At 42.2% G+C, this 144,179-nt stretch overlaps 5 protein-coding genes across 7 annotated transcripts; 2 read left to right on the top strand and 3 right to left on the bottom strand.

Moving 5' to 3' along the window:
* The first annotated feature begins 26,280 nt into the window (after positions 1–26,280).
* Positions 26,281–27,285, top strand: LOC138967992 (high mobility group nucleosome-binding domain-containing protein 5-like). Its single transcript, XM_070340553.1, has one exon. It carries the CDS (start codon positions 26,281–26,283, stop codon positions 27,283–27,285), a length of 1,005 nt encoding a protein of 334 aa, XP_070196654.1.
* Positions 27,286–28,803: 1,518 nt separating this feature from the next.
* LOC138969083 (uncharacterized) lies at positions 28,804–33,354 on the top strand. Its single transcript, XM_070341792.1, has 5 exons — positions 28,804–28,963; positions 30,505–30,646; positions 31,104–31,264; positions 32,137–32,357; positions 32,913–33,354. The coding sequence occupies exons 2-5, from the start codon at positions 30,547–30,549 to the stop codon at positions 33,028–33,030; spliced, it is 600 nt and encodes a 199-aa protein (XP_070197893.1). The 5' UTR covers positions 28,804–28,963; positions 30,505–30,546; the 3' UTR covers positions 33,031–33,354.
* A 14,180-nt stretch (positions 33,355–47,534) lies between these two features.
* On the bottom strand, positions 47,535–84,073 carry LOC138969081 (SWI/SNF-related matrix-associated actin-dependent regulator of chromatin subfamily A member 5-like). The gene is made up of 23 exons (XM_070341789.1): positions 83,916–84,073; positions 83,379–83,486; positions 82,381–82,562; positions 81,315–81,415; positions 80,355–80,455; positions 79,733–79,912; positions 72,747–72,902; positions 72,225–72,356; positions 65,912–65,980; positions 65,375–65,484; positions 63,463–63,599; positions 61,918–62,007; positions 61,570–61,691; positions 60,574–60,726; positions 60,034–60,166; positions 59,095–59,243; positions 58,066–58,413; positions 55,412–55,537; positions 54,750–54,866; positions 53,993–54,127; positions 53,208–53,420; positions 51,874–51,996; positions 47,535–49,496 (listed from the first exon to the last, which is right to left on the bottom strand). The coding sequence occupies exons 1-23, from the start codon at positions 83,961–83,963 to the stop codon at positions 49,428–49,430; spliced, it is 3,102 nt and encodes a 1,033-aa protein (XP_070197890.1). The 5' UTR covers positions 83,964–84,073; the 3' UTR covers positions 47,535–49,427.
* A 10,653-nt stretch (positions 84,074–94,726) lies between these two features.
* LOC138969080 (sterol regulatory element-binding protein 1-like) lies at positions 94,727–115,057 on the bottom strand. 2 transcript variants are annotated; one of them, XM_070341786.1, is made up of 17 exons: positions 114,916–115,057; positions 112,435–113,291; positions 111,688–112,068; positions 110,497–110,611; positions 110,053–110,205; positions 109,470–109,676; positions 108,120–108,304; positions 106,700–106,961; positions 106,391–106,557; positions 104,471–104,633; positions 103,594–103,684; positions 101,323–101,435; positions 100,727–100,859; positions 100,315–100,486; positions 97,790–97,966; positions 97,223–97,334; positions 94,727–96,014 (listed from the first exon to the last, which is right to left on the bottom strand). In XM_070341786.1, the coding sequence occupies exons 1-17, from the start codon at positions 115,022–115,024 to the stop codon at positions 95,779–95,781; spliced, it is 3,633 nt and encodes a 1,210-aa protein (XP_070197887.1). In that variant the 5' UTR covers positions 115,025–115,057; the 3' UTR covers positions 94,727–95,778. The 2 variants fall into 2 exon arrangements, with proteins under 2 accessions (XP_070197887.1, XP_070197888.1); XM_070341787.1 differs by having other exon boundaries at positions 111,694–112,068.
* A 2,274-nt stretch (positions 115,058–117,331) lies between these two features.
* LOC138969079 (sequestosome-1-like) lies at positions 117,332–124,353 on the bottom strand. Of its 2 annotated transcripts, none has more exons than XM_070341785.1 (7): positions 123,906–124,353; positions 122,592–122,741; positions 120,953–121,161; positions 120,319–120,556; positions 119,640–119,962; positions 119,038–119,152; positions 117,332–118,676 (listed from the first exon to the last, which is right to left on the bottom strand). In XM_070341785.1, exons 1-7 carry the CDS (start codon positions 124,069–124,071, stop codon positions 118,519–118,521), a joined length of 1,359 nt encoding a protein of 452 aa, XP_070197886.1. In that variant the 5' UTR covers positions 124,072–124,353; the 3' UTR covers positions 117,332–118,518. The 2 variants fall into 2 exon arrangements, with proteins under 2 accessions (XP_070197886.1, XP_070197885.1); XM_070341784.1 differs by having other exon boundaries at positions 120,953–121,164; positions 123,906–124,352.
* Between the last annotated feature and the right edge of the window lie 19,826 nt (positions 124,354–144,179).

Here is a 144,179-nt window from a genome sequence, read left to right as displayed (position 1 = left end):
CTCTCTCTCTCTCTCTCTCTCTCTCTCTCTCTCTCTCTCTCTCTCTCTCTCTCTCTCTCTCTCTCTCTCTCTCTCTCTCTCTCTCTCTCTCTCTCTCTCTCTCTCTCTCTCTCTCTCTCTCTCTCTCTCTCTCTCTCTCTCTCTCTCTCTCTCTCTCTCTCTCTCTCTCTCTCTCTCTCTCTCTCTCTCTCTCTCTCTCTCTCTCTCTCTCTCTCTCTCTCTCCTCTCTCTCTCTCTCTCTCTCTCTCTCTCTCTCTCTCTCTCTCTCTCTCTCTCTCTCTCTCTCTCTCTCTCTCTCTCTCTCTCTCTCTCTCTCTCTCTCTCTCTCTCTCTCTCTCTCTCTCTCTCTCTCTCTCTCTCTCTCTCCTCTCTCTCTCTCTCTCTCTCTCTCTCTCTCTCTCTCTCTCTCTCTCTCTCTCTCTCTCTCTCTCTCTCTCTCTCTCTCTCTCTCTCTCTCTCTCTCTCTCTCTCTCTCTCTCTCTCTCTCTCTCTCTCTCTCTCTCTCTCTCTCTCTCTCTCTCTCTCTCTCTCTCTCTCTCTCTCTCTCTCTCTCTCTCTCTCTCTCTCTCTCTCTCTCTCTCTCTCTCTCTCTCTCTCTCTCTCTCTCTCTCTCTCTCTCTCTCTCTCTCTCTCTCTCTCTGCGACTCTCTGAACTGTGTCAAATCGAAGTTCATAATACCACCATTTGTGTGTGTTTCTTTTTTTAATTGGTGTTTGAAGCTGTTTCGGATAAACTGCTTTATCGTGCGTCTGTACATCATATTCAATCCACAAGCTTTAACCCTGACTGTTTTCCGCCTGTTTCAGACTTGAGATGACGTGAAGAGCACTCTTCTTCATCGACCCAACGAGGCCGTCTGTTCGCCCAACATGCACTCCCTTCACCACTCCCTGTCCCTCCTGCTCCTCTTTCCCCTTCTCTTCCTCGCACTTTCCTCCCTGCCCTCGTCCCTTGCCCAAGACGTGCAGTACAGAATCTCAGAGGAGCAGCAGCCCCAGACTTTCGTGGGCAACGTGGCTCGCTCCATCAATCTTCAGGCCCAGCTGCCTTCTTCCATCTTCCACATTCTTCAGTACAGCGTCCTGGCGGGCTCCAGCTCTTACGGAGATCTGTTCACCGTGGATCAGAACACCGCTGATCTCTACACAGCTAGGAGGCTGGACAGGGAGAGTCTGTGCCGCTTTAATCTGGAGTGCGAGCTGGACTTTAAGGTGGGCGCGGTTTCTGAGAGCTACTTCAAGAACATCAAGGTCAGGGTGCTGCTCATGGACGTCAACGACAACGCCCCGAGGTTCAACAGATCCTCCATGGCCTTGGAGATTTCAGAGTCCGTGACGGTCGGGGCTTCTTTCTCGCTGGAAGGAGCTGTTGATGACGACACAGGGGCCAACAACTCTGTCCAGACTTACAGTCTGCTGCCGAGTGACGGGCCCTTTAAGATCTCCTTCACCAAGAAGCTGGACAGGACGTCGGACGTGACGCTGATGGTCAGCGAACCCCTGGACAGAGAGACCAAGAGCTCCTACTCTCTACGACTCATCGCCTCGGACAGGGGCATCCCTCTCAGGACCGCCGAGATGGACATTGACATCACCGTCGCGGACAACAACGACAACGCCCCGGAGTTCTCCAGGACTACCTATAGCGCCACCATCGGGGAGAACGTCAAGCCGGGCGAGAGCATCTTCAAGGTCTCGGCCTCGGATCAAGACGAAGGCGTGAACGCGGAGCTCCGCTACCGCCTCAGCGGTCGCCAAGACAACAGTGTGGCGGCGCTCTTCAGCGTGAAGGAGCTCACCGGGGAGATCTCCGTGCAGCGTCTCCCAGCCAGCGGGAAATACTCCGTCATCGTGGAGGCGGTGGATGGGGGATCCCCGCCCAAGGAGGCCCAGGTGGTTTTGGAGGTGAACGTGATCGACACGACCAACAACCCGCCCCTCATCGTGGTGACCTTGCTCAGCTCCGCCGTGTCTGAGGGCGCAAGGCTCAAGACCCCTGTGGCTCACGTGTCGGTGGAGGACCCGGACTCCGGTAGCAACGGACAGGTCAGTGGAATGAGTCTGTGTTCGTTTCTCCCTACTTGTTGGATAAGAGATGCCCTACCATACCGTGTTGTGTTGGGTTTTGTTTTTTTTTATGGGGGGGGGAGAACTGTCCTGTCCAGCTTCTGGGTGAAGGAGATCTTAAAGGGCCCGTCACTCGGCAGCAGAATGTAAGTCTGGACAGAGTTGTTGGCCCCTGTGTCGTCATCAACAGCTCTTTTGTGTGTTTGGTTGTTGTTGTTTGTTTTTTGTTTGCTTGGCAGACTGGGCCCTTAGTGTATTAGTAGTGCAGAGTAGACTAAATTGTCTGTCTTGATTTACTGATGTGTACGTTTGTATTTAGTTTTCATTTGTGCGCTTTCGATTCAGTTGTTTAAACTTGGTCGATGTTCGGAAATACTCTGTCGGGTTTGTATGGGTTTTAAAATAGTGAAGTAATAGTGAATACTCCTGTCACTAGCGAGGGGTGTTTCAGAAACACGAGGAGCACGCGGTAGAAAGCTTGCCTCACTTAAAGCAAGAGTATTCACTCTTTCACAATTGAAACAAACCCAACATAGTTAATTTCGGAACTCGTCTATTCAAGCCATTCTTTGTTGCTTCTTCTCTTATTTTTTTCTCTTCTCTTTTGTATTGACAACTTTGCAATCGACAAGAAAACATTTCAAATGCGCCTTTAACCTTTCCCTCTTTCCTTTACGCCGTAGGTGAGCTGCTTCAGTCAGAGCGCCTACTTCGACCTTCGCCGCCTGGAAGAGCCGGACATGATGGTGGAGCTTGCCAGGTCACTGGACCGTGAGGACGCGCCCACCTACACCGTCACGCTCTTCTGTCAGGACAACGGCTCGCCACGCTTAAACGCGACCGCCACCTTCACGGTCGGCGTCCAGGACGTCAATGACAACCCGCCAGTTTTTTCCCCACAAGACGTCACCTTCAACTTCCCCGAGGGAGACAGGGTGGGGGAGATTGTGTACACTATCACCGCCACTGACCGTGATATTGGCGAAAACGCACAGATCTCGTACAAGCTGTTGAACGCTGGTCCAGGGGATGCCTTTCACGTGCTGGATACTTCAGGCTCGATCGTTGTGGCTAGAGAGCTTGACCGCGAAAAGCAGGACGAGTATGTGCTAAAGGTGGTAGCAGTAGACGCAGGGACGCCTCAGTACTCCTCCACGGCCACAGTGACCGTCAAGGTCGACGACCTCAACGATGAGGTCCCTGTGTTCACTAGGGACGAGTACGTGTTCTCTATCGAGGAGAACCAGCCTGCCGGGTCTCCGGTTGGAGTGTTCAGCGCCACGGATCCCGATCTCGGTGAAGGAGGCAGGGTGTCTTTCTTTATCGCCAGTTCTCAGCCTGTCGCCTCGGCTTCCTTCATCCTACATCCCAACGGCACGCTTATCACGAAAGGTATGCTGGACAGAGAGTCCAGCCCGGAAATAGCATTCCACGTCGCAGCAACGGATAACGGGACGCCTAAGATGAGCAGCAGTAGGAAAGTCAGGGTGGTTCTGGGAGACGTCAACGACAACAAGCCAGTCTTCCTCTTCCCGGGCCCGAGCAATCACAGCCTCACGCTGCTCATCCCAGTCAAGGAGGACGCCCACCTCTTCAAGCTGAGCGTCATCGACGCCGACGATGGCCAGAACAGTCAGCTGTCTTACGCTCTAGCCAACGTCTCGGCCATGTTCTCTGTAGACACGGCGACTGGGGACGTGTGGGCTAAGGAGGCTCTGACAGAAGGCCACACCGGGGTGTTCAACCTGACCTTCAGAGCGACGGACGGAGGGGTCACTCCTCTCTCCTCGGTCAGCAGCCTCCTGTTAACGGTCAAGCTCAACCCGGACTCCTTGCCCATCAAGTCAAAGGACAACAACGCTGTCATCGCCATCAGCATCGTGTGTGCAACCATCTTCGTCGCCGTCGTCATCGTCGCCGTCGTCTACCTGGTACGGAGGAGAGACAAGGGCAAGCAGCTGCAATACGTCAACAAGCTCAGCAACGGCAATCACAACAACAACAACGAGAAGCCCAAGAACTCCTCGGTGTCTGACCCCTACCTTGAGAGGCAGAACACGCCCAGTATGTTCTTCACGTCCTCCAGCAACAACAACACGTTGGACCGCAGCGTCTCGCCCAAACTCAGCATAGGATTCCCGCACGAGGTGAGTCATTTTGAAGATGATTGTAATACTTTAATTTCTTTTTTGTGCGCTTTGTGTTTGTCTCACTACAGAACCAAATACGTTTTGATCACTCAGAATTTATCGTCTCTGTCATTTTTGGAGTCGTTTTCTGTGAGTAAGACATTCTCATCAATATGACTGGCTGAACGTTCTATTTTTGTGTGAAATCTCAGTTCAAATAAAATAAAACCTTTACGCCTATACTACGAATAAATAGGCAATTGCTTATCATGCCAGGCAAAGCATTATGCCCAGAATTATTTCACTGCCGTTCAGCAAGATCACTTGTTATAAGAGCAACGTCTTCTTAATAAGAATTAGCATCCAGGTTTCCTGATCCCAAAGAAGCAGCTCCATAAAGTCCCAAATTAGCCACAGATAATTGCTCTCGCTAATTGCTTTATATCCCAGAATGATGATTGGGGGCAGTTTGCCTTGGTCTGATTCCTCTCGTGAAAGGTTAGCACAGTGCTACTCGTGCATAGACCCAAACACTGACCACGCATTACATGCTTTAGATCCTCTTGACCCACATAGATTGCCCTAGGTCTGGCTGTTCCAGTAGTTGCAATTTTCCCCGAGTACGCAGTACTAGGGTCCTGCAGACTTTAATTGTGTGTCTGTCTGTCTGTTCGTCTCGACTTAACAGCTTATTGCTGGGAAACTACTGGGCGCAGTTCGTTCAAAAGTTGATACACTAACTTGATAATAGGTCCGATTGATCGTATTAAAACTTCATAATGTTACCTGGGACCTAAATGCGAAATATTCCACAAAAACGACTCTTAACGGCGGGCGCGATTCGCGGTGGGATAGAACAGCCGTTCGGCTGATAAACCGCCCAGCCAAGCCAGCGACACCACACCAGGCTTTGCGTGCGTGCGTGCGTGCTTTGCGTGCGTGTACCACTGCGCGAGGACTATTAGACTAGGACAGATTTCAGAAAATCTAACACCCTCGGGCATTTGTGGGTAATTAATGGCAACAGGTTGTTTCTTATAGATTTGGGTGTGCTGAATCCATTTCTGCCTGTTGCCAAAGTCAAAAATGCCTATATTCGTTACTATTCAACGGTTTCCAAGATGGCCGCCATGATATCAAGAGACTACTAATTCTCAAACAAATGCTTATATCTTTGGTGTTTTTAGAGATACAGTGTTAATTTTTGGCTAGTTGGTAGATGACCGATAGGCAATGGTTGCCTTGTCAGAGTATTTGACCTTGACCTTAAGTCAAGGTCACATGAGACTTGACAATATTGACTTGTACTGTTTTGTCATGTGTGCATTTTAAGTTGTCTTTTGGCAGTAAACTACTGCGAACTAATCACTAAAAATAAGTGATATTACCCAGTAGGTATTCAGCATTAAAATGAATATACATTGATCATCATTCTGACAAGGTCAAGGTCATTTTGACCCCATATTTCAGATGTGTTTAAACTTGGACGCCATCAAGATTTGCAGTGGCTCATCTGTTGTACACACTGGACATCTGATTCAACAATTACATTTCAGCAGGGGTTCAGATCAATGGTGCACAATCAACTAGGTCAAAGGTCAAGGTCAAAGGTCACTATTTGGACCATTTATTCTCAAAAACGGGGCCTAAAATAGAGATAAGCCATTTGTGAGTAATTATGGTGTGCTCTTCCCATTTCTGCTGTATGACAAAGTGTATATTTGCTAGTTTGTCCTGTATCATTAAATATTCAAAATGGCCGCCACAAGCCTGAAAACTCACCCACACACAAAAACTGACAATTCTTTAAACATAACCACTCTATTTATTATCAACTTTTGTTTCAACATACGTTTGTATCAATAACGTTGCATAATCAGTACAAATTTCAACAACATTTAAGATGTTATGGTATTTCTGTGGCAATTATAACACAATATACACAAATCTCAAATGGGCTAAAGCTGAATATCAGAATCTGCTGGTAGTGAGGCTCGGTGGTCTCCATACGTCCCTCAACTTCCTCAAAGCCATCGGGCGTCACATGGAGTGCTCTGGTCTTCTGGATCTGTTGGTCGAGAGCAATGTCCTTGGCCCGAAAACAGCTGAACAGGTGCTGGCAGGCAAGTCCTATGTCAGAGGGATGCGAACTCATAAGTTGACCTGGCAAGCCTTGTGGAGAATACTCCTACCACAGTTGCTGCAGTACGTCCACGGCAGTGATGATGAGCTCGCACAAGAGATTGAAGACGAGATGGTTTGTGATGACACAGCAGCACTTGTACATCTTCTTGCCAACAAACGCTTCACAGACCTTGTGGACTCGTTTGCTGCTTCGCGGGCCTATCCAAACTTCCAGTTCTGGTGGGAGTACCTGAAGATGGTAGAAATTCTTCTCCAGTTCACACGCGCCAGTAGAGATGGCGACTGGAATCTGCATCTTCAAGCTTTCACGGCAATGCTCCCCTACTTCATGAGATATGATCATACCAACTATGCTCGATGGGGCACAGTCTACGTCAGTGAAATGAATCAGCTCCCCGAAGAAGTGAAGAAGGAATTTGAAGCTGGGCACTTTGTTGTGAAGAGGAGCCAGAGCAAGTTCAACCAGGTGGACCCAGATCAAAGTCAAGAATGGCTGAACGGGATTGGAAAGTCATATAGAGGGATTGTGGGCATCACAAAGACACCGTCTGCTCTGAACCGTTGGGCCCTCTCGTTCAATCTCCGATCTCACATTGCAGGAGAAACAAGAGCAGTCTTTGGAGCAGAGGTTGACGAGAAGAGCATTCACAACGAATGCAACAAGGCCAGAAAAAGACAAGACAAAACTGATGAAGAAAAGTTGTTTGACAACCTTAAACGCTTCAAGGTTTTTTCTCTGGATGTGCCTGAAGATCTGCAGAACATTGCATCGAAGGATCTTACAACCAAGAACATCGAAGAAAACCTGTTGACAGCACGTGAAAAAGGACAAGAACAGGTGAAAACATTTGTTTGGGAGAGACTTGTGCCCTGTGAAGAGAGGAAAGTGAAATTCTGCGATGCTCTGCCGAAGAACACGCCTCTGACATTTGCCAGTCTGTACGAGGTGAAGCAGAAGGATGCAAAGAGTGGGAAACAAAAGACGGTCAAAGCTGACAGAAAGATTCTTCAGCGGTTGATCACGGCCTATGAAGCAGGGCGCAGTGTTGATCTTTCTGTGATCATGAAGCATGAGCTGATGCCAGTACCCCCTTCACTTGCTGAAACTGATGGCAGTTTAAGGTCAGGATCAAAAGCAAGCTTGCTTAAAATCCTCACAAGTGGTGTAAACTGTCCTCCAGGCATTGAAGCACATGAGCTTGGAGACAGGGCAACACTTGTCGTTGATGGGCAAGCACATGTTTGTGCACTTGGAAAGCCACAAGGTGCAGCTACATTTGGTGATCTTGCTGACACATTCGTCAAGTCTCTCCTTGCCCAAGGACATGCCTTTAAACGCACCGACATCGTCTTTAATCGGTATGATCAGCTGTCAATCAAAGGTGGAACAAGAAAGAAGCGGAGCAAAGGAGCTCAGCCCATCAGGAAACTGATAGAGTCTAAGGACACACCCCTGCCAGCCAAATGGGACAACTTCATGTCTCACCCTGAGAACAAAGCTGATCTGGCCAAATTTCTGTCTCGGCAACTCATCCTGCAGGCACCAGATGACAAAACTGTTGTGGTTTCCGGTGGTTTCAGTGATCCAACTCAAGTTGAGTCATCCAAGCCAGACGTGGACACGACTCCGCTAGAGGCCAGTCACGAAGAGGGTGATACACGTGTTGTTCTGCATTGTGTGAACAGAGATGCAACCAGCCTGGTTGTTTCTTCACAAGACACAGATGTAGCTGTATTGATTCTTGCACATTTTGACAAAATGAAGTGCAAGAAAGTGTGGATGAAAACTGGCACAGCAAAGCGCAGACAGTACATCCCAGTTCACAATATTGCCAAGAGACCTGACATGGAGAAGGCAAAGCCCCAGAACTTGATAGGATTCCACGCCATCACTGGCTCGGATTCCACATATTTCCTGTCTGGCCAAGGCAAGGTATCTGGATGGAAAGTGTTTCAGCAACATCACCAGCTGCTGGCAAATTTGGGGAAAGGGCAGCTGACAGACGACACGTCAAAAGAAGCAGAGCAGTTCGTTTGCAAGCTGTACATCTCAAACTGTGAGACTGCAGATGGTGCCAGAACCATCATGTTCCGGAAAGCCACCGCCCCAGAAAATCTGCCCCCATCCAGTGATGCTCTGAGCTTCCACATCAAGAGAGCTCATTATCAGGCCTCAGTCTGGCAACAAGCTCATGAGAAGAAGCCGAACCTGCCGCCGATTGAAAGCATGGGCTGGCAACTGAAGGATGGCGTCTTCCTCCCCGTCCTGAAAACCCTTCCGTCTGTTCCAGACGCGTGCCTAGACATCATCTTCTGCACCTGCCAGAAGCAGTGCAGCAGTGGAAGGTGCAGATGCAGAAAGGCGAAGCTACCATGCACAGCAGCGTGCAAATGCCGGGAAATGCACGAGGAGTGTCTTAACGAGTGGTGGACTGACCGTGACCCTTTGGACGTGTGTGATGTTCATTGACCTTACCATATGAAATGTGAACATTTGACATTGTTTGCTGAATGCCTGTACATAGCTGATATGTTTACCTGTTGCTGAGCATGTTCTCAACATGTTTCGGAAGTTTTTTTCTCGTGACAGAGTATTATGGAACATTAACGTTTGTCATGCTTCAGATTTGTGTATATTGTGTTATAATTGCCACAGAAATACCATAACATCTTAAATGTTGTTGAAATGTGTACTGATTATGCAACGTTATTGATACAAACGTATGTTGAAACAAAAGTTGATAATAAATAGAGTGGTTATGTTTAAAGAATTGTCAGTTTTTGTGTGTGGGTGAGTTTTCAGGCTTGTGGCGGCCATTTTGAATATTTAATGATACAGGACAAACTAGCAAATATACACTTTGTCATACAGCAGAAATGGGAAGAGCACACCATAATTACTCACAAATGGCTTATCTCTATTTTAGGCCCCGTTTTTGAGAATAAATGGTCCAAATAGTGACCTTTGACCTTGACCTTTGACCTAGTTGATTGTGCACCATTGATCTGAACCCCTGCTGAAATGTAATTGTTGAATCAGATGTCCAGTGTGTACAACAGATGAGCCACTGCAAATCTTGATGGCGTCCAAGCACGGTTTAAACACATCTGAAATATGGGGTCAAAATGACCTTGACCTTGTCAGAATGATGATCAATGTATATTCATTTTAATGCTGAATACCTACTGGGTAATATCACTTATTTTTAGTGATTAGTTCGCAGTAGTTTACTGCCAAAAGACAACTTAAAATGCACACATGACAAAACAGTACAAGTCAATATTGTCAAGTCTCATGTGACCTTGACTTAAGGTCAAGGTCAAATACTCTGACAAGGCAACTATTGCCTATCGGTCATCTACCAACTAGCCAAAAATTAACACTGTATCTCTAAAAACACCAAAGATATAAGCATTTGTTTGAGAATTAGTAGTCTCTTGATATCATGGCGGCCATCTTGGAAACCGTTGAATAGTAACGAATATAGGCATTTTTGACTTTGGCAACAGGCAGAAATGAATTCAGCACACCCAAATCCATAAGAATCAACCTGTTGCCATTAATTACCCACAAATGCCTACCTCTTTTTATTTAGGCCTCTTTTCGAGAATTTATCCTAGTCTATATAGGCATTTTTTTTTTATATATAATACATATGGTTAACGTTTTTCAAAGTGTTCCCGTCAAGGCTTCAAACAATTCGTCAAAGAATGTTCTGTTCCGATTTGTTATTTAGAATTGGGTGTCTAAATAAGATTAACTTCTTTTTATCACCCAAAAAAAACCAATACAATAACTAGAGGATATTTGTATGCTCAGAACGCCTTGAATCTAATACATAGTTACTCTCCCACCACACACAAAAAAAACACTAAACTCTTTAAGATCATGTTGACGTTGCGTCTGTTCTGGGCCACGTCAATTAAGAGGTAGTCCTCCACATCATTTGTCAGTCTTACTGCCCACTGCCTTGACATTGTGAGTGGTCAGCTAAGTCTTGGTGTCTTGTGACATCGAGTAAAATTGGGTCATGGTGAACGTAAAAATTGGACGGCGTAGCCGGACTGAGGTGAGCAAACAGAGGAAGCAGATTATTTCGTGGCGGAAACTATGCCTAAATAAAAAGATAAAAAATAAAAAATAAATTTTTAGAAATCATAAAACACACACACATGCTAGGCAGAAAACAATGTATGATATTAAGACACTTAATACTGAGGTCTTCTTTTCCTTCTGTTTGTAAAATGTCTGGTAATGTACAAAACGAGATTTAATTTTAAATGTTCTGCCTCTGTCGTCTTCCACGTCTTCTTGGTAGCCTTTGGTTAACTGATGTATATATATAGTTTTGATCGGTTTTCCTCACACGAATTCCACACTAGAGACGTCCCCAAAAAGTAGAGAAGTCTGGATGCTTTGTCTTTATTGTTTTATTCTTTGTACCCTTTGTTGATTGTTATTTATTTTGATCAGTTTTCCATGGACGAATTCTTCATTGGCGACGCCCGTTATAATCAATCAATCAATGAGGCTTATATCGCGCATATTCCGTGGGTACAGTTCTAGGCGCTCTGCAGTGATGCCGTGTGAGATGAAATTTTATACGGCCAGTAGATTGCAGCCATGTCGGCGCATATTTACCTTTCACGGCCTTATTCCAAGTCACACGGGTATGGTAGACAATTATTAACTGTGCCTAAGCAATTTTGCCAGGAAAGACCCTTTTGTCAATCGTGGGATCTTTAACGTGCACACCCAATGTAGTATACACGGGGGGTGGTTCGGACACCGAAGAGAGTCTGCACACAAAGTTGACTCTGTGAAATAAATTTCCGCCGAACCTGGGATCGAACTCGCGCTGACAGCGGCCAACTGAATACAAATCCAGCGCGCTACCAACTGAGCTATATCCCCGCCCCATATAATGACTTACAAGCCATACCACACCCCTCAATAAAGATCTGCCCCAGCATTTGAGAGCGAATGAATGGTGTGTGTGTGTGTGTGTGTGTGTTTGTTTGTGCGTGCGTGTGTGCGTGCGTGCGTGCGTGTGTGTGTGTGTGTGTGTGTGTGGTTTCTGTCTGTCTGTCTGTGTCTGTTTACAACACTTTTTGTTTCTCCGAAGCTACAAAGATATACACATAGATAATCAAACATTCTGTGGCGTCTCTGGCCTATGAAAGGTTTTTTTCCCAAAAGTGCAAAGGTCCACTTAAAAAAGAAACAAGTCGCGTAAGGCAAAAATACAACATTTAGTCAAGCTCAGTCGAACTCACAGAATGAAACTGAACGCATTGCATTTTTTCCGCAAGACCGTACACTCGTAGCATCGTCTGTCCACCGCTCCTGGCAAAGGCAGTGAAATTAACAATCCAGAAAAGCGCGGTAGCGGTTGCGCTGAGGAGGATAGCACGCTTTTCTATATCTCTATTCTTTTTAACTCTCTGAACGTGTTTTTAATCCAAACATATCATATCTATATGTTTTTGGAATCAGGAACCGACAAGGAATAAGATGTTTTTAAATCGATTTCGGAAATTTGATTTTAATCATAATTTTTATATTTTTTATTTTCAGTGCTTGTTTTTAATCCGAATATAACATATTTATATTTTTTGGGAATCAGAAAATGATGAAGAATACAATAAACGTAATTTTGGATCGTTTTATAAAAAAATAATTTTAATTACAATTTTTAGATTTTTAATGACCAAAGTCATAAATTAATTTTTAAGCCTCCAAGCTGAAATGCAATACCAAAGTCCGGCCTTCGTCGAAGATTGCTTGGCCAAAATTTCAATCAATTTGATAGAAAAATGAGGGTGTGACAGTGCCGCCTCAACTTTTACAAAATGCCAAATATGACGTCATCAAAGACATTTATCGAAAAACTGAAAAAAATGTCTAGGGATATCATACCCAGGAACTCTCATGAAAAATGTCATAAAGATCAGTCCAGTAGTTTACTCTGAATCGCTCTACACACACACACACACACACACACACACACACACATACACCACGACGCTCGTCTCGATTTCCCCCCCTTGACTAAATGTAAAAACGGATTTATATTCTTACGCGACCTTTACCCTTTGTTTTAGCACATTGACCCTCTCGCGTTCTTGATTTCCCGTATCTCGTTCTCATCGCTCGCCGGAAGAGTGTCCATTTTTACGTAATCAAATTATTGGCAAAAGGGCTTTGGACAACATTAGGGCACGGCATAGGCGTGTTTATGCAGCTCCAAGAGGCAGTAAGGTAGCTAATATTAGCATAGGCCAATATACACAGCTCTGCTCATATCCCGCAGACCAATATTATACAGGCCGTTGGGGTTTAAATCGGCAGGCCCACTTTGGGTGAATGTTTTGCTGCCCGACAGTAGAGCACGGCCATGCATTGTGTCAGTTTTGTTTGAAATAGCAAGCAAAAGTTTATGATACAAATGTAGTTTTACATTTTGGAGAATATTAATACATTTTGGAACAGATAAACATAAGAAATCGTAGTGCTGATGACATTTTTAACTTTGAACGACGGGTTTTCTGTACTGGTGTATACTGTGGGCTAATCTGTATTATATGCATCCTGCTTTGAATTACACTTAAGAGTAACACGCACATTATGCTTTAAGAGTAAACTGTATGCCAAGGTTGTTACTCTTTTCTTTTTTTTAGTAAATGTACATACGAAACCCGGAAAAGCTTTACTCCTTCGTTAAATATAGTTTTTCCAACAAGTTTATTTCTATAACCCGTTAGTCCAAGGTTTTTTTATCGCAATACGTCAACATTAACACACACACACGCACACGCACACACACACACACACACACACACACACACACACACACACGCACGCGCACACACGCACGCGCACACACACACACACACACACACAAGATAAACTAAATAGCAAGCAGGCACACACATTTAGAAAGAGCTAAGAACTTGGATTTGGATCTGCAAGGCTGAATATCTACTATACTCCGTGTCAGAATACGCAGGATTAGACTACATTTCGAGTACCTTTTCAAAGTCGTTAAACACAGGCACCACATGTTTTCCCATGAAAGCTGCCTGTGACCAGGTCTGTCGCTTTAACGATATTACAAACCACACATCGCAGAAAGCACAGCCTGCTATGTAGGGATCGATCCCAACGCACTGCTTATGGCCTCGAGAGGCGAGAGAGGCTGAAGTCTCGGTCAGCCTACCGGACAAAGCTTGTTGGGTTGCGTAAGGTGTGGACCCTTGTCTTCTCTGGCCAAAAAGTCTTTTCGGTAGTGTCCGTAATTCCATGGTCAACTTATCTTCTAATCCTCTTCTGCGGTTCCTTGCTAAGATTGCCAGCGAAAGGGCAAACCTGGAATCTCGGGCAGTTAGATTGTGGGCGGAATGAGGTGGCAAGGAGAGGATTTCACAAGAACGAACAAAAATTTGGGTTTTACGCCCTAACAGGAATGAGTACCTATTGGGGACATGAATGTTATGTGATCAGCAAAAGAGAGGGGACAATATGGGGAGGGGGTAAAAAGAAAGAATAAAAAAAAGATTTCACAAGAAACTAAACCTTGACTTTTATAGCGTCAGGGAAAGCGTATAAGGCGGATACCAGTAGAAGATTTCAAGTTATATGAGAGGGTAAATTTACATAGTGCAATATCATATTTGATTGTATCCCTTTTATGTTTTATGTGTGTCGTCCTATACAATTGTTGTTATAATCGTTTACATGCAGACAGGGTGTGCCGAAGAAAAATTTCCATTTTTATGTAATATTTTAATGGACAATAAAGTGCTGTTATTGTTATTGTTATTATTGTTAATATCTTCTTCTTCTTCTTCTTCTTCTTGTCGTTCGTCTTATGTACACTGTGCGCTGAAGGTGGCACGTGCGCTGCAGGTCCTCGAGACTTCAGAGCTTTCGGGCCACTTTACGTTTGACAAGAGCTTGAGATAAATTCTGTGCAAAACAACCAAACAAACTAAGTTAGCTTTCAAAAATACATGTAATAATCAAGGAAGGACAGACGGGAGAAGGGGAGGACACTGACAAACGAATAAGTGTATGAACGAATGAAGTAATGAATCAACAAAGGAAATTAAAACAGGCAGTAATAACAAGAGAAGAGGTCTATCGGTGCTCGTCACCTATGACCACAACGAAATGATTGTAAACATTATCTGAAAACTCCTAAGATTCGATAGTCCAGTCCTTCAGAATGGGGGTCATGTAGTGTCCAAACGATTTCATGCGCGCGTGCATGTATCTTACATATTATACATTTATATTGTTTGAAAGCGCAACAGCAGCTGTTGCCTCAAGGAAAGCTGAGGGACAACAAAAAACAAATGAAGATAAAAAAAACCTGGTATGATTGTTGTTGCTGTTCCCGATTGTATCGATTGCTTAATAGGATATTGCGACTCCTGTGTTTGCCTCGTCTCAACCTAGGTGAAGAAACCTTGAAAGGCAGTCTGTGTTTAGACAAGGAATTTGTAGCTTTTCTGTGCAACCATTTCACACGCCCTAACGGCAACAGCTACAAGACAAGTACAAACACCCGCTGTAGAAACAAACACACTCGCGCATACAAACGCGCATGCACATACACACACACACACACACACACACACACACACACACACACACACACACACACACACACACACACACACACACACAAACAGCGTAATTGTAAAAAAAAGAAAAGCCCTCGTATGTCACCTGCATATATTCAGTTCAATAAATGACAGACAGAGACAGAAAGACAGACAGAAAGAAAAAGACAGAGTGAGAGAGACAGTGACAGACAGAGTTTAGAAAAAGGTTTCCAGCAAACGAGATGGGGATGACACAGCAAACAGAACCGCTGTGTGTCTCCTGGACTGTTTAACGGCGTTTCCCCCTGCCCCCTGCCCCTCTTAATGAGCACCTAACGTTTGTACCCCACCACGACAATTGATGTTTCATGGCCGTGCTATGTGTGGTATCGTTGGTGGTAGAAAAAGTCAACAGAGAAAGAGAAACGGAAACAGAGAGAGAGAAAGAGAGAGAGAGAGAGAGAGAGAGAGAGAGAGAGAGAGAGAGAGAGAGAGAGAGAGAGAGAGAGAGAGAGAGAGAGATTTGATTTTGAACTTTATTTTACGAGGGTGACAGATTAAGCATGCAGACATTGTGTAAGCATTTTTTTTCTCATCTGACCCTCCTCGCCCATTGAGAACAACACTAGAAAGAGATAGAAAGTGAGTGAAATTGTGAATGAAAATCGGCACCTCTCTTTACAGCTGGAAATGGAATGCCGAGGAAGGGATATTGAAAGAGTGAGGGAGAGAGAGAGGGTGAACAGAGTAATGGGATGAGGCAGGGGGTGGGGGGGGGGGAGAGAGAGAAATTGGTAGAAAAGAGTAACAACAAAGAGGGAAGGAGGTTGAGAGGCATAGAAAGAAGGAAGAAGAGAAAGAAACACAGAGAGAGAGAGAGAGAGAGAGAGAGAGAGAGAGAGAGAGAGAGAGAGAGAGAGAGAGAGACTGAGAGAGACTGAGTGAGTTTGATAAGGAGATAAGGAGAGATGAACTGAGGAAGGAGGGAGACAGAGTTGTCGATTGAGGGGGGGGGGGGGGGGTGGGCAGGACATAATGATGAGGTGAAAATGTGAACCTGTTATAACGCGCTTTGACAGTTTCTGATGTTGCAATAAAAGAACGTTGAAAAGCCCCCTCCATTTAATGGGGGTCGGACTGTAACCTTTATATCCTACTACGACAACTCAGGTTTTACGACTTGACTGCTATGTTTGTAGTCCGTTGTAAAAGTATTAGAACAGAGAGAAGTGGATGAAGTTGTGTCAGAGAATTCTGGAGACACAGGCAGACAGACTGAGCAACACATAAATTCGGTTATAGACATAAAGGTTCGCCAGTGTTTCAGACACACACTGCAGGTGCTGATGCTGCAAAAACAGTAGGGATCTATACGTTAGTGTGTGTGTGTGTGTGTTGGGGGGAGGCGGATGTGTGTGCGTGCGTGTGTGTGTGTATGTATGAGTGTGTGTGTGCGTGCATGCGTGCGTGAATGCGTGCGTGCGTGGGTGTGTCAATCTGTCTGTCTGTATGTGTATCAGTCTGACTGTCTGTCTGTAGGCACCTGCTTGCATTCATTAGTGTGTACTGGATGTCTGACGAGCACTCGCGATGACACGACTAGTAAATCCTTGCATTGTTCGAGTTTTGGGGGGCGCTGTCGGAAGGTGAAAAGAGGGGGAAGGGAGGCGGACCGAGGAGGGGGGGGGGAGTGTACAGACGCTGTTGACAGTGTAAGTTAATTGGATGCTAAAAACGCCAGGTACACTCTAACGCGTGACCCGTGACTGGCTTCATCCTCGTCGTGTTCACCTTGTTGATGAACAAGCAAGGCCAGTCAGGCTGCATCGCTCTGAGAGAGAGAGAGAGAGAGAGAGAGAGAGAGAGAGAGAGAGAGAGAGAGGGGAAGAGAGAGAGAAAGGGGAAGAGAGAGAGGGGGGAGAGAGTAAAAGGGGTGAGAGAGAAAGAGAGAGAGTCCGTCGATCAAATAAAAATGTTTTGTCACTCAACTGCAACTCGAGCTTGATGGCCTCATGTTAAGCATCTGTTCTCGTCCACACGGAGACAGGGCTTTTCGGCATATTAAAACATTGCATTATTTAGAAAATGGACTTATTTCTTACCTTCAGAAATGTCCAAACTATTTTTCCGGTTTACAAAAATCACGTGGTTCAGAGGACCATTTCCTTGTAGGCAGACAATTGTGCAAAAACACGTGAGTGCGTTTGTCTGAGTCTGTGTCTGTCTGTGTATAAATATATAAATATGTGTGCATGTGGCTGTGTCTGTGGTTTGTTGTTGTACATCGCCGTGAGCTCTTGCGAGAAGTTACAATGGATAAGTGTTATTTTTATTTTCTGTCACAGCCGAATCCGTACAGAAGGACGTCTCAGGGCAGCCGACAGTGGGAGGAGCTGGACCCCCTGGAGGGGGTGGAGAAGGACGAGGTGGATGTGGGGGACATCCAGACCCTCAACAGAGTTACCTCCCTGCGCCTGCAGCAGGCCTTCGAGCACATCTCCAGCATCAAGTCACAGCTCATTACAGGCAGCGACACGGGGAAGGTGAGTGTGGACACTTGCTTCATTCCTGGTTTTTCTTTCGCTGGTTCTTTCAAGACTCAAGATTCAAAACACAACATTCAAAACTCAAGATTTTGATGGAAAGGTCCACACCCAATACTCTAGTTTCAGTCGTCATCTTGGCAATTAGCACGTATTCTATTTATTATTTCTGGCCTCAGCAATCCTTGAACTTACAGAAAGTTCCCCTTAAAAAATGTTATCACTTTTACAAGGGGCAGACTCCAACCTTAAAATCTTTTCAGCTGCAGTATTTTTTCGCGAAGGTATTTATGTGAATAATGATGAAAAAAAGATGAATGACTCGCTGTCTGCTGCCTCTCTCTCTCTCTCTCTCTCTCTGTCTCTCTCTCTCTCTCTCTCGCTCTCTCTCTCTCTCTCTCTCTCTCTCTCTCTCTCTCTCTCTCTCTCTCTCTCTCTCTCTCTCTTCTTCTACTTCTTCACACAATCGGATGCTAAGTGACGTTGTGTGTGTTGCAGCCCTATGAGTGGCGTGAGATCCACGTGCCGGGTCGACCAGAGGACTTCAACACCAACAGTCTCAGCTCCCGGGGAACGCACTACGGCGACAGCGGCTTGGGGGTGGATGACGACGGCGTCTTCCCCAACAACCCCCCTCACCAACAACACCACCCTCCTCACCATCCCCATCACCATAGCAACCAGCGCCACAAAAATCGGACCGGCACGCGGTCTTTATCGCAGCCCGCTTCGGACAATAGTCACGACAGTTCGCAGCAGTCGTGTTCCTCGCTCCCCAACCTTTATCTCAAGCCCGGAAGTGACATTTTGCTCTTCCGGCCCACCAGCGCCACCTCGTGTGAGTCCAGCCCCAGCATGGACGATAACTGCACCACCACTTCCGGTTCTTACAGTATTACTTTCGAGGACCCACCAAGAGGCGGAAGTGGTGGTCGGGGTGGGATTGATCTCGGCAAAGACTACAGCCACGTGCAAGATGTGTATGTCTGATTGTGGACTGTGACGTCATGTGATGGTATATAATTCTGTGACGTCATCTGCCTTCACAAGAAATCAAAATCTACGGTGTGCTATTTCTGTTGTGAACATGAATTTCTTGTGCAAATGAGACAACAAATAATGCTTAACTTAATATTTCGTGCTATTTCCTTGGTAAAATGTTGACGCTGTGCATGTGACATTACGGAAGAGAAATCACTCAAAAACTCCTGCAAAAGAGTAGATGTCAGAGACAATTTAATGATTATCACACTGCACAAAGTTGCTACAGCACTGATCATCAACAAATACATGGACTTCACAAATATCTAAAATGGGAGCTGCTGAGTTGACAAACTCGGAAGCAAAGAAAATGTGTATTCTAAAACTTTGAGTGGCATTGTTTTTATGGTGCAACGATCCCAAACGCGTCCAGTGAAGAGGCAACAATTGCCTTAAAACTGTGGTTCAATTTTACAATCAGTTCCAAAATTGGACCTTCAGCTTTTGAAGATGTGTGTGTGTGTGTGATTTTGTGTGTTTTATGATGCCCTTGGGTTTTTACAGCTAACAAAAACCTGATTGCGTGTTGAAATGTGAGACATGTGGACCTGAATAAAAAAAATGATGTTTGCATCTGTGGCATCAACTCATGTCCCTAAAAGGAAAATTTCCTGTGAGGACGTTGAGGACCCCCTAATTCTAGTACATCACAACTGATGTATGCATCTGTGGCATCGATGTTTTCATGAATTCTGTATTGTTCTCGCATACATTATCCTTGCGTTGTAAAACTTGAAAAAAAGAATAACTTAAAGATATATTCTCTGCTGTAATTCATTTCAAAAGCATGAGCTTGGTGACAAGTAAAACGGTTTATTTCCTTGCCGCATGAACGGCAAAAGAACATATTCGAGCGATAATCATAGCCCAGTACATGTAAAACAATAAGATGAAATAAAATGAAATAAAATAAAATAAATGACTCTGAATTGATATTCTTAGGAATGATATTCTGGATTAAAAACGTTTACTTCAGGAACAGCACCTTCAAGTCTATAAGCTGTCGGAGTCTCTGCTGTAAGGGGAGTAACTTCAGAGTTAGAGACTGTGCAACGCAGAATGAAGAATTGTCTTTCTTAGTTTGTCAGGCGAGATGATTTTCAGGGGGGGGGGGGGGGGGAGGATGGGCTTGCAAATTACACAGTATTTCATTTCTTTAGCATCAGTTCACAGAAGGCATACGTAGAATTCACTTTCCAATAGTTTTTAAGATTGTGAAGTGTGTGGGGATTTTATTCAAATAAATCTGGTTTAATCTCTGTTGAATTCTTTTTCAGACCAAGTTTCTGAATTAACCCACAACACTTGTCACGGTATCCCGCCAGCAGCAAAACACTGAACAAGAATGAAATTATCGTTGCTTTCCAGCCAAACAGTGTAAAAAGAAAAGCGTTCGAGATCACAAGTGACATATGCATTTGTGGCATCGATACGTATTATTTGTTTGTCCGTGAAGAATAATTATGTTTTTGTGATTTTGTCTTGAAATACTTTTGCCGCAAGTCTAGTCTTCGAAGACTTCCGTCCGTTCGTAACATCTATACCTCACAAGACGTTCTTCGTTTTGATATTACTACTGCTGGGTTGTCATGGTTTCTATACCATTGCTTATCAGCCGTCTCATTGCTATCTAGTCTTCTAATAATCAACATTTTTCACTGATGTTTATAGAATTTGTAATGAGTTATCAAAATGTGTCACTACTGTGTGTAGAGTTTGCACTGAACCAATAAACTTTTGTGTGTTGACGATGTCAGAATTTCTGCAGAAAAACTGAGATCATGTTAAAACTGACTTTCGCTCAAAGCTTCTGAGGCAGTTATCTCCCCTCTCACCGCTACCATCCCACATCAGAGTACGAGTGCAACATACCAACCCCATGCAAACCACACCCACCGTCACTCAAGAATCAAACAAGTGTTCAAATGTGCCTTTTTTACGTTGTATGTACTACGTTGAAAGCGGACAAACACTCAAGTCCTTAATGGCTCAAAACCGTAGGACTTTTAATATTAATTTTAACCTGTATGTACTACTGCTGATAGTAATACTTAGTTAGTGATACACTTTTGGATTGTTATGTCATGTTTACTCCAAGAAAATTGCTGGAAGTGTTTAAATAACTGCTGAGAAGCTCTGGTATTACTGTTTTGCCCCTGCCCCCTTTTTTATTTTATTTATTAATTATTTTCTTTAATTTTACAATAGCTGTCTGCGTCAAGTAAATCAATACAAAAAGGACAGAAAAACTCGTGAAAGAACTTCTGATACGTTCTGGTATTACTCTTTTCCCTCAGTGGTTTTGCCGTCTAATTATTTGTTGGCAAGGTGATTTTTACATTGATATTCTGTGTCAAAGCTGACGTCGGATTTAGCGCTGGCTTGGACCTGTGTCAACCTACGTTTCCTTTGTAGATTCAGACCTAAATCCGATTACGAACTCTAATCCCGGTCCAGCTTTTTTACATTTAGTCAAGTTTTGACTAAATGTTTTAACATAGAGGGGGGAATCGAGACGAAGGTCGTGGTGTATGTGTGTCTGTCTGTCTGTCTGTCTGTCTGTGTGTGTGTGTAGACCGATTCAGACTAAACTACTGGACCGATCTTTATGAAATTTGACATGAAAGTTCCTGGGACAGAAAAGCGTGCTATCCTTCTCAGCGCAACTACTACCCCGCTCTTCTTGTCAATTTCACTGCCTTTGCCATGAGCGGTGGACTGACGATGCTACGAGTATACGGTCTTGCTGCGTTGCATTGCGTTCAGTTTCATTCTGTGAGTTCGACAGCTACTTGACTAAATGTTGTATTTTCGCCTTGCGCGACTTGTTTTCTAGCTCTCTTTGAAGCGCCTCTGACGCCGCAACGTGTTGTTAGAAGGGAACATGCGTCTACTATGGAACACATTAATATAAGTATAGTTATGAGACTTAATCAAAAGTCTTCAATATTGCAACAGTTTGAAGGCGAAAGTGTTATTCTTAGAGAGAGGGTATGTTTCAATTACAGAAAAAAAACTAGTTTTTAGGACGTATTACTTGTCTAATCATTCACTCCAGTTGTCATGGGTCCATTCTAGGGCCGTTTCCCCTATCGCTGTTCAACCTGCAGCCAGATATTATTCTAAGTTTTTGCTAGCAGGACAGTGCCAAAGCAAATCAGTATTAGTACAGAGTTACTGCCTAACTTGCCGATTAAATATGGACGACGGTTGTGTTGTTAGCTGGTAAGTTTAATCTTTTTGAAGAGTTATAATTTATTTCTTGCTTTATTTGTTATGACTTTGTCAATTAAGATGTATACCCTCTTGTTTTATGTACAATTAGTGGTGAAATAAGGCACTGATCTTTTCCTCTTTTAACCCACCTACTCCCCCCTCCCCCCCCCCCCCCCCCCCCCGCTGCCAACCCAAGCCACGCCACCCCTGCTATCTTCAGTCCATCACTTTACATGCATTCTCTCTCATAATGGTGGCAGTTCATTCGTTTCAAAAATCTGTGAGGTAATAAATAATCATTTTTAAAGTCCTTTTTTTTGTTTTTTGTTTTTTGGCCTCCTTGAAATCATCCCAAGAATTTCTCCAGGATGCATTCGATATGATTCCTTTAATACTAGATGGGGAACTACCTTAATGGTGCAAAATAATGTATTTGAATTGATAATGTATGAAATTATATGTACGTTTGTAGGCGCGTTTGTGTGTGTGCACGTTTGCTTGAATGCGTGTGAGACTGTCTGTGTGCAAAAGATATCCAACACAAATGATGCCGCACAAAATCAACACAATCGTGAGCAGGGAACAAACACTGTGCCTCTTGTCAAGTTTGACATAAGACATAAGCCAAGAGTTTTTGTCGTGGTTTCATTTCAAACATTTCCTGATAATGATGTGCACTTTTTGTAATGTTTTTCGTGTTGCTGTTGCCAATTTAAATGTTCGTTTGTACTTATGCATTAGAATCTGTCTGTGTTGTATTTATAACTACTGAAACGGATCTGTTGATTTCCTCGTGTACATAGTATTCTGCGATTTTATCCTGTCTTTGTAAATAGTTTTGTCAAGCGTTGGAAAGCCATTATTTTACTTCTTTGAACAGTGTCTAGAGCATCTGTGACTGAAGTAATTTGATTGTCAAGTTCTGGCCATGTTTTACATCAATGCGCGTGAGCTTGCCTCCTAGCGTGTGTGTGTGTGTGTGTGTGTGTGTGTGTGTGTGTGTGTGTCTGAAGGCAACAGCAAAAAAGAGAGAGAGGGAAAGAGAGAGAGAAGAGAGAGAGAGAGGGAGCGAGAAAGAGAGAGAGAGAGAGAGGGAAAGAGAGACAAAGAGAGAGAGAAGAGAGAGACAGAGAGAGAGAGACAGACAGAGAGAGAGAGAGAGAGGGAAAGAGAGACAAAGAGAGAGAGGGGGGGAAAGAGAGACAAAGAGAGAGAGAAGAGAGAGAGAGAGACAGAGAGAGAGAGAGACAGAGAGAGGAGAAGGGAGAGGGAGCGAGAAAGAGAGAGAAAGAGCGAGAGAGAGAGCGAGAGAGAGGGAGGAAGAGAGAGAAAGAGAGAGAAAACGTTTGGAAATGGTGTCAATTAATATTTGTTTTGCATATCTTTCAAACTAAGATATGGTGATTTCTTTTTAACTCGCTGTTACTGTTTTTTATAAATGAAATGGTATTCGAAAAACCCGTTCTATTTTGCATTGTTGTTGTTTTTGTATTCTTTGTTTTTTTATGAGTGTTTATTATTATTAATGCGTCGTTGATTGTTTGGAATTCAATTGTTTGCTCCGGTATAAGTTTTATCAGGGTGTGTTCCTTTTATGGAAAGGCTTCTCAAAACTGAATAAGACCTGTGTCTTTTCTGCGACTTCAATATTGGTGTACATCCACAAAAATAAGAAATGTTGATCTAAAATGAAAAGTTTCTGGACGTTCTTTTACCAATGATGTGATTGTGAATTGTTTCTTGCGAGTTTGATAATACCACAAAAAATAAACAAAAAAGATGTTTCACTGATCAGCGCTCGAGTGTGTGTGGTGTGCGTGTGTGTGTGTGTATGTATGTGTGTGTGTGTGTGTGTAGTTTGTGTGTGTGTTGTGGTGCGTGCGTGTGTTGTGGTGTGTGTGTGTGTGTGTGTGCGCGCGCGCGTGTATGCGTTTTGTGTGTGAGTGTATGCGTGTGTGTGTTTGCATCGTCGTCATTCCCTAAGATAAGATTCTCCATGTTACACCAGTGTGGCTTCATACTGTCATCAAAAACACCATCACTTGATAACTGTAGAAGTTAGTACTAAAACAACTAGTGTTCAAACACAGGACCTTGTATCAATGTACCAGTAGATCGAAGAATCCCATTCTATACTTCTACATTGAGTAATGCCAAAAGAGTGGGAAACTTCAACCGACAGATGCTTTGATACAAGTTCTTCCTGTGGCTCAACTCAGTGAATCGAGTTGCCCTCATTATAAATCAAATAATCTAGTTTGTAGATACAAATACAAACTGTTCGACTGCAAAACCTTCTCTTCCTACAACTGTTACCCTAAGCTCTACTTTTTCTTTGGTAACAACAGAAAATAACTGTTTATGCCCATGTGTTCCTCGTCGAACTAAATTATAATCTTGCAGCGCGTATCACGCGTGCCTTCATCTATCTATATATATATACGACTTGTGTCTGTGTGTCTGTGTGTGTGTCTGTGTATCTGTGTATCTGTGTATTCGCCATGCACGGCCAAAGTTCTCGATGGATCTGCTTCAAATTTGGTGGGCTTATTCAGAGAGACCCCGGACACAACCTCATCGATGAGATATTTCAACACGTGCTCTCAGCGCGCAGCGCTGAACCGATTTTGGTTCCACCTCAGCTATTTTGGTTCCACCTCAGCTACCCGGGCCCCCATACCGACACACCAAAGCCAAAGTTCTCGGTGGATCTTTTTCAAATTTGGACACCGTATTCAGCTACACCCCGGACACAATATCATCGATGAGATATTTCAACACGTGCTCTCAGCGCGCAGCGCTGAACCGAATTTGGTTTTTGTGTTCATTTCACCATTATAAGTAACTCTTCCTTATCTTCTCATCTTCTCCATGTTTTCAGCGTTTACCTCCCTTCCTTCGTATGGTGCACTTTTGTATGAAGGGGGCATCTTCGGATATTCCCCGTTCTGTTACTATTTTTAGAAGGTCACCGCAGTGTCCAGAACGTAAATTGGACCCGTAAATTATCCTCACTGTAAAAGTGCAAAGGTCGAATCAATTTATAGCCACGCGAAAAATACACTGTCATCTATCTCTCTATAGATACGGCTTCTCTGTGTTTGTGTGTGTGTGTGTGTGTGTGTGTGTGTCTCTATGTGAGGAACACCTGTGCATTGTTCAGTTCTGTTTGTGATGTGGTCTGGCGGCTTTTGTGTAATTTTGTGTACTGGCCTTCCTTTGAGAAGCCATAACAGTTCAAAAGGGCTTAGAGATAAGCTCTAACTTGCTCAGTCCTGTTTGAGTGGAGTTCGCCTCCAAAGGTGATTAACACGGTTACATTCGTCGACAAGGATGGGACTCGATATGGTCAGGAATGGCATTATGGCCACTGAATCATTTTCGTGCTGTTCCCATTCCACGAATCTGGGAGGGACCTAAGCTTGGCGGGTCCATTGTTCGGACCAGGCAAAGCCGGCGTACGGCTCTAAGTACTTCTTCCCGGCGAAGCCGGCTACCCGGCGAAGCGGGTATTCAAATATATACCGATTTTAGTATCTGCAGTACTTCACACACAAAGTAACAGATATACACTAAGACAATGAAAAAATGTCCCCAAAAATCAAAGCAAAACGGGATTTCGAACAACAATAAATTGTGTCATTATTGTCACCATTGCAAAACAGTACGTTACTTCCTTGTCACGCAACTCCAAACAAGCACGTTGTTGACAAAGAGCCACATCCAAGACGATCAACAATAGCCAAACACACAAAAACAAACTAAAAACAAAAACAAAACAAAAAACAAAACGAACAGAGGCTGTATCAACAAGTGTGATCATTGTTACCTGGAAAAAAAGGGATGTTAGGTTTTTGTTTTATTTTTTGTTTTTCAATTGATGAAATTTCAGACAAAGCAGATTCTTTCCTTGCGCATTAGTGTTGGTTTTTCCAGTGCCAATATCGCGGAAACAATTATTTTCGTAAAAATAAAAAATAAAGGCTCATACATGTATATCTAACAAATAAGTTACAGAAGCTGTCTCCACTGCGCTAATGTCCGGCCAATAAGATGGGACAAGAGTGAAAAACATAACGAAAACGGTCATCTCTTTAATGATTACTGTTACTTACAACTAACTCCACTTAACTGCTGATGTTTCTGTTTTTTGAGCCGCGTGAGTGACTCGAGGTCTTTTGCATCAGTCTCTGAGTTAATCATTGACTTTGGATTTTCCTGTGCTGAAGCGTTAGCTATCAATGACTCACGGCCTAGTGTACAAAGACTGTCTTTCATAGCCAGTGACCATACAATGCATGCCCCTGTAAGGACAATAAGTCCAAATACAGTGACATCAAGCAACAGTCATTGTAGTCTCTCACAGGAAACGATTGAGGGGATGGGAAGGGGAGGGGGACAATGCGTGAATTTACAGTCTGAAGATACCATGATCCCCAGGTTTGGTTTTTACTTTTACAAAAAGTGTGTACGTTTAGTGATAAATACAGTCACTGCAGATTTCTGTCAGCTGAGACGAAATTTAAACTATGTGTGCATCTCGAGGAGGAGAAGGAGTACATAACGACAACATTGAGGAGGAGGAGGAGGAGGAGGAGGAGTATAACGACAACATTGAGGAAGAGGAGGAGGAGGAGGAGGAGAAGGAGTATAACGACAACATTGAGGAAGAGGAGGAGGAGGAGGAGAAGGAGTATAACGACAACATTGAGGAAGAGGAGGAGGAGGAGGAGAAGGAGTATAACGACAACATTGAGGAGGAGGAGGAGGAGGAGAAGGAGCATAACGACAACATTGAGGAGGAGGAGAAGGAGGAGGAGAAGGAGTATAACGACAACATTGAGGAGGAGAAGGAGTATAACGACAACATTGAGGAGGAGGAGGAGGAGGAGGAGGAGGAGAAGGAGTATAACGACAACATTGAGGAGGAGGAGGAGGAGAAGGAGTATAACGACAACATTGAGGAGGAGGAGGAGGAGAAGGAGTATAACGACAACATTGAGGAGGAGGAGGAGGAGGAGGAGGAGAAGGAGTATAACGACAACATTGAGGAGGAGGAGAAGGAGGAGGAGAAGGAGTATAACGACAACATTGAGGAGGAGGAGGAGAAGGAGTATAACGACAACATTGAGGAGGAGGAGGAGGAGGAGGAGAAGGAGTATAACGACAACATTGAGGAGGAGGAGGAGGAGGAGGAGGAGGAGAAGGAGTATAACGACAACATTGAGGAGGAGGAGGAGGAGGAGGATGAGGAGGAGGAGGAGGAGGAGAAGGAGTATAACGACAACATTGAGGAGGAGGAGGAGGAGGAGGAGAAGGAGTATAACGACAACATTGAGGAGGAGGAGGAGAAGGAGTATAACGACAACATTGAGGAGGAGGAGGAGGAGGAGGAGGAGAAGGAGTATAACGACAACATTGAGGAGGAGGAGGAGGAGGAGGAGAAGGAGTATAACGACAACATTGAGGAGGAGGAGGAGGAGGAGGAGAGGATGCAGATGCTAATGATGATCATGATGATGATCGCAGCATAGTTATGAGAGACATCAAAAAGAAGGAGGAGGCCGGGGCATGATACGAGATGCAGATGCCTTATGATAGGCCTAAGCTCACAGAGGATGGTGAATTTTAAACCTGCAGTGGACATGTAAATAAATCCCTGCGCCTTGAATATGTGCGCGAAATAAATTGCATAAAATAAAAAATTAAGATTAAAAAATAAATAAATCCCTGCGCTTAGAACTGTACCCACGGAATACGCGCGATATAAGCCTCATAAGCCTTTAATTCTCCTTGGTTTAAAGGAGGGGATTCCCCGCCGACTGACTCACAAGTGGCAGTTCAACACGTTTAAGAAACACCGAGTCACTGCTCAAAAATTAAAGCTCTCTCTCTCTCTCTCTCTCTCTCTCTCTCTCTCTCTCTCTCTCTCAGTCTCTCTCTCTCTCGTCCTCACACACACACACGCACACACACACACACACTCACACATCATACTGCACGCGCGCGCGCACGCGGCACGCACACACGCACGCACACACACACACACACACACACACACACACACACACACGACACACACACTACCACCACCACCAACAACAACAACAATAACAACGACAACGACGATATCTTTAAAGAAGCTGAGTGACACACCGACATAGAGGCAATGACGCCAGAGCTGTGGAGGAGGGGGATCAGATGACCTTGTGTCTGTGGTCGTCACTGTGACAACGAAGGTATGTGTTTCTGCAATGCTCTTTAAACTTGTCACCGCTTGTGGAACAGGTCAAACCTGTCGCACCTTCATTTCAGTTCAGAACAAAAAAAATCTCCCTCTCTCTCTCTCTCTCTCTCTCTCTCTCTCTCTCTCTCTCTCTCTCTCTCTCTCTCTCTCTCTCTCTCTTTCTCTCTCAGTCTCTTTCTCTCTCTCTCTCTTTCTCTCTCTCAGTCTTTGTTTTTATCATGGAACTAATCGTCACCATTGGTGTTGTTGTCAATTGCATGTAATCTATTGCAAACTTAGTTTTTAGCGGCCAAGTTTTCATTTTCACTGCCATTCTTTCTTTCTGTCTTACTTCTCCTGAGTCTTGAGTAGAGTGGTCTGTTTGCGGTGATTCTGAAGAAAGTTCTGCCAGTACGAACCTTTTATTTTCACGAAGGCCAAAAACTCACGTAAATAATAAGCAAAATAACCCTCTCTCCTTCCCTCCCTCCGCTCCCGCATTTTCACATCATGCTTCCTCCACCTCCCAGCCCTCTCCCACCCCCTTCTCTCGCCTCTGCCCTCTCCTCCTGTTCCACACTGACTGACAAGCGAACGCGATAAACTGATACACCACGACACAAACCGGCGGAGATGACGAATCCTGGGCTTCACAGTGGGAATTTCTGTACACGACGCCTCCTCAACAACAACAAAACTTGACTAAATATAAAAAGGAAAACAAAAAGAGCAGGAAGGTAAAAACTTTGGCCACGGTACAACAAAGTGTCAATCAAAATTTCCCAATTGCGTGATTCACAAGAAGTTGGCGGTGTGTGTATATAAGTCTTCTCACTTCCTCTGGCTTGTTACTTGCTTTGGGTTCTTGTTATGTGAGTGTCCTGAGACACAAAGCTGTGAAGACTTCGTAATATCCTTAGCAACTGAAAGTGTACGGCTTCCCAGCTTTGTTTCTCCGCACTCCTTCGTTTTCTACACTGCTTCGGGTGAGAAATTGCCTCTTTTTACATTTAGTCAAGTTATGACTAAATGTTTTAACATCGAGGGGGGAATCGAGACGAGGGTCGTGGTGTATGTGCGTCTGTCTGTGTGTGTGTGTGTGTGTGTAGAGCGATTCAGACTAAACTACTGGACCGATCTTTATGAAATTTGACATGAGAGTTCCTGGGTATGAAATCCCCGAACGTTTTTTTTCATTTTTTTGATAAATGTCTTTGATGACGTCATATCCGGCTTTTCGTGAAAGTTGAGGCGGCACTGTCACGCCCTCATTTTTCAACCAAATTGGTTGAAATTTTGGTCAAGTAATCTTCGACGAAGCCCGGGGTTCGGTATTGCATTTCAGCTTGGTGGCTTAAAAATTAATTAATGACTTTGGTCATTAAAAATCTGAAAATTGTAAAAAAAAATAAAAATTTTCAAAACGATCCAAATTTACGTTTATCTTATTCTCCATCATTTGCTGATTCCAAAAACATATAAATATGTTATATTCGAATTAAAAACAAGCTCTGAAAATTAAATATATAAAAATTATTATCAAAATTAAATTGTCCAAATCAATTTAAAAACACTTTCATCTTATTCCTTGTCGGTTCCTGATTCCAAAAACATATAGATATGATATGTTTGGATTAAAAACACGCTCAGAAAGTTAAAACAAAGAGAGGTACAGAAAAGCGTGCTATCCTTCTTAGCGCAACTGCTACCCCGCTCTTCTTGTCAATTTCACTGCCTTTGCCATGAGCGGTGGACTGACGATGCTACGAGTCTACGGTCTTGCTGAAAAATGGCATTGCGTTCAGTTTCATTCTGTGAGTTCGACAGCTACTTGACTAAATATTGTATTTTCGCCTTACGCGACTTGTTTTTATTTAGTCAAGTTTTGACTAAATATTTTAACGTAGAGGGGGGAATCGAGACGAGGGTCGTGGTGTATGTGTGTGTGTGTGTGTGTGTGTGTGTGTGTGCGTGTCACGGTCTGTCTGTGTGTGTGTGTAGAGCGATTCAGACTAAACTACTGGACCGATCTTTATTAAATTTGACATGAGAGTTTCTGGGTATGATACCCCCAGACGGTTTTTTCTTTTTTTCGATAAATGTCTTTGATGACGTCATATCCGGCTTTTTGTAAAAGTTGAGGCGGCACTGTCACACCCTCATTTTTCAATCAAATTGACTGAAATTTTGGCCAAGCAATCTTCGACGAAGGCCGGACTTCGGTATTGCATTTCAGCTTGGTGGCTTAAAAATTAATTAATGACTTTGGTCATTAAAAATCTGAAAATTTAAAAAAAAAAAAAAAAAAAATATAAAACGATCCAAATTTACGTTCATCTTATTCTCCATCATTTAACATGGAGTGGTGAGGGGTTCTGTCGCCTAGAAGATCAAATCACACAAGAGTTTTTATCTACATATAGTTGTGAAAATGGACACAAAACAGGAGTAGGAGGGAAAGTTTCTGTCGACAGGACAAAACATAAAACAGCTTTTTTTTTATTTTTTATTTTTTTTTTATCTACAGAGAGCATTCGTACCCTCTGCTTCGCGGAAAAAAAAGTCAGTCATGGGCGTGGTACAGACTCTAGCCATGCTCCTCGGCCTTTCTTCGGCCACTGCCCTCTTCTTTGATCGTTCTAACACTGTCGCAAATGCTAATGGACAACGTGAGTAAATTGAGTTTTATAGCGCCTGCATTAATGTTGGTTGGTTGTGTTGGTGTGTGTGTGTGTGTGTGTGTGTGTGTATGTGAGTGTGTGTGTGTGTGTGTGTGTGACGGTGTGTGTGTGTGTGCGGTCGTGTGCGTGCGTGCGACGGTGTATGTGCGTGCGTGTGTGCTTGCGTGCGTGCGTGCGTGCACGCTCGCGCCGTGTGTGTGTGTTGTTGGGTGTTTTTAGGTGGTTTTTTTTTTTTTTTTGAGGGGGGCGTGTGTCGTGTGCTTGCGTGCGTGTGTGCACGCGCGCGCCGTGTGTGTGTGTTGTTGGGTGTTTTTAGGATGGGTTTTTGTTGTGTTTTTTGTTGGGGGGGGGGGGGTGTTAATCGATGTCAATAGTTTAAGTTGTTGAACTCCCTGGACGATTCAGTCTACCCACAACTTCATATTTATCCAATTAACTCATGCAGCGATAGACGAGCAGTGCATTGCACACGGAGAGGCCGGGAACTGCGAGTTCTACGACTGCTTCGAGCAGCGTCTGAGCTGCGGCGCCAGCGGGTACATGAAGAAATTTGGAACACCCTACTGTGATCGCTTCCAGCGAAGCCTCAGTACCTTCACTCCGCAGGTATGAACATTTAGTTTTTAAAAACTCTCACTTACTCTATTTGTGACCCTCCACCACGAAATGAGTCGCATGTCACCTCGCGCGGTTCTGCGCAAGGCTTGGCCGTGTCTGGTAACAGTGTGAGGGTCACCTCAGTCACAGGCTTATAATTCAAACAGTTTTTGCTCTTTTCTAAAACGGTTTTCACCACTGGATAGAGCATAAAAAAACTCTTTAGAAAAATGTAAGAATACGAAAATCATGCAAAGGTGACATGCGACTCATTCTGTGGTGGAGGGTCACATTTCGCGTACATTTAGAGCCCTTAGTTGCCTTTGTTTCTCAGAACTCAGTTGGGTTTTGTTTTTTTACAGAAATATTGCAGATTAGAAACAGAACAGAGAGAGAGAGAGATGGAGATACTCGAAGATTAGTGGATAACCCGAAGAGGGAAGAGATAATATAGGTTAGGTAAATCTTAATTAGGCGAAGAGACGATGAGAAAAGCTAAGACAACATTAAACTTCGATCAGTCTGTTCGCTTGACTTAGTAAGCTTATAGCTTTTACCTACGCCAAACTCCCATGTCACATCCCAAACACCTTTGAACTAGTCGACGAGAACGTTCACCGGACTCCAACCCTGAAAGGGAAGAAGAGAAAGAAGTATGTATCACACATTTTGCCACAATACTTCGTAGCAGCCATGACCAGTGAACTACCATCGTTTGAGCATCACTAGCACAAGCGGAATTATTTCCTCAATATTTTTTTAACCATTGTAATTAATCAATTCAATTACATCGAACAAACATGAGCACATTCACGTTACGTATGTGGTGTTTTTATGTGTGTGTAGAAAATCAATTATGAATCATGTTTTATCGATTACAGGGTCAAGCCTTCGTCAACGGAAGCAGCCAGTGTCTGACCAAAGCCCTGCTGCCCTACTACCGCCAGGACCAAGTGGACTGTCACCGTCTGTCCCATGAGGCCTTCGATGTCGTGTCTTCCTGTTACGCCAGCAACGGTTTCTGTGTCGTTCTCAAGGACAACGCTCCTGTCTTCATGGACATCTACCAGCCCAAGCACCTCTTCCAGAGTGGTGCCCTCAAGTGAGTACAGAGGAACCCCCCCCCCCCCCCACCCCCTCTTTTATGACCCCTCCATTTTAAGGACGGCCCTACACCCCCACCCCCCCCCCTTTTTCGTGTTATAGACATCACCCACCAACCCACCCTTACTCCTCCCCCTTCTTTACACATTGTTGTTGTTTTTCTCTAAATGTTCTGGTAATAACAACTGTAAATGTTCACTTCACCATTACTTCGAAGAAATAGACGTTAAATTATTTTATTCCAGTAAATAATTGAAATAGTGAAATAGATGTTGTTCAACACAGAAAGATTATTTAAACATCTATTTTAACTTTGAGATCTGGTGAACAAAGGGAAGTAAGCACTCTAAAACGCATTCGGCATGTGTAATAGAGCAAGTGAGAGTTATTCGGAACCATTCTCCTGGCACCTGAGAGAATAACAAGCATTGAAATGAACAAGCGACTTTTATCCCCGCTTTAACACTAACTTTGAGTGGACAAGAAAGAGTTGTTCGTAACATAAAACAATATTCTATTTTCTGTTACCAACATCCTCATATTCATGTTTCAGAATCTGGCGTGAGATACTGGAAGTGACCTACAAATGTGACCCAGAAAGATACCACAGCTTCGCCAATACTGCGTTCAACCTACTGTCCAAAGCAGTGAATTACTTCACTTCATTTTAAATGTAGAAACCGTCGACATGTTACGGGTATGCACTGCTGACTGTGCTGCCTCAACAGACCATGTTGGAAAATAACTCTGTCGGGTTTGTACATGTATGCGTTGTGAAAGAGTCGTTTCTCTTGGAAACATTGGGGCCAGCTTTCCCACGTGACATTTCAGGCCAATGCGTTGATGGAGATTTCTATTGGATAATCAAACAGCGCTGTACCACTAGTCATGGAAATGTGTATCAGAGGATGTTTACTACACAATCTTTACAACATTTGAGTATTATTTTAGACAGTTTTACAATTTTGGTGCTTAATAAATTTTGAAGATTTGTACTTTGATCAGAATGCAATGGTTTCACTCTGAAGTGTCTGTGTGCGCAAGTGAGAGAGGGTACTGTTGTGTCTTTTTGCATGAGTGCGAGTACACACAATTATATTTGCAGAGTTGAAAATAATAATGAAGACAAAATCCATTATTTGACAGTGCTAAATTATTACTTTGATCTTAAGGCCAAAAAAAAAAAATAGGTCTGTTTACGGTAACCCGACCGACCCTAGTTTTTTCGCGCGACCCTAGACTTTTTTTTGGCATTTGGGGAAAAAAAAAAAAAAAAATCTTGTTTTTTTGGCAAAATAACGTAAAACAAGAGGCGAAGCCATCAAGGCTCACGTAAGAAATCGACAAACAGTAACACAAACTCAATCACTCCGTCACACACACACACACACACACACACACACACACACACACACACACACACACACACACACACACACACACACACACACACACACACACACACACACACACACACACACACACACACACACACACACACACACACACACACACACACACACACACACACACACACACACACACACACACACACACACACACACACACACACACACACACACACACACACACACACACACACACACACACACACACACACACACACACACACACACACACACACACACACACACACACACACACACACACACACACACACACACACACACACACACACACACACACACACACACACACACACACACACACACACACACACACACACACACACACACACACACACACACACACACACACACACACACACACACACACACACACACACACACACACACACACACACACACACACACACACACACACACACACACACACACACACACACACACACACACACACACACACACACACACACACACACACACACACACACACACACACATATACTTATAAACGTCACTTCCGATGGCGGAAGGTTGGAATTTCTCCAAAAACTGTCCTACCAAATGAAATATGGCACGTTCAAAAAAGTCGAAAAGGAAAAATAACAGCGAAAAAAAGTATTACGCCGTGAGTGTGGGTCGACGAATAGGCATATTTGACACCTGGAATGAAGCCAGCAAGTCTGTAACTTCTTTTCCAAAGGCGACACACAAGAGCTATGACACGTTAGCTGCGGCTCAAAGAGCAATGGATCTCGCCGGAATTCAAAACCCACATTTATTTGAAGGAGAGGAACACGTAAGGGAAGATTTTGAAGATCAAACGGAGGTGAAGGAGATTTCATCTGCAGCGGCGGTCCCTAACAGTAACAGTAACATCAACATCAACACGCAAGACGATCGAAAGGAACTGAGCGACGGTGGTTGCTACGACGACGAGAAAGATCCAAAAGAAAGAACACTGACCTGTTCTGACTGCAGGAACAAAGTTTTCTGGAGAGATACCAAATTACCGGGCTACCAGATAGCGATATTTGCACGAACGCAGCGAAAGTTTACCTGCGAATATTGCACGGAAATCATGCTGGACGACAAAATAATGGAAGAAGTGGAGAGGGTTGTTCCATTCGAAAGCGTTCTCGCCACAGAAAGCAAAACTTCGACCAACTCAGATGGAATAAAAGGTCCTCTTGACCAACTCACAAATGAGGCCAAAGATCTTCACAAAGGCCTTCAACATTTCGAAAGTGCCATGGTTTATCTCTCCGAGAGATTTGAAGAAACGCGATCACAGAATGAAGTGATGTTGGGGGACATGAATCAGACACTACTGACTGCATTCAATGAATCTTCAAAAAAACGAAAGAATAACTGGGAAGAAAATCAAAGCACAGAACAACAAGACTCACCTCATAGTCCTGGTCGAGAGAAGAAAATGAAAGGAGGCAGCGGCAAACTGAAAATAACAACAGAGCCCCGAAAAATAGAACAAGAAGTTGACGTCATAATAGAGAAAATGACACTTGAAGATAGCAAGGCAGAAAAAACACCTCAGAGAAAAAACTCGTCTCGGCAAAAGACCAAAACATCGCTTGCATCAGGTAAAATAAGAGAAAATACCTCCAAAGAAAGTAAGGGAAATGTTTCCAACTCGGCACAGGCGTGTAGATCATCTTCACAGCCAGCCTCATCATTGTCGACATTGTCATTGTCATCAGTAGAAGAAGACAGCGAAAGTGATTAAAAATCAAGTGATGAATAAAAAGAAGAAGAAAATGATGGAAACAACAAGGAACAAGGCCTACCATCAGTGTACATCCTTCATGATTCCATTCTCAATGGAGTAGACCCTGAAAGAATGGGTCGCCGTTTTGGATTGCACGTCACAAAAAAGAAAACAAGTAATATTGATGACTGCCTCGCCGAGATAGCAGGGCCGTAGCAACCCTACCGGCCACTCCGGCCATGGCCGGACCAGTTTTTTGTTAAAAAAAAAAAAATCGTCTTCATAAGCTTCAGCGCTGTGTTAGGAGGAAGGAGGGGTCGTGACTTAGATCGCACAATGACAGCGTTAAGCGAGAAATTGTCACTAATTGACATTCACAAGTGAAGACTATAGATCTAAATCTAAAGTAAAACTAAAAGGCAAACTGCGTATGCACCGACTGAGACGCATTACTGATCCACTGAGCCATCGCGTTTTGCACTGAAGAGACATCTGAGTTATCTACCTTAGTTCACGTTTTTCGTTTCCCGGGAAAAGTACCTTTTTATTTTTTTTATGGCCGGACCACTTTTAGGAGCTGTGCTACGGCCCTGGATAAAGTCAATAAAACAAAAACCAGAAGCCATTCTCATTCATGTCGGCGTGAATGATGCAAAAGTAGACAACTCAACACCCTCAAAAAAACTGAAAGCCTGTGTGAAGACAGCAGAAGAAAATTTTCCCCAAACGAAGATCATTGTAAGTCAGGTGGTTCCAACAGCCTCAAGGGACATGAATGTTCGCACGAACCTTATCAATGCAAAGATGGAAGCTGCATTCCAATCAAAGATGAACATCTACTATATAATACTGGTAGGATTTTGGGTGGTTTTTCGATTCCTGTGACCAAACCGCGCGGATTTGTGCCTTCTCCTTCGGTTGCTATGCCAACGTGACCCAGGAAATCGATTCCGCTAGGTCCCGACTTCCAATTTTGTCCACGAACAAAGTTTGAAGAGGTTTGTCTCGCAAATTTGAGCAGACAACAGTGAACTTTGACCTGAACTTTGACATCGCGGCGAAAGAGATCTGTGATTGGTTCTTCTTCAACTTTCGGTTCGACTAAACACGCGACCGCACCTCAGACGAACCTAGCTGTGTGTTTTATTTCTCTACCCCAGACGAACCTAAAATAATAAGAAGATAGATCATAGATAGATCTGTTTATCTGTTAATGGAACTCCAAAATATTCCATAGATTTGTTTACTAAATAGTTCGAAACATTATCACCTGATAAGTCGCCGTATAACCTTATAGGTTCCAGCGACTAAATATTTTCCCCCGGTGCAACCATAGACATGTACGTCATCATGATCTCCCCTTAATTTGACCGTTATTTTGGCTGTCTTAGTGAAATGGTAAGATATATCTCTATGTTTTTTACATGTAAGTGTTCGGAAAAAATACAGTTATAGCAGTTATGTACAAAAATAAGCAGCATATGCTCTTTTCGCCAAAGTAAAGTCCTTTTTTCTTCTGGTTTCTTATATGTGTCACAGCACACCGCAAGCTTTTAGGCGAATAGCAAGTGAGTGGTATATATATATCATCAATTTTATAGTAGGTAACGGTGTAAATTACTTGCCATGTTCATGTCCATTATACGTTTTCCATATTCCATATGTGTCATTTAATTGTGTGTTGCTTGATGCCATGTATGTATGTGTGTGTGTACATGACTTTAAATAAGCATGGATTGGATTGGATGTGTGCACTCGATTGTGTGTGTGAACCATGTATATATTTTCTGTTGTCAATTACATATGTTATACTATGCGTTTGAATCATTAAGTATTTTAGACGTCATACTTTTTTTCGTATCTTCACGATGGCTTTTTACCCGTTTAAATTTTAATGCTTCCAACTTTCAAAGCGCTGCACGGCTGGGAAGAGATGCGCACTTTTATCACTGTTGTTCATGTAGACGTAATCATGGATTTATGCAAACGTCATACCTGCTGTATTTTATTTTGTTTGTTTGTATAGTCGCGTGCGGTCGCGCAGTCTTTTTGGTCAGTTCCGATTACCTCCCATTGATGCGAAAACCTATATGACTGTTTTTTGTTATTTTTCTCTCTGTTAATTCACCAGTGGCTATGTAACATGTGTTACAGAATTGCACCGGTGTAAGGGTTAACATTTTATTTTTCACCAAGAGAATATAATTCATTATATGCGGGATAATGTGCGGGGGGGGGGGGGGGGTGCAAACAACATTTTCACAACCTTATAGGTTCCAGCGACTAAATATTTTCCCCCGGTGCAACCATAGACATGTACGTCATCATGATCTCCCCTTAATTTGACCGTTATTTTGGCTGTCTTAGTGAAATGGTAAGATATATCTCTATGTTGTTTACATGTAAGTGTTCGGAAAAAATACAGTTATAACAGTTATGTACAAAAATAAGCAGCATATGCTCTTTTCGCCAAAGTAAAGTCCTTTTTTCTTCTGGTTTCTTATATGTGTCACAGCACACCGCAAGCTTTTAGGCGAATAGCAAGTGAGTGGTATATATATATCATCAATTTTATAGTAGGTAACGGTGTAAATTACTTGCCATGTTCATGTCCATTATACGTTTTCCATATTCCATATGTGTCATTTAATTGTGTGTTGCTTGATGCTTGATGCCATGTATGTATGTGTGTGTGTGTACATGACTTTAAATAAGCATGGATGTGTGCACTCGATTGTGTGTGTGAACCATGTATATATTTTCTGTTGTCAATTACATATGTTATACTATGCGTTTGAATCATTAAGTATTTTAGACGTCATACTTTTTTTCGTATCTTCACGATGGCTTTTTACCCGTTTAAATTTTAATGCTTCCAACTTTCAAAGCGCTGCACGGCTGGGAAGAGATGCGCACTTTTATCACTGTTGTTCATGTAGACGTAATCATGGATTCATGCAAACGTCATACCTGCTGTATTTTATTTTGTTTGTTTGTATAGTCGCGTGCGGTCGCGCAGTCTTTTTGGTCAGTTCCGATTACCTCCCATTGATGCGAAAACCTATATAAGAAGATAGATAGATCTGTTTATCTGTTAATGGAACTCCAAAATATTCCATAGATTTGTTTACTTAATTTTTAAAAGATAAGTTCGAAACATTATCACCTGATAAGTCGCCGTATAACCTTATAGGTTCCAGCGACTAAATATTTTCCCCCGGTGCAACCATAGACATGTACGTCATCATGATCTCCCCTTAATTTGACCGTTATTTTGGCTGTCTTAGTGAAATGGTAAGATATATCTCTATGTTTTTTACATGTAAGTGTTCGGAAAAAATACAGTTATAGCAGTTATGTACAAAAATAAGCAGCATATGCTCTTTTCGCCAAAGTAAAGTCCTTTTTTCTTCTGGTTTCTTATATGTGTCACAGCACACTGCAAGCTTTTAGGCGAATAGCAAGTGTGTGGTATATATATATCATCAATTTTATAGTAGGTAACGGTGTAAATTACTTGCCATGTTCATGTCCATTATACGTTTTCCATATTCCATATATCCATATGTGTCATTTAATTGTGTGTTGCTTGATGCCATGTATGTATGTGTGTGTGTGTGTACATAACTTTAAATAAGCATGGATGTGTGCACTCGATTGTGTGTGTGAACCATGTATATATTTTCTGTTGTCAGTTACATATGTTATACTATGCGTTTGAATCATTAAGTATTTTACACGTCATACTTTTTTTCGTATCTTCACGATGGCTTTTTTTACCCGTTTAAATTTTAATGCTTCCAACTTTCAAAGCGCTGCACGGCTGGGAAGAGATGCGCACTTTTATCACTGTTGTTCATGTAGACGTAATCATGGATTCATGCAAACGCCATACCTGCTGTATTTTATTTTGTTTGTTTGTATAGTCGCGTGCGGTCGCGCAGTCTTTTTGGTCAGTTCCGATTACCTCCCATTGATGCGAAAACCTATATGACTGTTTTTTGTTATTTTTCTCTCTGTTAATTCACCAGTGGCTATGTAACATGTGTTACAGAATTGCACCGGTGTAAGGGTTAACATTTTATTTTTCACCAAGAGAATATAATTCATTATATGCGGGATAATGTGCGGGGGGGGGGGGGGGAGGGGTGCAAACAACATTTTCACAAGCACATAACCAACAAAATGACATCGCATGCGCAGCACACAAAGTGCGTAGCACGGGTACCACTAGTTTCTTTCATTAGAAACGCAAATGTTGCTGCACATCTACAAAGAGACGGAATACACCCGAATAGAAGGGGAGATGGAATCCTCGCGACAAATATTGGCTACCATCTAGAAAACCTTCTTTGGAGCAAACAATCAGATCACAAAAGAAGAGAGTCATTTCCGAACCAGAGAAACCAGCCATGGAGACAAACAGACTACAGGGAACAAAAACAACAGCAACGGCAACGTGTTTCGTACAATGAGCAGTACAATGATCACGCTGATATCAGTGAGGACCAAAAGAGATCATTTGGCAGTCATAGGAACGAATCGTTGCACCCTAGAGAATATAACCAAACTTACTACAGGGAACAACAACAACATCGGCAAAATATCCCGTACAACAATCAGTACAACTGTTATGCTGACTTCAGAGAGGATCAAAAGAGATCATTTGATGGTCACTGGAACAGATGGAAGTTCTCCAGGGAAGATGACCAAACCGACTACAGGGATCAACATCGAACATATGTATCATACAACAGGCAGTACAATCGACACGCTGACTTCAGAGAGGGTCAAAAGAGATCATTTGGTGGGCATCAAAACAGATCTAGGTACTCCAGAGAAGATAACCATTACCCGACTCCACAGAATGGGGCAGAAACCAGGAATTACTTCAATAGAGAGTATGACAGATACACCTACTACAGAGGAGACACCCCATACCAGAATTCAAGATTGGAAACAGAACAAGACACATCGTATAATGGGCAGTTCAACAAGCATGAGTACCAAAGAGAAGACAACAGATACCAGAAACAGCAACTTGAAGAAGAACAGACCGCACCATACGTTGTGCAGGCCAACAGATACATTGGCTTTAGACAGAGAAAGCCCTACTAAAATACATAGACAACAATGAACAAATGCAAACAAATATCAATATTGAGCTGGAACATTAAAGGGATAAAAGGAACAATAGATGGCTGCTTAATCAACAAGTTACATGTAGAGAAAGTCTCAAGTTCTTTAATAGAACATGACATTGTACTTATAGAGGAAACACACCTTAATAAAGAGGAAGAACAATCACTGTTTTTAGCAGGATTTGGAAGACCTATCAACTTTATTAGACCCAAAAGAAAGAAAGCAGGAAGCTCATCTGGAGGGATTGCCTTATTTATCAAAGATTCAATTCGACCCAATGTGAAAATTTTACCCAAAAGTAACCACAACATAGTTTGGATACAAATAATGACAGATACTGGTCACAATGATGTGTTTCTCGCATGTGTGTACTTACCACCAGAGCATTCGTCATTCGGTAAAGACAATACAGTTCAAATGTGGGAGGATCTAGAAAATGACATTGATGACTTGTCTGCAAAAGGATCAATAGTACTGTGTGGTGATTTCAATGCAAGATCTGGGGAATATAAAGATTACATAGAACATGATAATATCAATAACATATATACATTGCCCCCTGATTATTCCTCTGATGATATATTTAGCAGACGTTCAATGGATAAGGTGATCCACAAATTTGGTAGACGATTAGTTGATTTATGCAATAATTTCAATATACACATTCTCAATGGAAGAATAATAGGAGACATACAAGGCAAATTCACTTGTTATCAACCCCAAGGTTGTAGTGTGGTAGATTATTTCATATGTTCCCATGACCTTCTTAAGGACGTTATAAGCATGAGGGTCAAGAATTTACAAGTATATTCAGATCATTGCCCATTGGAAATGAAAATCAGACTCCCATTAATAAATAAAGATAATACTTATAAAAAAATGAGATATCAACACAATCAAAATATATCATACAATATTAATGAAAAACTAAGTATAAAAGAGACGTACCAATGGGACAGCAGTTCATATGAAAAACTTATGCAAGCTCTCAGTGCTCCCGATATGAATAGACAACTACAAGATTTATAATTAGAGATAGAACAAACCCGTGTAATAAGCAAAATCAGTTACACAGAGAGCAATGTTGATAATATCACAGATAAATTTACAGACATATTAAATAATGCTGCAAATAATAGCCTAAACAAACAGATTAAAATGAAAATCAATATTCGAAAAAAGAAAAGAAACAAAGTTTGGTTTACCAAAAATTGTTATCAACAAAGAAAAGAATTAAAATCGATATTAAACGCTTTGAACAGATATCCATTTAATAGCTCACTTTGTCAAAAATATTATAGTGTACGTAAAAGATATAATTCTCTAATAAAGAAACAAAAAAGAGAATATAGAAATAAATTAGTTTTAATATTAAATGACCAATTCAATAATGATCCAAATAAACTTTGGAAAACATTAAAAGACCTAAAATCAATGGGTGATAATGACAGAAATAATAATAAATGTAATATAAATCCAACCAAATGGCTAAATCACTTAGCAAATTTAATCGGAACTAAACCAGATATTTCAGAACAAAGAAGTAAGGAAGTGTCAGAGGAACTAAAACAGAGTACTCATCAATATAATATACCCACATTAGATAACCCAATTACAGGAAAAGAAATTAAAATTGAAAGTAAGTCATTGAAAAACAAAAAAGCACCAGGACCAGATAAACTATCAAATGAGATTATTAAAGCAAGCTTAGATCGAACTGTACATATTTTAACAAAGTTATTTAATTTAATATTAATTACTGGACATTATCCCAAAAATTGGAAATCAAGTATAAGCATACCAATCTATAAGAAGGGAGACCCTCTTAACCCAAGCAATTATAGAGGTATTACTTTGAGCAGTAATCTTAGTAAATTATTCTGCAAAGTAATGAATTCAAGGATTTCAAAATTCTTAGAAGATGATAACATAATTAGGAAAGAACAGGCAGGCTTCCGAAAAGGATATCGAACTACGGACCAAATTTTCGTATTAAAAAAAATTGTAGACGATCTCTTAAAATTAAAAAATGGAAGAATGTATGCATGTTTTGTAGACTTTCAGAAAGCCTTTGATAATGTATGGCACGAAGCACTTCTACTTAAACTATATACACTAGGGATAAGAGGATACTGTTTCAATATAATAAAAGATATGTATACAAATTCATTCATTAGAACTGAATACAATCAAGAGTGTCCAATGAGTATACATGTCAGAAAAGGTGTTCATCAAGGAAATACATTAAGTCCTATACTGTTCAACATTTTCATAAACGACTTCACTACAAATATACCTGATTTTGATTCACCATACATTGATATAAACTCAAAAACAAAAATATCATGTTTAATGTATGCAGATGATTTAGTAATGCTATCCAAATCAAAGTTAGGTCTGCAACAAAAATTAGATTACTTAAATATATACTGTCAACAATGGGGATTAAAAATAAATACTGAAAAAACGAACATTGTAATATTTTGTCGTAGTCTTCCCAAAATGAATACAATATTTAAATGTGGAGATTGTATTATCAAAAGAACAGACCAGTATAAATATTTGGGTATAGTGTTCAACCAAAATGGAAATTTAAATATTGCCCAGGAGCATCTTAGCAAACAAGGAAACAAAGCAGCTTACTCTCTTCGAAAAGCGTTCAAAAATAGTCTTGTTCAAACAAAAACAATTTTAAATTTATTTGACTTGTTAGTGTCCCCAATTATTTGTTACGGCGCAGAAGTATGGTTTCCGTACATTATAAAAAATACACATATATTTGACGACATTGATGCCTTTTTTCAATGTTGCATCTCCAAGGAATGCCCTCATGAAAGTGCACATATAAGATTTTGCAGATTCATTCTTGGTACGCATAAGAAAAGTATGAAAATTCCAGTGCTAGCAGAACTAGGACGGTTTCCAATAGGATTGAGAATATTATCACAATGCATAAAATATTGGGCTCATATACTAGAGACTAAAAAAGACTCCTACATATATCAAGCATATTTATCACTATTAGATCCGTCACGGGAAAGTTCATGGTCACATTTCATAAAACAAGCAGTAGATAAATTAGGATTTAATCATGTCTGGCAAAATCAATCTACATTTAATTCTAAAAAGTTACAAAAAGCCATACAAGAGAAATTAGAATGCAAATTCATAAAATTCTGGATTAATAAAAAGTCTGAAGGAAGTTCAAAATTAAAATTCTACGCAAAAGTAACAGACTCGAGGAAATACGAATTGCAATCTTATATCAATGAGGTAAAAAATTTAGATCACAGAAAAGCATTAACAAAGTTAAGAATAAGTGCACACGATTTAGAAATTGAAAAGGGTCGACATTTAAATACACCAGTAAATGACAGATTATGCAAAAAATGTAATATGATAGAGGATGAAATACATTTGTTGGATAAATGCACCAAATATACTTCCATTAGAGAAAAATTCATATCAAGCATAGCCTATTCAGGCCAATACACTCTTCCCAGCCAAATATTACAAATACCCAAACTACAAACCCAGCTAGCACAGTTTGTTTACGAATGTTTCAAAAAACGGTGATGTTTTCTTTTACTACAGTTTCTTTGTTAATTAATTACGTGCCTTATAAACTGTGTGTTTCATGGCAATAAAGATTATTCTATTCTATTCTATTCTATTCTATTCACACACACACACACACACACACACACACACACACACACACACACACACACACACACACACACACACAGACACACACACAGACACACCCACACACACACATATACACACACACACACACACACACACACACACACACACACACACACACACACACACACACACACACACACACACACACACACACACACACACACACACACACACACACACACACACACACACACACACACACACACACACACACACACACACACACACACACACACACACACACACACACACACACACACACACACACACACACACACACACACACACACACACACACACACACACACACACACACACACACACACACACACACACACACACACACACACACACACACACACACACACACACACACACACACACACACACACACACACACACACACACACACACACACACACACACACACACACACACACACACACACACACACACACACACACACACACACACACACACACACACACACACACACACACACACACACACACACACACACACACACACACACACACACACACACACACACACACACACACACACACACACACACACACACACACACACACACACACACACAGTAAGCATAGGTGAAACTATGCAAGAAAGCGAGACCCTGGATCTGCCAAGAAGTCTCGGCCCGCTCACAATAACAATGACCGAGACTTTCAATAATTCCTTTGCGTGACGTCTAACCCTCTTACGTCATAATGTGACGTCTTCAAATAGTTTCTATCACACACGTCGAACACTTTTGACCGAGACTGACGTAATCCATAGACTCGGAAATGTTAAAGTTTCTACCACAGACATACACACATACATGAGTTGTTCTTTGCTACTGGTCACAAGTGGGGGTCAGCTCACACGGACGCATTTTTCAATACAGTCTAGGGGAGAAACTGGTCACAAAGCACCCAGTACATGCCAGAGAGATAGGAGAATCGGCACAATCAAAGAAAATACCAAAATCATTCAATAGATATGGAAATATTAAGATTTACTGTGAAAATGCCAGCAAAAATGGCGTCCAAAAACGGGAACGCACACTTGGTGCGTCTTTGAAGACTTACCTCCCGTTCTGTGTTGTTGATAATAGTCGTGTTTGTGCTGTTGTTGTTGAAATAGTATCTAATAAAACTGATGCAGTTCTTGAAATGTTGCAAATTATTGTTGTCTTTGTGAAATGCGAGAGTGTTCTGAGGCGTAATCTGCATACGGCTGATGTCCCACATAGGGTACCCCACTTCGATCAGCGTATCACTCCAAATGAGCTTCATAGCAGAAAAGCAGATACACTACCAACACACTGCATAACAGATCTACAAGTCTGAGCCAGAATCATTGAAATTTACTTTCTGTATAAAATATTGCAATCAAATTTGTTCACGATGTCCCACAAATAACGCAAGTTACCCTCGCCTTCGATTCAAAGTAACAGTCCAATCTGACTTAATTACAATCGAAACGCAGATGACGAACTGATTCACCACAAATTTGTGGTATTTTACACACAAATTTCAACTGTGTTGTTTCGCGATAAACAGCCATAAACAAACAAATGTGGCGCCGTCACGTCGCCTTGGAAGGAATAACGCAGGTGACCAAGGCTTGTTTCCGATACCTGTCTGATTAAAATCATCGTTTTTTCACGAATGACGGCTCTTTGGCAGATCTGGTGAGTTGGAAACTGTCTATGAATGTTTCATTTAATGTCAAATGCGTACATTCTTGTCGATATTGTTACCTTTGGGCTCATAAATTAAGTCAATCGTCGTGTTGTCCGAAAGTGACTTTTGTCAGCATAGAACTTACTGTGCTTTGATCATTGACTGAGAAGAATCTTCCGATGACACTAGTTCATTTCACTACGCGACTGCAGATCTGCAAGGAAACTTATGGCAGGGGAAATAAGCTTAACTGAAGACGAATAAGCGGAGTAACTGTTCTTCAACGGATTGCTCTTACACTGATCTAAATATTTAGATCTTGTCGTCTGCTAGTAAGTAGTCTTCGGTCGTGTGAAAGTCACATCTATTTCGACTGTGTGCATCGATCCGTGTAGTGAAATGTTGATCTTTGATGATTTGGCAACATAACTTCGCTAAATGTGCTTCGAGTGTATCTCCCCGTTAACCGCATTTGAAAACGTCTTTTAACAAGAGTATACCATGTTTCGACAGCCCAGACGGGGAGGATCCTCGATAGCTCACAGGGTATATAATGTTTTCCGCCGTTTTTTGAAGAATCCTTTCAAATTTGCTATTCCAAAAGTACCTTATGACACGACTCGAGTGGCAAAGAACATTCTCTGCAATTCCTGTCTCAGTCCGTGCAGCCGTTTCGGGTCCTATCGTCATCATACAAACATACACACAGACACACAAGAACCAGCTTTAAAAGTTAGATTATGTAGGAACCATGTGAACCAGTGATATTTTCTTATGTACAACAGATACTACAGTAATTCTGCTTTATGAAAAGCAATATTTCAAAAACAAAACTAGAGATTTGAAATTTGACCACTTTTCCCCCTTTCTGTCACCAGTACTGAAGAACAACTCACATACATACACACAAACATACATACGCACGCACAGACAGACAAAGTTTATCATCGCATAGGCTACACTTACGTGGAGCCAAATATGGTTTTTTGGAAAAAAAAAAAAAAAAAAAAAAAAAATCCCGACCTACCGACCCTATTTTTTTGGCCTATGTTACCATAAACAGACCTTCTTTTTTTTTGGCCTAACATCTCCTCTGCACTAGCACATGCTTCCTTGCTCACTTGGGCTTTACAATGTCAATACCTCACACAGACATACGCACCCTCACTTGGGCTTTACAATGTCAATACCTCACACACAGACATACGCACCCTCACTTGGGCTTTACAATGTCAATACCTCACACAGAGACATACGCACCCTGACTTCCCAGACACTTGATTTTCATACTAGCACAAAAATGTTACAGTTTGATACCATTATTTTGCACCAATATTTTGGGCAGAGGTGGGTTCTCTTTTCTTAGCCCACATACCATGCTGCAGAAACAATACTAAAGTAATGTCCTTTGAGCTTTTTTTATTCTGTCCCAAACAAACACACATCCATACTGTCCAAATAAGCCAAAAAGAATGCTGAAGTGAATATTTTGTAACTATTTATTACAACATGAAAAAACTGATTGCAGTTTCTCCATACTGAACATGTCTACACAGACAACATTCAAATAGCACAAAAAACGTTTAGGATGAAATGAAAATGTCAAAAGTTTAAAAATGATGCAATGCAGAAAATGTGATGAACAGAGCACAAAGATTGAGTAAAGTAAACTGAAGTATGTGATGAGAGCACTTTTCCATCAATTTCTATATTGTATTGTTCACAACAGTTGAATGAATTTAAGAGCTGAAGTGATATTAAGAATGTGATAGAAGAAAATGGAACAAAATCAATGACATTTTCATGGACATATTCAAAACACAGGACACAACATCTATCTATACATATAATAAAAGAGAGTGTCTGTCTGTGTGTCTGTGTGTCTGTGTGTCTGTCTGTGGTCGCCATACCTCTGAGATGGCAAGAGGCAGGAACAAGATAGTGTGCACGTACACTCCCTAGGTGCCGCAGATGTGCACCTGGGTTTTAGTTTCTTGATTCACTGTTTCCTTTCTCAGAATATGGACCTCCCATTTATTGAATACAGCCTATATGGTGCAAGACCAGTTCAGTGCCTACTGTTCACCTGTAGCAAGCACATCATGCCAGTGATATTAGAGACTCGCTGTTGCTCCTATGAGGGGAAGAAATGAAGAATGAAAAATTAACTGGACAGTTCCGGAAATTTCTAGAAGGTAAGGGCGATAACTGTTCACCTGTAGCAAGCACATCATGCCAGTGATATTAGAGACTTGCTATTGCTCCTATGAGGGGAAGAAATGAAGAATGAAAAATTAACTGGACAGTTCCGGAAATTTCTAGAAGGTAAGGGAGATAACTCTTTTTAGCACATCATGCCAGTGATATTAGAGACTCGCTGTTGCTCCTATGAGGGGAAGAAATGAAGAATGAAAAATTAACTGGACAGTTCCGGAAATTTCTAGAAGGTAAGGGAGATAACTCTTTTTTGTCTGTGGTTGCCATACCTCTGAGATGGCAAGAGGCAGGAACAAGATAGTGTGCACGTACACTCCCTAGGTGCCGCAGATGTGCACCTGGGTTTTAGTTTCTTGATTCATTGTTTCCTTTCTCAGATTATGGACCTCCCATTTATTGAATACAGCCTATATGGTGCAAGACCAGTTCAGTGCCTACTGTTCACCTTGTTGTGCCCCTACCTCTCTCTCTTCTCTGCTGTACCAATATGAATCTGATGCAACAGTGATTTTCACACATAAAGACAACTGCAAAATATGAACCAACACAGATATAACTTCCTCCAAGCAAGTCGACACTGGAGTTACTTCTCTTGGTACATACAGATAATAAATTAGGTCCCTTGACTAAGCATTCCTTTCACAATCAATATATGCCCTCTTTTTGATCCACAGAAATAAATGCTAAATAGATCACTTCAGTTAAAGGCTCGAGAGATTTTTAACTATAAGGATATTGATAACATTAGTTGCCACTTGACACACACCAATGCTTTAATTGCGCATTACGAAGAGTGAACATTTGCTAAAAGGACTGATAGTAGAACAAATTTTTCACAAACTTCCTGTACTTGCTTTTAATTCTGTGAATTTTTCTGTTCATTTCTAATGTGTGACGTTAAAATACACATTAACAAGAGCACTTTAACCACCAAATTCTTCCTTCATTTGGTGGTTGTTTTCCATTTTCTCAATAAACTTTTATAAGGTGTGATTCATAAAAAAAACCAAATCTGGTGCAGAATGTTAGCCAACTCCCGACACTTGTTGCTTTATGCCCACACTGCCCAAAGAGTTCTTTCCAGATGTCTCTCTCCAACCTAAAGAAGCTGTTGACACACTGTACTTGGTGATGATGTCTTTAGTCATGCTTCAAAATCATGCCTTCTTCTTCTTTGGTCGGCCACGGTTATCTGGCGTTCCATCTGCTTTGCGTTTTTGTGCACTCTGAAAAAGACAAACACCAAAAGTCCAACATTTTGCAAAAGGTCGACAAAATATAACAAAATTACTGCCTCAGATGTCCTTTTCCTTTTGACCAGAATGTTAAATCATCTTCTCTTCACATTGGAGGCTAAAGAACTCAAAAAGAAATCAGTCCCTTTAGGCCAAAAAACAAAAATAGCCTGTTTACGGTTTCCCGAACGACCCTATTTTTTCACGCGACCCTAGACTTTTTTTTGGCATTTGGGGAAAAAAATAAATAAACAAGAAGGGCAAAGCCCATACGACTCACATGCTTTACACATTTTTCCTACCAAAATACATGTGACCTTGACCCAAGGTCAAGGTCATCCAAGGTCATGCAACACAAAGCTGTTAATTCAAGACATAGGAAGTACAATGGTGCTTATTGGCTCTTTCTACCATGAGATATGGTCACTTTTAGTGGTTCACTACCTTATTTTGGTCACATTTCATAAGGGTCAAAGTGACCTTGACCTTGATCATATGTGACCAAATGTGTCTCATGATGAAAGCATAACATGTGCCCCACATAATTTTTAAGTTTGAAACAGTTATCTTCCATAGTTCAGGGTCAAGGTCACTTCAAAATATGTATACAATCCAACTTTGAAGAGCTCCTGTGACCTTGACCTTGAAGCAAGGTAAACCAAACTGGTATCAAAAGATGGGGCTTACTTTGCCCTATATATCATATATAGGTGAGGTATTGAATCTCAAAAACTTCAGAGAAAATGTGAAAAATGTGAAAAATAGCTGTTTTTTAGGCAACATTTATGGCCCCTGCGACCTTGACCTTGAAGCAAGGTCAAGATGCTATGTATGTTTTTTGGGGCCTTGTCATCATACACCATCTTGCCAAATTTGGTACTGATAGACTGAATAGTGTCCAAGAAATATCCAACGTTAAAGTTTTCCGGACGGACGGACGGACGACTCGGGTGAGTACATAGACTCACTTTTGCTTCGCATGTGAGTCAAAAAAGGACAAATGCACAAGTTTGTGCCACCTTCTGAGCTTCTTGTTTTTCTTTCAATTCTGAATTGTGGCTCTAACGGACGGACGGACGGACGACTCGGGTGAGTACATAGACTCACTTTTGCTTCGCATGTGAGTCAATAAATAATAAAAAAATAATTTAAAAAAAGTCTGTTTTTTGGCAAAATAACTTAAAAATATGTTTTTTTGGAAGAAAAAAAAAGGGAAAAAAATCCCGACCTACCGACCCTATTTTTTTTGCCTATGTTACCGTAAACAGACTTTTTTTTTGTGGCCTTTACCTGATCATTTCGTAACATACACATCCACATGGGTGTTACTGGGAAAAATCAAAAAACCTGAAAGGCAGGGGTCCAGGGGCCGCCGAGGCCCCGGCGGGGCACAGGGGCAGCGCCCCGTTGGGGGGTTCAGGGGGGCAACGCTGAAGCAAATTTGCCAAAATGAAAGCATATAGTGGCCATTTCCAGCATTCTCACAGTCAGAAACCATACAAGAAGAAAAGAAGCAGAAACAAAAAAAGTCCACAAAAATAATACAAATGGGATACTTTACTGTCCCAACCAACCAAGCAAAAGCACCGTCAATAATTCAAAAAAAATTCTAGAGCATTCGAAAAATGTCTGACAAGAAACAAGAAACAAGGCTTCCCGCGTTTTCTTGAGTTGAGTGGCATTATCAAAGCCACACACAAACACTGCTTCTGATCTGAGTCCTATAATGTATCCATGCGAGGCTTTTTGAAGAAGGAACGAATGTCTCCTGCACTCTGTAAAGCAGCACGTTTCCCCCCTTTCCCAACCATTCCCACCTCCACTTGTTTGTAACACCTTCCTCTAGTTTTTCATGTAAGGCATTTTGATCGAGCAAAATGCTCAAGTTTGAAAGAAAGTTTCTCGACACCGACGAAACCAAATCATAATAAGCAAGATGGCGGCAAATCCAAGGTAGCGAACCGAGAAAGCACGCGAACCGATGTCAAAAGTCGGATCGGAACCGCTGCTCGTTATTTCAACTTAGCGAAACGAAACGGAAAACCGGAATTTCCGGCTTCAGATTTTTTCAAAAACCGGAAATCAGGCAAAAGCCGGAAGAGTAACACCCATGCATCCATGCTTTTCCCAAATACAGATAAAATGTCCCCTTTACATGAGTTCTCTCTCTCTTTGTTTCTTTCTTTTTCTTTCTTTCTCTCTCGAGCATGTAAGTTCTAGTTCCATCACTCCTTACATTGTTCTCGCTCAACTTTACTGCTCCAAGCATGATATGAGGAAAACGAACATCTATTTTGCTACCAAAACACAGACAGACAAGGCAGAAAGAGCCACACTCTGGACCAATCAGTAAGACATTCACACAAACCTTGCCCGGTGTGCCAGACTTGGGTCCGCCACGCTTCCTGCGATCTGCCTTCTCCCTCTCCTCAAGCTCCATGTTCTCTCGTTCGATCAGCGTGATGAGAGTGTTGCAACGTCTCTGCAGCTCCTGAGGACACAACGAGGTGAAATATATAAATCCTCATGAATTCATCAAACTCAAGTAACAGATAAGCATAGATGCTCACACGCTGTAATTTACAAAGATTGCTCATTAGTTGTGTAACACACATAGGAAAACCCGCCGCAGCATTTGTCACAATTATTGCTGAATATTTGTGCAGTAGTGTAAAACCTGCAGCAGCATTTGCCTCCCAGTCTGCAATTTAAGCGAATAATGAAGGGTAAAAGATGATTTACACTGGTGTTCATCCTTAAACTTGTAACCACAGTGAAAATCTTCTGGTACTGTACAATAGGTCAGTTTGACCTAGGTTGAAAATATGGATATGTCCAAATTTCCTTTCTTTTCCTGCTTGATAGAAAAATTAGTGGTCCAAAGACCTCTTACACCTCAAAAGTACTGAGTGACTGACTGGCAAGGGTCAGACCAATGTGTCAGATCAATCAATATGAGGCTTATATCGCGCGTATTCCGTGGGTACAGTTCTAACCGCAGGGATTTATTTTTAATTTTTTATTTTTATGCAATTTATATCGCGCACATATTCAAGGCGCAGGGATTTATTTATGCCGTGTGAGTTGGAATTTTTTACACAATACATCACGCATTCACATCGGCCAGCAGATCGCAGCCATTTCGGCGCATATCCTACTTTTCACGGCCTATTATTCCAAGTCACACGGGTATTTTGGTGGACATTTTTATCTATGCCTATACAATTTTGCCAGGAAAGACCCTTTTGTCAATCGTGGGATCTTTAACGTGCACACCCCAATGTAGTGTACACGAAGGGACCTCGGTTTTTCGTCTCATCCGAAAGACTAGCACTTGAACCCACCACCTAGGTTAGGAAAGGGGGGAGAAAATTGCTAACGCCCTGACCCAGGGTCGAACTCGCAACCTCTCGCTTCCGAGCGCAAGTGCGTTACCACTCGGCCACCCAGTCCAAATAGTATGCATCTCTGAGGGAAGACTGGGACCTACACTGCAAATGTATGCAGTGGAACCCCCCTTTTAAAACCTCAAAAAATCCAGAAAATCAGGTTTTTAAAAGGAAGGAGTTTTAAAATGGAGATAAATTCACAGGTGTAATGAACAGAAAATCTGAAAAAGCAAGGTCTTAAAATGGAGGAAGTCTTAAATGGGAGGGTCTGAATAGAGGGGTTCCACTGTACTTCTCCCAGCGTCTCACTCACCATGGCAGTCCTGGACTTGATGAACCAGTCGAAGCGGAACTGGGGTGCCTGCCTGACAGCCTGCCTCAGTTCGTCGTACACGTTCTCCTTGTCGAAGCCCAGCTTGTGCAGCATGCAGACCAGGAAGCGATCCTCCTCCTCCGTGTAGTTCTTGCCCTTGTTGGTGCCGTACTGGATGCGCAGCTGGTGGAATGGGGCCCTGTACCGTGCCATCTGAGTGGAGATAAAAAGTGTGAGGGGGTTTTGTTATTCAATTTGTAAAAATATACGGGCAGCAAAAGGCAAGTAAGACTTGGGTTGATATGCACGATAAAGTTACCAACTAAGTGGGAGCTGATCATTGGGTCGGATTGGTTGAGATTGAGTTTTTTTTTAAATTCTGACCAATCCAACCACGCAGCTGGGTGGTGATGGTAACTTTCCCGTTGCACTTCAACCCTGGCCATCATCATAACACAGACTGATATTAAGAGGAGTATGTCAGGTCGCATACTTTCAACGTTTGACATGTGAAAGTTACGAAATTTTACATATGAATTAAAGCATGCAAAAGCTAACAAAAAAAAGAATGACCAACTGACTGGCTGAATGATCAACGAAAAAGGACTACATACTGAAAAAAAGAAGCTCTAACAACATCATCTTTGGGGAACCTATGGCTGAATAATTCATCAAATAGAACATAAAGAGATAGAATATACAGTCACAAGAAGCAACACCAAATGCCGCAAGACAAAAAAACAAGTGATCGCAAAACAAGGTCATGAAAACAAAACGTGGTTTACCTTGGCATCTAGGGCTTTCTTGATGCTGATACGTCTCTGGATGCGAGTCTCTCCGCGGTCAATCTGCGCCATGATACGCTCAATGTCCTGCAGCTCATTGCAACGATCCCAAAACACCGTGGAGTACTGGATCACCTGTAATTACAAATAAATAAATCAATCAGGACAGGTTGGTTGGTCATTGGTTTTTCATGTACCTTCTATCTTTTTTTGCCAATTCAGGACAATTACTGAATTAGTACTGTAGAAAACTGACAAATAAATAATTCAAAATCTCACTCAATATTGGATCTGTTGTTGTGAGTGTCCTAGCAGAGTATATTTACAACTGTTACAACTGTCTTTTTCAGTGGTGTTTGTAATCTCTCAATTTCAAACATCAGACATTCCCTTCAGGTTTTACACAAATCCTTATGTAAAATAAATGCAAAGGGTAAGCAATATGACAACTGTTCAGAGATGGGGACTCCATCAAGATAATAAATCCCCTGAAATCTGAGTATGACTGCCTAAATGGCAGGGGGGGGAACACCCATAGTCTTGCAAAAGACTTAATCTACATAAATGTGCATTTCAAAGTTACAGCATCCTTAAGAAATAGTTTGACTGATTCATTCCATGCTTGGACACAAAGTAGCTACTAAGGCAAAACAGGGACAACTGCAAATTTGCTGATAGTTTCCCCTAAATTGCGTACAAGAGAATAATAGCTGTGTACAAGATAGTAGTGGAGTACAAGATAATAACAGTGGTTTACCTCTTCTGGCGTCTTCCCTTCAACCTCTCTGGCAATGGAGTCGATGTCATCGCGACCATACTTTTCGTTGGCCTTGATGAACTGCTGGAAATCCCGCTTGGTCCAGTTCGTGAAGCCCTGCAACAGAGGATTACAATAGTTTAGTCTGCTGATGGGGAGACTGATTTATTATACCAATGCTAATTTCACAAATTAAATTTTCAGAAAGGTAAGTTTTATGGGATGTTTGATTACAGACAAAACAAACATTCACTAATACATTAATTTCAATCAATCTATCAATCTATCAAGTGGATGAACAAATTTGAAACTTTTTTCTTTTTAATTATAAACAGGTCCTGGCCTGGGCCTTTTTTCCCAGGCACACTTCTCTGCCTGATCTCATATCAAACAATGCCATCATAACTTGTATGAAGAATGAACACAGAGATATTCATGAATAACTACATGAAGAAATGCAGGTATTCTAGCTACCCTGAGACAAATAGTCATTTTTGCTGAACTTCTGTAAATTTAGTCCATGTCAAATGTAATTTTTTTTGTCACTGACACGATCCCTTTCCAAAATACTGAACATTACCAGAGGTGAAGTACCACAGAAGAAAGTTATCATACAGTTCAAGTGACACAAGATTACAAACGTACACACAACAATCTCGTACCTCTTTGAGTAGATCTTCCTTTTCCGTCAACTCTTCCTCTGTCAGCTGTTCTGATTCGTCGATTCTGGTCTGCTCCTCTTTCCGCACACGGTCAGCATCCGCACCTAGGTCAGGGTTCTTGGGTACCTGGACAGATGGAAAAAATGCACAAATGAAAACAACTTGTGTATCAACTGCAAACAACTAGACTGGGGCGGGGATATAGCTCAGTTGGTAGTGCGCTGGATTTGTATTCAGCTGGCCGCTGACAGCGTGACTTCGTCCCCACGTTCGGCGGAAATTTATTTCACAGAGTCAACTTTGTGTGCAGACTCTCTTCGGTGTCCGAACACCCCCCGTGTACACTACAGTAGTACCTGCCATATCCGGTCACCCATTAGTCATTGCAAAGGTGACCGCAAATATCAGGTGGCCGTTCATTACAGGCCCCCTCCTCCTCCAAAAAACCCCCAAAAACACGATCAAGTTTTCATGAAGAAAAGAAAGCGATCATACACGAGCCGCCGATTCATTGTCTCTGTTAGTTTTGCTTTTGTTTATACATCTTAATTATTTGCGTGTTTAACTCGATCGTCCTGGCTAAGCTATTGTTTCGTATGTTTCTATGTGTGTTGTTTGGATTATTATATATGTATTTGAGTGTCAGATAAACAAGTGTTTCAAACTCACATCAGCTGTGATCGATCCGGAAGTGACTACCGTAAATGTACATGTATGCGCATGTCTGTATTTACAGTTTGCGCATGCGTAAGTATTCTCTGCTGCCTTAATAACCTTCACTCTTTGCTCTAAAGTCAGCACCAGTCTTTTCTTTGTTGGAGTTTGTGTTGCCATTCTGAAAGACTGACTGACTGACTGAACAAATTCTTGACGGGCTTGCAAAGGCTTCAAATAATCACTCAACAATCACTCACGTCTTCATTCACGAAACAAACAAACACAAACACGCAGCGATCGCTCACACTCCAATGTAAACAAAAACAATCTTGAGTTTGACTCGTCAGCTTTATTAACAGGCGATACATGTGTTAACAGTTATAGAAAGTGGACAGGTGCTGATTTCTAACGGCCAGATAGCAGGTGGGAGGTGGGTGGGCGGGGAGAGCCACAGGCGCTCGCCCGCGAAAGTGACAAGTGGCCGTTAAGTGGCCGCTCCTGTCGAGTAAGAGGGGCACCTTAGGGCAAAAATCAGTGACCGTTGACCGCGTCAGACAGGTTAACGGCCATTAAGAGTCAATTATAGAAGGAAAACTCATTAGTCATGGGAAAGCTGGCCGCTCCAGGCAGGTTCACGCCCACGAAAGGGCCGGAAATGGAAGGGACTACTGTACATTGGGTGTGCACGTTAAAGATCCCACGATTGACAAAAGGGTCTTTCCTGGCAAAATTGCTTAGGCACAGTTAATAATTGTCTACCTATACCCGTGTGACTTGGAATAATAGGCCGTGAAAGGTAAATATGCGCCGAAATGGCTGCAATCTACTGGCCGTATAAAATTCCATCTCACACGGCATCATTGCAGAGCGCCTAGAACTGTACCCACGGAATATGCGCGATATAAGCCTCATATTGATATTCAACAGTTCCGTCGCGATATAACCTTGAATGGTTGAAAACGACGTTAAACACCAAATAAAGAAAGAAAGAAAGAATTCAACAGTTTACATCACTTTACACCAGAACCAACCTGTCTGAATGGTATTCCTCATGGATAGTTTTGACCTCACAGATTGCTCCAGAACCAACAAGCGATAAATAAACCATTGTAATTGACAAGTTGTGTTTCTTTTTCCTGCACTTTCAGCAAATGTTGGTTATTTTGACGTGCAATAACAAATCATTCTTTCTGTTGATGCTTTACTGTACAAACCTTCAAAATCTCTACAGGCTCTCAGGACTCATGAAAAGAAGGTAAAACTTTAAATCTGCACTGACTTTTTCTCTCCTCGCAGACCTCAAACTTTGAGATCAAATATTAACATGAACTTCTTCTGCAAGTCTGAATTGAGATGTCTTCTTCAAGTCTAAATTGAGATGTCTTCTGCAAGTCTGAATTGAGATGTCTTCTGCAAGTCTGAATTGAGATGTCTTCTGCAAGTCTGAATTGAGATGTCTTCTGCAAGTCTGAATTGAGATGTCTTCTGCAAGTCTAAATTGAGATGTCTTCTGCAAGTCTGAATTGAGATGTCTTCTGCAAGTCTAAATTGAGATGTCTTCTGCAAGTCTGAATTGAGATGTCTTCTGCAAGTCTGATTGAGATGTTTTCTGCAAGTCTGAATTGAGATGTCTTCTGCAAGTCTGAATTGAGATGTCTTGTGCAAGTCTGAATTGAGATGTCTTGTGCAAGTCTGAATTGAGATGTCTTGTGCAAGTCTGAATTGAGATGTCTTCTGCAAATCTGAATTGAGATGTCTTCTGCAAGTCTGAATTGAGATGTCTTGTGCAAGTCTGAATTGAGATGTCTTCTGCAAGTCTGAATTGAGATGTCTTCTGCAAGTCTAAATTGAGATGTCTTCTGCAAGTCTAAATTGAGATGTCTTCTGCAAGTCTGAATTGAGATGTCTTCTGCAAGTCTGAATTGAGATGTCTTCTGCAAGTCTGAATTGAGATGTTTTCTGCAGGTCTTTTTCTTCGCTGATATTAACTGACTTACCCTGTATCCAATGGACTTGCGGTAGAAGTAGATCTCCTTGTCGAGAAGTTCAAACAAGCGTGGAGGGAAGAACTGGAAATCCTGAATGTTGGGCTGCTTGGGCGGACGTGGGGCCTTCGGGGCTTTAGGCTCGCTCACACGTAGCGCCTCTCTGAAATAAGCGTCCACTGCGTAGTTGGCTTTGCGCTCTCGCTTTGGGGGCTCAATCCAGCCGCCCAGCGTGCCCAGCTTCTGTTTCTCACGGTAATCCTCGCCTTCAAACTGGTAGACGGAGTCCTGCGTGTCCATGGTGAACGTGCGGAGACTGCTCTCGCCCAGATCGTCCAGCTTCTTCTTCAGTTCTGTTGTCTGCACAGCAAGAAAATAAAGGATCAAACAGGATTTAAACACGTGTTTTCACATTTTAAAAGAATTTGAGATTTGGCCCAAACTTATTTGCTAAACACAAATTTTTTTTTTTTAAATCCAACACAAACTATAAAACTTTGCTGCTACAAACTCAGCACAAAACAAAACTGGTTGTGAAAAAGGGAGATAGAGATAGATTTGAATTACTCATCATCACCTTTAACTTATAATCTCGGGAGCCCAAATAATTAATTTCAGGCATGAACAATTTATCAACTGATCAATAAACAAGCAAATTAGCAAAGCATAAAAGAATGAACAATTTATCAACTGATCCATAAACAAATAAATAAGCATAGTATAAAAGAATTAAGAAGTTATCAACTGATCAATAAACAAGCAAATTAGCAAAGCATAAAAGAATGAACAATTTATCAACTGATCAATAAACAAATAAATAAGCATAGTATAAAAGAATTAAGAAGTTATCAACTGATCAATAAACAAGCAAATTCGCTAAGCATAAAAGAATGAAAAAGTTATCAACTGATCAATAAACGAACAAATAAGCAAAGCATAAAAGACACCAGCAAAACACAAAAGCCAATGGATCATCAGCAACCTCTTCATTTTTGCTAAAACTCTCTCGACTATCAACTTGAGTTCATCCCCCTCTCTTACCTTCTGCACTCCCTTGGCGATGATGGAGTCGATGTCCTCGTCCGTGATCTCGCTGTCCTTGGAGGCAAAGACGTGGCTGGCCCCGTGACGGATCATGTTCAGCACCTCATCCTTGCCCAGCTTGTTGGTGGTGTTGTCCACCAGACGACCTGCAAAACCACAGCAATAAGGGTAAAAAAATACACTGCTGACTTGTGTCTAACACTTATCCCGTGAGTGACTGCTTAGGAATTTCAGATGTATTTTAGTGCAACTCTTAATTCTTAGTAAATGTGATGTGCTTTAGTGTTGTTGGTTTTAGTGCAATTCTTAATTCTTAGTAAATGTGATGTATTTCATGTCTGTAACCGCCCGACACTGCATGGCAATGTTCCTTGTTTTTATAGGGACAGTTACATTTTGATTCTTGAGTCTATTCTGCAATCAAAAAAGGTTTAGTTATTGAAAACGTATAATTCAGGACAAAACCAAACATTCACAAAGGTGTTTTGGATTTCTATTTATCCTACAAGTTTGTTCTCTTTCTTTTTTTGCATCCTTCTGCTACTGTGGCTGCCTTGTTTCGCGCTAAACCGACACTGCAGAAATCATCGTTGCGGAGATCCAGCACCGTGGAATGCAGTCTTCCTTGCTGTTTTCAATACATTTTGTTTTCAGGTTTGATTGTTTTATTTTCATCTTAATCCGTCCAGCAAATATACAATTCCCACATCACACACCACAAGTAAAAGCAGGACGGATAGAGAGCAAAGAGAGGCTCTCTTGCTGACAAACAAAAAGTTAATCCAATAAGTCACGTGACTTTACTTTTTCCAGAAAAGATACGAAGAAACAAGCATAACCACACCTCCCATTCTTCTTTTGAAACTTTTTATCAGCAAAAACGTTCGACTTTATAAAACATTGTAGTTTTCATCGGGTATGTCACACTTTCTGTACCTTGTTGGATGACAACGTTGTCCAGCTTGAGTTTCATTTCAGCTCGTTCCACGATGCGTTCCTCCACTGTGTTTTCTGTCAGGAAGCGGAACACCTGAACCTGCTTCTTCTGGCCGATTCGATGAGCTCGGTCCTGTCAATCATGCAAAGGCAATAGTTAGATCAAAATCACATCCTGGCCTGCCCTCTTCATATACTGCCCTCTTAGCCTCTTTTTGTTGGGTTGCATGTATCTTCTTGTTTGATTTTGTGTTGTGTGTTGTTTTGTGTGTGTGTGTTATGTTGTGTTGTGTTGTGCTGTGCGGTGCAGTGCAGTGCAGTGCTGTGCTGTGTGTGTATAAAACCAAGCTCTACAATTACGAATGAATAACCATTCAGCGTAAAAACAACCCTCAAGATACTACTTATCTTTAAGCCCAGGCCAAGCCTCCCCCCCCCCCCCCCCCCCCCCAAATTCCCAATCTTTTTGGTGATGGGCCTAGAGCATCTACAATAACAAAAAGTTAATAGTTGTAGGTGAGATCAGACCAAAAATCCTACCATAGCCTGCAGGTCAACTTGTGGGTTCCAGTCCGAGTCAAAGAGAATGACGATGTCAGCGGTGGCCAGGTTGATTCCCAAACCTCCCGCACGGGTACTCAACATGAAGACAAACTTGGAGCTGTCAGGAGCGTTAAACTCCAGAATGGATTTCTGCACACAGAACATAGTAGTAAGGCCTAAAAAAAAAAATAGGTGTGGTTACGGTAACCCGACCTACCCTATTTTTAGGGGCCGACCCTATAACTTTTTATTACATTTGCCACCAAAAAAAACACAAAAAAAACACGAGTGCAGAAAACGCAATAAAAGCGAAATCGCTCGAGTTGCACACTTATTTCCCTGTCATGTAGGTTTAATTTGTACACATTAGAAAAAAAAGTTAAAAACAAAAAAAGTGATTTGCCTAACTTCCTACCCTATTTTTTTTTGGCTATGTTACCGTAACCACACCTATTTTTTTTTGGCCTAACACACATAATTATATACATTTTGACTTATCTGAAAGAAAAGCTATGTCTACAAAAAAACTGTGATTTTTATTCTCTGCATGTCAGCACCTTTTCCGATTCCTTCCATCAAACCTTCAAAACCATCAAGGCCATGTCATTTCTATGCATTTCTGTAGACAACAACAATCATGTAGGTATACAATATGCCTCATTAAAAACAGCATTGTTAAAACATTATGTTAAGCTCTTTTCTATCCTTTCTCCTTCTCAGAGAGTCAACACCTCCTTCAGGGTCTGTGAACCAAGAATCTTCACAAACCATCTCATTTTTAAACTGGCTGGTGACATACATTTTTAAAAATAAGCATCCTTGACAATGTGAACTCTGGACAAATATCACCAAAAACAAAAAACTACCAGAGATGAAACTGTAGATTCAACAACATTTACAGGCTATGATTCTGATCAACACATCACACAGTATCCGCTCCAACATAAATGTACACAGTGTAGATTCGGGCTCAAAAGCAGCAAGACATCTCACCTCTCTGTCTTCGTGTGGGGTGGATCCATCCAGACGGCAGTAATCGTATTGCTTCCAGAAACAGTAATCTTCCAGAATGTCCAGCATACGTGTCATCTGACTGAAGATCAGCACACGTGAATCTGTGCACAAAACCAGCATATAGTGTATCAATTAAACAAATAACATGCACTTGTCTGATTGTCAACTGTTTATTTATATATAAAAACATTACATGGGATCGCAGAAGGAGAAGAGAAACAATGTGAAGTTTTTTGTCTACTACTGGATAGATGTACAGCCAGAACGATGATGATGATGATGATGATGATGATGAGGAACCAGCTTAATTCCCATTAGACTACTGACCGTTCTCCTTCATCCTTGGCAGCAGTTTGTCCAGAATCACCATTTTGCCGCAGTTCTCCACTAGGTGGAAGTCTGTCGTGTATGGGGGACCTGCACACACATTCATGTTGTTAAAAAATACAGCAACGCAGAGGAACGAGTTAGAACTCAGTCACCTTTCTTGTCAAAGACTTAACAGGCAAGCTAACCAATAAACTATAACAAGAAGGGCAAAGCCCATACGACTCACATGCTTGACCTCGACCTTTAGGGTAACTAAACCTAGCAATGACATCATACACTAAGAACTGCTTTACACATTTTTCCTACCAAAATACATGTGACCTTGACCCAAGGTCAAGGTCATCCAAGGTCATGCAACACAAAGCTGTTAATTCAAGACATAGGAAGTACAATGGTGCTTATTGGCTCTTTCTACCATGAGATATGGTCACTTTTAGTGGTTCACTACCTTATTTTGGTCACATTTCATAAGGGTCAAAGTGACCTTGACCTTGATCATATGTGACCAAATGTGTCTCATGATGAAAGCATAACATGTGCCCCACATAATTTTTAAGTTTGAAACAGTTATCTTCCATAGTTCAGGGTCAAGGTCACTTCAAAATATGTATACAATCCAACTTTGAAGAGCTCCTGTGACCTTGACCTTGAAGCAAGGTAAACCAAACTGGTATCAAAAGATGGGGCTTACTTTGCCCTATATATCATATGTAGGTGAGGTATTCAATCTCAAAAACTTCAGAGAAAATGGGAAAAATGTGAAAAATACCTGTTTTTTAGACAACATTTATGGCCCCTGCGACCTTGACCTTGAAGCAAGGTCAAGATGCTATGTATGCTTTTTGGGGCCTTGTCATCATACACCATCTTGCCAAATTTGGTACTGATAGACTGAATAGTGTCCAAGAAATATCCAACGTTAAAGTTTTCCGGACGGACGGACGGACGACTCGGGTGAGTACATAGACTCACTTTTGCTTCGCATGTGAGTCAAAAATGAAAAATAAAAGCAAAACAAATAATACAAATAATCCCAATAGAAAAGAACAACAGATTTGCAAGGTTTAGAACAGCAAGTAAAACATGGTAACGACCAACAACAAAAAAGAAGAAAAAATGCACTGTGTTCAGCCTAGGCATCAGATATTGATCAATGACACATTCATTTTTAATGCCAGAACATTCTGGTTCAGAGTCAATCTTCTAATCAGGCCATTGTATGCCTTATTTGTTAACAGCAAGATTACTCGCCCACACATACCACACATACTAATACAAACAGCAGAATCCAAAAAGTTAGCATTGTTCCCGAGAAGATTTTACAATGGATTAGTTTGAGACTTTACTGTCAGACTAACTTCTCAAGATGCCTGTGGCTTGCAAGAATATTTTAAAATGCACCTTTATTCGAACAGCCATGAACTTTTTAAATGCTGTTAACAACTTTTAATCTGGCAATTGGATTCTTCTGCGGGTTTGTCCGAGTGTTGGCATGCCTGTTTGTCTGTGGATATGGGAAAATGATGACAGCAGAAAACTCACCTGGCTCCATGCCGTCAAAGAGGTAGGGGTGGTTGGAACACTTTCTCAGCTGCATGAGAATGTTGAGGAGACGCATCTTGTCTGACTTGCCAGCGCCGTTTACAACATCAATGTCCTTCATTAGGATCTTCGTGTAGCTGTGTATCACAAACAATTTCACTGTCAAACTGCAAAGCTATGAGGCTTGATAACTAGATAGTGAAATGAGCATGATATAACTTTAAAGTACTGCAGTGACACTTCATCATGACAATCTTTCTTTCTTTATTTGGTGTTTAACGTCGTTTTCAACCACGAAGGTTATATCGCGACGGGGAAAGGGGGGAGATGGGATAGAGCCACTTGTCAATTGTTTCTTGTTCACAAAAGCACTAATCAAAAATTTGCTCCAGGGGCTTGCAACGTAGTACAATATATTACCTTACTGGGAGAATGCAAGTTTCCAGTACAAAGGACTTAACATTTTTTACATACTGCTTGACTAAAATCTTTACAAAAATTGACTATATTCTATACAAGAAACACTTAACAAGGGTAAAAAGAGAAACAGAATCCGTTAGTCGACTCTTACAACATGCTCGGGAGCATCGAGTAAATTCTTCCCCCTAACCCGCGGGGGGGATCATGACAATCATCATAAGAATAGCTTCAGCTACACAGCTGCTTTTCCCCCTCAAAAATCACAGGTTTACTGTTGTAATAAGGATTACCAACAAATATGAAACATTGTGCAAAGCTAAACATTTTATTAACAAATTTAAGAATTCAAAACCTTCCGCAAGGTGTTCACACCTATTTCAATCACACAATCAAACCTCAAAGTCATCCGACCTTCAAGCAAAAGTCAACATCGGAATTCAAAATAACATTCCTAAACCAAATCAACACAGTGCACAGACAAAAACAAGCAGGGCCAGCATGCAAGTCAAGGTTAGAGACTTTAGTCCGGGTTTTGCACTTGGAGTATTTTCAAACAACCTTGGCGTATTTTCAGAAAAAATGAGTGTACTCCTACTCCACACAGCATTTAAACATCCATGATTCAACATGCTTCGCACGCGTCCGTTGCACCGTTAATTAAGTTTACCAATACATTTAAAACAATTGCATCTTTCAATGTTTAATGACAAAAGCTGTAATCATTGATCAAATGCAGAGTTATCCAGTTATGTTTAATCATTAATATAAACAGTGCCCCAGTTAAATATACAGGAATGGCAGGGATGTGCTTGTGAAAACAAGAAGAGCAAACGCTCGATCGAGTCACTTTCGCAGTTCTGAATATTATATGAGGCATCAGATGGACAGGAAGAAATTGCTATTCACAACACAATGAGTCACGTTCACATAAAATTTGAGCCCGGTCACTTTTATAGTTTCCGAGAAAAGCCCAACGTTAAGTTGTGTGTTGCCGAACAGAAAAGGCTAGTTATCTCCCTTGTTTTTCTGATAACGTTCGTAAAAGGCTACAGATGTAAATACTTTGATGTAAAGAATAATCCTACAAAGTTTCAATCACATCCGATGAACTTTGTCAAAGATATAAAATGTCTAATTTTTCCTAAAGTGTAGAGGTCATTGGAGGTCACGACTAAACAAAATATGAGCCCGATCGCTTTGATAGTTTCCGAGAAAAGTCCAACGTTAAGGTGGTGTCTACGGACTAACACTGACCGATTACATAGAGTCACTTTTTCTCAAGTGACTCAAAAAAGTAGTCTAGGAATTTTTTTCCTCGTATTTTTTTTCACCGACCGTACTGATCGTATTTTAGACAATGAGGCGTACAAAATATGACGAAATCGTATGGGTTCCCAGGTCTGTGTACCCTCAATGCAGTTTATCCCTGCCTAAAGTCTCTAAACTCAACTCCTGCATACCGGCTCAGAACAATTTGAAGTGTTTGACTCACAGCTCTCTCTGCATCTTGCTGAGGCCCACAAAGATCTTGGTCTCCTTCTTGGGCAGAAGCTTTTTCTCCACGTCGGCCTTGATACGACGCAGCAAGAACGGCCTCAGCACCTGTTCACACAAGCTGAAGCACTCAGGTCAAAGCTCACAAAAAAATCCTAACACACAAGTCAAAGCTCACGCAGAAACACAACACAAATGTCCAAGAGAATAAAATGCAATCTAGGATAAAATGCAATCTTGCCAATCGCAACATTTCAGATGAGCCTTCAAAATTACCTTGTTCTTAAGGCATTGTCTTTAAGTAAGTCTGTTCCAGAAAAGCAAGCACTCAAAGTACAGTTCAGCCCTACCCAACCAACCCTTCTGCCTTCATGCAAAGGTTTTTTCCTTCTAATTTCACATACTCCATACTTCAATCTGAATTCTAATTTTATCATCCAGGAATACTATTTTGGCCAAAGTGAGTATGAGAGAAAGTTAGAATGGGAGAGGGGGAAAAAATCCCTCCATCAAATGTGAAAAAGTGTTAACTTACGTTGTGCAACCTCTCCACCATCTGGTTGTTGTCCACAAAGTTCTCTGTGTTGAACCAGGCATCGAAGTCCTAAAAAATTAAACCATCATCATGCTCAGTCAAGAAATCATCATGACATCATCATCATCTTCATGAAATCATCATAACGTCATCATCATCAACATCCTCAGAAAATCATGACTTCTTCATCATCATCATCATCATCAAGAAATCATCATCATCTTCATGAAATCATCATAACGTCATCATCATCAACATCCTCAGAAAATCACGACTTCTTCATCATCATCATCATCATCAAGAAATCATCATGAGATCATCCTCATTGTCAACAAATCATCATGACGTCATCATCATCGTCAACAAATCATCAGTATGAATTGAAAATTTTAATCTAAATTTTAATTTGATTATATACTTACCCAACTCACATACAGCAATTTACTTCAGTTTAGTGCTAGGACGCTGAATAGCATCGCCTTGGTAACAAGGGGAGGTCACCCTAAAAAAGAGCTACCTTGACCCCTTAACAGGACAAAGTCACACGTGACTTCCTGACCTTGCCGCCATCTTTGAATCATTCTATCGAAAGCGAACATAGAAAAATTTCCCTCTTTTTTAGGAAAAACCCCCATAAAACCCCAAAAGCGGGGCAGGAGGGCGGGTATCCACTATGTGAGTTGGGTAAGTATATAATCAAATTAAAATTTAGATTAAAATTTTCAATTAAATTACATATCTTATCCCAACTCACATACAGCAGAATGCTAATGAAGGAGGTGGGAAAACAAAATTCCACTTGTCCAGCAGCGACAATGGCTGGTAGGGAGCTACTGCCATCATGACGAGTGCTGGCCACATCTCGCAGGTAAAAGTTGATGAAGACGCCCTGCGATTTCCAGTAGGCAGCGTCTAGGACCTCTGCCAGCACGCCTGAGCGGAGGACTGCCAGAGAAGTAGCCCAGGCTCTGGCTTCATGAGTTCTTGACAACTTCCTAGGAAGGACAGAATGCCCAATCCCAACTTGTCTGTGCCACCACGCATACGCTTGTTTAATAAGCGTAGAGACCCATCTTACCAAAGTGACCCGCGACAAGTCCTTGCTCCTTTCAGTGTTAACTGAGATGAAGAGCAGTTTTTGGTCCCTAGACCTAATAGGCGTGGTACGGGATAAGTAGCTGGTAAGAGTACGAACAGGACAATTGACCATATCAGGGTCACCAGACGCAAGAATCCCACTTAAAGGAGGAATGCGAATAACAGAGGAGGACAGACCATGTTTTTGGTTTTCGGCAAGGAACCCCGGCCGAAATCTTAAAACAAAAGAGCCATAGCTCTCAAAAGAAATATCCTTAGCCAGGCCTGAAAGAGCGTGCACCTCACTGCCTCTACGGCAGAGGCTAACAAAACGAGGAACAAGGCTTTACGAGTCAAGTTAGCTAAGCTCGCTGAAGCTAAAGGTTCGAAATCCGAAGAGGCTAGAAACTTGCGTACCAAAAAAAAATAAGTCCCACACGGGAAGAGGGGACTTAGCCTTCGTAAAACCAAACGCTGCCCCCTTAAGGACACTATCAATTACACCGCCCAGGTTAATGCTATGCCCTAATTGCTTCAGAGTAGAAGAAATGGCTGAGCGCCTGACTCTCAAAAAAGAAGGAGCCAAGCCCTGAGGAGCCAAACACGAGAGATGATTTGCTACATGCATAGAGCGAGGAGAAGTAGCAGTAACTCCATTCTCCGAGCACCACTTTGTCCAAGCTGACCAGTGTGACGCATAAACAGTGCTGGTCGATTCCCTGTGGGCCTTTTGGACAAAGCCTAAAGTAGCGTCTGAGGAGCCAGAACAGCGCAGCGACCTAGAAAGAAGGGAGGGCCGTCTGCGAGGCGAAGGAGGACGGGGAACCAATGTTGGCTGGGCCACCAAGGGGCCACCAACACCAAGCAAGGCTGTCCCCGCTCCGCCTTCCTGAGAACCTTTCCCAAGAGATGAAACGGGGGGAAAGCATAGGCTATCAGACGCGACCAGTTTACTTCGAGGGCGTCTGTTTCCCTCCCCTCTGGGTCTGGAAAGGGGGAGACAAAGACCTGAAGCCTGCAGGAGAATCTTGTCACAAACAGATCGACTGTAGGCTTGCTGAAATGCCACCCAGACGTTGTAGGACCTGATGAGTCAGAGTCTACTCCGTGTGCATCGTACGCGACGGGCGACTGAGGTAGTCCGCAAGAACGTTGAGTTTGCCTGGGATGTACTTCGCTGACAACAGAATAAGGTGCTGACTGCCCCAGGCAAGAATCTGACCTGACCTGACAGAAAGAGCGAGAGACAAAGTGCCTCCCTGTTTGTTGATATAGGCCGCCATGGTCGTGTTGTCTGTGCGAACCCCAATTTGTTCGTTCCTGACCATAGACAGAAACGATTGGAGTCCCAGGAAAACAGCCTCTAACTCTAGGGCATTAATGTGCCCCCCACTCTGCGTCTCGTTCCACAGACCTGACGCAGTGTGAACAGAAAGATGGGCACCCCAGCCCTCCATAGACGCGTCTGTGAACAGAAACTCGTCCGGGGGGGGGGGGGGGGCAAACGAGATTGGCACTCCCTGTGAAATCCCAGGGAGCAGCCACTGCCTCGTTGTGTGCCGAAACCAGCTTTCAAGAGAGACTACTGTCTCCCAGCCCTGAAGAGAAGGCTTCCACAGCGAACTCAGGGCAGCCTGAAATGGCCGCTTGTGGACTCTGCCTAAGGGCACAAGAGTGGCCATCGATTCCATTTGGCCAAGAAGAGAGGTCAGAACACGTATCAAGGACAGAGTACAAAACAGACTTTGCAACCTGTCCACCCTTCTCTGTGAAGGGCGTACCCGCCAATCGACGGTGTATGTCTTTGCGTGTGGAAGAAAAACAACCCCAATGCTAAAAACGTCTGTGCCAAACCTAGGCTTAGCCACATGATGGTGTTTAGTTCTTTCCGTAACCTCTTAGAAAGAAAAGCTGAAACTAAGGAATTCCTGCGAGTCCTTTGTGCTGCGCAGCGAAAGTCGCTGACAGAAGCCACTGCCTCAAGAGGTAGGCTTAGCCGGAAAAGTTCCGACTGAGAGGTTACGAGCAATGGCTCAGTGAGCCTAAAAATTTAGTCAGAATGTGAGCCCATAATTTGGACATGTTCTGGCGACTTGTCGGAAACCAAAGCTTATGACCCTGATGAGAAAGCGCAATTCCGTAAGCCGTAAAAGCTGAGATAGTTTTAACAGCTTGCCTTGTTTTTCGCCACAGAGGCAAAAAACAAAAATTGAGGCCTTAGCAACTTCACCCTAGAAGGTGAAAAATAAGAGGTATGCCGCACCAAAGATGGGCGTACATACCGCGAAGCTGCCTAAGGCAGAGGGTTTAACCCAATGTTTGTTTGCTTAGCTTCGTATCTTGCCTAAATAAAGGCCAAATGTGGCCAGCCGACGCAGATCACAGCTTCTCCCAGAAGATGAACCACAAAAAGCAAAGAGCGGAGTAGATCCGCCTCTTGTTTGCAACCTGAGCCAAGCAATGTGCCAAGAAAAGCGCTGGGAGGCTCCGCTGTTCAAAAGACTTTAGCCAAAGTAGCTAGAAGCGACATGACATCCTTCTCCCGTGCGTCACGACGAAACTCGAAGTTAACAAGAGCAGAGAAGATAGAGCTCTATAAAAAATCTTGCAAAGTTTCCGAAACAGAGGATAACTTGAAAAGATCATGTGCTTATTCCCCCAGAGACAAGAAAGAGGACTCAGTATAACATACTGTTCTACTGTAGCCGTCTTCCCTACCAGAATAGTGACAACTTTCTCTACCGCATCGTCACGAAACCTGAATGGATCTAATGACGACGCGATCAATCTCGACAGAGATCTCTGCAAAGTCTCAGAGAGAGACGATAACTCAAGCAAGCGTAAGCCAGTTACTCCAAAGACAAAAGAGAATTCTCCGAAAACGGGACTACTCTGTCTCTGCTGTATCATCTTGCCTAAGGACTGCAAGTTCCGGAAAAGTGGAACGAGGCAAGGCAAACGAGCCAATCAAATTGACTGAATTATGCAGCAGTGTAAACTTCTTAGCCAAACCAGCAGGCAAAGCTGAGGCTAAAAACAAAGAAGCACGGTAAGGCTGCGCTGAATCAGGAGCCAGACCTAGTGCTGTTAACCACGGTACAGCGTGAAACGCACCGCCACACTGCCCAGTAGTCAGTAGCATAGACAGCTCAAACGCTACCAACGGGAATTTCCGAAAACGGAACTGCTGTTTCCAGTCCTTCGCAGAACGGGAATCCCCCAAAGCGGAAGGAGGTTGGGCAACAAACCTACAAGTGTTGCCGCACCCTCCTCGAACTACCGTGAAGTAACTTCCGCCGCCAAAGCCAGTGCTAGCGGAAGTTCAACCAGTACACGGAAGTTGGCATCTTCGTCAACCTGAACAGAAGCACCAAAATCCGACTCATAATCCCGCACATCCGTGCAACAAGGCAACGAACTTCCGCCCTGACTACAATAGTCAGGCGAAGCGTCACCCAGAAGAGACGACACACGAGGGATGCGATACCCAAGCAGTGTGTCCCTAGGGACTGCTTTCCTGCCCAGAGGGCGGAAGCGGGGAATGTCACCCCCTCCTCAAAATACCGTGAAGCCACTTCCTCCGCTAAAGCCAGAGCTTGCGGAAGCTTAGTCGGTATGCGGAAGTTGACATCTTCGTCACCCTGGACGGAAGTGCCAAAATCCGACTCGTAGTCCCTCACTTCCGTGAAGTCAGGCAAGACACTTCCGCCGTGACTACCATAGTCCGACGAAGTGTCGCCCGGAAGAGACGCCCACGAGGGATTTTATACCCAAGCGGTACGTCTCTAGGGACTGCTTCCTGCCTGTAAGGCGGAAGCGGGGAAAGCTGTGAAAGCTGTGCTGCCGCACCAACTGCTCCTCTAGGGAGTGTCGGAGGACGCACTTCCCCTGTTCGGTCAGAGACCGAACGCGTGTCTGGGCTTTTCCCTCGATCTAGACGTTCACTCGATCGGAACGACGTAGACCGAGGGCCTAAGCTTTCGCGCACACGAACCGGTGTGGCTACTCTCTCCAAACCACGCACTTCGTTTTGGCCGGAGAACCCGGTTACTGGCGAAGTATAAATACCTTGATCGTCGTCAGTCCAAGAGGCCTGGGAACGCAGCAGGGAAACACCACGGCTGCCATCAAACGAGGCGTGAACGTCAGCGGACGTAAGGGAAGGCGGAACACACACCCTGGCAAGGGAACGCACACCTCCCACACCGGAAGGCAAAGACACATACCAGCCTTGGTAGACGAAAACTCGGCTGAAAGAGAGGATATCTGAGCACTCAAGGAGTGCAAAATAGCATAAACATCCTGCTTCTCGCTAACAGGACCTGAACCGGACAAGACCGGTGAAGCAGCTGAAGGCAAACTAGGCATAGCCGGAGAATTAGGTAAGTCTAACGCAACATCAAACGAGGATTTAGTCAAGGATCTGTGACTTAAATCAAAGCTTAACCTGCCGACTCTACGACTTACAAGAAGGCTTCTTTGTGAGAGAAGGCTCGGCTACTGACTTAGCATTTTTATTCTTTCCTTATCCGACATGGCGAACGGAAAAAAAGTAAACAAAGCTAAGTACTCAACCAAACCTAAGTCACAAAACGATAACAAACGACAAAAAAGCTCACCCAAACACACAGTAGGAGCAGAGGGACCGTGTGCAAGTACCAAGGCAGGGTCTGACAAAGGCAGAAGTCAGACAAACCGGCTGAAAGCCGGAGCAAAATCAAAACACGTCTGTAGACACGGACCGCTGAAGATGGAATGATTCAAAGATGGCGGCAAGGTCAGGAAGTCACGTGTGACTTTGTCCTGTTAAGGGGTCAAGGTAGCTCTTTTTTAGGGTGACCTCCCCTTGTTACCAAGGCGATGCTATTCAGCGTCCTAGCACTAAACTGAAGTAAATTGCTGTATGTGAGTTGGGATAAGATATGTAATTTAATCATACTTATTCAAAGGTACCGTCGTAAAACAACATTCACGCAATATAACACAAAGATGGACATTAAATTTGTCAAAAGCTGTCCATCCACAACAGTGACATTCAACGTGGATAATGGTGAGCCTGTCTCCCGCCAGTGCCTCAAGACTCTTGTCGGGTCTCAGTTTAACAGTTAATACAGTTAATCCCCTTCGAAGATTTAAGACATCCCCCATCCCCCACCCCCTTTTCGAGACCTCCCTATTTCAAGTTTTTCTGTTCAAGCAAAAACCAACAAAAGTGCAATCAAAATGTTACTCATACGTCTGCATTGTTGAAGACATCAGGGAGCAGGAAGTTCAGCAAGGCCCACAACTCGTGCAGGTTGTTCTGAAGTGGGGTTCCCGTCAGCAACAAGCGATTGGTCGATTTGAACTCACGCACAATTTCTGACAGCTGCAACAGAAGAAGTTACATCAGACATGAGATCGTGGAATTGTAAACAAACAAACAAAAACTCATACCCCCAGGAAAATGATTAATCATGAGGCAAACAAATCCTAATTAAAGATTTCAAGAACGCTCCCAGGAGTTTTGCAAAAGGCAAGAAATATGCCAACTGGCTGAATAATCTCACCCTTTTAGTAATTTTACATATTAACTTTTCTTGAAATTGAAAGCAAGAAGCACAAGAAGCAAAGAGTGCAGAATTTCACATTGAAAATTAGAGCACGGCACCAGACCACAAAAAGGTGAAATAGACAGCATACGAATTCAACAAATACAAATTAACATCCATTTGGAAAATGCTAAAAATTCATAAGATTTGTCAAAGCTCCAGCATACCTTTGATTTTTCATTCTTGATTCTGTGAGCCTCATCAATGCAAATGTAGCGCCAGTTGAATTTCTTGAAAACTGTTTTCTCTCTTATGCACATCTCGTATGATGTGACGCAGACGTCCCACTCTCCTGGCATCATCACATCACGGATAAAGGTGGCCTGGAAAAAAACAAAATCTTATCCAACACATTCACAATACAGTGGAACCCAACTTTTACGACCTTCAAAAATCTAACAAAATCAGGTCTCAGGAGGGAGGGTGTCTTAAAATGGGGGTAGATTAATAGAGGTTATGAACAGAAAATGTGTGGGGCGGGGATGTAGCTCAGTCGGTAGCGCGCTGGATTTGTATCCAGTTGGCCGCTGTCTTCTTCTTCTTCTTCTTCTTCTTGGCGTTCGCAGAGGTTACACAATCAGTCCAGCACTGGTGATAAATGTTGTCGTTTTCTCCAACTCCTGTCGACTGCCGTATAGTTTGGTCTGCAAGGGAGTTGGTGACGGCCACACTTCTTTTCGTTCCTCATCTAGTAAGGGACATCGCTGTAAGATGTGTTCCGCTGTTTGGTCCTCTTGACCGCAGGCACAGGTTGGTGATGGCGCCAGCTTGAACTTTCGGTTCATGTGAGCATTGAGCCTGTTGTGGCCAGTACGCAGCCTGATGAGGTTGACTTGCTGCTCTCTGGACATTGTGTGGTAGTCATCTCTGTTTGTCCTTGGCCTCATCAATGCCTTGATGATTGTCTTCTGCTCACTAAAGCTGACACTGTTTTCAGGTTGGTCTTCCACGGCTCCTTCTTTTGCCAGCTCATCTGCCCTTTCATTTCCTGGTATCCCACAGTGTGCTGGTATCCACTGGAGGACAACTCTTCTGGTTTGTCTGACCATCTGTAATGCTTTGGCCAGCTGTGGGAGTTTGTCGTTCTCTAGGGCCTGAAGGACTGAAAGGGCGTCCGAGAGGAAGACAACTTGGTAGCAAGAGTCTGCGGAGTCCTGAACGAAGGAGGCGGCCTGCATGAGAGCTTCTGCTTCTGCTTTATAGTTTGTGCAGTGTTTGCCAGTGGCAACGCTGGATGTAGCTGTATGTCCCCCAGGGAACTGGATGAGAATGCCTGCACCTCCATTGAGCACGGCGTTAGTTGCTGATCCATCGGTGTATACATGGATCCACGCCTCTTTTGGGTACTGTTCGTCGATCAGGGCTAAGGTGAGTGCCTGTCGAGCTGTGTCATTCTGATCTTCTCCTGAGGTAACATGTGGAACACTGGTGCAGATCTGGATGCCTGGTTTCTCTGTTGCCTTGGGGGTTTCCTCTTCTTCTTGAGTCAGAGGTAGAGTGTTCTGTGGAAGGACTTCCCTGTACTGTCGAGAAAGTCTCTTGCTCTCGTGTACAAAACTGCTCCGTTTAAGCCGGTTCTTGGTGAGGTTGCTCAGTCTGTGCTTCATGGGGTGGTCGGGTAGGCACTTGAGCTTCTCGGCCTGTACCATAGTCTTGGCTTCTCTTCTCTGACAGAGGGGTTGGATGGTGGTAAGCTTCTCCATTTCCTTGATGGGCGTGGATTTCATTGCACCGGTGATGAGTCGGAGGGCCTGGTTTTGCACACGGTCAAGGGTCTGCAGGTTTGTCTTGGCTGAGGTTGACCACGCTGTGGAGCCGTACTCGAGGTGGGGTCTGATTGTTCCCTGGTATACTGTCTTCAGTATCTTCTCGTTCGCTCCCCAGGTGGTACCTGCCAGCTTCCTGAGTATGGCTAGCTTGCGCCGGGCCTTCGTCTCTGCCTGTGCAATGTGTGGTTTCCAGGTCTGCCGTCTATCAAAGGTGACACCAAGGTACGTTGCTTCTTCATCCTCTCTCAGAGGAGTTCCACCAAGCCTAATGGTTCCGGCTTTCTGCTTTGGCGACAGTGTGAATAGGGTGGTGGAGGATTTCTCCTTGTTGATGGAGACGCACCAATCTTCTGCCCATGCGTTCAGCCTATCTGCCGCTTGCTGCATTCTGTAGGTGGCAGTACTTGCGTGCTCCTCCTTGCACCAGATCACAAGGTCGTCTGCGTAGAGAGCAGCTTTGATCCCCTTGGGCATCTCAGACACCAGATCGTCGATGAAGAGAAGGAAGAGTGTGGGGGAGAGGACTCCGCCCTGAGGGACGCCATGACGAAGGAGGAACTTCTTGCTTTTGGTCTGGTCGACGTTAACTCTTGCCCTGCGGTTATAGAGGTAAGAGCGAATCCACTGGTACATGTTGCTGGACACGCCTTTCCTCAGCAGTTTTACAAGGAGTCCATCTTTCCAGACCTTGTCAAAGGCCTTCTGAAGATCTATCCAGGTGACGAAGACCAGCTTCTGTTCCTGAAAGGCATCTTCAACTTCTTGCGCTAGGTAAGTGACCTGATCTTCAGTGCTGCGGAACTGTCGGAATCCAGCTTGTTCAGGGGCGAGGAGGTTCCTGGATTCCAGGTACCACCTGAGGCGCTCGTTCACAATTCTCTCCAAGGTCTTCACAACACAGCTGGTGAGGCTGATTGGGCGATAGCTGGTGGCCTTCTTTGGATCCTTCCCTTTTTTTAAGATGGGGATCATGATCGCTTCTCGCCAGAGTTGTGGTAGCGATCCTTCTTGCCAGCTGCTGTTGAAGACCTCGAGTAGCTTGTTCTCTGCTGCACTACCAAGGTGGGTTAGCATCTCGTTGGTGATGCCGTCTGGGCCAGGGGACTTCTTTGCCTTTGACTTTTTCAGAGCTGAGTGCAGCTCGTGGAGTGTGAGTGGTTGACTCATGGCGTCCACTGTCGACTGTCTGGCAGGTCTCTCTCTTTTCTCTCTTCTTGCTTCTCTCTGTTTCTCGGGGCTAACATGGAGGTTGCTCTCAGCTGCATAGCTTTCAGCAAATTGGTTGGCAGCATGCTTTCCAGTTAGCACCTTCCCGTTCTCTTCTAATGTGATCTTTCCTCTGCTGGTGTTCTCATCATTCAACTGCTTGGTGAGCCTCCAGAGCTTTCTGCCATCCTTCTCAAGGTTCAGAGAGCTTGTTTTCTCTTGCCAGCTTCTCCGTCTTGCCTGTAGCTTCTTTTTGAGAAATTTGGCTTTGGCTTCCTGGAGGCGGATGTTGTTGTTTTGTGACGGGTTGACTTCTGCTTCCCTTCTGGCGTCTGCCAGATCATCATCCAGTTCCTGCAATTCATTGCTCCAGTAGGGCTTATAGTCTCTCCTGGCACCCCTGGGAATGGACTCACGCGCTGCTCTGAGGATGCTCATGTTGAAGTCCTTCGCCACCATGTTGATGTCTCGACCCTCGACTCTGATGTCTTTGGTGAGTTCGCTGGTGCGGTGTCTAAAGAGGAACCAGTTCGCTCTTTTGTAGTTCCACCGTGGGAAGGAAGCTTCAGTGCAGGACTCCATGCCCAGGGTCAAAAAGACTGGCCGATGGTCACTTCCACCTAGCTGTTCTCCGACCTCTCTGCTGGTTAGCTGGTGCATGTCTTCCGTGCAGAAGGCTAGGTCAGGAGTTGATGTAGTGTGCCATCTTCTGGAGTAGAATGTAGGGCAGTCAAAGGGACTGTTCAAAAGGATGAGACCTTTGTCGTCCTGCCAGTTCTCCACCTCTTCTCCTCTCCGATCCAGGTGGTCATATCCCCAACTCTGTGAATGACTGTTGAAGTCACCCACCACGATGAAGTTGGAGGCCTTTGCGGGGATCGTGTCAAGGGCGAGGTGTCTATCATTGGGGCAGTAGAAGTTGACAAGATGGAATTCTGATGTCTTCGTCTGGATTCGAATCACCTGATATTCGGAGTCCTCCATGTGCGTTTCTATCAAACAGGCATTGATGTTGTTCCTGATGAGGGTCAGGATTCCTCCTTTGCTTCGGTCTGTTCTGTCGGACCTAAGGCATTGGTAGCCTCTCACTTTGAAGGACTTTTGTGGTGTCAGGTGCGTCTCCTGAATACAGCAGATGTTGATGTTCTTCTCATGCAGGATATGTGACGGTCCACCACGAAACCAGTCTTAAGTCGCAGCAGACGAAAGCGAGCTAGTTCGAGGAAAAGGCACTGAGGGTCTATCTGGGTGAAATTCACTTTTTTGCAGAAACGTGTTCTGTAGACCCCAAATTACATGACAACCAAACAAATATGCCAAAATCAATCGCTAAATAGTTAAATTATTGGATTTAAATGCAATACATTCATCAAAAAAGTCCAGCATGACATCAAAATGCCTCACTTTGACCGATAATTTGCTTAGTGTATCCCTGACAGGGCCCCAACAAGTTTGGTACCGTCGGAAAGCTTATTGCATCAGCTTTCGCGCCCTGCTGCGCAGTGGTTCAAAATACCCGTCCACTTCCTCCAAATAAGGAAACCGGCACGTAAACAAATTTTAAGATTGAACCAATCAGCTTTGTCTGCCTTCCAAAAAGGACTAGCAACGGCCTCCTCATTGGTCAAATCAGTCCAGGGGGAAGTAACACAGTATGATTTCCGTTCGCTGAACGAAACCAAAACAATGACTGACGTACGCCGATTGACAGCGCTTCTCAACTGCGATTCGCTTGAAAATAACCACGAACTCCAAGATTTGTTGTTGGATTTCTTTGCCGAAGACGTTGCTGGATTCAGTGACTCCGATTCTCATGCCGAAATATGTGACGCTTGCTGAATATGCGGACGAAGAGGAGACAGACCGTCCGCTTTTCAGTGTCAAAAACACCGTTGGCGTTTCTAATGGCACTGCATCAACTGCAAGAACACACGTAGTTGAGGCGAGTTGTAGAGGAGATGTGATGGAGGTGCATGCTGCAGTTCGTTAATTGCAACAGGGCTGTGATGTGCTCGAGAGAACTCGCCTTCGTTGCTGCAAAGCCAATGGAACTGGCTGCAAACAGATTAAAGTTCCCGACGCTGCACCCAGAAATACTCGTCGTGAATGTATCACCCAGTTTGATCCGGAGGAAATTGTAGCTCTACAGCTCTCAGTGCAAGACATGTGACATGTATAAAGGTGAGGTTGGAGGTGGTGTCAACATTGATGTGCAAGAGCTTTTGTGGTGAACAGACTGTCACAGTGGAGGAGTTCCTGTGTTTGGGATCTACATTCTGATCTGTACGTATTCCTATTCGATGCCAACAAAGTGATTGATACAAGTAAGTTGATTTTGCTCAAGTGTTTGTCAAACTAATGGACAAAAACGTAGGTGAGATGCATGTAACCTCTTTATTCCTGATAATGACAGTGAAAATGTTTGCTGATGTGTATGACCTGTATTTGACCGTTTTCCTCCACATGTATGATGTAAACAAAGCCTTCAAAAATGGTGATAATTGTTCTTTTAACCCTTCGTTTTGCATTTAAATGATGCATGAAAGATCAAAGTACACTTGTGCAACATTTGGAAGGGTGAGGTTAATTTTCAACCCCCGTTGCTAAGGAAAATGTGAAGCTGGTGCCTTCCAAAACTTTCAAGCCCGATTTCTCAAAATGGCCGCCGGTCAACTTCTTTCATAAAAATGGCCGTAATATCGTTATTTATTGACCTAGAGCTTTAATTTTTTTTTCTAAACATCCAGGAAAGACTAACAATTTCAAAATAATAACTAACTCAAATCATCCAAATTTCGACTTAAGACTGATTTTGTGATGGACTGTCACATATGCTCCAACTCTGTCTTCTTGTTCAGGATACTTTCTGCGTTCCAGTGCATGACCTGAAAAGGTCGCTGCTGACTGGGTTTCTTCCTGGTTGTGGTGGTGCCAGTCACTTTCCTCCCGCGTCCCCTGGCGTGACAAGACGGACGGGAGGGACCTCCAGTAGTTGGGGCTGGGTCCCTTTGAGGCATGGGACCCGACGCTGCTCCACCCTGGGGGGTCCTCAATGGGCGAGCGCCATTTCCATCTGTGCTGGTTGATTGTGTCATCATTTGCGTAAGTGCGTGTACCCGTGGTTTGTTAGAATGCGCCGTGCGGCCCGGGGTCCTCCGTCTTCAGCATTCGGGGTTTTCTGTCGGGGTTACCTCACCCTTAGCTCATGGCCCGTACGTCCTACCCTGAGAGCACAGGGGGGAGGATTTGCCGGGATCCCACCCGGAGCCAGTTTGGTCCGCGGCCGCAAGCGGCTGATCTCCATATCTGAAGATCGTTCCCCTATCCGCCACCCGGGGACGCGCTGGGTTGGGGGTGGTCGCCCCACTGAAAATCCCACACTGGGTTAAGAAAGATCAGCCTGTCCCAGGTTGGCCGCTGTCAGCGTGAGTTCGTCCCCACGTTCGGCGAGAGATTTATTTCTCAGAGTCAACTTTGTGTGCAGACTCTCCTCGGTGTCCGAACACCCCCGTGTGTACACGCAAGCACAAGACCAAGTGCGCACGAAAAAGATCCTGTAATCCATGTCAGAGTTCGGTGGGTTATGGAAACACGAAAATACCCAGCATGCTTCCTCCGAAAACGGCGTATGGCTGCCTGAATGGCGGGGTAAAAACGGTCATACACGTAAAATTCCACTCGTGCAAAAAAACACGAGTGTACGTGGGAGTTTCAGCCCACGAACGCAGAAGAAAAAAAAATAAAGAAGAACAGAAAATGTGAAAAAAAACAAGGTCTTACAAGGGGGGTTCCACTGTATCAAGACCACTTCAGTTATACAATTTTTTTTAAATACAGTGTGCAAAATTTCTCCCAAATAGTGTGGTTACTGTTTGGATAACTTTAACATCTTTAATTCACAGACCAAATGTTTCAAACTAAGGACCATTTTCTATTGCAAAGGATTTATAACTATTGTTTTTATGAACAATTTCAACCATATAATTAAAAGACTCTCACACGACTGTCATCTTGTGTTTGTCTGAACACACAGAACAATAGGGACAGATATCTACAACATCATGGTCTGAAGGCTATCAACTCACACAAAATATCCATGTTTAAAAGTTTACTGTAAAAGCATGCAACAAAGACCACCCCATCCACATTATGCGTGGCTAACACAATACAACACTCACCCTCTGTTCAGCATCACCAATGAGACAGACAGCTCGCAGGGAGGGTACCCATCGCTTGAACTCGGCCATCCAGTTGGCCAGGGTGGATTTGGGACAGATGACCAGATGGGGGGACGGAATGTTGCGATAGTGTTTCATGTACCCCAGCAGCGAGATTGTCTGCAGTGTCTTTCCCAAACCCTGTGATACAGAGATTCTTCCTGCCTTAGGGATGTCTCATTCAAATTTCAACCTTATGACAGCTAGGGGTTGTATTCCAGTAAAATTTATCAAAACACAAAGCAGATGCTAGTAATAGTATCAAATTAACAATTTCACCTAAAACACACAGCAGTATCAGAGCTTAACTCAAAAATGCAAAATGGTATTATGTATGCCCAAAGGAGCACAAACCAACCAGTCATTCATGCAGACATACCAGAGGCAGGAAAAAAAGATCTCAGACTGAATAGCGTAACAGTTGTTTTTTAAAGTACTGACAAGTACATCAGAAGCATGAAGCAAGAAAACAAGCATCAAGTAATTTACTCACAGAGCAACGTTTACTCTAAATAAAATCCTGAAACTATTCCATTCAGAAGAGCTTGTTATCACAACTCTCAACATGTAAAAAATAAATCACCATTTCGTCAGCCAGAATTCCGTTGATTCCATTTTCATAGAGGGAGATCATCCAGTTGAGACCCCGAACCTGGTAATCTCTCATTTCACCTCCCTTGACAACTGTCAACACAGCAGCAAAACATGGCTAGAGGCTCACCAGCAAAACTGAGGCAAGTCATGAGAAATGAAGCTCGAGATGAATTACTATTTCAATTTCATACAGATTCAATACAGTGCAGAAGCCCAGGAAAGATGTCAGTGATAACCTTATATAAGAGAAGATAGTTTTGATACAGGAGCAATAAATTGTACAATGGAACACCAACCATCTTAAGACCCCCCCTCCCCCTCACTTTAAGATTCCCTCCCTTTTAAGTCTGTTTGCTTGGATTTTCTGTTCAAAACCTCTGTAAATTTACCTAATTTAAAGAATCCCTCCATTTTAAGACCTGAATATTAAAGATTTTTGAAGGTCATAAAAGGGGGGGGGGTTCCACAGTACCAATAAACAACTTGTATTGCGACCACTTCCTACTGTTTTTGGAAGCCAATGTACAAAACCATTTAACTTTTCTAACCATCAAATCACATCTAATCACATTTTCATTTCATTTTCATTTTCATTACTTTATGTCCCATCGCTGGGAAATTCGGGTCGCTTCCTCCCAGTGGAAAGCTAGCAGCAACGGAGTCGCGCTACCCAGGTGTCTGCGTGTTTAGGTGTATTCAGCCACCTGCACTTATGGCAGAATGACCAAGGTCTTTTACGTGCCATTGTGATGACACGGGGGTGGGACATGGCTTCCGTCTCTGGGTCTGCACATAAAGTTGACCCGTGTCCGTCCCGGCCCGAATTCGAACCTGCGACCTTTCGATCACAAGTCCAGTGCTCTACCAACTGAGCTACCGGGCCCCAGCTGAATAGGTAGAGTATATAGTCCACCTATCTGCACTACTTGCAACAACAAAGAGTGCTCACATGAAGGGGATTTCTCAAAGCGCAAAAGAACATCCCTCGTCTTGCGACATTCGGAGAGTAACTCTTCGTCTTCTTCCTGCTCTGTACGTCTGTGTCGATGACTGCAAACACAGAAGTATGAGATTTTACAGTCAAAAATAGCATAACTGAAAATGATTATGATGATAAAACTACCAGCGTTAGTTTTTAAATACCACTTGCATAATCTTTTCTTCTAAATGATTCTGTTTCTAACAAAAATATTGCCGGGTCTTAGTCTTTGGGCAAAACTTCAATATTTTGTCTGTCACAATATCAGATAGTGTTGTAACAAGTGTACAAAATTGAGAGAAATCAATCCGATATTCTTTATGATACAGAATGTTGTCCCCCGAAAGCGGCGTATGGCTGCCTAAATGGCGGGGTAAAAACGGTCATACACGTAAAATTCCACTCGTGCAAAATACACGTAGTGTACGTGGGAGTTTCAGCCCACGAACGCCGAAGAAGAAGAAGATACAGAATTTTGAATATGATGACACACCAAGATACAGATGAATGAGTTGGGTTATGACCAATCAATTACAACCACAGGACCTATTTTGGAAGTGGTATTAATCCCTGGTTAACGTTTGTTGTAATGATGTGTTTCTTGAATTATTATAACGTGTCTTTCCGATATGGCTGGAAATAGCTCAATTACATGTTTTCGTAGGCTTTAGTTAGATCAGTTTCTCAATTTGCATTGTACATATTTACTGGAACATCGATTTTAACCCAAAAATGACACAATGTCAAGCAGAGTCCCCACAATCATATATCAAAACATGAAAACAATTGACAAGGAATTTTGTTCACAGACCTGCAAAACGTACCATTACATCCGTGTTAAAAAATGGCATCAGAAGAGATAAAAGTGATCGTACTCTGAAAATTAGACACGTTGAGTGATATGAAAGAGCTGTTTTCAAGTGTTCATCTGCCTCGTTCAAAAATAGATTTAAGAAGATTACCTTCAGGACGTTTAAAATTATGATATTCTTGGAAAATTCTTTGCATTCGGGTGAAACATCAAGAGTCTACTCACTCTCCAGCTGTCAACAGTTTGGATTTTTCATCAATCTTTTTTGCAACACGCGGTCGCCCAGGTTTCATCTTCAGGGGGCTTGTTGGTCCCCCACCTCCTGCTGCAGCGCCCGTCGACATGAAATGGGCAAACAGCTCTGTCTGTTGCAGGAGGAAGTTGAACCTGTTGCTGCGATTTTCTTGCTGTAAAACAAAGTATAATGAAAATTGAATGTGAAGTCAATGGTTATTTGCCCTACAGGTGACACTCAAGAATTGCCACTCAAGTACGCAAATGACAGACCTTGATTATTAAATTATTTCTCAAATTGGCCACCACCGCCATTGAGGATGTTACAAATACAATTGAATTTCAATTTCCTGGTGGTTTCTCAACCACAGATAAACTCAGTGTACATTTTACACAGGCTACAAGGCACTTCCTACATCGCCAGCAGAGAAACAACAACTGAACAAGTGTCGCCCACCCATGTTCAGTCAGACCCGATGTTCTGTACATGACATGTATACCTGAAGCTTCCATTACAGGTGATTGTAATTCTTCCAGTATGGTTCAAGTTCAACTGCACAGGGCACTTGGGACAATGCAAATGCTGATTGGTACTACATAGACATACTCCATTGGTATTAGATGAAGATGACATTTCAACTACCCAAATACTAAGTAATACTATTTAGGCTATTAATTATTATGTATCTCTAGTCTAACTATAGTTCTAACCAAGATGTCTTGATAGATTTAAATACTACATTTCCCTTACAACAGACCCTATTGATAATGATATTCCAAGCTCTCATATTTGTAAACTCTCGCAAATTTAAAATCATAGCAAAGCATGTGGTACGGCTATCTCGCGAGAGCTGCAAAGGCCGATATTGGAAGTTCTCGCAGATTTCGAAGCATAACAAATAGCATGTCTCACGAGAGCTGCTCAGATATCGAAAAGGTCAATAGTTGTTTCCCTTCCATTATATGCATTCACAAGCACCTGTACTTACAATTTTCGCTTCATAGCCACAATCTTCTCCTTCTCCTCCACCGCTTGCACTGGCTCCACTGGCTTTGGGAGGAGTTTTCAGTAACACAGATGGTCCCGGGAATGATAGCTAGAAGAAATATGACACAGTTCAATGAATGCAAAAGCATAACACATCCTACGATTGACAAGTGTTTGGATATGAACGGATATTTATTATCAAATAATCAGTCATAAGAAAGTGTTAAAACTAAACTAAAAAACGTCTTTTCACTCCAACGCTCACCCAATCATTGAATGATGAATCAACAAAGATTCACCAACTAAACGATCGAATATGTACACTTTCTCAACTACAAGCCTTTTAAAATACACACATTTCAATACATGTATAGACATTTACTGCATGCTGCGAGATATTTAGCTGTTCTTAGAACATTACTACCAAATACCCCTACATACTACTTTCACAACAATCACAATGAACAATGCCGGTCTTTTCAATCTCATGCATCGCACTTCAATCTTTATCATTTCCTACACAAAGAAGGATCCAAACCTGTTGTTCCATCGGCTCCTCAGGACTATCAGGCTCTGAGTCCGACATTGTGCAAGTTTTCAGTTAAAATTCGCCCATGTAAGCTTGATTGTGAAAATAACTGTTGTCCCCAGAAAATTCTTTGGCGGGGGAAATCTAATGGCAAACCACGGCCATGCTTGTACTCTTTGACCCAAATTAAAGGTCGGTGTTTTCTCAAAACCTGTTTTACTACACCTAAGAAGTGCAACATTTCCTCAAAATAATATTTGCTTGTAATTTCTATTTCACTGTTACTTAATCTGAATTATGTTCTCAACAAAAATTGTATTAACCATTTATTTTGAGATTATAATGTTAAGCGGATGTTCGACTTGGTTTACCCAAGCAAAAAACTATCGTGTGTGTAGACCACCTCTCTCGTTTCCCGTCACTTTGTCTTTGATTGGGCCTCAATGAACTCTGCCAACCATCACTCAACAAAGCCTGCATACAACATCACCCTCAAACACCCTCTACATCCGAGTTGTTCAAAGTTGTATTTGTTTGTTCGTTTATTTGTTTTCTTGACTGTTTTAGTTCCTGTCAACAGTTTCCATTTCCGCATTCATTGTTTGGACTCTTTGCTGGAATACTTTTTTTTATGTCGTTCTTTTAATTCCACATGTATATTATTCCAACGAATCTGTTAAAATGTTAACAAAAAGTTGTTGATGTTTTAAATGCCAATCATTCACATGTTTCATCGGAAGGAGAAACAAGTCGCGTAAGGCGAAAATACAACATTTAGTCAAGCTGTCGAACTCACAGAATGAAACTAAACGCAATGCATTTTTTCAGCGTAGCATCGTCAGTCCACCGCTCGTGGCAAAGGCAGTGAAATTGACAAGAAGAGCGGGGTAGTAGTTGCGCAGAGGATAGCACGCTTTTCTTTATCTCTATTCTTCTTAACTTTCTGAGCTTGTTATATTTAGTCAAGTTTTGACTAAATATTTTAACATCGAGGGGGAATCGAAACGAGGGTCGTGGTGTATGTGCGTGCGTGTGTGTGTGTGTGCGTGTGTGTGTGTGTGTGTGTGTGTGTGTGTAGAGCGATTCAGACTAAACTACTGGACCGATCTTTATGAAATTTGACATGAGAGTTCCTGGGTATGAAATCCCCGAACGTTTTTTTCATTTTTTTGATAAATGTCTTTGATGACGTCATATCCGGCTTTTCGTGAAAGTTGAGGCGGCACTGTCACGCCCTCATTTTTCAACCAAATTGGTTGAAATTTTGGTCAAGTACTCTTCGACGAAGCCCGGGGTTCGGTATTGCATTTCAGCTTGGTGGCTTAAAAATTAATTAATGACTTTGGTCATTAAAAATCTGAAAATTGTAAAAAAAAATAAAAATTTATAAAACGATCCAAATTTACGTTTATCTTATTCTCCATCATTTGCTGATTCCAAAAACATATAAATATGTTATATTCGGATTAAAAACAAGCTCTGAAAATTAAATATATAAACATTATTATCAAATTTTTATTTTCGAAATCAATTTAAAAACACTTTCATCTTATTCCTTGTCGGTTCCTGATTCCAAAAATATATAGATATGATATGTTTGGATTAAAAACACGCTCAGAAAGTTAAAACGAAGAGAGGTACAGAAAAGCGTGCTATCCTTCTCAGCGCAACGAATACCCCGCTCTTCTTGTCAATTCCACGTGCACTGCCTTTGCCACGGGCGGTGGAGTGACGATGCTACGAGTATACGGTCTTGCTGCGTTGCGTTGCGTTCAGTTTCATTCTGTGAGTTCGACAGCTACTTGACTAAATATTGTATTTTCGCCTTACGCGACTTGTTTAATCTAAACATATCATACCTATATGTTTTTGGAATCAGGAACCGACAAGGAATAAGATGAAATTGTTTTAAAATTAATTTCGGAAAATTAATTTTAATCATAATTGTTATATTTTTAATTTCCATAGATTCTTTGTAATCCGAATATAACATATTTATATGTTTTTGGAATCAGAAAATGATGCAGAATCAGATAAAATAGTTTTTTGATCGTCACTTTTATAAAAAAAATTAAGTAGAAGTGCAACGCCAAGGCACTGCATACCCCAGCGAAAGACAAACCTCTCTCTCTCTCTCTATCTCTCTCTCTCTCTCTCTCTCTCTCTCTCTCTCTCTCTCTCTCTCTCTCTCTCTCTCTCCGTCTCTCTCTCTCTCTCTCTCTCTCCGTCTCTCTCTCTCTTTCATCTTCTCTTACTCACTCTCTGTCAGGCTGTCTGTCTGTTTGTCTGTTTGTCTGTCTGTCTGTTTCTGTCTCTGCCTCTATCTGTCTCTGCCTCTATCTCTCTCTCCCTTTCTCTCTCTCTCTCCCTCTCTCTCTCTCTGTAACTACACTGACACTCACTGACACGAACACACACACACGCACACACACACACACACACACGCACACCCTGACACACAAACACACACACACACACACACTGACACACACACATACACACCCCAAATTACACACGTACACACATACACACTCACTCACTCACTCTCTCACACACACTTCATACACACAAAACACACCCCCATACTGCGTTCAAGAGTAGGTTGAAGACTCAGTTCTTCCCGTAGCTGCATGGCTGCGACTTTCATGTTCGACGTGATGTGTTGTGCCCCAAAAGACATTCTTGTGCCGCTGTGCTCTGTCCCGGAGAGGTGTTTTCTTTGTGTTTAATATTATTTTGTTTGGACCTAGCTATTGATGTGTACATTGTTGTTAAACAGTTGTTTGTTGTATGTTTATCGGGGTTTGCTAGTGTGTGATAGGGTTCGTGTCCGTCTGTAGATGTTAGTTTTTACATTTAGTCAAGTTTTGACTAAATGTTTTAACATCGAGGGGGAATCGAAACGAGGGTCGTGGTGCATGTGTGTGTGTGGTGTGTGTGGTGTGTGTGTGTGTGTGTGTGTGTGTGTGTGCGTGTGTGTAGAGCGATTCAGACCAAACTACTGGACCGATCTTTATGAAATTTGACATGAGAGTTCCTGGGATTGATATCCCCGAACGTTTTTTTCCTTTTTTTGATAAATACCTTTGATGACGTCATATCCGGCTTTTTGTAAAAGTTGAGGCGGCACTGTCACGCCCTCATTTTTTAATCAAATTGATTGAAATTTTGGCCAAGCAATCTTCGACGAAGGCCGGACTTCGGTATTGCATTTCAGCTTGGTGGCTTAAAAATTAATTAATGACTTTGGTCATTAAAAATCTGAAAATTGTAAAAAAAATTATATTTTTCTAAAACGATCCAAATTTACGTTCATCTTATTCTCCATCATTTGCTGATTCCAAAAACATATAAATATGTTATATTTGGATTAAAAACAAGCTCTGAAAATTAAATATATAAAAATTATTATCAAAATTAAATTGTCCAAATCAATTTAAAAACACTTTCATCCAAAAACATATAGATATGATATGTTTGGATTAAAAACACGCTCAGAAAGTTAAAACAAAGAGAGGTACAGAAAAGCGTGCTATCCTTCTCCGCGCAAGTACTACCCCGCTCTTCTTGTCAATTTCACTGCCTTTGCCGTGCGCGGTGGACTGGCGATGCTACGAGTATACGGTCTTGCTGCGTTGCATTGCGTTCAGTTTCATTCTGTGAGTTCGACAGCTACTTGACTAAATGTTGTATTTTCGCCTTACGCGACTTGTTTTTTGTTAGTCCTGTGTTGACAACTCTTCGACAAACGCTTAGAACTGTACCCACGGAATACGCGCGATATAAGCCTCATATTGATTGATTGATTGAACAAACATTGCAAATTTCCAGAAGCTGCAATCTAAAACGACCTATCTCTGATTCTAGCAAACGATCTCTCCAATGTTTAACACAAAATCAGCAAACTCTCCTGTCACATAGAACGTCCATTGTATAGTGCAATGTTGAAATGAAGTTACCGGTCTGAAACATTTAGTCGTTTCTTCTGAGACAATCCTTGTTCTCTTATCTACAGATTTACCGCAGTCTTCACCACGCGAATTCACAACAGTCAGACTTTCGAACATGTATACAATCTACGTAGGCAAGTATGATACGTCATGACGTCATAGGATTCCTAGCATATTGACGTAATGCTAAACATCCGGTTATCCCGAGTTTTCTCCGTAATACATGTCCGTGGGTTTTTCAATGTTCGGTTATTTCCGTGGCTTCATGCGGAAAGGGAACCGTCGTCTGCAATCAACGACATGGACCATTCTGGTCCAGTGCTGACAAAAACATGATTTTAACACAGAATGTAATGTCAGAATAGCTATATAAACGCTATTGTGTTTTAATCGTAGCAATGGGGTCCGATATTTAGACGAGACAACTATAATGCCGACGAGTCGGAGACTAAGAATAAAGTAAAAGAATAGGGACTATTTGAATGACGCGCATTTGACACTCTGAGTGATTAGGCTGAAATGAAATTGCCTACAAAATGTCGTCTGCATGACTGCATGTTCGACCCGTGTTGGTCGTTGTATAAATAGCTTAAACAATGACAACTCGTTGATTACTGGAAAATAAACCACTCGTGGGTATTTGCAGCCGCTTGGTAATTCACTCGTGGTTTATTTTCCCTCCGCACACTCGTGAATTACCAAGCGGCTGCAAATACCCACTCGTGGTTTATTTTCCAGTAATCAACTCGTGGTCATTGTTTAAGCTCTATGTAACTATTGGTCATTCTGGATGAGTCCATCTCTCGACAGAGGGGGGCTCGCGTGCTCCAACATTATAATGAGCCAGTACCAAATGCTGCAGAAAAAGTGTAAACAGGTTTTCTGCAGTAAAACAACAGCACCGTTTTACTGCAGCATTCTTGATTTCAATTTTACTGCAGTAAAATGTTTTGCTCCAGAAAAACCCGTTGCTTCGGCGAAAGATGACATTATGCAGAAATGCTGCAGAAAAGACAGTTTTTCTCCAGCATTTCTGTTTTCTGCAGAATAACTGAATAATGCCAAAATTCTGAAGAAAAAGTGTAAAACAGTTTTTCTGCAGTAAAACAACATCACCGTTTTACTGCAGCATTCTTGATTTCAATTTTACTGCAGTAAAACTGTTTTACTGCAGAAAAAAACGTTGCTCTCGCGAAAGATGACATTATGCAAAAATGCTGCAGAAACAAACAGTTTTTCTCCAGCATTTCTGTTTTTCTGCAGAATAACTAAATGAAGTCATAATCCGCTAAGGATATATGTTTGTGCACTAGGCTATGCTAACTTGGTTTTTCAGTCTGTCTCCAGAGCTAGTGTCTATTTTGGACATGACCTGGTTATATGCAAAAAATTCACTAGGCCTCCAGAATGAACATTTTATAGAAGCAAACTCACGAAGATCGACACGCACGAGCTTTTGACGAAGGCGAATCTGGCAGTCCCTAGTGTTTACATTTTGAGTTGGCAAGTTACATTTTTAGAACTAATGTTATTATTTCTTTCTGATGAAATCTAAGAATACTTCCAACATGTGTGCATTCGCAACACTCGGCGGAAGGATAGAAACGAGTGAAGATTGTTTGTGATACTTTCAGGTCTGAATGTGCCAACTGTGTCAGAGTCTGTGTGGAGATGGAGAAAGTGGAGGAATGGAACTGCTGCACAGAGTCTACTAAAATTATGAAGAAGCTGAACTGTCCCAGGCAGGTATGTATTACGTTTTACTTGGCATTAATTTAATTACATTTTTTCAATGAAAAGAGCAAAGGAAAAGTGTGACTATTTTGCAACATTGATGCAGAGGTTATTCATTACTATAAATAGTCTGTAAAGCCTTAACTTCATAATGTCTGTTCGAAGTTTAGTTCTTACACTAATTTCATAGTTAACCATAAGTTATAACAATACTGTTATGTTTGCAGACCTCCCGAAAAAAAATGGTATTACATGCATCACGCAGCTCCCATCATTTGAAAGCGTCTGCCTAAACACGGATATGCTGGAGACGGCATATTACCAGTACCGGGAGGAGCATGGGTTTTTACAGGCTACTCTTAAGGAGTAAGTGACACACCTATCTTTCTTTACCAAGCATGTGCTTGTCACATCATCGTGATGTGTTGGCAGATACTTTTAGGTCTGTTCCACATGACAAATGTACCCCGTACACCCATCCATTCACACACCTGAAGAAGAAGGTGACAGAAGATTTTTTTTAATTTGCAGGTTTAAAGCAATCCTTGTTTTTCATGTCTTAAAACAATTTTCTTCTCACAAAGTTGAAAGTTGGTCCATTAAAAAAAAAACCCATTAAATTAAAAGATAAGACATACAAGTGCACACATAGTATTTCCTCTTCTTGTCGATCACGCGTCTATATTGTGATGTGTTTGACATGGTATGATGCATATAATATAACGCATAAAATTATTTTACCAGCAAAATAGATGGTTTCAGCAGCAAATAGGAAGGATTGAGCAGCGAATGTGAAGCAGCAAATTGGATGAATTCAACAGCAGAATAGATGAATTGAACAGCCAAGCAGATTTATTTGACAGTAAAAAAGATGAAAAATCCTGCAAAATGAGAACAGCAAAAAGGATGAAAAAACAGCAAAATGGACACAAATCAGCAAAATAGTAATAAAAATTGAAGAAAAAGTTCATACAGAAAATGGACAAAAACATGAAATCGCATTCACTCTATTTGAAAAAAATCAACACACACACACACACACACACACACACCACCTTGCACCACCACCAAACAAAGGAATGTGAGAGAATGCCCATGCAGAGCGCTAGCAGCAAGTACACCAGACCTACTGACGAATGAGAGCTGGTTTTGCCCACAGAACTTATATTATAATGTAAGTTCTGTGGTTTTGCCAGCTTAGGTCGTCCCCTATTTCACTTCTCTCCCAGGGGGACGGTCTTTGCCTGTGCTGGTCCGTTGTTTCTGCCATTCCCTGGCCATTCCCCTACACCTTTTTGCTGGTGGCAATTCTTCATTTTCACTGGATGATGCCTCTTGGGAGATGAGGTGGATGGTCTCAAACTCAGTGTCATCCATACTTGACAAACTGTGTTGAAACTGTGTTGCACTTACATGCAGTTGCCCCACAGTAGTTCAGATGTAGTCACAAGAAGTTCAGTATCAGTCTCAGTAATAAAACGTGCCGTAATAAAGTACATGTCAACCCACAATTGCTAAAAGGCGAACAAAGCTCAGGTGAATAAGACCCAGATACAACTCTGATTACAGTTCCAGGGCCGGACTACCGGGGGGGTTATGGGGGTTGCGCAACCCCCCCCCCCTAGCCTAAACATGTACCTTACTTATTTCATTTTTTTTATTATTGCTTATTTTATGCCGTTTCATGCAAGGAGCGACCATTTTCCTATCTCAGAATATGACCTACCCGTCAGCTTCAGGGGGCTTCGCCCCCTGACCCCCACAACGAGGGGGTGGGGGGTGGGTTCTAGGGTTTCCAGACCCCCCCCCCCCCCAGCCAAAAAATAAAAATATTGAATGAGGTATGCATTTCTTTATTTTACATTGAGTTTCAATTTTTGGGGTATTAATCAGTGACAAAATCTGCTGCCTGAAACTGGTAATGATCATCCTCAGAATGCACCAGATTGCACCATTTTGCATCCTTTTTTTCAAAATTTTCCGGGGGGGCATGCCCCCGGACCCCCCTAGCAAGCTAGGCGCGAAGCGCCTTCACACCCATATCTTCACAATATACTTTTGAAAAAAACCAGTCATAAAATGAACTGATCCGCCCCTGCCGCCAGGGGGGACATCCCCCTGGGCCACCACTGGCAACCCCCCCCTCCTCTTTGCCTAGTCCGGCCCTGAGTTCATATGTAGTCACGTTTGTTGAATTCATGTAATCTGCTGCTGTGATCATCTATTCTGCTGCTGTGACCATCAATTCTGCTGTCAGTTGTATTTTCTTGCTGGTAAAGTATCTAATTTGCAGTTTAAATATCATCTCAGCTGTTCAAACAGCAAATCTGCTGGTTAACCATCTTTTTTGCTGCTAAAATATCCAATTTGCTGCTAAGTATATTTTTTGCTGCCAAAAATATTTATCGCAGCTAATTTGCTGTTGAAACCCATCTTTTTTGCTGCTGGTCCATCTAATTTGCTGGTCCATTAAATCCCTGCCAAACTGCCATAATATATTATATACAAACCAGTAAATATTATTTTGTTATCCTCGGATCTCTCCACACTGAAGTCCAGAAGTGAATAATAGATTCATAGTTTATACACTTTGTGTGAAACAAGATCAACATAATGCTGGAAAGAAACACATTTTGGAAAGTAGATTTTAAACATAATTAACTAGGTAAAATGAAAGATTTACATGGATCTTGTCATACTGTCACACACACACACACACACACACTGACACCCAGCCATGAAACAAGCCATTCTATCAATTCACGAAAAATAAGTGTTCTTCCCCCCACTTTCCACACCTTTTGTAGGAACACCCTGCCGGACTATGCAACACACACTTATGTCACAGATTTTGTGATTATTTTTCAGGAAGTACCGCTACATAGGATTCTGACAGCTTGTGAGGTGGTGCCATGGTGTGCTAGGGAGGAAAATCAGGATACCTTTACCTTCATGTGGAGTACGGGCCATCAGATATGCATTTCCGTCTGATGTACTACAGAGGTTTTGAGTGGTCTGAGCTTGAATGAAAATGGTAACATGAAAATGTATTTATAATCTAATGCATCACTTATGAAATAAAAGAGTAAAATCTGTAATTCCTTGCAAGTGCATTTTGTTCAGTATTGTCGTTGGTGTCAACATCAGCGGGGAAAAGTGGGATCAGTTTGGTTATCTTGTACTGTATGGTGCTGCAGCTTCTTATCGGTAGGTGGTGATATGCAGCGGCCCAAAAGTCAGGTTTGTCACAAAATTCCTCTGGGAAGGAAGCTTCAAAGGCACCTGGATCCTTTGTCAGCTTCTCAAACAGACGTTGAAGCAATCTTGACACGTGACCTGTAAATGTAACAGTGGATAGCTCAGGATGAGATAGTCGTGAAAAGGCATTATTAGCACGGAACCAAGTACAGCTTTTATGCTTGCAAAAATGCATTTTAGGAAGAATGCAGCAGTTCTAGCGAATACCCAACTGAACAAAATCTGTTAATCCTTTAAATGTAATATTTCTCTCTCTGTCTTTTCCCTCTTCAGTTGTGTGTGTGTGTGTGTTTGGGTAAATTGCAAAAGGCAGTGAAATTAACGAGCCTAGCTGTTTAGTGCGGTAGTGGTTGCGCTGTGCTGCATAGCACGCTTTTCTGTACGCTTTGTTTTAACTTTCTGAGCGTGTTTTTAATCCAAACATATCATATCTATATGTTTTGGGAATCAGGAACCGACAAGGAATAAGATGAAATTGTTTTTAAATCGATTTTGGAAATTTTATTTTAATCATAATTTTTATATTTTTAATTTTCAGAGATTGTTTTTAATCCGAATATAACATATTTATATGTTTTTGGAAACAGAAAATGATGAAGAATAAGATAAACGTAATTTTGGATCGTTTTATAAAAAATAATTTTAATTACAATTTTCAGATTTTTAATGACCAAAGTCATTAATTAATTTGTAAGCCTCCAAGCTGAAATGCAATACCGAAGTCCGGCCTTCGTCTAAGCATGCTTGGCCAAAATTTCAATCAATTTGATTGAAAAGTGAGGGTGTGACAGTGCCGCCCAGACCTGTTTACCCCCATAAGTGTTTTGGAGTAATGCTCAGCCCCAAAAATAGTAATCCTGGCACAAAAATAGTAATCATCCAGCATTCGTCGCCAATTACAACGCACATGACAACTGTGACTGCGAAACGCAATCATGCACATATATCCATCATTCACAAACCAAACACATCAGTCAGTTTTTGTAGTCATCATAATTTCAACGAAGATCACATCAAAAGCACATGCATCACTGATTCTTTTTCTTTTGCTCGTAGTAGGCTTTTTTCAGTGTGTCAAGCGCTTCTCTACTGTACTTGCGCTTGCCGAATGAGTGAGGGCGAGACTTCACCACTAGAATAAGGCTCTCCAGCGTCTTATCAGACAGACATGATCTCTGGTCAGTCCTGTGCTTTTTCACCCCATTTTGCCATTGAAAAAACAATGCCAAACATGTGAATTGATAAAAAAAAAAAAAAAAATAATTTTTATTTATTTTTTTTTTTACATTTTTTTTATTTATGAAAATCGTAGTCTTGACACGGATAGCGGAATGGCGTATTTTTTGCAGAAAATCGTAATAAATTACGCCAAAATCGTAAGGGTAAACAGGTCTGGCCGCCTCAACTTTTACAAAAAGCCGGATATGACGTCATCAAAGACATTTATCGAAACTGAAATGGAAAAAAATCTGAGGATATCATACCCAGGAACTCTCATGTAAAATTTCATAAAGATCGGTCCAGTAGTTTAGTCTGTATCGCTCTACACACACACACACATACATACACCACGACCCTTGTCTCGATTCCCCCTCTATGTTAAAACATTTAGTCAAAACTTGACTAAATGTAAAAAGGCACTCTGTTTCTTTTTCTACTTTTTCTGTGTTATGTCTGCAGTGTGTGTGTGTGTGTGTGTGTGTACACTGCTTTGAGCAGGGTCTCCCTGGATTCATAACAATTATTATTGAACTGTCTTTTACCAGGCCCTACTACATTGTAGTTAAGTTTCTGTAACTTCACAAAGTGAGAGCAACAACTTACATTTTAAACACACACACACTCACACGCACACATTTCTGCACAAAACTCCATCTGTACAAAACAAGTCACAATTTATTAGCACACGGTCAAAACGTCAAGTCACATACATATTATTCAGGGATATGTACAATTCTTTGAAAAGTGGGAAAATAAACACAGCTGATGCAAATGATCATAAGCTCTTTCAAATTTCTGTTTAGCTAAACTTCTCACTTTAACTAAATCTTTGGTTTTCCATCCAACTTGAAGTATTTGGAACATTTCTGTCAAATTAATTTTCGGCCTAAACAATTAAAATGAATCTAATAAAAGACTTAAACAAAACATTTTAAAACATAAAAACTAACAAGGAAAAACCATCAATAACAATTTAAAACAAAAACACACAACAAAGACGTTAACATATATTTCAAAAGTGAAACATAAAATAAAACAAAAACTTATCAATGCAAGATTAACTTGCTGCCTATTTAAACCAATCATTCTTTACACATAACTGAGAACTCTCCAGACACTCAAGAAGTTCCACTCTTTCAACAAACTTCTGTAACACAGCTGCATGTGCCTTAACAAAACTAAACACGTTTTCAAATTTAAATGAATTCCTGCTACTTCAACACAATGTTCCTACTTCAGCAGCAACAACAACAAAAAGTAATCTAGAATCTCCGATTCTTTTAATATTTAAGAATATAAATTCTTCAAGACATTGGCACACAACCATACAGTTTACATCATCTTAAGTACTTTTTCTAAGCAAATCAAGTACATCAATATGACAACATAAGAGAGAAATGTTGCACTGTATGACATGAGGGGCATGATAGCTCAGTTTGTTGCTCGCACTGGACATTTCTAAGGTCACAGGTTCGATACCATGCTGGGATGGACACGTAAAAGACCTTGGTGATTCGACCACAAGTGTTGGTGGCTGAACTAAGCATGCTCACACCTGTGCAGCATGACTATTGTTGCTGCTAGCTTTCCACTGGGAGGAAGCGACCCGAATTACCCAGCAGCCGGATAATAAGGTAATGAAAATGCAAACATAACAATGGAAATGAAATGAATAAATAAGAACACTTTCTGCAGAACAAACGTCAGTGTCAGCACTGCAACTGAATCTCGGTGGTCTGTACAGATATGTCCATCTCAAGAAGCGTCTTCCGACAAGCCTGGACAGATTTTTTGTCACCCAGAGCTTCGTACATGCGGCTGGCTTCCTTGATGAGCCCGACTCTCTCCTCAGAGCTGTGCATCATGGGGTCAGGTAAGTGACGACCAGCCATCAACAGTGCTGTCGCTTGCTCCCTCTCAGGAACTTCACTGTCCGATGAATCACCTGAAGCAGAGTCACAACATTTTGAATAACAAATCTTGGGGAGCTAAATCCATGGCTTGAGTAGTCTTTTTCTAAAAGTTACAGTAGTTGGAATATTTGGTTCCCTTCTATTGGATACCACCACCATCTTCTTTACTACTGTACCTCACTGTACTAGTACAGCCCACATCATCCCCATCCCCCTACCAGTCAACCTTCCCCTCCCCCTACCAACATACACATTACTGGGTACAGGAATTTGAAGTGTGGATGCATGCATACACACAAAATGCTTAATAATAAACTATGCTTGGGAAACTGTGTTATGAAGTTTTAGACTCGGTCCATTGGTTGTTAAAGAGCATTTTTGGCTCACGTAAGTGTAGCCTATGCGATCGTAACTTTGTCTGTCTGTGCGTGCGTGCGTGCGTATGTGCGTGCGTGCGTGTGTATGTCTGTGGTAGAAACTTTAACATTTCGTCATTTGAAGACGTCACATTATGGCGTAAGAGGGTTAGACGTCACGCGAAGGAATTACTGAAAGTCTCGGTCATTGTTTTTTGAGCGGGCCGAGACTAGTTGGCAGTCGTGTCGTAGATTGTTGACACTCTCTCTCTCCTCTCTCTCTTTCAACTTCAGGCCCTTCAAGCGTTATTATTCTGGTTTGTTTCGTTTTGGTTTCATTTTTCATTGCTCATTTTTCTTTTTGATTTATCTCCCTTTCCCCCTTCTTTTGCGCTTGGAGGACATCATCTTCTCTGATAAGTCGTTTTGATATTTGTATTGATGTTTTCATTTTTTTTTTTTAACCTGTTGAAGACCATTAGGTCGAAGCGTTGTTCATTGTCATTTGTTTGTATATTTCGTTGCGAGTCCAGAATATTCGGTATTACTCTTAGTCGTGTCCCTGTAAGTAGGCTACATGCAGACAGACAGATCTAGATCTAGTGTCTCGCTTTCTTGCACAGTGTCACCTATGCTTACTGTGTGTGTGTGTGTATGTGTGACGGAGTGATTGAGTTTGTGTTACTGTTTGTCTATTTCTTACGTGAGCCTTGAAGGCTTCGCCTCTTGTTGAGTATATCATTGCCAGAGTGTCTAAATAACAGCACAGCAAATGTCCCATGGGCCTCTTTGAACCAAATTCGCAAACAAACATCTAAAAATGTCTTTTTCAAAGATATCGTCAAATACTATATCTTCGAGAAACATAACATCCCAAATCTCACCTCCACTGCTTGACCGCTGTACCCGGCGGCGAATACTTCTGTCCAGAAGCTGTTGTGTCTTTGCTGGGTTGGCTCCTGCCATCATGCGAGCTGTCGCTTCATGCAGGAACACCTGTGAAAAAAACCACAATGATTTTATTCTTTATCTTCACACGCCTCTAACCCTGTCAGATAATTAGGCCTCTAACCCTACGAAATAATTAGGCCCCTAACCCTATAAAAGAACCTTTACACCAGGAACATCACAGATTAAGTGGTACCACTGGGGAATGTTTACACTTGCAACTCTTGTTGTATGTGCAAACATCAATCCTGTGTGTGTGTATCTGTGTGTGTATGAAGGCACACAAGCATGCATGCATACTGTGCGAGTGATCATAGCAGGATAAAAGGACACCATGCACATAAGAGAAAACCTCTGATTGCATGTGTAAACTTTAATCTGTGTGTGTGTGTGTCTGCATGCATGTATGTGTGCCTGCGTGTGTGCGTGTATGGTGTATGCGTGCGTGTGTGTGTGTAAGTGGATGTGTGTGAGTGTGTGTGTACCCAATGTGTTTTTCTTACCTTTGGCAGTGCAGCTTTGTTGATGTGGGAGAGCTTCCTCAGGCTGCCGAGATCTTGCTGGAAGGCAATCAGCTCCACCTGGCTGGCAGGGTGTCCTCCCTTGTCCCCGGGCTGTGACATTTCCCACAAGTCTGTGCGCGTGGTAAGCAGCCAATCGCAAAGCAACAGCTGGACGCACTGCAATGCCAGCAGAAAAAAGTTAATTAATCAGACTAGGTAAAAGGAGCACGTGAACTCTGTGTCTAGTGTTAAGTTTACTTGCAAAAGAAAATGATATGCTACACAACAACAACAAGAAACATCATTGACATTTGAATTCAAGCTAGCGAACACATGCTCATCTCTTGGGGCGATTCCAGAGACAGTTGTGTTTTGTACTTTTTTTCAATTGTACCCCTCAAAGTCAACTTGCTTGATAACCAAAAACTGACACTGACAGCACACCCATACACATTTCTGCTTCACACAGAACAGAAGAAATCGATTCAATAATCTTAAGACTAGACTGATGAGCTCAACTCTGTACAGTAAGCAGAAATCTCAACACAGGTCTGTTCTCCTTTAAACCACCGTTGACACTCCAACAAATGAAGTCAGGCGCTGATAGTGCATGCCCTGGTACTTGCACTGCAGATGCATTGCATGTGTATAGCTTGATGCAATGCAACCTCAATGCACTACCATGACACACATCTCTTCTGTTGACACAAGATACCTTCCCAGGGATTCTTTTGCCGTTGGCTGTCGACAAATCACAGAATCTTTTTTCAAACCGCTTAAAAACCGTGTTGCCTTTTTGGTAGAATTGCTGAAACTTTTTAACCGTGGGACAAAAAGTGACGCCCGAAACTGTTGAAAACTGCCTAAACTTTTATAGCCATTTTGACCAACTTGCTGCAGAAAATAAATCCTGGCATCATCCCTGCTGTCCTCATAGCCAAGTTGTACATCTGTTCTCCGTTGCAAACCTATCCACTTTGAGACTGTGGTTCACACCATCTACTTTTTTTTGTTTTGTTGTTCGTTCATGGGTTGAAACTCCCATGGCTTTTACGTGTATGACCGTTTTTACCCCGCCATTTAGGCAGCCATACGCCGCTTTCGGAGGAAGCATGCTGGGTATTTTCGTGTTTCTATAACCCACCGAACTCTGACATGGATTACAGGATCTTTTTCGTGCGCACTTGGTCTTGTGCTTGCGTGTACACACGGGGGTGTTCGGACACCGAGGAGAGTGTGCACACAAAGTTGACTCTGAGAAATAAATCTCTCGCCGAACGTGGGGACGAACTCACGCTGACAGCAGCCAACTGGATACAAATCCAGTGCGCTACCGACTGAGCTACATCCCCGCCGACTCACCATCTACTGAAGTCAGTCATCTCATTTAGTACCCTGAACACAATAGAAGCCACTTATCAGCACATTTTCCACTGATGCCAACTGAAACTGTAAGAAGTTGTAAACTACCAAACCACTCAGACCTGGATGTCTACTTCAAACAAAATGAGACCCTCATTATCAACGTAAAGTCAAAGCATCTCAAGCAGACTGTTGATCATCATATCCCTCCAACTACGTCTTACCTTACTTTCAGCCTGCAAAGGCCAAATACTCACACAATTTTTCAGCCAGCAACAGAAATACTTTTAGAAGAACTACATCACCTGACACGACTCCAGAAACCCAACTCACACCACACATAATACAAGGAATCCGCACTCTCCCGAGAGCATACAATTCTGTGCCTACTTCTGGGCATTCCTTTGCATATCAAATCTCTAAATTCATTATTCCAATAAAAATGCTCTGACCGTGATGCTAAAGCCTGTCCTTAATTGGACAAAGTCGACTTCGCGTAGCTCACTTCGCGAAGCTACCGGAACTAGACTTCGTCGCAGTCCAAGGGAAGGCACAATGGAGAAGAGAGTTATCTCTTCTTGTCTTGGCGTCTCAAATCTTATTAGCCAGAATGCGCATGCGCGTAGTCTCGACCAGCGCGTGGTGTGCTTCTTTCTGAGTACTTTACGTCACAAATTGTACTTTACGAACTTGATGATGACGCAAGTTAATTGTTACACATAGTTATGTGTTCTATTTCGTTTACTGAGCACGGCCGGGACCAGTCGGCGTGAGCGCTGGGATTTCGAGTTTCATTCAACATGTCAATGCATCGCAGTATGAAATAATACAGGTAGGAGGTTAGTTCTTGTACTTCGGGTCAACCAAAGTCGATAAATTCATTCTTCACTACGGTATTGAGTCTGATTTTGTCGTCCATCTTGAATCGAAAAGCACTCTTCTTACAAAAAAACCAACTTCGTTGCGAGCTACGGCGAAGCTTCGCATGTCAAAACTTGCGAAGCGAAGTAGGGGTCAAAGTACCACGCCGCAGCTGCGGGTTTTCGGTACAAAGACTTCGCGAAGCTTCATGTAGTCGACTACGGGCTCAATTAAGGACAAGCTTTATGCCCAAACTCAAACTGTGAGCAATCACTTTCAACATAAAACCATCGGCGTGTTACCTTCACTGTATTTCTCTCTTCTTCTGGATAGATGAGTTTCAAGCTTTCTCGAAGAAGTCGACCGGCACGGTCACACTGGCGCAAGGTCAGACGTATGCGGTTCCTGTCGGGCTGCACAATCACTGCCTTGCGAGCTTTGTAGGCCAGATAAACAGATCTGGGCAAAGGATCACTGCAAAAGAAATGCATTCCTCGTAAAATCACACCTCAAGTATATACACATGAAAGTAAACGAAAGTGTGAAAGCAAACCCCCCTCACATATATGGACGCACACAACCTCTCCCTCTCACACTCACAAAGAAATGAAAAACATGCAACTCTCTTTCTCTCCTTCTACCTCTCTCCCCATCTCTCTCTCTCTCTCTCTCTCTCTCTCTCTCTCTCTCTCTCTCTCTCTGACAAAAACTTACTCAGAGGACTGCAGTACTGTAGGGAAAACATCCAAGAGGGAGTAACTGCGAGCTGCATTGTCGTCATCACCACACAACCAATAGTAAGCCACCGATACAACTGCCGCCCACCACCTGGCAACTTCGTCAATTGCTGTAACAAAATGAAATGAAAGCTCTTCAGTTTACAATAATATCACATTCTGTTCATATAATCCAAATGAATCAACATGTATACGATCTGGTAAAAAAATAAAATAAAAAAAATAGCAACAAAAAAAAAAAGATGAAAACTAAGGTCCACAAACTTTTCCTTATTTTATCACAAAACTAGGATATCTGTGCATCTTTCTTCTTACGCTGCTCTCCAACAATCTTTTTCCCTGTCTGCTAACATTTGAGCAAAATTTTCATCTAACTTGTAAGAAACAAGACTAAAACTGCAGAGATTACTTACAAAATACTGATCATCAAAATACTTTTTCCAGTTCATCTCAAAATGCAACTTTTTAATGGACATTTTTTTGTTTATCCTTCTTCGCCTTAAATTCAGACATTGACACAGCATTCTAAAATGAGCTCTCAAAAGAGAACACTTGCAGAGAGACTGGTCTTACCTGGAGCAGAAGCAATGGAAAACGTTGCAGGGGATGAAGTGTTGGGACCACTGAAACAGGAGCACTCCAACAGGAGTTGGGTGTACTGCATTGCTTCTGCTGGCTTGGATGACCTGAAACAAAATAGATCAGTTGGGCAATTAGCACACCTTTTGGTTTTGAATGTTCTTCACATGTTATGTCTGCATATACTGTTCAAAAAAAGAAACGCATAGTTGCTACTTGCCAAATTTGTTTTATTTTTCGAAAAAATTAACAGAAAATCCAATATTTAGATTATTTGTTTGAAATTTGGTATGGACACAGTTGAATGCACACACAGTTCATTTGCATCTTCAAATCAATCAGTCAATCAATACGATTGGGTGCCGAGGCTGTCAAGTCAGTAGGGGGTGTGACTGCCTTGAGCAGCAACAACTGCCCGGCACCTTCTGGGCATGGACTGGATCAGATGCCGGATATCTTGCTGTGGGATGGTGTCCCACTCCTCCTGAAGTGCCTGCAATAGATCGCGGTGATTTGCCGGCGCTTCTTCTCGCCTGCGCACACGTCTGTCCAATTCATCCCAGAGGTGTTCTATCGGGTTCATGTCTGGCGACATGGATGGCCAGGGAAGCACCTGGACATGGTGGTCGGTGAGGAACTGGGTGGTGAGTCGTGCTGTGTGCGGGCGAGCGTTGTCCTGCTGGAATATGGCATCCTGGTCAGCCAGAAGAGGAAGGGCGTGTGGGCGCAGAATTTCCTCCACGTATCGCTGGGCAGTTATGCGCCCTTGGACGTGCACCAGGGTGCTCCTTCCAGCGGTATTGATCGCCCCCCACACCATGACGCCTCCACCACCATGAACGGGTGCCTCATCCACACAGTTGGGCGCGTAACGTTCGTTTACTCTCCGGTAGACCCTCCTCCGACCATCATGTCGCTGGAGCAGGAAGTAGGACTCGTCGCTGAACCACACGTGTCTCCAGTGATTCCGGACGGTCCAGCGAAGGTGCTGGTTGCCCCACTGCACTCGGTTCTGGCGATGGTGGCGGGTGAGGACAGCTCCTCTGTGAGGTCTGCGAGCTCTCAAACCAGCTTCATGCAGGCGGTTCCGCACGGTCTGGTCCGATAATCGGTGTGGCCCGGGGAGAGCCTGGACAGAAGATGAGGCCGACAGGAAACGATTCCGGAGGTGGCGGAGCCGTATGAAGCGGTCGTGAGCAGCAGTTGTCGCCCTTGGTCTTCCCGCTCGTGGCAAGTCAGCAACGGAGCCAGTGGCTTGAAACCTGACCCACAGTCTACTGATGGTGCTCTGGGACACGTGGAAGTGCCTGGCGATTGCACTTTGACTTTGGCCTGCTTGTAAACGACCCAATGCAATTTGGCGGTCTTCTCTGCTCAATCGGGCCATCTTTCGTCGCTGAATTGTCGTCTGATTTCTTTGTGGCGAACAATCCGCTTTTATGGGTTTTGGAAAACATGGTGAGAGCTCAATATTCCCCGAGTTTCACGAGATTACACTGAAGCATGACGAGTGGTCATGCCAAATGAGCAATTTTGACATTGTAGCCACTGATAACGCATGCGTCACGTGCAGAGCTCACTTGTGGCAATGGACGAAAGGTCGACGACCAGATAAACATTTTCTGCAGTTTGGTGGATATCCTTGTAGCCATATAACTAAATTAACCAAATATTACAAGCTATGCGTTTCTTTTTTTGAACAGTATAAAATTAATCATTAACTTCACAGCTTTTGATTCAGCGACATAGCTATAACGTACTTCAAATGTTACTTCAGTAGCAAATCATCGTCTCCACCACATGTGCTTTGCATTGCAAACAAAAGAGAGAAGCTTCTTCTAGCTCCATACGTTTGGCAAATTTGGTATCCACTTGTGTGATATGAATAGCTTACATGTAGAAATTATACAAGTATCCTTTGCAGCACATTTCACTTAGAAGAGAACAAATCCAAGGGCAGAGAGAGAGAAAGCGAGAGAGAAAGCGAGACAGAGACAGAGAGAGAGAGAGACAGAGAGAGAGAGAGAGAGAGAGAGAGAGAGAGAGAGAGAGAGAGAGAGAGAGAGAGAGAGAGAGAGAGAAAGAGAGAGAGAGAGAGAGGGACAATGAGAATTCTTTATTTTACGAGGGTATCAGAATAAGCATAGGAATGAGAGAGAGAGAGAGCGAGAGAGAGAGCGAGAGCGAGAGAGAGAGAGACAGACAGACAGGGCTGAGAGGAAGAATGATGCAGAGAGATGTTGAGAAAGCAAGAACAAAACATACCCAAAAGGATCACGTGGAGACACCAGGGAGAACATGCTCTTCTCCAACAGATGTTCTCTGAAAGCCTGTGTCACTTTGGCAAGAGGATCAACTGAAATTGACAATGCAACTAACTGAAAACAACGACACAGTATACCACTGTTCAGGTCTAACTACTTTTAACAATCGATAACCATACCATACGCCTGCTTATTTCCCACAAGCTCTTTGCAACAAAATAAAAACTTTTGTCGCTCACTGTCAAAAGTCAGCATACAATGCAAGTGCATAATCATTCAACACACATAAACACACCAGGGAGAGATAGCCTTTGCTCTTGCTCTGAAATGTCAACAATTGAGTACACAGCAAAACATCCATTTGAAGACCCTGGTTTTAGGACCCTGCTTTCTGTTCATAAGCCCAAGTCTTAACCTCCTCTTCCAAAATATTCTCCCTCTTCAGGATATAATTTTCTGAGATACAGTGGAAGCCCCTTTTTAAAAAACAAACAATTTAAGATTCCCTCCTTTTTAAGACCTGATTTTCTCAGATTTTTGAAAGTTCTTAACACTTTCTAGCCCACCTATGTTGACCAAGTTTTTTTGGTTTTTTTAGCCGAAACCAGCTGTGCTGCAGCAGGTCACTCAGAATTGTACTAACTGTGTAGGAACTGTGTATCAACACGCTGGAATGCAGGCGTTAGATCGACGTTACAGGAAGCGACTGAAGTGACTGTGTGTACGGATATATCCGTACCAGGTCAGATAGAGCCATATGAGTGGGTACGGATATATCTGTACCTGGGAGACAATGAGTTAAAAGGGGGTGGGGTGGGGGGGGGGGGTGTTCTTCTTGTATCTGGAAGTCTTAAATAGAGGTACAGGTGTATTGTTACCTTTTGATCCACTGCTGGACAGGATGGAGGAGGAGCTGGTATCCACAGGTTTTCCCTGCACAAAAAAGTTGTGACCCTCAGGGTGCAGCAGCCACTGGATGTTGGGTGGAACCTGGTCACCATCCCGTGCACACACACGTCTTGCTCGGCTCAGGAAGTAGCGCTGGAAGAAGAAATCAGGGACATACTTAGCAATGTTAAATCATACTCCTAAGTAAAGAGTGCTTTGCGGGTCAAAATTCGTGTAAAAAAATATTCTGTGCTAGACTTATAGTTCTTCAAACTTGTATCAAGAATTTCTGATCAATGGATATACAGCAGTCCCTGCAATGTACGGCCCCCGGCGTGAGCGGACACCTGACATGTACGGACACATTTGCTCGGCACGGAGTGTTTTCCTTCTATATTTGCCCCCCCTTAAACGGACACCTGCAAAACGTGGACGCGGACACTCATTTTCGGTCCCAACAGCAGGTCATACCTCCAATGTACGGACAGACCATCGTCAAATTTTCACCACAACAAAATCGATAACAGAGCAGTCCGGCTCTTGGTACAAAGATCACAGCCGCAATGGCGTGACGACAGTCACTGGTAACTTGAGTGCACCTGTACCCATCAGGAAGGGGGGGGGGGGGGGGGGGTAGTTTTGGTCAGGAGTGGAGTACATGCGAAGATGCCAACATGAAACTGCACTGTGCTCTTTATTCTTGTCTGTTGGACGTAAACAACAGAAGCCACAGTCGATGAAGGTCCTGAGCGAAAGAGAGTGAAAAACCGGCCACAGTTCTCAGCATCGTGTGTCTGTGTGTAACCTTTTTCATTGACAAGATACTCTTGACCAGTGAGTCGGTTGCCTAATCTGTGAACCCTTCAGTTGTCTTGCTTTGTCAAAAGTTACGACACAGTCAACTGGTTTTGCTCTGAGTGAACAGTTGGAGCTGACCTCTCTGGCCACAGCCCCAAACAGTACATGGCTGGAGGGAGTGAGAGAGGGAGGGAGGGAGTGAGAGAGGGAGGGAGGGAGGGGGGGGGGGTGGAGGGGTAGCTGGCTAAACTCTGTGGGGTGTCCGGTGTCACTGCATGTCAGCAGGAAGAGCATTGGAGAGAAATAGAGAGGTGTACTCTTCCACACAATTTCCAAGCATCAGTTGTCACGGCTTGGGGTAGGCATTAGTGAGGGAGAGTGGGAGCTGTGTTATGTACAGTGTATTTCCGACTGAAGAGTGAAAAGTCACTGCCATGCCACATGATCGGCATGCATGTCAATAAAGCCAGACAAGATGAAAATAAATTACATGATTATGACATGCAGCTCTATCTGCTGCTATTTATTCAAACTGGTTTTCAAGCTTATTCTTGCAAAGCATCTGCACACGCTCCTCTGTGCTGTGTTTGTGTGGCTGCTTTCGTATGTCAGTGCATGGTGAGTGTGTTCACTGCCTTGAGGATTTATTTTATCTCTTCTTTTCAACACTTTTCATACAAATCATTTTTACAGAACGTTTAAAGAAATATTAGGAGTTTATTGTTTAGTAGCCACAAGAAGTGATTAGCATATAGACTCAATCCTGTTTGTGTGTCTGTGAGTGTATGGGGGAGGGGGTGGTGTGGTCACCCCTCCCGTGACCGGACACCTGCAATGTACGGACAGTTTTGCTATGGCCCAAGGGTGTCCGTTCATGAGAGGGACTGCTGTAACATAAACGAAACTTCACAGTCAGGCCTATGCAAGTCAGTTTCCACACAACAGAAATACATGTACTCATTTTCTCTTGTAACCAAAACCTGTGGTCACATTTTATCAACTAATGCTTCCTTTTGTGCGTTTAATACCTTTTGCTTATAGCCTTCATTCCTCAGTACATGTACCAGTGTTACCACCGTCAAATAAAACCGTCAAATACAAATTCAACTTACTGCAAAGAAATGCAAGCGATTGGGGAGAGCGGCCTTAACCTGCAGAGCACTTGTGGCATAAATCTCTGCCAGCAGCCAGCGAGGGATAGCCTCCTTGGCCGCTTCACCCATGTTGACCGCGCACATGGCAAGGTTCAAACCCCACAGGCCGCCTCCTTTCTGGTGACCTAGGAAACCAAGCACAGTTTGAGAATATAGAACCACATGTGAGATGCAGCATTATTTTGCATAATAAGTGACATCATTGAAAGGCTCACATGTGAGATGCAGCATTATTTTGCATAAAAGTGACATCTTTAAAAGGCTCACCTGTGAGATGCAGCTGGTTCAACAGGTGGTAGACAAGGGCGGCATCGCGGGCAGACTCCTTCACCTCCGAACTCGCAATATTGGAGCTACGCAGACCACCAGCGCGGGCAGCCAGCCAGCGACCAAGGTAGAGGCGGTGAAGGAGTTGACGAAACAGTTGCCACAGGATACCGGAGACGGAGTCACTGGTGGAGGCAGGTAGAGGGCGCCCCAGCGCTTGTAGGCAGTGACGAAGCTGTTGACCGGCTGCCGAGTAGTCACCCTGAAATAAACATGCAGGCTTATTAATAAGGCAAAAAAAAAAAAATAGGTGTGGTTACGGTAACATAGCCAAAAAAAATAGGGTAGGTAGGTAGGCAATCACTTTTTTTTTTTTTAACTTTTTTTTCTAATGTGTACAAATTAAACCTACTTGACAGGGAAATAAGTGTGCGGCTCGTGCGCTTTCGCTTTCATTGCGTTTTTTGCACTCGTTTTTTTTGTTGTTTTTTTGACAAATGTAATAAAAAGTTATAGGATCGGCCCCTAAAAATAGGGTAGGTCGGGTTACCGTAACCACACCTATTTTTTTTTAGGCCTAAACGAGAACTGGTAGGGTGGTCTACTTTAACATGTATTGAACCATATAGATTACAGAAATCACAAGAAGATCTCAGCAATTTACGCACATTTGCATTTCATTTTGAAATCTGTGGAAACAATTCAACCAAACATTTTAACACCTTGTTAGGGTCCCTCTAGTGCTGGGAAGGAAACAGAAAATGACTGAAAAAGCTTCATGTTAACCGATATTCTGTAATGAAGACAAGGCATCAAGGTTGTTTTAGTGGTTTTTTGGCTCACGTAAGTGTAGCCTATGCGATCGTAACTTTGTCTGTCTGTGCGTGCGTGTGTGTGTGTGCGTGTGTGCGTGCGTGTGTATGTCTGTGGTAGAAACTTTAACATTTCGTCATTTGAAGACGTCACATTATGACGTAAGAGGGTTAGACGTCACGCGAAGGAATTACTGAAAGTCTCGGTCATTGTTATTTTGAGCGGGCCGAGACTAGTTGGCAGTCGTGTCCCTGTAAGTAGGCTACATGCAGACAGACAGATCTAGATCTAGGGTCTCGCTTTCTTGCACAGTGTCACTTATGCTTACTGTGTGTGTGTGTGTGTGTGTATGTGTGACGGAGTGATTGAGTTTGTGTTACTGTTTGTCGATTTCTTACGTGAGCCTTGAAGGCTTCGCCTCTTGTTTTAATAAAATTAACAAGACAGACAAAGAGAATACCTTTCAGGACTCTACCTGTTGTTATAGCTCCAAATCTTATTTTAGATCAATTTATGCATTTATCATAGCTCCTAAACTTATTTTAGATCAATTTAAGCATTTATCATAGCTCCAAAACTTATTTTAGATCATTATAGGCAAACTCACCCTTTCCATGTCTCTTTCAGCCTGACTCCGGTGTCTCCAGTAGTTGACAGAAGCTGTGGTGTTTTTACGGGTGACAGGTTCACCGTACACCAGCACCTTAGCCAGCACAAAGCCCACCACTAGAGCGTTTAGCAGCCACAGGAACACCTTGGGGAACAGCCAGGACGACACAGTCGCCATCCAGCCTGAAAAAAAACCCACAAGACAAGTAAATAAACTAGCATCCAAACAGAGACAGTCACGCGGGCAAGCTATCCCTCAAAAATACACACAAAATCCCCATCTTTGGGATAAAAAAACTTCAACAAATATGACCACTGAAGGCTTTGGGAAAGGAATTAAATAAACGTCATGACCAAATCCAATGATCACAATGCTGACGAAGCCTTTTCAAAATAAAACATGTGACAACTGAATCAAGTACCGTATTTGACGGATTACAAGACGCACTGTTTTATAAGCCGCACCCCCGACTTTTAACAAAAAAATTGGGACGAGCCACGTATAGGCCGCGTCACAATATTAGCCGCCGTCGAAAAAAATATAATCAGATTGTGTCAATCAATCAAAACAACCAGGCAAACGAAAGTACGGTATTTGGCGAAATCGGCTCCGAGAATAAACAAGTGAAACAAAGAAGAAAAGTGAAAAAGTTTGAAGAAAAATATCACACACACAATTTGTAACCAACACACACATGTAGTCCCGCCCGGAATAAGCTTTTTTGGGATGATTTATGACTTTTGCGCACATTTCGAGCAGACAAAAACACAACATGGCGGCTCTCGCTCCTCCAACTATCTCGAGACACAAAAAAACGAAATCTCGCACGCGCGAGATCCTGATACATCCGGTGTTTCTCAGTACGCTATCTTGTCACGACGACTTGTTGACAAACGAAGATTCCCGAAAGAAAGAGAAAAGCGCCGAGTCTTGAGTAGAGAGCTAATCAAGTACCGGTAATCGCAAATCGAGCGAAATGAAAATCCGCGGCGACTTCCATTAGGTGAATGGTATTCAAGTTTAGGTAACGCTTTAGCCGCATCTTTTTATAAGCCGCAATGCAATTTTTTTTTTTTAAAAAGTCGCGGCTTGTAGTCCGTCAAATACAGTAGTCATATTGATATTAGGTACTTCAACTTTTGAACCCCACAATTATCTTTCTTTTATCAGCAAGATAACAAGTCGTTAACCAATTTTTGACAGGTACATTTGCTTATCTGTGTGTGTGTGTGTGTGTGTGTGTCTGTGTGTGTGTGTGTGAATAAAAGGGGCGAGGGGTACAACTATGCACCATGCATAACCCTACATTTGTATCAAGTTCAAACCCGAACTGTCCAAACAAATTACCTGGCTGCACATCATCCTCAATCCCCTGCAGGGTGCGACCGACGTGACCGCTGCTATCTCCCCCAGAAGCCCCTTGCAGCTGGTTTGCGAACAGCAAGTTTAATGGGTTGAAGGCCAGGACACCGAACATGAAAACGCACAGCGCCAGACGAGAACGATCCAGCATGCCCTGAGCCAACCCAAAGCTCTTGTCTTCCTGCATGGAATCTGAAAAGGAATACGCACACAAATTCTTTTTACTTACTAAGGTAGACGCATTTCTAGAAAGCATAATCAATTCAGCAATCCTTTTGAATAAGAATAAAGCATTTCAACTTTGTGGTTCTCTTGCAGAATGCTAGTAAAACCCATCAGAGATACCCTTTCTTTGCTGTTGACATGTCTGCTAGAACTAAAAAGAACTAAAAATAGAGTTCTGTCACTAAAACTACACAAGTAAAACTAACAACAGCTGTTCTTTTTCTCTCTAAAGGATTAACGATCAGCCAGTGTAGCAATCTTGAGGAGCACTGAAGTTCTCTCTTTGCTTTCTTTATGTCATGTTGACTTACATGTTTACATCACTAGTCTGCAATAAATTTACCTTCCATCTCATCAAAGGAGGGACTGTTGGGAGCTGAGCTGTCGTCGCTCTGAGGCGGCGAGCTCATGGGAGAACAGTGGTCCGAGCTTGGCGGTGTCAAGGCTATTGCCGACAGATCGATATTTTCACCACTCTTCAGCAAGTCTTCAATGTCTGGCGAGAGAAGACAAAATAAAGTGAGGTCAAAAGGCATTTCTTATCTTGTTATCTGTTGTGCAATACAGCCTCCAATGCAAATGTCAATGGTCAGCTGTCCATCACAGTTTTGTCCTTCTTTGAAAACCAACAGCATTCTAACGCTTGACTTGTGTTATTCCAATATTATGAAAATGAAAGAAGAAGACATCTTTACAGTTTGAACCCTAAAACCATGAAAACGCTGTCTTTCAATCGAAGACAACCCACCAAATCAGAAATCCTAAGAAGAAACAAAAATCAACTTACTCTGCTTTTTCAGAGCCAGTTTCAGTGCCATGTTCTCCTGTTTCAAACGGGCATTTGAATTTTGCAGGTAGTGGATGAAGTCAATCGCTTTCTTCAAGATGGCAGACTTGTTCAACTGAAAACAACACACAAAAATCATCTTTCTATATAAACGCTGCACAAAAATTATTGCGGCACTTTTTGTACACACACCTTCTTCTCTTCTTCTTCTTCTGCGTTCGTGGGCTGAAACTCCCACGTACACTCGTGTTTTTTGCACGAGTGGAATTTTACGTGTATGACCGTTTTTTACCTCGCCATTTAGGCAGCCATACGCCGTTTTCGGAGGAAGCATGCTGGGTATTTTCGTGTTTCTATAACCAGACCTGGGAACCCTGTTTTGCACTTGGAGTATTCTCAAACAAACTTGGTGTATTTTCAGAAAAATGAGCGTACTCCACACGGCATTTGAACATCCATGATTCAAATATGCTTCACACGCGTCCGTCGCACAGTTAATTAAGTTTACCAATACCTTTAAAACAAAAGCTTCTTTCAATGTTTAGTGACATTGATTGTAATCATGTAAGTAGTCTAAGAATATTTCTCGTCGTATTATTTTCCACTGACCGTACTGATCGTATTCTAGACAATCATGCGTACAAAATACGGTGAAATGGTATGGGTTCCCAGGTCTGTATAACCCACCGAACTCTGACATGGATTACAGGATCTTTTTCGTGCGCACTTGGTCTTGTGCTTGCGTGTACACACGGGGGTGTTCGGACACCGAGGAGAGTGTGCACACAAAGTTGAATCTGAGAAATAAATCTCTCGCCGAACGTGGGGACGAACTCACGCTGACAGCGGCCAACTGGATACAAATCCAGCGCGCTACCGACTGAGCTACATCCCCGCCCCGTACACACACCAATAAGTTCAAACTTGATGAGACAAAAGTGCCACAATAATGTTTTTGCTAGAAATTATATAAACGTTATCATCAAACCACACACAGACATACAGGTAAGCCATCATGAATGTGATGTTGATTTCAAAATACATACATGTATGTATATATTTTATCAATTTCACTGAAAGTAAATCATTTGTTTTACACTCTTCTGCTGTATTCTTCAAACACACACACACACACATTGAACTCAAGACCTACAAAAATGCCCAATATCTCTCTTTCTGTTGATCACATACATTTACCTTCGCTTCCGTTCCAGCCACAAGATCTTTCAGCTCAATAATCTTGTCGTTGATGCTCAGGCGGTAGCGTTTCTCGATCGCATTGTGAGCCGTCCTCTTCTCTCCTTTACATTTCAGTTTTGGGGTGGAGCTCAGACGATTGATTGGCATCTTGTCTCCGTCCATCATCTGCACTGGGATGCTGGTGGTCAGGATGGTGTTGCCGTTGGTAACCAGAGTCTGCATAGGACTGGAGGAAACATTGGAGATTGTGGCAGTAGGGACGGGGGAGGGGGAAACGGTGGAAGGGTTTGCAAGCGTAATAGCGGAGGTGTCAGTGGTTGCGGTTGTGTTGTTGCTGCCAGTCAATTTGATCAGCTGTGACTGTAAAAGCAACTGCACAAAAACAGAAACAAAAATGGTAAAAAAAAGATAAAAGTTCTACATTTCAAAACTGACTAATGCTGTGTGCGGGAAATCAGCTGTCTAAAAAATCTGCTTGACTGATTGAGAGCTACTGTTTGTTTAGGAATTTATGAAATAATATTTTCTTGTTTTAATTCCTCCAAAGCCTTCTTAATTGTACACTGCAATACATAGAACACCTAAAGCAGACTTAGCTCTTCATCAAAAAGTCACTTTGGCAAAAACAGTTAGTTCTATTCAAATTTCACTGCAATTCAAAAAAGCAACGACAAACAACACCAAGTTGTATGGAAAAAAACACATTAACAACAAAGAAGAAATAAAAGTATTTCTTACCTGTTGCAGCTGTTGGATGCTAACTTGACTGACATTCTGACTTTGAGCAGGGGCTGCAGCTGGTGCAGCACTGACTTGCAGAGGCTGCGAGTTAACCACCTGGACATGGGCAGGTGCAACATGCTGCATAGGCTGAGCATTGACAGACACCTGTGTGCTTGCAGTTGTCAGAGGCTGCTGCAGGATCAGTTTCAACTGACGCTGGGTGGTGCCTGCTTGGAGTTGGACGCCGCTAGTCTGTGCCACCTGGGTGATGGTTGTCATAGCCTGTTGCAGTTGTTGCTGCTGCTGCTGCAGTTTTTGTTGCTGCTGTTGGAGTAGTAGTTGCTGCTGCAACTGCTGTTTCTGCTGCAACTGTTGTTTCTGCTTAGCCAGCTGAATTTGCTGCTGAAGTCTTGCTGCTGCCTGGCATATCTGGTTGGTGTTCTGGCTGGAGTCGTTCAGCTCCAACAGAGTTTTGAGAGCAGACTGAGACAGCTGAGAGGAGAGGAGCGCCACTGCAGGGTCAAGTTCTGTGTCAGCGATGATCCCACCATTCCTCACAGGATCAACAGCAGTCTCTTGCTTCATCTCTTGCTTCATCACCTCTCCAGACTCTTGCAGTTCAAGCAAGGATTTCAGAGGATTCTGAGAAAACGGGGATCCTGTAAAATCTGCGGTTGGGGAAATGAGTTCAGACTGCAACTGCTGGAATGAAAATTCCATGCCTGGTTCCTGTTTGACCATTGGGGTGGTGGCAATGGACGCTGGGCCAAGTCCCAGTTGGGCGTCGTGGCTGCCATCATGCAAGAGGGGTGTGTCAAAAATGTCTGATGCCTGGTTGAGATCTCCATTTATGTACTGGATAATGTCAATATCTGCAGAAAAAAAGAACACAAGTTACTTTAAAAGACAGCACTCAAAGAGCTGCAATAAAACCGTAACCTAAAGAAGACATCCTATAATTTGGAACCTATTCATTTGTGCGTCGGCGATTTAATCGCAGTGGCCACAGTGATGTCTTTTTGATGGCGTAATCCAGCTCTATGGTTACGCAAGAATGTTTATAAGGTCTAACGTCACAATTCTCCTTTACCTCACAATTCTCCTTTACCGTTCTAGGGTTACACCTGAAATTGGATGTTTAATTGGCTCCATGGCGTCTTGCTGCTATGTTGACGGCATCAAATTATTTCTATGTCAAATAAACAAAAATGCATAACAGCACCTACTGCCTTATCAAATTAAGCTACCCCCTCCTTTCAGCACAGTTCGGTTTATAAACCAGCCATTCGGTCACAAAATCTGAAAATGATCCACAAGAATTTCCTTCAGCGAGTCAAAACAAAATAAGATCAACAACAAACATGAACAACAGAATGTTTGCACTCCTAACACCAAAACACATTGACCAATCAACGAAGGGCACCAAAGTCATTTCACAAAAGGATTTCCTTACTCAGAAATCCCTCTGATTTGGAGAATTTGTTTTCTTGTTTGATGACGCTCTGTGCTCGATTTATGTAAGGGGAAGCAACTGATTGCAAGTGGGTGTCAACGGAGACAATTAGGAGCGAGGAACGAGTACTTGTATAATTTTTGTAAGATGATCCACTTGTGATGTACACGTAATATTATTTAATAGTTATACAGTGGTAAAATCTAAGCTCAGACCGCACCAGCTTTTTTTTGACAAACAAAAACTATTTTGGGGTGGCTGGACATATTCCCGGACCCCTCACCTAGCCTACTTGGCGCTTTGAGTATAAACTAGTCCCATCAGATTTAGGTTGAGGGTGTTAAAATCAATAAATGATGGTCTTTTTCACCCAGTAACCCAGGCTCAACACTGCATCAGCCTTGTGATAACTGCGAACTAGGTCATGCCACACACTTTCAAAAATAAAACCAAACAGCACAATCAATGATGTGATAAGGAATTCCAGCAGTGTGCCTGACCCTGAATGACTAATCACCTGTGGCCTACATTGCGTCATGCAATTAAATCTCAACCTACACCTTTTTAATTTTACACAAAACGAAAACATGGCATCAACAAAAGAACATGCAATCTAATCACTTTCACATATCATATGATTTGTGCTGATTATTTCTACAGGCCCTACTGTAAATTTGCCAAAATAAACATATAGCACTCTCAATCCCATATATTGTATAGATCTGACTCTGAGGATCTGCGCCTTATTCCACGTCAAAAATAAAATGTTCATGTACCTCGGCGTCCTCGCATAAATAATCAGAAGAAGATTGAAAGTTCGTGTAAAGAAACTCTGAGAACACTTTCTGGTCAGCAAATGACTTTTCTGGTAACTCTGGCACTGTGTTACTGTTAGTCTGAGTCGCAACTAGTAATGCACATCTACTCTAGCCCAGTCTAGCCTCAAGGCAGACGACGCTGTCGTTACTCGAATGAAACAACCACTGTTTATGAGTGGACAAACTGCACAAATGTCTCTAAAAATATACAACAAGGTTGCTTACCTTCTACTCCTCCAAAAACACCAGCATCAAACTCTGTTGAATTTAATAAATCAGATCCAAGATCAGAAAAAGGCGTAGCATCGGCCGACCAGTTCATTTGGTCAGCCATGATGGTTTCTGTAAGAGGGTAGCGCCACGAGACATCAACCAATCGCCGTGCCGAGAAGCATCGGATGATTTTTCGTCACAGCTCGTGTGTTCATTATTCATGCAAATGACCCCGGAACCAAAATAACAAGGTTAGGGGATCCCGACGGGGGATTCCGACCTTATCGGGACAAATAAACAGCGTGTTCTTGTTGTGGAATGCTCAATGACAGACAAAACAAAACATTCACTAGTACGTCGATCTAATTGGTCTTTGTAGTGGACAGACAGAAATAGAGAATACTACATACAGCTTGTTGTGCTTACGTACATTAGTACTGAAATGTTTATTTCGTTCAACTTTGACCACGCATAAGCGCAGACTGTGCCATTTCTACTGACCTGGCTGGCCGAGCGGTCATATCTGGGAACTAAACCCGCTGTCTTTCACTGAAAAAGACTCTGAGACGTTCGCAAGAACCCAGTCCTCTACGGAAGAAGAAGAAGAAGAAAACAATGTGGCTTTCTTTTGCACTATAAAATATCCCTCTCTCTCTCTCTGTCTCCGTCTCTCAGTCTCGGCGTCCCTCTCTCTCTCTCTTTCTCTCTCTACTGGTGAAATAGTTTGTACCCTCTGATTGTATTGACCCACATGATTCTACTCTAATGCGCTAAGAAAATTGTTGTACCAAAAACCATATTTCTTATAATCTTCCATTGCTAATGCATCATAACATAGCATGTAATGCATGACCGGCACGGTTGGCCTGGTGGTAAGGCGTCCGCCCCTGATCGGCGGGAGGTCGTGGGTTCGAACCCCGGCCGGGTCATATAAGACTTTAAACTTGGCAATCTAGTGGCTGCTCCGCCTGGTGTCTGGCATTATGGGGTTAGTACTAGGACTGGTTGGTCCGGTGTCAGAATAATGTGACTGGGTGAGACATGAAGCCTGTGCTGCGACTTCTGTCTTGTGTGTGGCGCACGTTATATGTCAAAGCAGCACCGCCCTGATATGGCCCTTCGTGGTCGGCTGGGCGTTAAGCAAACAAACAAACAAATAGTAATGCATCTTGAAATGTCATTGATTGCGCTGGACTTAACTTCTATTTCTTCTTAAATTGTTGTTCAGTTACCCCTCAATGGGCTAGGGTCCCATGAAAAAAAGCATGTCAGTCTCTCTCAGTCTCTCAATCGCTCTCTTCCTCTCTCTCTCACACTCTGGCAGCTCAACCCCCATCAGCTCAACTCTCTCTCGCTCTCCCCCTCTGTGTGCCCCTTCTTTCACTTTCTCTCTCTCTCTCAGCTCCCCCCCCCCCCCCCCCCCCCCCATCAGCTCAACTCTCTCTCGCTCTCCCCCTCTGTGTGCCCCTTCTTTCACTTTCTCTCTCAGCTCCCCCTCCCACCTCTCAGCTCAGCCGCCATTCATTCTCTCTCCAACTCTAGCAGCTTCTCTCTCTCTCTCTCTCTCCCTTCTTCTCTTTCAATAGTCAATATTAATATATTGGTGTCTTATTTTGAACTGATTTAACACTTTTCCTACCGTTTGGAAGATGTATGGGCAGGAGAGCCAAAACATTTTATGGTCGCTTGGAGAACAGTCCCCTTAACAGATTTTTGAAATGACATGTACGGTGGTCACTTTTCCTACTGTCTAACGACTTTGAAAATGTAATAGAAATTCGGTCGTTAAATGGAGGAGCCGTAGTATAGAATAACATTTTGGTTACAACTTGTGAGATTGAAGGAAGAAGTTGTATTCCATTCAAGTGTTTTAAGATGTTGTTTAATCGTTATTGTAATATTAAGAATAATTGAGTTTCTAATAAAAAGAAAACACACCAGTAACCAGGTTAGGTACTTTTTTATCAATATTTCTTCAGGATGGTATGGAATGACGGCACGTGATGTAATTGAGTTTCATCACTTTTTTTTGTGCTGTACCGTTATTAATTTAGACATGTTTGAGAAAACCAAGTAATGTTTGATGCAAGAGCATTTCTTTGTGTATTTAGACAACATCCGACAATGGTCAGATCCCTTTCTTGGTGTGTCACCTTCTCAAAACGCTGTTTTCACTTATCGTCCTACAACTTCGCATGGATACAGAAAATCTTAGCCTTTCAGAATCACAACATTCAGGAAGAAATATGTACAGCTTTAGTTTTGTCTCAAGTGTCTCATGTTTCGAGGCAGGTTCTGGCATACCATGATTGTTTTGTTGTGTTTTGTGTGTGTTCGTGTGTCTTTCAGCATGCAATTTGTACAAAGCCTGGTTAATTACGCATCCACACACACACTCATACACACAGGAAGAAGAAGAAGAATGGGATTAAATTATGACAAGTCTTTATTGATTTTGTTACAATCTTTTCCACAACAACATGTCAATGAAAAAATGCACTCTGAACAACGATCAGCATTCCACCTTCATTAATCAATACAACTGACAATCCCTCTGTTTTGCATAAAATGCAACCATCCGTGCAATTCTATTACCTCACTTAGAAGAAAACAAATCTCATGGTATTTCATGTAGAACTATCAATATTTCCATCCACTTAATCATTATTTAACGAAAAAATAGAAAGATAAAAAATAATACACTCACCAAGCATCACATTTAATGCTTGAAATATTTTGTTAACATTATTTCCTGAAACGTGCAAAAATGTTTGGCATAGTTTTACCCTTATGTACTCCAAACATACATGTTCAACTATGTTCCGCTTTTAAAATCAGATACAATATGAGAAGTTTACAATAACAGCACATTGATCTTGTTACAATGAAGTCCTTACATATAAATGAACGATGTAAAGGAAATCAACTAAAATAAAAACCTAACATTAAGGATAAATTATATGCACACCAAAAGTGATAAACAGTTTTATTACAAGCAAAAAATAAGTCAGTTATGTCTACAAATAATACATTGTCTGGTCTAAAATGAGCATGGGTAAACAATCTGGGTTAAAAGTACATTTTTCAGACATTTACTTTTGGGTTTTTACAAAAAGTGTAAACTTCTAAAACTTTGTTTTGACATGCAAAAGTCAGCAAATCATCAGTATAAAAGATTAACATTTTCAAAATAAAAAAGATGCAGTTAACAGACATCAAATTTGTCATTTTCACAATTATAAACAAGAAAGATTATAAGTATTTCATACTGTGATGAAAACAAATCAGTATTTGCCAAGCCATGCTAATGAATCATTCAGATTCAAAGATATCTAAGCACAACATCAAATCATCAACAGTTAAAAACCAAAAACAAATGAAATCGTGTCCAAAAAACCCCACTTCTTTCTCAGAACTACAAAAACAGTACCATTAGCAAAGAAAAGAAATACAGAAATACAATTGGTCTCAAACCTACGCAGATAGCGCAGAGGTCACAAAGTCGCACAAAAAGGTCTGTTCCAGAATTTCTTCTTTTTCTCATCGAAAAGAAGCGAAATCACAATGACAAGCAAAGCAGTGCTTATACAGGAACCAATGAAGGTCAAATCAAGTTTATGCAAGGCGACCAGCTTGCTGAGCTCCAAGCTTCAGCGTGTCAAGAGCCTGGGAAATGTCCCCGTCTGTGGTTGTGAGAAGTCTTGTCAGCCATTGAGCATCGTCGTTGAATCCCATGGCCTTCATCATCTCCACTGCCTGGGCCACCTTCAGATCTGAAAGAGAAGAGACAATTTCATAAGCTGGTTGAGCTTGTGGGTGTGTTTGGTGTGCTGATTGATGAATTATTGATTGCAAGACTGTACACCAAAATGCGTTGTGTGTGTAACTGAGGATAGATTTGACTGACTGCACTGCTCCACAGACACAATTGTATTTGCTGGTAAATTTATGTGGAATGTGTGACAAGTGGCACTGAGGGAAACAAGCGTGATGTACATTTTCAAGTCTGAGAACTAGGAAAAAATATGTCCTATTTTGGGGGGGCTCCAACATTATAGATAATTTATGATATAGCTGAATTTGTGATGTAGTGTAATGCAATGTAGTGGAAGTCCAAAACTTGTACAAACTTACTGGGATAAAGGCCTTCAAGTGGAACGCCTTCAGGGGCGGAAGCTTCTGGTCCATCTGTGGCAGTCTCGTTCAGCATCGTCCAGTCATCTTCATGTGATCCAGCCGGGGATGCCTCCTGTAGCAGAACAAAGTTATAAGTGTTAAGAATAATACAAAAACGTATAAGATATGACTAAAACTATTAGTTTTGTGCTCAGATTCTTTTTGGAAGCACGAGAAACTTAGGACTAGAAATGCCTTGTAGCAGGTGTTTGAATAACAGCATATAAAGAAATATTGTCCCAATAGACTTAATCTTGAAAACTCTCCCAAAACAGTTAAAAAATAAGAATCTCACTGATTATGCCAAGATCTGTCCGTTTTTTTTTATTGTAGCAAAAAAGTGTATGGCTTTTTCCAACAGACTAAACTGGAAACACTGTTACTAAGCTCTACATTTGGACAGTGTTTTCAACATGAAACACATACTCATGTATCCAAGTCAGTTAGTGTCTTTTGTCATCTTTCGTTTTGCGTTTCTTCACAGAATTTCTAGTTGATGCTAGAGGCAAAACTTCTAATGTTATTCCAAACTAAGCAGTCTAGTTCTCCGCGACTATTACCTTGCTGCGAGGTGGCTCCTGGGAAGTGGGCTGAGAGGAGACGTCTTCCATGGTCACGGGAATCTCAACCTCCTTCTCCTCGGCAGCTGGTGTCTTGGGAGCCTGCTCAGCTGGTTTCTCTGCTGGTTTTTCTGCAGGTTTCTCTCCTTTGTTGCAACCGGGCTTTGGCATGCGTGTGCACCCTCCGGGATTGCCGAACATACCCCACTGCCACATCCCAGGTCCACCAGCACCGCATCTGCCAGTTCCACGTCCGTTGCCACGGAAATGACCTCTCTGTGGCTTCTCGTCGCCATGGTGAACTTCGTAGCTTACGTCAATGCCTAAAATTAAGGGATGAAAATGTTCATGTAAATGTTTTATTCACTTTGAGGTCCTTACTTGAGGGTTTTAATGCTGATGGAAACTATATTTTTACTTAAAATAGGGAATAGAACGATCCCATAGAGGGTTTGCACCGTCAGGTTTTAATTAATGGGGCATGGGATTGTTCAAGTGGAAGCCATCAGATACAGACATTTTTGTTTGACTTCATGTTTGACCTCAGTGTAAAGATTCAGCTCAACAGTAATTTGTCAGAACCCCCATCCCCCCTCTTTCTCTCTCTCTCGCTGACACACATATCTAAAACACATGCACTGCACACACACACACATCCTCTCTTCAAACACAAACCTACCGAAAGGATCCAAAAAGGCAGAGATGTTCTCGCCAATATGGTTAAGGTACTCGTCCTGAGCGTTTCCCATGGGGCATCCGTCTGGCTGCTGGGCTCCGCTGGTACCAGTGCTGGACTCTGCCTCAGTGGGCTGACCAGCGGCATTGGCTCCAGCACCAGCTGGACACTGTCCATTGTTGGCTTGGCACTTCTTCATGAAGCGGTGCATCCAGCGGCGAAAGTGGGGAGGCATGAAACCCTGCAATGGTCAAAGACAAAAAAGATATGTCATTTTCGTTCAAGAAACAGGTTTTGTCATGGAAGTAGCAGTATTACCGATACTATTGCAAAATTTCAAGGCCTGGCATTATGCCACCACTTAATAAAGATAAGCATTTAATCACTTGAACTATCAACAACAACAAAAGTCAGTAAAAGCATCAATCTTTGTAAAGTGGTACCTATAATGAAAGGACACCCTTTGGACCAATCAAGTGTTCCCATCATGCTGGTGGCCTTGACGGGTATATTTTAGAAAAAGATAATAGACAAAGGGACATCAGAAGATGTCCTTTCGTTAGAGGTGTCCTCTCACCAGAGGGGCTAAACAGCGCAGAACACCACAGCAATCCAATCAGTGAAGAGAACAACTTACCGCTTGACCTCCAGCCATTTGAGGGTGGGTGATCTTGAACTTGTCATGCTCAGGGTGGGTGCCCTTCTGCTCGCAGGCCTGGCAGAGATCGTAGTCGGGGCAGATGACGCACTTGAAGCGAGGTCCATAGATGCTTGACTCACAGCCATCACACACAACACCTGGGTGGTGAACTTTCTCCTCCTGGGGTTTCTCTCCAGTGGCACTACCTGCTAATGGAGAAAAAAGAATGTATTCACAAGAGAGAGAAAAAAAGTTTCATTGTGTTTATTTACGGAAAATAAGGTAGGATGTATTTATACCGAACACTGGTGCAAATTTCAAAGAAAACAATTGTCTAATGAAGGATCAGACAGTCAAGTTATTTACTGCTGAGCATTCTAGTTCTAGTATCTTGGCATCCTAGGTCTGATTGACACAAAGTTGCACAAGAACACATAAGGCTAACAATCGCCATGATTAGGTCTATGTTAGTCACTCTTTACTGCAAGCCCCAGTTTGTACACCAACACATGTCATAACAAAACCTTCTTGTACAACCCTCTACTCAGACACTACAATTGTACAAATGTTCATAAACCCATCTTGCTCACAATCAAAAACATGTTCTCCTTTTCACATAAGAAAACAAACAAACAAAAACAGCACACAAGAAACAAAACAAGTCGCGTAAGGCGAAAATACAATATTTAGTCAAGTAGCTGCCATTGTTCAGCAAGACCGTATACTCGTAGCATCGTCAGTCCACCGCTCATGGCAAAGGCAGTGAAATTGACAAGAAGAGCGGGGTAGTAGTTGCGCTAAGAAGGATAGCACGCTTTTCTGTACCTCTCTTTGTTTTAACTTTCTGAGCGTGTTTTTAATCCAAACATATCATATCTATATGTTTTTGGAATCAGGAACCGACAAGGAATAAGATGAAAGTGTTTTTAAATTGATTTGGACAATTTAATTTTGATAATAATTGTTATATATTTAATTTTCAGAGCTTGTTTTTAATCCGAATATAACATATTTATATGTTTTTGGAATCAGCAAATGATGGAGAATAAGATAAACGTAAATTTGGATCGTTTTATAAATTTTTATTTATTTTTTAAATTTTCAGATTTTTAATGACCAAAGTCATTAATTAATTTTTAAGCCACCAAGCTGAAATGCAATACCGAACCCCGGGCTTCGTCGAAGATTACTTGACCAAAATTTGAACCAATTTGGTTGAAAAATGAGGGCGTGACAGTGCCGCCTCAACTTTCACGAAAAGCCGGATATGACGTCATCAAAGACATTTATCAAAAAAATGAAAAAAACGTTCGGGGATTTCATACCCAGGAACTCTCATGTCAAATTTCATAAAGATCGGTCCAGTAGTTTAGTCTGAATCGCTCTACACACACACACACACACACGCACGCACACACATACGCACATACACCACGACCCTCGTTTCGATTCCCCCTCGATGTTAAAATATTTAGTCAAAACTTGACTAAATATAACAAAAACACTCAAGCACACACACACACTTCTCCAGATCCACATCCATCCTCAATCCATCATACATAAGTGCTCAACAGCACGAATGATGATGTCAAAGATGACAACAATAATAACAACTTGACTAAAGAGTTTGTCTTACCAGTAGCTCCCTGACCACCGGCAGAGGACGAGTCCTTGGTTTGGTCCCCAGTTGGCTTGACAAAAAGACGCAGCACACCGTCAGGAGAAGACTTGACGGCTTCCATCAGCTCAGGGGTAGAGGAGAAGGTCACAAAGTCGCCATCAGAATCTAAAAACAAAAAAACAATTTCATGGCATGATTTATTTTTTCAATAAAAACTCTGTTTACTGGTCTATGAGTTATATATATATATATATGTGCTTGGGTTGTTTGAATTCATAAGAAGCAAATCATTAAAATAAAAAAAAAAGGGGGGGGGGGATGGAGGAAATAAAATACGAATTGGGAGGAAATAAATAACATAGAAACTAAGACTACTTCCTGTGCATGATTCACATGAGCATGATGAACAGTTATTCTTTTTCCTTCATTCTGTCAGTTACCTATCAATTATCTTCCTGTAACAAAGTGGACTCAATGGGATAAAACATGTGTACCATACTTCAGTACTTGTCAAACTCTCTTAACTGCGAACACATTTATTCTGTAGACATAATTCATAAATTCATGCTGTTGTCAGTCTTCAGTCAGTGACACATTAAAATTTGAAATGACAGATCTGCCCCTCTGAGTGAGAATGGAAGCTGGTTGAGTGCCCTAAACTTGCAAGGATGAAATAGATTGAAACATTGATTTTTGAATAATAATTATTATTGTTTAACGGATCATATAAACTTGGAGTGATTCTGGTGTAATCTCTAAATTAAATGTACTTGAAAAAAATAAAATCATCTTATTCTTATGGATCTTAATTGCAGTGCAAAGGTGAAAATCTTCCTTATATTGATCATTCCTCACTGCTCATTTACAGTTTACTGTAACATGTTTAATACTGAATGGTCATAAGTGACAGTTTCACAAATAAAGCTCTACTTTCGCAGGGGTTTTGGTATTTTTTTCTTCCTATTTTAATTTAAATTAGGATCTACTTATGAATCCTGGTATAAAAAAAATACATTTATAACTGAAAAGGGAATACATGTAAGCTTAGTTCACTCTCACTTTTTCAACAATCTGGGAGCCCGGGTAGGGACAGGCCAAACAAACATACAGACATACATGTACAAATCATTTACAGTCCTGTGATGGTAAATTTACAAATCATCTATAATTATAAATTCCCACTGCGATGTAGTTCAGTCAGTTCATGTTTACATAGGCAGAGAGAGAGAGGGAGAGGGAGAGAGAGAGAGAGAGAGAGAGAGAGAGAGAGAGAGAGAGAGAGAGAGAGAGAGAGAGAGAGTCATCGATCTAAAAGTCTATGCGGCTGACCTTGCCATTGCAGACGAAACCCATTTTCGGGCAGCGAAAAAATGTCGCACACTTTCTTGACCAGCACCCGATACAGCTCAGATGTGCCCGAGGGTACCTGGAAGCGACGAATCTCCCCTTTCGCGTCGCCGTTTTTCTCGAGAAATGCCTTGACGTTCAGAACCATGTTGACAGATGTTTGGTCTTCGATTCTTATGCAGTTGTTGTTGTTTTGGTTGCAAGACCAGCAGACGATAACGCAGCTTAGTTGTGAATTGTTGAAGATCGAGTTTTATGCAGAGACAAGTGTAGCTCTAGTGAAGCTCAGGCTCGGAATGTCCTTCTCTGTCGAAAAAGGCTGCTAATATAGTACACAACTCGCTATGGCGGCGTTCTAAATGTCGTCGTCACCTTTATGGCGCAGCTCTAACTCCTTGTGTCATGGAGGAAAGGCCAAGCCAAAATGCGTTGGATCACGGTCACGTGGGATGACAAGGATGCTATTATTAGTAACAAAATGAAAATAATACCTCTTCCGCGAGTCTAGCAACCAATCAGATTGGTCCGGGTGGGGTGAAAGGTTATAATTATGATAGTAATTTGTCAACACAGGCGAGTGTGGCAGAACTTTCGGCTTCGCGAACAAGCCAGAAGCTATGGAACCGAGTTTTGATGATGCAGCATCTTAAATCACTTTCATCAAGTCATTTTGCGTTTTTTTTGCCTTTCCCGATTTGTACAGTTTTTTTGTTTTGTTTTTAGGCACTGAGTTTGTCTAATTGTTTGTTTGTTTGTTTGTTTGTTTGTTTGCTTGTTTTTCTTTTCTCAGCTTTTTTTTCGATTGTCTAGCCGGAACAATGAAGTTACGTATAATAACGATACCCATGCACATAAATTAACTGATCATCCCTTGTCAAAAACCTATTTTTTTCAGTCTTCCTTCTCAGTTTTCGGACCGACAACACCGACATTGTCACAGACACAGCCCTGATAGCATAGTAACGTTAATTTAACGTTAATTTAACGTTTGCATGGTTAGATTTTGGTTTACGGTTAGCATTAAACGTTAAATTAACGTTAATTTAACGTTAGCATGCTACCTGGGAGACTCAGACACAGACTAAAACACACACACACACACACACACACAGGCTGACTGACACGCGCGCGCGCGCGCCGCGCACACACGCACACACACTGGCACACACACACACACATACACACACTGGCACACACACACACACACACACACCGTTGACAATGTCACATGTTTTGAAAAAAGCTCAGTCCAGCTCAGTAACTAATGACTGAGAGAGAGAGAGAGAGAGAGAGAGAGAGAGAGAGAGCAGGTGCTGTACACCGCAGTGTGTCGGTGTGTGTGTGTGTGTGTGTCAGTGTAGATTACAGCCGGGAAGATGGAAGGTTATTTAGTTTATGGAACAATTAGTTTTATATCAAATTTAACAAATGTGCCTCCGGTGTGACGTTTTCATCCTTCGCCGTGGTGATATTTCGATTCTCGGCCTCGTTGATCTAGTATAAACTCTACACTGAACAAAAAACCACCCTTCGATAGTACTGATGAGCGACCTTGTGTACCTTACATTCATGGGGCCAAATTTGTCCAACCAATTTTTGTTATTTAACTTAGAAATTTGATTCATCCTAAAATGTTTCCCTTCTTACTCAAGGGACGTAACCACTCGGTACACGTTTTCGAATAAATCGATTTTGGGGGTGAAATCTATTACATTTCACCACCAATTTTTTTTCACATGCAAGAAACTGACATGCTTTTCGTCCATAAATAATTTCCCTTCTTAATTTTACCAGGAAACAACATTTCAGTCTTGAGTGACACCGGCACGGTTGGCCTAGTTGTAGGCTAAGGCGTCCGCCCCGTGATCGGGATGTCGTGGGTTCGAACTGCCCCGTCGCGGCCGGGTCATACCTAAGACTTTAAAAATTGGCAATCTAGCGGCTGCTCCGCTGGCATTATGGGGTTAGTGCTAGGACTGGTTGGTCCGGTGTCAGAACCCGTCGCGATATAGTTCGTGGTTGAAAACGACGTTAAACACCAAATAAAAATAAAGAAAGGTGTCAGAATAACTGATGTGACAGGCTGGGTGAGACATGAAGCCTGCATTGCGACTTCTGTCTTGAGTGTGGCGCACGTTATATGTCAAAGCAACACCGCCCTGATATGGCTCTCCGTGGTCGGCTGGGCGTTAAGCAAACAAACAAACAAACACACAAATGTGCCGTGTCAGTTTGTTTCGTTTTGTCTGAATCATTCTAAACGTTCCTATTATAAAGCCGACTTAATTTGTTTGGATGTTCGTCAGTCTGCCGGGGCTACGCAGGAATAGTACTGATAAAGAGACAACAAGAACATAATAAGAATGTGAAATGACGAGCTGCGCGTGACAATTCGTAAGACGGAAAATACTGCGTAGCTTCATAAATAACTGCGTGGGCCGGGTTTTGTCAACAGGCGGAAACTGCGTGGCCTCCGAAATAGCATTATGAAAAGTATCATGTGTCGAGTGAGTCACTTCCATCTAACTGGTTCTAACCAGTATTACTAAGAATAGGTAGCTACGCAGGTCACAAACACGAGAATGTTCCCTAGACCTGCGTTGGCCGTTGCATCAGGAAAAGACTGCGTGCATGGCGGCTTGGACGGCGCGGCGGCTTAGCTGTCCAATGTCACGGGTTTTCCCTGAGTATATGACTCATAGTTCGGTCGCGCAGGCCTGTGTACGTTTTACTTTGATCTTTTAGCAATGAAGGTTCGTGGCACAGGCACCGACAAGTATTCATTTTGTATGAGGCAGACTCCTGCAATGCCGTAAGTGTAAGTTATGAGACCGTATTGATAGACTACTACGAATGGTACCGGCTTTGGTAAGAGTGAGGTCAAGGTAAGGTCATGTTGGTAACAAAAGGTATAGAACCTATGCAGAGGTATATTATCTACGTATTATGATCTACTTGTGATCTATGACGGTGATATCTAATTTCCGAGTGAAGGTGATTCCCGAAGGATATGTCGCTCCGTCAGTACTGAGCAAACGTAAAGATGATGTATACCTTCCTCGGTACTAACCAAGAGAAAAGAAGAGTATTAATCGAGGTACACGGTTCATGGTATCATTGTTGTCGGAAAGAAATCAAAGATCCACAATACAACCAAAAGCATGAAAAGGAGATGTATTTTTCACTGTCCCAAAAAATAATTCTTAATTCTCTCTCTGTCTCTGTCTCTGTCTCTGTCTCTCTCAGTCTCTCCCTCTCTGTCTCTGTCTCTGTCTCTCTCTCTCTCTCTCTCTCTCTCTCTCTCAGTCTCTCTCTCTCCGTCCAGTCTCTCTCTGACACACACACCGACACCGTCACACCGACACACACATCGACACACACACACACACACACATACACACACACACACACACACACTGACACACACACACACACACACACCGGCACACCGGCACACCGTCACACACACACACACACACACCGGCACACACACACACACACACACACACACATACTGACGTGACACAAACACGCCGGTACACGGCGACTCACACACACACACACACACGTACACGACTCACACACACACACACACACACACACACATGACTCGCACACACTGAACTGACATACACACACGCACACCGTGGGAACACAAACTGGCACACACACACGCACGCCACTGCCGGTTTCGGCACTCGGTTAGCCTACATACATAAAGCACATTATATTGAACCATTGTAATTCAAAATGATGTTTTCAAGACTAGGTGCAAAGCAATTAAGAGCAATATAAAAGCAAATTCAGCATCATATTTTGCAACAATGCAATAGCTCAGCAAAACAAAGGACATTGAAAAAAATCATACAAAATGTGTCTAAAATAAATGATAATAAGAAAATAAGCAACAGTATCCAAAGGCAACATACTGATCAGAAGAATGATGTGCTTACTAATTTAATTAAATGGGATGCATATTTGCGCTCCTAAAAGAATCCGTGCTGGTACATTGCCTCAGGACGTTCAAATCAAATCAAATCAAATCAAATTTTATTTTACGAGGGTTGTGGCATAAGCAATATAAACGAGCTTCTTTTCAACCAGCCCTCGCCCAGAGAGGGACTATTCTAATCTTAAAATAAAAATAAAAATAAAAAAAGGCAGAAAAACTATTCACATGACTATACACGTTGTAGGCTATACATACATTCTTGCGTTATGAAACACTGATGCTTTATGGACAGATATGATCAATATGAAAATAATCAGAACGAAGTCTTCCATCACTGTGACTTTTCGTAATTTGACATTAAATGTAATGAGAGGTGTTTTTTGAAAGTATTGAGACTTGTTGGGACTCGAACTGATTCCGTGAGAGAATTCCACAAAACGCTGCCAGAATAAGCTAAACTTGATTTAAAGAGATCTATCCGCGGAATGGAGACGTTGAATTTTCGGCTTGGTTTGGCTTTAAATTTTGTAATAAAAGCACTCGGTGCATGGCCGGAAAGTATTTTGTGAAGGAGCACGCCTTTATTTGATTTAAATCTTTCTTTTAAGGGCAAAATCTTAAGTTTTTTTATAATCGTCGAAACCAAGACTGGATTGTTTTAATAGAACTGATTTTAGTGCTCGTCTGTGTAGACTATACAGTGGTTTTAAAATATTTGCACTCGCTGAGTCCCAGATGGTCGAACAATAATCCGTGATGGTTTGTATGTATGCATTATAAAATAATAACCTTGAGTGTGGATCAAGAAAGTGTTTTATTCTGTTCAACAAATATATTTTCCTCGACATGGTTTTACACAACGATCTAACATGATGGGTCCAAGATAAATTATTATCGATATTTACTCCCCAAACTTTGTGATCTCCTACTTCCGCTATTGCATCGTTGCCAATTAATAAGGAATGAGGTTTATTCTTGATGTTTTGTCTTTTTTGCCTTGTTGTAATCAACATGTATTTGGTCTTTTGGGGGTGAAGACTCATGTGGTTATATTCCGTCCAATTAATGAGATCTTAGAGAGAGAGAGAGAGAGAGAGAGAGAGAGAGAGAGAGAGAGAGAGAGAGAGAGAGAGAGAGAGAGAGAGAGAGAGAGAGAGAGAGAGAGACTGAGAGAGAGAGAGAGAGAGAGAGAGAGAGAGAGAGAGAGAGAGAGAGACTGATAAGGATAAGGTTAAGGATAAGATAAGGATAAGATTCATATAAATTCGGGCTGCTTTCTCACTGGGGAAAGCGAGCTGCCATACACTGAGCACGGAGCTACCCAGTTCTTGTATTTTTTTCTGCATGCGTGTATTCAGACAGACAGACAGAGACAGAGACAGAGAAAGAGAGAGACAAGACAAGACGTGACACATTATTTATTAACGAGGGTAATGGCATAAGCTAACAGGTGCTTTTTTCCGGCCAGTCCTCGCCCATGAGAGGAACTTATTTAATGATTATACGTTATATCAATGTTAAAAAAAAGCAAACGCACAAACAAACAAACAAACAAACAAAAATCACCACAAAAAAACAACAAAAACCGAACAAACAAGCATTCGGTCCGGCATACAAAAAACAAATAAATAATAAATGCGTAATGAAAATACTTTTGGACAAGCACAAACTCGGATTATTTCGAAAAGAAACCAGTCTGGGAATTGACAATGACAATGACAAATCTGTATTTTTCGAGGGTGACAAGAATAAGCATAGATATGCTTTTTTGCATATGGCCCTCGCCCTAAAGAGGGACTAAACTATTTTACTACAGCTATGACTAGGGAAAAAAATTGAGAGAGAGAGAGATAGAGAGAGAGAGAGAGAGAGAGAGAGAGAGAGAGAGAGAGAGAGAAAGAAACGGAAACAGAGAGAGAGAGAGAGGGGGTGCACCGAGAGAGAGAGATGATGATGATAATTAGTTTTAACGTCCTCTTAGAACCATTTGGCCTATCTTGGGACAGGTAGAGTTGAGAGAGAGAGAGAGAGAGGGAGAGAGAGAGAGAGAGAGAGAGAGAGAGAGAGAGAAGAGAGAGAGAGAGAGAGAGAGGGGGTGGGGGGGGGGGGGGGGGTGGGTAGGTGGGGGGGGGGGGGGGGGGGGGGGGGGGAGAGGTTGTCGGCGCAGACGAGCATTTTATTCGCCGTGATTGTTCAGGGGAAGTAAGCTGAGATTCAATGTTACTACTTCCGGTTTCGAAGACACTGTGCGGTTTCGTTTCTGCACGATCTTTTGTGTTTTTGAAGGCAGAAATTGGGTAAGCATACAACACTAGTAATTTAGATGAAGTGAATATTTACTCAATAATACCTTCGGTGTAAATGCGGCAATGGATTGAACGTCAAAGTTGAATAATACCCGGAATGCGCCAAAGGCAAATGTGCCGGTCTTCAGTTGTAACATTCGAATCTCCATTGCGGACACATGGATCTCTCTCCTTTGTACTCTTTCTTTAGACCGTTTTTTTTATTTGACTTTTTGTGATTATGGTTTGTCGTATTGAATTAGTAATGATGTAAATATAAAATTCTAGCTACCTTTGGGTTGAACACACATACACACACACACACACATACACACACAAACACATACACACACAAACACAAACAATCAGACACACGCACTATCAGTATCATGCAAGCTCAACGAAAGAAGGGTTTCATTTACTTTAAAACAGAAAAATATGTTCAGCTTAAAATTTCAGAAACATGTTTGCATGATTGCTTTTCCGATGTTTATAGAATTCATGTGTTTCGAGCAGGTCTAGCAAGCAATGGCAGAATCAGCTAGCACAGATGTGGAGGCACTGTGTGCTGAGGTGTGGGCATGGCGGATAGCAGAAAGTCCAGAGCTGGCTACCTTCTGTGGGTTTCACCATCTGGATGATCAGCTGGATGATGTCAGCGAGGAAGCATACATCAAAAGAGAGGTTGTTTTTTTGCAGAAATAAATCTACCATCATTTGTTTTTTACTCGTACGAGTCCTAGTGTACAAACTGTGCCTTGATGTACGTCAGGTTTAACTTCAAGTATAGGTGAATGCAACGTTCCCGGGCTGTCAACATTTTTTAAATGCGTTTCAAGAAGCTGACGCAAACAACTTTTCATGTGGGAAATTCGAGTAATTACGACCTACATAGTGGAGAAAAAAACATCCATTCATGAAGCCCACTTGTACCAAAAAGTGTATATGACAGTCACAGCCCACGAATGCGAGAGAAGAACATGGGTGCAACTCTTACATCTAGGACGGAATTTCCGTTTTTCTCAGGAGGCTGCAGACGGAAAATCCGGTTTTTTTTAAATTCTGGAGCAAGGCCATTGTGTTTGGGTGGGGGGTTGCTTGAGAGGTCAGCCACCTTTGACCATGCCTGATAGGGAACGTTGTGTAAAGGTGCCAAGGTTGTAGAGGGGGGGAAGGATGCTGATTGGAGTTTCCAGATATTGACACTGATATTTTTTGGTGTTATTATTTTTTCCATTTTCTAACATATCATGTGCTTCTGTTGTGTGTGCTTTTTGCAGAACATGGTGAGAGACTTTAAGAAAAGAGCAGATGCCATTGACAATTCAGAATGCTCCAAGGAGCAACAACAGAATCTGCTCTTACTCAGAGATCAGTTTCAGGAATACCTTGATGGAGCACCATTCAAAGCGTACGTTTGTGATTCATGAACATGGAGAGAGTGAGTGAGTGTATGGTTGTGTTTGCGTGTGGACTACCTTCAAAGGTTAGAGAATAAGGCTTGTGTTTTGTAACTTGTCAATTGTTCTGTCAATAGCAGCATTAGCTGACAGTTTTTGACATTTCATCAGTCAAAATTAATGCTCAGAACTTGCAGAGCCAAAGATTCTCTAGTTTCCTTTCAATTTTTTTAAGATTTTGTGGTGTCCCTACAAATCTGGAAAATCCAGAACAGCAAAATATACCAGTTCATTCATACTTTAATTGGAAAGCTTCTAATGCCTGAAATTAGGAAAAATGCGGCAATCACCAGGTTGTCACACAGAATATATCCGTTATGAGCGATGTCCTCTCATCAGAGGGGCCTCACCTTGCCACTGTATGTAAGTGTGCATGTGTCCAGTGCAAAACCCTTAAAAAGAAGAGAAACATGACTTAGACATTATGCTTGTTGGTGTTTCAGTTATTACTTTGCCCTCAACTACATGGAAGGTGTCCATGTCGACATGATGCAGGGTGTGCAGTTTATGAAGTTCGAAAAGGTGGAGGATTTTGAACTGTACGTCTCTAGGCTGGAAAAAATTCCCAAGAGGGTGAGTGACGAATAAATGGCTTAATGTAAAATGTTTAAAAAACAAAAGAATTCTGTACTCACCGATACAAGGACGGCACAAAACAGTAAAAAGGCTTAATGTAATAAAAGAATTTAGTTTTTAACTACTTGCCTCTGTTTTTAGTTATAAGTGTGAGGCAGGTGTTAGATGTTAGTAAATTGAATTGCTTCTCTTTCTTTTTTTTTTTTACAGGTTAAATTATGTTCAAACCATGAAGAGGGATGTTGTTGTAAAATAGATATTTCAAATAGCGGAAACATGTTATTTTATTTTTAAATGTTATTCTGTTTCTGTGTTTGATCCCTCAGTCAGATTAGATTCCTTTTTTCAGGTGGAACAGGTGCAAGAAGTGTTGGAGAAAGGTATAGAGGCTGAAATGGTGATGCATCGTTACAGTCTGGTAAGTGATGCATGTCAGGCTTTATTTGAAAGTGTGAAATCGAATGCTGTTGTTACAGTTGTGTCAGTCCATATCGCTATCTTTGGCTGACAAGAGTGAGAAAACAAACAAACAAGACAAGTCAAAGTCTGTGATAGAAAATGTTAGTTTTTGCTCTTGTTGTGGCCAAGTTTATGACTGATAGTGAAAGCAGCTTACAATGCTAGGTGAATCACTGTGACGTGTAAGTTGATTACATTGGAGCAGACGGACGCAATGACCTAGTGGATAAGACACCTGCCTCCCAAGCATATGACTGCCTAAATGGCGGGGTTTCAGCCCATGAATGAAGATGAAGTAGATTACACTGGAACAAACGTTGCATGGGGTTGTACCGTCAGGGAATAACTTTTTTAAGTTTGTTTGTTTGCTTGATGCCCAGCCGACCACGAAGGGCCATATCAGGGCGGTGCTGCTTTGAACGTGCGCAACACACAAGACAGAAGTCGCAGCACAGGCTTCATGTCTCACCCAGTCACATTATTCTGACACCGGACCAACCAGTCCTAGCACTAACCCCATAATGCCAGACGCCAGGCGGAGCAGCCACTAGATTGCCAATTTTAAAGTCTTAGGTATGATCCGGCCGGGGTTCGAACCCACGACCTCCCTATCACGGGGCGGACGCCTTACCACTAGGCCAACTGTGCCGGTATAGGGAATAACTAAAAAGCGTGATTTATATACTGTTGTGTCTGTGATGGCACATACAGGATGTGACCCCAAGAGCTCACTTTCTTGTTGTTTTTCAAGGGGGGGGGGGGGGGGGGGGGGAGTGTTTTGAGTACTTCCTTGGGAAATACTTTAAGATTAAAAATGTATAACCTCAATCTTTTTTGTATGAAAATCCAAAGGTTGTTCTGCATTGAGCATGAAGTTGTCTTCGCGAAGTTATTTTAACAAAAATTCAGTGCCAAAGCTTTGTGCTGCAAGCTTCGGGAAGAAAACTTCGCAAAATCAACTTCGCCCGATTAATATCAGGCTTCAGTGTTGGCAATTCAAGCAAAGCTCTGCGTTATAAAACATGACTATCATCTTTGAATCTGTCATATATATATATATATATATATATATGATCCAACCGCGTTTTGGCCCAAGAAGTGTGAATGAATTTAAACTAAAGTGGCGTCAATAAAATGCTTAAAGATAGCAAGATGTGTGAGATTTCTGGCTTTGGTTTTGCAGGAGGAAGTTCCCAGCCAACTGGAGAAATTGATCAGTGCTCCCATTGAGGAACATCCTTTCATGAAACCCTTTCTGGCTGAGGACAAAAAAGTCTCTGACGATGATCTGTGAGTGTAACACTTGTGTGTGTGTGTGTGTGTATGTGTGTGTGTGTGTGTGTATGATGAGAGCGAGAGACAGTGTTTATGTTTACGTGTGTATGGGTGGGTACGCATGTACAAAGAGCAGCATGTGAGTTTCATACATGCATACATTATTGTTCCGTATGAAGTACATGTATACCTTTCTGAGATTTCAGCTTACCAAAGAAGGGTGCATTTTTCAGTGTTCTGATTTTCCTACTTTCTGTGTTAAATTCAAACAGGCAGAAGGTGAAAACCAAAGCTATGGATGTCATCTCATCTCTGGTTGCACCAGCTTTTGAAAAACTGAAGAAGTTTTTGGAGGAGGTAAGTAACTACACATGCACACAGAGTGACTAGCTAGCATGCTTATGTATGTGTATTGCAATTTACTAGCTGAGCCCCTACACAGGCACAGACAGGCAGGCGGACAGACAGACATGCACACACACAAACACACCAACATTTCGATTTACTTGTGGTGGGCAGACTACCAAGATGTTCTGTGGATTATATAACAACTGTGAAGAATTTCAGCTGGACTTCTGATGAACTTATTTGTCAATATGATTTAGGAAGTAGAGAAAACAGACATTTTTTGGAAAATGATTACAATTAATGGAACTAAGATAACAGCGCATCTAATGACTTATCACTGCATTCCGAGGTATTGTGGAACCTCCTTTTAAAGACCTCCCAAAATCTGGAAAAAAATCCGGTTTTAAAACAGGGGTTATTTTACAGAGGTTATTAAGAAAATCTTAGAAAACATGATGACAAGGGAGGGAATCTTGAATTGGGGGGCCTTGAAAGGGGGGTGCAACTGAACTGTACTGGGAACACAACTATTCACACGTCAGCTTTCTCTTACAGGTGTACCTGAAAAAGTGCAGACCCAGCGAGTGCATCTGCTCGCTGCCCAACGGGATCGCCTTGTACCAGCAGTGCCTCAACTTCCACACGTCGTGTGAGATGTCGCCCAAGGAGGTTCACGAGCTGGGGCTGCAGGAGGTGGCCAGGATTCAGGAGCAGATGAAGGTCCTGGCCAAGAAGGAAGGCTTCGACCACATCTTCGACTACATCAAGGACCTCAAGACCAGGGAGAACAGCAAGTTCACGTCAGAGGTATGTCGGGCTAGTCGCTCGTGTAGACTTACTTTTTGAGGCCCAGAAACTTTGAATGATTTTATTTTCACTTTCAGAGGTTTGTCAGGCTAGTCGATGGTGTAAGCTTACTTTTCGAGGCCCAGAAACTTTGAATGATTTTATTTTTACTTTTAGAGGTTTGTCAGGCTAGTCGATGGTGTAGGCTTACTTTTCGAGGCCCAGAAACTTTGAATGATTTTATTTTCACTTTCAGAGGTATGTCGGGCTAGTCGATGGTGTAAGCTTACTTTTCGAGGCCCAGAAACTTTGAATGATTTTATTTTCACTTTCAGAGGTATGTCGGGCTTGTAAGCTTACTTTTCGAGGCCCAGAAACTTTGAATGATTTTATTTTTACTTTCAGAGGTTTGTCAGGCTAGTCGATGGCGTAAGCTTACTTTTCAAGGCACAGAAACTTTGAATGATTTTATTTTTACTTTTAGAGGTTTGTCAGGCTAGTCGATGGTGTAGGCTCATGTTTCAAGGCACAGAAACTTTGAATGAATTTGTTTTCACTGTTGGCTCAGAGGCACAGACATTTTTGAGGCTTTCAAGTCACAGATACTTTTTTTGAGGCACAGAAACTTTGAATGGTACAGTTTTCATTGTTGCTTTGAAGGTACGGACACTTTTGAGGCACATTAACTTTTGAATGGTTTTATTTTTTCTGTCTCAGAAGTGATTCCAAAAAAAAAGATGATGACTGTTGGCTACTTTTTACTTTGTACGCAAAGCTAATGATCTGGAGTGTTCAGAGCTCTGCATTTCTAACACAAAGTAACAGCTGCACAGTTCCATGAAAATGAATCAAGCTAGTCCTGGATAGGCATCAATGCCCCATTAGTTTAATTGTGTTTGACTGTATCAGATGAACTGAAAATGTAAGCCTTGGGCAAGTTCGAGTTAGGGTATACAGTTATGGTATTATACAGTATTTTGAGGTACCTTGCTGACTGAAACGTGAAAATACCAGAAGTGAAGCTAACAACTGGTAAGGCCTTCAAGTCGATATTTAAAAAGAAAAGTTATTTTGTCTTCCTAAAATGTGATACAAGCAGTTGACTTTTTGTTATATGACTTTTTGTTGAGTGCTGCACAAGGTGACTTGTTTTTATACGAGTCGGGATTCGTACTTGGGAGGAAATCCCTGTTTTAAAATGCCTAGCATGACCACTATTTGAGAGAAGAATGGGCCCTCATGTTGAATTGATCCTTCTTCACATGTGAAATGCTTTTCATTCACAGGAGGAAGTAATGGAGTTTGTCAAAGATCTTTGCTTCAACAAAATCCAGCCCAAACTGTCTACATTGTTCCAGAACATGCCTGACTCCCCGCTGAAGTAAGTAGCAGTGTTGTTCTTAGGCCTCAGTCTTTGGTCACTGGTGTAATGTTCTGACCCCTGGCTGGTCGATCGTCTGATATTTTTGACATGTTAGAGTTCTTCTTATGAATGTTGGGACCTATACATATTTTCAAGCCAGGTCCAAGTGACCCATTTACATCAGAGTCCAGGAATAACAACGAAGTAGACCCCATTGATTGAATCTTGAAGAGTTATAGCCCTTTTCTATCTATAAATGTCCACTTCTTCTTCTCCTTCTCCTTCTTCTTCTTCTTCTTCTTCTTCTTCTTCTTCTTCTTCTTCTTCTTCTTCTTCTTCTTCTTCTTCTTCCATAGAGGACTGGGTTCTTGCGAACGTCTCAGAGTCCTGCGGTTGAGTCACTGTTACCGAGAGTGGCTAGCTCCGGCAAACAGGGAGATTAAAACGGTGGGGAGGTTAAAACTATGTACTGGGGAGAGTGCTATTGGTCAATTCATTTAATTATTACAATCATGCTTAATTATCCTCAAAACAATGTGTCTGGCAGGAGGTCAACAACATGTGGGGACACATGTCGATATTTGTAGAAAAATAATTTTAAAAAAAGTAAGTTTTTGCTGATTTTTCACTGCATTGTTTGCTATGTTGTGTTGGAAAGAAGAAACGGTGATTCCTTTGGGACAAACCAAAGTGTCCCTTGCATGCAGATTTTCTCTCACTGAGTAGCAATTTTGGTTAAGTAATAATATCAAAGAGAAGAGAATAATGTCTCTTATCTAGAGGTCGTCTCTTATCAGAAAAAGACACAGATAACACTGTAGATATGATTTTTGTTTGAATTTTTAACAACAGAAGTGTTCTCCTGATTTCTCAACAGAATCATGCCCACACCTCCAGTGTTGGAGAACTCACCGGAAGGTTTCTACTATGCTGGCACGCCTGACAGATCAAGGTCTGGCATCTACTACCTCAACACCGCCAACTTGGACAACATGTAAGGCTTTTTTCTACAAGTACAGTGGTACCTTTACTTTTAGACTGAAAAAAAGTATAAAAAATTCTCTTTAAAATAGAGGTGAAGTTGTTGACACTATGATGAGAAAAAAAAGTTTGAGAAAATCTTAACTTTGACTAAATGGAAAGCTTGTGTGTCCACTGCACACTTTAAGAAATGTTTTCTGGCAAATTTTAATCAAAGAAGACTGAAGGCTATTTGTTGTACCATAATTAAGAGGTACATGCAAGAAGAAACTGGACAATTTTCTATATTTTTGAAAACTAACTGAAAGATTCTCAGTGGTATGTAAACATACTTTTCAGCACCAGATTATTGATCGCCATAGGTTTACAACAGATAAAGAAGAACAGCAACTCAAACATAAACACATGCACGCACACACACGCATGCACACACATACCCACAAAAAGAGACATTAATAATGTATGGTTTTTGAGAAATCCTAATGATTGCTGAAAATATTTTTCAGGCACAAATATGGACTGGCAGCTCTGAGCTTGCATGAAGCCATTCCAGGACATCATCTGCAGGTCAGCTTGATTGCAATGTGTGATAAAATGATAGTAGTACCTGTAACCCGAGGTCCCTCTAATAAGAGGACACCCCCCCAATAGTATGTTAGAAAGTATGTTTTAAAAGCATTATGAACAATGAACAGACAGCCATAATTTTGTGCACAATGAAAGTATCTGGCTTGGATGACAATGTTCTTTTGAAAGCATTGTGAGCAATAAACATACAGGCATAATTTTGTTCACACTGAAAATATCTGGCTTGGATGACAATGTTCTTTTGAAAGCATTATGAGCAATAAACAGACACCCGTAATTTTGTTCACAATGAAAGTATCTGGCTTGGATGACAATGTTCTTTTGAAAGCATTATGAGCAATAAACATACATGCGTAATTTTGTTTTGCCTGACACAGAGTGAGGTTGCTCTGAACGAAAGAAATCTACCTGATTTCCGACGCTACTCTGAGGATGGCAAGTACTACCTGGCTCCCAGTCGCTTCTCGTTCAACACTGCATACGTTGAGGTAAGAACTCCACGTGTCCCGTAACTGTGTGTCCCTGTGCATAAGAAGCTGAAAAAACATGCCAGAAATTCATGAAGGAGGTCTGGTGGTGCATTAAACCTAAAGAGGGAAGATTAAAAGTGTATTAATTAGTGTGTTCAAAATCAAAATTCTGTCTGAAATTGAAATTGCAAAAAAGACCATAACAGTTTCATTCTGTTCTTTATCATATATCCTAAATTGAAAAAAGGAATTGATATGATGCGTTTCATTTTAAAATGTTCCAAAAATGATAGAACATTGGTCTTATGCAAATTAGGTTTCATGATTGCATGATTCTCGGAGACGAGGTCGACTCGTCTCGGTTTACAAGTTTCAGGTAGCCAGGCCTCACTAGTCTTGGTGTCGATTGATTCAGGGTTTTCAATGTCGATCTTTTAGTTTGAGGCTGACAGACTTGCTGAATGTTTTGATAGAACTTTCACTGTTTTCAGCAACTTGTTTAATATTTCCATGTGCCTGACATTGTTGCTTGATGTTGCAGGGCTGGGGATTGTACAGTGAGGCGCTGGGAGAGGAGATGGGTGTGTACGAAGAGAGCGACACCTTGTGAGTTCAGTCTTTGGAGCTCTTTTCTTTGTCATTTGTCATGATAATTAAAATAATGATAATGAACATTTATATAGCGCTTCCCCACAGCTCGAAGCGCTTTACAAGTTCAATCAAACAACAACACGATCTACATACCCTATTCATCATAAACAAAAATCAACAGAAGGAAAACTTTGAGTGACTTCTTTTAATTTCACTTAGTGTAGGTGTGTGTGCGTGCGTACGTGTGTGTGTGTGCATACGTACGTATGTGTGTGTGTGCGTGCGTGCGTGTGTGTGTTTGAAGTCTCTGGGTGAAAGTTTGATTTGAAAGAATGTCTGTGGAATATTTTGTTTGCAGGCTTGGCAGATATTGCTTTGAGATCTTCAGAGCAGCACGGTTAGTGGTTGACACAGGGATCCATGCATTTGGGTGAGTGCTTTATTATGACCTCTTTATGAAGTGTTATATTTTTCTCTTTGGCTTTCAACTAGGTTACAGACAAGCTTTGTGCACATTTACCATGATTTATCAACATTTTGTCTTGTTTGTTTGACTTTTTTTGTGCAAGGAATGATCATTGCGAGCAGGCCCATTGTGCAAGCATATCTGAAAAAGTTAAATCTAGAATGCTGATGTGCTCTGTTGCTTTTTTTTCACGTGAGACTTTTTTTCTGATGAAGTGTGAAAAATACTTGGTTAGGTTTATAAATTAAATTGAATTGTATTAAATTCTTTAAATTTTTTGTTCTCTATCGTTTTATATTGAGCTGAAATGTGTTCTGCTGTTCTGTTTTGGACTGTATGAACTTGTACTAAGATCTCTGGAATGAGCGCTTCTGCTGAGCAAAGGGGCATGGCTTTTCATTAGAGGACTCACAGGCATCAGGCACAGTAAAAGTACAGGGTGACCCCCAAAAAAGAGCACCCAAACAAAACGTCATAAATTGAACAAAAATAAAGCAATCTTCATAAAATTTATTTACACACACAAGTAGCCTCTGCGTGATTTGCACAGAAAATTTGAGCGTTCTAGCTTGTCTTTCAGGAAAGTTATGCTCATTCTACAGAACATGCTCCAAATGGCCTCCCCCGGATTTAAATCCCCCAGATTTCTATCTTTGGGGGTTCCTGAAAGACAACGTCTACAGGAACAACCCACAGACAATCACAGAACTCAAGAGAGCCATCACAACAACCATTCGCGGAATCTCGCAACAAGAGTGTGTGCGGGTGATTGATAACTTTGCGCGGCGAGTTCAAGTTTGCCTGCAGCGGCGCGTAGGACATTTGGAGCATGTTCTGTAGAATGAGCATAACTTTCATGAAAGACAAGCTAGAACGCTAAAATTTTCTGTGCAAACCATGCAGAGGCTACTTGTGTGTGTACATGAATTTTATGAAGATTGCTTTATTTTTGTTCAATTTATGACGTTTTGTTTGGGTACTCTTTTTTTTGGGTCACCCTGTAGCATAGCTTTCCACTTGCCGTGGACACATGACAGCACTGCAATGTACCTGTAGCTGTTGGCACTAACTTCTCCGTGAATATTGAGCTAAGGGTCTCAATCCAAGCATAAACGCTCATTGCATTACTTTGCATTGCATTGCATTGCATTGTATTGTATTGGATTGCATTGCATTGTATTGTATTGTATTGTATTGTATTGCATTGCATTGTATTGTATTGTATTGCATTGTATGTTGTTGTATTGTATGACTGTAACTATATATTTTTATGTATATATGTATTTTCTATAGATGGAGTCGGCACAGAGCAGTGAACTATATTGTGGACCAAGCCATGATGGATTACAAGACTGTTGTAAATGAAGTCAACCGTTACATCACCTGGCCGGGACAGGTACATCTACCTTTCCTACTTTGTACATATATGTGCAGAGAGGGATAGAGAGGGAAAGAGAGAGAGAGACAGCTAGACACACACACACACATACACACACATAACCAAGAGCACACACACACACACACACAATTAGACATTCACATACAGACGTATGCACAGGGAGACAGAGAGAGCGAGCGAGCGCTAGCTTTAAGAGTTTTCATTGGAGGCATTCAGAGACAATGAGAGTTGATTGGTTTTGCACTCCCTGTGCACAGCTTAAGATCTGAGGAAATATTATTTTGCAATCACCGCATGACTTTTTGTGTGTATATATATATCTGTGACTCGGACTATAGTTTTGTACAACAAAACATTGTCTCTCTCATCGTACTCGTGGTTACTTTCAGAAAATCAATGGGTGCAAGTATAACTTGTCAAATTATTTCTGTGTGTGTGTATGTGTGTGTGCATGCATGCGTGCATGATTTGCGCAAGCACATAGGTGCATGTTTGTGTGTGTGTGTGCGTGTTTGAGGTACATGCATGTATGTCACTTTCTGTATGTGCTATTTTATCAAAGATTTTCAAGGCATCCCTTTGTCTTTTCAGGCCTGTGCTTACAAAATTGGTGAGCTCAGAATCTGGGAACTGAGACATAAAGCGGAAAAAGAACTGAGTGAGTAATTTACCATTTACAAATAAGCTAAAAAAGTCCAGGGCTTGATCTGGGGGGGGGGGGGGGGGGTCATGAATTCCAGAAGCCCCCCATCTCCCCAGCAAATGTACCTTTTACCTAAAGAAGAGACCTGAAATACCCTTTTCAAATGCTTACTTTCATGCATCCCAGGCCTTTGCCTGGCCAGCCCCAGTACCCTTTCCTTGTTTTGGAAGCCCCTCCCTCTCGCACACTAGGTCCGCCCCTCAGGTGTAATATTAAGCACGGACCAGTAAAGGTCATGTGATATTGGACGAGTAGAAAAGGGAAAAGGCTTTGTGCTCTAATTTCTAAATAGGCAAGTATGAATTTAAAGTCATAATTTTTTTAGTGCGGTTTAGTTAAAGTAGCTCAAAGGAACCGTGAAAAAAGTCCTGTTCTAGCAATGGAAATAATATGTTAATCACTGTTTTCATTTCCTTGCACCAGGAGAGAAGTTTGACCTGAAGGCGTTTCACGAGGTCATCCTGCGATGCGGCGCAGTCCCTCTGCGAGTTCTGCAGAACATCGTGGAAGACTTCATCGCTGAGGTGGGCCCACCACCGCCACCAACACCGCCAGAAACCACCAACAACGGTGAAGAAGGAATCAGCAATGACGGAGATGGCATAAAAGAAAACACTGAAGATGGAGGAAACGCAATTGATGGAGAGGGAGAAAAAGAGATGGATGGAGATGGAGAAAAAGCGATTGAAGGAGATGGCGGAAAAGTACACACCGAAGAGGGAGGAAAAGCAATTGAAGAAGACGAAGAAAAAGCGATAGATGGAGATGGAGGAAGAGAAAATGACGCGACCAGTGTGTTGGATTCAGCGAGAGATGACAACGAGAACAGTATCAATGCAGCCGACTCTTGAGAGTCGGTTCTTGCCGGTGTTGCATATGAGAACGGATCTTTCCGCCCACATTTGAAGAACGTTTGTTGTTGTTGTTGGGTTGTTTCTCGTGGGCACAGAATCATTGACAGGGTATTTTCCCTGGTTCAGTCAGATTGTACAATCTGAAGGGAGCGAGGGGTAAAGATTGCATGACAACTCTAGGTAGGATTGAAAGCAGGTGTGTTTGTAGATTTATGAGTAGTATCTAATGAGCTGTTACTCGGCGCCATCCAAAGTAGTGTTTCAGACAAAATTTTGTATGCAGAGGTGTATGGACTTACGGGCTAGTTCACAGAACATTGACCAGATGAAAGAAGTGCTACATGACACCTTCAAAAGTACCATGTGTTTGAAATTGCATGTATTCCAAAAGTATCATTTGGATACTTTAGTTTTGGCACTTGGCATCGACATGATAAACATTACTCTATAACTGCTCGTTTTGATACTTTTCTTTTGCACTTGGCATCAACATGATGAAAATTACAATTCAGAATTGACTTTGTTGAAAATACAACAAAGACTGAAATCAGAAATGTTCCTCAGTGAAAAGTACTTAAACAACATACATTTTTATGTAGAAAGGTGAATGCAAGATTTTTCATCAGAACAGGTGTGAGCACTGCTATTTCATGCCATCGAAAATACTGTAACGGTACATTTGATCTTGATACGCTGTGTATGACTATCTCTCTTAATTCTGGCTAGCAAGTGAAAGCAAGAGATGTTACAGCATGATGCATGCATTGAATGACTTGCACCCACATCTTGTTTCTTAAAATGTCAGAAATCTGTAGTAGATTTTGTCAGGCACTTGTTTTTTGTCGCAACTGGCATGTCAGAACACCTGAGGTTTGAATCAATGCAGCATACAGAAATTCACAAAGTCAATATAACACTTACCTCGACAGTACTATTCTTGCACATTATCTATTATAGGCCGAAAAAATTGGACAAAACGCTGAGTGGGTACAATTATCTCCCATAACCATGCGCCACCGTGGATCCCAAGCACTGTCCGAGTGCTTCCCCCTTACAGGATGTAGGTGGCGCGTCCTCTTTCTTTTTTCGCGCGTGTCAGACCGGCTGTGTTTCTGCTACGCTCCCGGATTATTTTGGACTAAGAGGCTTCTTTTCTGTGTGGACTATCACCTGTTGGATTATTGTGTGTTATTCCACTTCTGGCTTGAGGCTACGTTGTGTTTCCTTCAACTTGTGCCTCCGTTTTTGTGTGGCGGACTCGGCGTGCCTCCCGTCCTACTTCGTGGTGACCGGTCGTCTGCTTCTCGTTTCGCCGCATTCACTTGAGTATTGACCTAAATTTTCTTTGAATTTTGTTAATTCTCGGTCTTTAAGGGTACGTACAGGGCGAGGTAGGATGTCTCGTCCTGTTTTGGGCTCTGGTTCTACGGAACCAGAGTCTGCCGGGGGCAACCCTTCTCCGGGCGCCCAGCGTCATGTTTTACGCACGGAGAAGGGGATCTTTCGGCGCTCCGACTCTCCCTCCCCAAACGCTTTGCGTTTGCGGCGAGGGAGGGCGGAGAAAGCCTGTTTGAGCAAGCTCAATGCGAGCTTGCTCAAACAGGCTGGGCTTGAGCCTGGGACTTCGGGCGGGGCTGCGCCGTCGAAGGTTCGGGGAAGGTCGAGGAGAGAGAAAAAGCTTCTTTCTCCTTCTCCTTCAG

The sequence above is a fragment of the Littorina saxatilis genome, linkage group LG6, assembly GCF_037325665.1.
Source record: "Littorina saxatilis isolate snail1 linkage group LG6, US_GU_Lsax_2.0, whole genome shotgun sequence".
NCBI classification, from domain to species: domain Eukaryota; kingdom Metazoa; phylum Mollusca; class Gastropoda; order Littorinimorpha; family Littorinidae; genus Littorina; species Littorina saxatilis.
This window is presented reverse-complemented; position numbering and strand designations above follow the sequence as displayed.

Bases quoted from the DNA above. Each gene is read 5' to 3' on its own strand.
- LOC138967992 (XM_070340553.1), top strand. From the start codon at position 26,281: ATGTGTGCATCTCGAGGAGGAGAAGGAGTACATAACGACAACATTGAG.
- LOC138969083 (XM_070341792.1), top strand. From the start codon at position 30,547: ATGGGCGTGGTACAGACTCTAGCCATGCTCCTCGGCCTTTCTTCGGCC. The intron at 30,647-31,103 runs GTGAGTAAATTG...TAACTCATGCAG, and splicing joins CGCAAATGCTAATGGACAAC to CGATAGACGAGCAGTGCATT. The intron at 32,358-32,912 runs GTGAGTACAGAG...TTCATGTTTCAG, and splicing joins TTCCAGAGTGGTGCCCTCAA to AATCTGGCGTGAGATACTGG.
- LOC138969081 (XM_070341789.1), bottom strand. From the start codon at position 83,963: ATGTCGGACTCAGAGCCTGATAGTCCTGAGGAGCCGATGGAACAACAG. The intron at 65,485-65,911 runs GTAAGTTAACAC...TTGTGTGAACAG, and splicing joins TGGTGGAGAGGTTGCACAAC to GTGCTGAGGCCGTTCTTGCT. The intron at 51,997-53,207 runs GTGAGTGAGACG...TTGTGTCCTCAG, and splicing joins TCAAGTCCAGGACTGCCATG to GAGCTGCAGAGACGTTGCAA.
- LOC138969080 (XM_070341786.1), bottom strand. From the start codon at position 115,024: ATGGCTGACCAAATGAACTGGTCGGCCGATGCTACGCCTTTTTCTGAT. The intron at 110,206-110,496 runs GTAAGTTGATTT...TTCTCTCGCCAG, and splicing joins ACTGGCTCTGAAAAAGCAGA to ACATTGAAGACTTGCTGAAG. The intron at 104,634-106,390 runs GTAAGTTGAATT...TTCTTCTTCCAG, and splicing joins ATCGCTTGCATTTCTTTGCA to CGCTACTTCCTGAGCCGAGC.
- LOC138969079 (XM_070341784.1), bottom strand. From the start codon at position 124,071: ATGGTTCTGAACGTCAAGGCATTTCTCGAGAAAAACGGCGACGCGAAA. The intron at 121,165-122,591 runs GTAAGACAAACT...TTTCTCCATTAG, and splicing joins CGGTGGTCAGGGAGCTACTG to CAGGTAGTGCCACTGGAGAG. The intron at 119,963-120,318 runs GTAGGTTTGTGT...CCTTAATTTTAG, and splicing joins TGCCTTTTTGGATCCTTTCG to GCATTGACGTAAGCTACGAA.